General features: G+C 40.1%; 3 protein-coding genes across 3 annotated transcripts; 2 read left to right on the forward strand and 1 right to left on the reverse strand.

The window, feature by feature from the left end:
* Window positions 1-3,283: 3,283 nt before the first annotated feature.
* adra1ab (adrenoceptor alpha 1Ab) lies at window positions 3,284-11,425 on the reverse strand. Its single transcript, XM_073478371.1, has 2 exons — window positions 10,507-11,425; window positions 3,284-3,979 (listed from the first exon to the last, which is right to left on the reverse strand). The coding sequence occupies exons 1-2, from the start codon at window positions 11,423-11,425 to the stop codon at window positions 3,525-3,527; spliced, it is 1,374 nt and encodes a 457-aa protein (XP_073334472.1). The 3' UTR covers window positions 3,284-3,524.
* A 24,945-nt stretch (window positions 11,426-36,370) lies between these two features.
* On the forward strand, window positions 36,371-46,046 carry tmem230a (transmembrane protein 230a). The gene is made up of 4 exons (XM_073478730.1): window positions 36,371-36,496; window positions 40,814-40,928; window positions 41,216-41,338; window positions 45,166-46,046. Exons 2-4 carry the CDS (start codon window positions 40,827-40,829, stop codon window positions 45,304-45,306), a joined length of 366 nt encoding a protein of 121 aa, XP_073334831.1. The 5' UTR covers window positions 36,371-36,496; window positions 40,814-40,826; the 3' UTR covers window positions 45,307-46,046.
* A 1,502-nt stretch (window positions 46,047-47,548) lies between these two features.
* On the forward strand, window positions 47,549-115,766 carry igsf9a (immunoglobulin superfamily, member 9a). Its single transcript, XM_073477353.1, has 21 exons — window positions 47,549-47,761; window positions 59,153-59,238; window positions 59,411-59,611; window positions 68,410-68,556; window positions 71,920-72,068; window positions 74,894-75,005; window positions 79,152-79,293; window positions 85,785-85,930; window positions 87,585-87,727; window positions 89,276-89,416; window positions 90,239-90,355; window positions 93,031-93,181; window positions 93,438-93,549; window positions 95,429-95,619; window positions 97,809-98,026; window positions 98,399-98,483; window positions 100,836-101,006; window positions 101,397-101,433; window positions 101,743-104,013; window positions 104,461-104,534; window positions 106,535-115,766. Exons 2-21 carry the CDS (start codon window positions 59,187-59,189, stop codon window positions 106,696-106,698), a joined length of 4,824 nt encoding a protein of 1,607 aa, XP_073333454.1. The 5' UTR covers window positions 47,549-47,761; window positions 59,153-59,186; the 3' UTR covers window positions 106,699-115,766.
* Window positions 115,767-144,179: the final 28,413 nt, after the last annotated feature.

Consider the following 144,179-nt stretch of genomic DNA (forward strand, 5'->3'; position numbering starts at 1 on the left):
AGGGTGCCTTTAATCCAAACACAGCAAAGGAAAACAACTCTGAAGGAAGCAGAGGATTAATAGCTAAGAAGAGGAACTTGTCAAAAAAGGAAGATAAGACGCCTGGAACATGGTCGTCGATGTTCACGACGTGCTTTTTAATGAAACACTCACGTTATCTCGACACGGGACTACGTGGTGTTTGTTTAGCTAATTAATTAAATCACTTAATTCCAGTAAAGACAGAGTGGGTTGACACATCAGAGACTTCCATGAAGTATAATGCAATCCAGTGCAATCGGCCTGCAATAAAGACTGGCCTTTGTGAAGCTTTCACGCCAGATTTGACTTCATTGTAAGTCACCGGTGTTAATGAGGGTCTGCGTGCGTGCTGGCATATGTCATGATAATCTCACAGCCTTTTGTTAAAGGTTACTCGTATACTTTTGTCGCCTCTGTTGCAGCGGTGATTTAATTGATTCAAAGTTAATTACCTTTTTTAAAATGTCATGTTTTTTATTTTGTCCACCTCCTGTACATCACAAAGGTAGTCACACTGGGACTCTGGGACTCTGGGACTTCTCAAACGCATAATTTGAAAGGGGTATCTCTCCACAAACAGATATCTTCATATGAATGGCTATCCAACTATCCATGGCAACAGTAGTGCATACAGATGCAGCTGCCGGTAGCAGTAGCAAAAAAAGTTTTCCTACATTTTTGTCTCAAATCTGTTTTATTGTTTCGAAACGAATTCAACAGCACTGGAGAAGACATCGCAGGTTTTAGATAAAGAGCAGCACAGATTTAGATGATCACTTCCCACTGCACCATTCAATAGTTCAGCCCGACCAGCTGGAGCAACAGGGAGGAGAGGAAAGAGATCCAGGATGGGAGCCATGACAGCTCAACTTGGATTTCAAGGTGTTGTTGATAACATTCAGCCACTAAATGTGGAAGTGGCTGCCAGTTTGTTGTAGCTCATGCAAGCTAATGGCGCTAAAACTAGCCAACTTTTACATTAGGGCAGTACAGCATGTTGGGTGCAGACTGCAGAGCTCAGACATTTTTACCTCTTTTTCCACAAACTGGCAGCTACCAAACCTACACTGACCAAGCATGGACGCCACATGATACCAAGGACCCTTGTTAGAAGCGGGAACCAACTGTAAGAATTCTTACACAGAGGCAGACCAAACAATCATTTTGGACCTGACAAACATTGCAAGATTATTCACAATCACAACAATGTTTTCAAGGAAAAGAGATACTTTTATTCTGCACCTTTCTCCATGCTCTGTAGAAAAAAAAAAAAAGACTTGTCTAAATAAAAAAGTTATCAATCTGACCTTTAAGGCTGCTTCTGGATAATGTCCAGTCACAGAACGGATCTGAACTCAGGCTAGAACAGAAAATTGGAAACTGTTGTGCCCACATCTTTACAGAGACCTGGCTCAAGCTATAGCAACCGAAGGGTGGAGCATTTTTCCAGATGACAGAGCGCAGGACTTCAGCAAAGACGAAGCAAACACAGTCAAAGTGGGTGGACAGTGTTTCCCAGATGTTGAGATTTTAATGTGAGGACTAAAATCTTATCATCGTCACTGTCAGTCCCTTGACGCAAACTCAAAAATATTCACCACAGAATTGTATTACTGGATGTTTATGTGTTTATGTATAATAACTGTATATTGTATATGTTGGTATATATATGAAGGAACAACAAACTTTCACTTTGTCATGCAACCCTGTGTTGTATAATGACAAGTAAATCATCTTGAACCTTGAACAGTATTGGAAGCGTTCTGGTTGCTGTCTGTAGTCCATTTGTAGTCCGAGTCCATCGTGTAGAACAGGCTTTAGTTGCATGCAGGTAAACAGTCTGTGTAGAGAGCAAAAGAGGTGGAATACACTGGTGGAAATGAAATCTCAGAACCTATCAGAGCGTCTGGTGAGGATTTAGCTTTTTATCAGCTCTTTTTAATTTATCTGCATTCATATGCTGATATCTGTTTTTGAAATTAGCCAAAATGTCGTCAGATCTATAACAAGTTACACGGCCCTTATATCTGTTATTCAGACATCCACAAGTCACAAAACATTAGCCATCACCCACAGAGGATAAATTGTTGTCAGACAATAGCTGATGGATTTTCAAGATCGCTTTTAGTGATGAGTTCACCAACTCTTTTATTTGTGGCTCCTCATTGTTTTGGTTTTACAGCACTCACAAAGTGACTTTACGATCTGCCGAGCACCAAATGGCAGACAGAAAGCGAAAAAAGTGGAATATCTGGCAACTAAACAGCAAGATATTTCCCTTACTGATCCACCTAGAGCTACAAAGGGGATGAATGTTGGACTAACATTCATCAGGTGGACACAAACACGGCTCAAATGGGATCATAATGTTGCTCTGTGTCTGCTGAATGTGTGAGCAGACGATCTCTTGTTAGCTGTAACTGCTTTATGAGCTGATAATCTGTCAGGACTGTGTGTCTGTCAGCTTGATTCGGAGTTCTTCTGTCTCCGACAAGCCCCAAAAAATCAAAGAGTGCGGCTTTAAAGACAACATGCAGATGGCGGTTACAGATGAACAAAGATGTCAGACAGGGACAGGCACTGTTTGAATTACTCATGCATCAGTTTCAAGCACCCAGAAAATTATGTAACATCCCATATTTGCATGGGGAAAACACAGTTCTGGAGGACTGTACTGGCAAAAAAAAAAAACAGTAGTCAGTCCTTCACTAAGACTGAGAGAGGAACATCTGACAGTTTTATTTATTTGAGAACACCAGAAGTGATCTCAAATGTTAAAAAGCTGATTTAACACATCTTTTGTACAGCAAACAAAAACAAAAACTACTGGGCTTTTGCTGGAGACTGTACTGTACTGAAAGGTATTCATCCCAAACCATAATATCCACTGATATTCCTTCCTCTTTCTTACTGTGACAGATATTTCACAATCAAAGCCTGTCAGTGTCTATTCCCTTTTGAACAGAGGTCGCAGATACACTGACTCCGACATCAGCTTCCACTTTCTCAGAGCTGTCAGTGAATGCTAATTGCGCCGGGGTGTCTCGCCCCTGAAGGCTTTTGTGCAATCTGCAGAAATACCACTAATGTTTAAAGAAATAATGTTCTTTTTACAATGTCATTCCAATAAGATTGTCTTTTATTCCTCACCAAGTGCTGGTGGTTATCCCTGCTAACCCGGTGTCATTACGTTTTTGCCTCGCAATTCTAACAGAAAAGGTTTAAATTTCTTTTTCCCTCTTGCTGCCAGTCAGTCAGAACAGAAGCTGTTGAGTGTAGACAAAATATTATACATTCACTTTCCCAAATTGACATTCAGGGCATTTACACTGGCACATGGCCTCCAGGCAGCAGACTTTTCCTCTTCCTGCCGTGGAGGTAAGTCACTACCGGTTGGCCTTACAGTCTGATGCCTCTGAGGAACATAAATATACATGTTAAAGTTTTTCCCCGAGGCAAAACAAAGCACAAGATCGGATGCTTAAGATCCCTCCTCATGCCAATCAAACAGCCTCCCCTGTTACGCTGAGGGAAAGTCGTAAGACCTTGGTTGATCTGTGACCGGAGGGGTTCTGTGGTCCCGGCGTTCGTCTTGCTGAGAAACACCACGCCTTCAGCAGGCTCTTACTCTGGATTTGCGCGCTTTGAGCCTGATCAGGACCCCCGACGGACGAGGAGGAGGTCGAAATGGCCCTGCAGCAATGCCACGAGGAGGCAGCCACGCAGTTTTGGGCCAAGAGGACAGAGGAATTAGACGCGGGACCTGGACTGGAGGAATGGGCGGTTATGTGTCCCCCAGCTCTCAGGCAGCGACCACGGAGCACATTGTGGAAGGCTTTCTTGAACTCCCGGCTGAAGCACGGGTAGATAATGGGGTTAATACAGCTGTTGAGGTAACCCAGCCAGAAAGTGATCTTAAAGACGGTTTCAGAAGGCTTACAGGATGGGAAGATGGATCCTGGAAACACACAAACAGACATAAATCAGAATATGAATGGAAGAAGTCACTACACTACTCAAGTACAATACTTCAAGTCCCAGAAATAATACAACCCTGATTCCAAAAAAGTTGTTGCGCTGTGTAAAACATCACTAAAACAGAATGTGATCATTTTCTAATCAGTTCTGACACACACTTCATTGAAGACAGAACAAAGACAATATATATTAAATATTTTACCTCATCAACTTCAGCCATTTTTCTAAATATATGCTTATTCTGAATTTGATGGCAGCAACACCTTTCAAACAAGTTGACACAGGAGCAACAACAGACTGAAAGTTGTGCATGCTCCAAAGAAGGTCAACAGGTTGATTGGTAACGGGTGATTGTATCATGACTGGGTGTGAAAGGGGCGTCCTGGAAAGGCTCAGTCGTTACCAAGCAAGGATGAGGCGAGGTTCAACACTTTGTGAATGCATGATTGTATAAAGGATATTACAACATGGGCTCAGGAACACTTTGTTAAACCGTTGTCGGAGAACACAGTTTGTTTGCAAATGACTGAACCGGGGTTGTATCAAAATAAGTACATTTAAAATCTGGTTCATGTTGATTTCATGTTGGAGAATATCTAAAAATGTGAGTGAGTATTGAAAAAAGGTTATTTTTAAAGGTACAATATGTAAGATTTTTATTTAAAAAAACATTCAAAAATTAACTAAATTCAATAGAATGTGAAAAAAATAGCAGTTTTATCGTGTATATAGACACTAAAGTTAGCATGCTAACCAGCTAGCCTCGCCCCGTCCCAGTCCAAAGCTCCTATGCTAGCAATGTAGACACCAACTCTCCCCTGGCTCCCTGAGCTCCCAGTCCCAACTACTAGTTGCACAGCTCACTGTGCTAATGGCAGCTACAGTTAGCAGCATTTAGCGGTTACTCTGGTGATATGCTGCCCCCAAATTGTTTTGAGTATGAATTTGACAGGTGGCCAATTCTTACATATTGCACCTTTAATCATTTAAAGTTAGAGATGCACAATATATTCAATATTATCTGTAATGAAATTAGCTGACAATACAAAGACAAATTGCTTTCATTGACTTAACAAGCGCAGCATGAACACAGTCCAATACAATAAGTTGTGGTGTGCAACTTTAAAGTTGATTGCGATCTGCAAATAAACAGAAGAAGAAGAAGAAGAAGAAGAAGAAGAAGTGCTGCTTCTGTTGTTACGCTCATGCCGTCAAACTGCTTCAGCTCATTAGAGCCACACAGTGTAGACTAGAGAGACAAACATGTCAACGGTGACGACTTTTTTTTTTTTTTAAACATTTTCATTAGAGGACAACACAAGTACAATTTGCAGTTTGTGTTCCACAAGGGTTGTGAGAGGAAGAAAAAAGGTCTACGAGTTTTAACACAACAAAACTTAAAGCTGTGAAATATTAATCATCCATCTTTGCTCACTACATTTGAACCTTTCGTTCCCTCAGGTGTGCATAAACTACAAGTTAGGAACTTCTTTTTAAAATAGAAAAATGTGAAATCATCAGGTATGATTGCTGGCTGTTAAGAACAAGAATCCAGAGGGAAAAAAGCTTCTTTGAGCAATTACTTTAAATAGATATTATAACCACAGCTACAAAAGACATAATAGCCTGGAATCATCCTTTATAAGTAATAACATTAGATGCTTTATAAATTGCCAGTCAAAGGCTATCTACTCCAAAATCTAATCTAATTGGTTGTTTCTTTGGCACATGACTTCATTTTCCACCCGACTTCATTCAGATCTGTGGAGCCGTTTCAGAGATGTTCTGCTAACTAAGAGCAGACGACACCAGACCATCTGTCTCCTCGGTGGAGGAGATAAAAGCTGTCGAATTCCAGTCACAGCCATGGTTTTCATATGCAAACTGATCTGTAGAGAAGCAATGCTTCACAGCAGCTTTATATACGGTGCCATTGATGAGCAGCAGTCACTTCACTTTATGAGGCTGGCAAGCATACTGCTCTGAAGTGAAGAAAACCTGCAAGTGCTTTATAAGAGAACAGGCTTTCCATCTGAAGTGCAAAGGAAAAATGCAAAATCAAACCTTCTGTGTTCTTTCAAGCCCTCAGTCTGAGATTCTCAGACTAGCGTCGCCTCTGAGGTTGAATGAGCGCTGCGCTCTGAGCCGTGAAGGTCTGTCTCAATTGAAATGCAGAGCTATTCTCCGATGACTGGCTGCCTTAGGATGCTACACGGTGGCTGATGCCTTGTAGCATTACAGCCCATTAAGCCTCATGCTTGTTATCTATAATAGCTTTCATAGGAGGGAGCAATAGTTTGGTTCATTCCATTTCATCTCACAGCAGGGCCCATTCTGCTCCAGTGTGGTGTTTATTTGCTCTATTTGGTCGCTTGTAATTGAATTTTTTGATGTCCCTACTGAGAAAACTCGAAATATATTGTCGAGACACAACGTAAGGCGAAGGTGTAAGGTCCTTCCTGATGTGTTCATAGACCAAACGTATTATCAAGGAACATTATACAAATGGTTCAGGCCATAACAGCTTTTGTATCAAAATAGGTATGAAGCTGAGCCACAGGAGGCTGGCTGCTATATCTTCATGTTAAAGGCTCAGTCTATATTTTTAGACATGATAGCAGGACGCCTGTAGAAGTACAAAGCTGCGTAAAATGGAGGTAAAGTGCATTGAATTTGTACTTCAGTAGAGTACTTGAGTAACGTCTCACCACTGACTAAAAGTGAACTTTTAGTTTTTGTTGATTCTAGCGCTCCCTTTGGGCAAAAGCGGTACGATCGGTTGTAAAGATCTTTGCTGCAGGATGGATGGCGATTAGGGAATGTATTTATATGTGATCGGACCTGAGCGCACAGTTAATAATAACTGTACAGAAATAGCAGTCTCTTCACTGATGGTCTGTTTGCTGTTACAGGTCATTTATAATCATCAGAGGAATCAGAGACTGTTTCATAAACACTTAAAAGTTCCTCGTAGTCACTTCAAACTGTACTTTGCGTTGAGTGTTAATTAGCAAATGTCAATATGCTAATATGCTAAACTAATTAAAGTAAGGAAGTAAATATTACTGGCCAAATATTAGCATGTCAGCATTGTCATTGTTGGAATTTAGCTCAAAGCACCCTGCTTAGTGTTGTTTAACCACCAAAATTCGAGGTATTTTTTACACTTAATTTGAGTTTGAGTAGAGCTGTTCCTCTCCTGTGTTTAGCGATACTACAATGTAGATTATGCTCTGCACCAGATAACGCTTTTAAATTGCTTGTTTGGTACCACCAACAAAACAACCCCCCAAAAGTTTCAGCTTGCAATGACATACAACGGCGAGAGAGGCTTGGGAGGCTTTCTGCCAAACAGATAATTAAACCTAATTGTTTCACAGCAGACATTTTGTCTTGCCAAGGTATTAAAAGCACAGGTGTCACTTCATGATGGCTCTGCTCTTTTCAATGTCCCAGTTAGTCATGACAGTGAGACAGCGAGTGAACATGCACCAGCCCGGTCAGCAGGATCAAATGTTGGCAGCCAGCGTTTCTGCAAACCACTTTGTACGTGTCACAGGCTACGAACTATATTGGCATTTCTACAACACGTGCCATATCAGATTTACATAACATGTTTATGGCCTGACTTTCATATTGGTGGGGGGAGGTGATGGTGGTGGAGTTTCAGAGCTTAGGACAATTTCCAGCCGTGTTTGTGGCGAAAAAACTGGTGTTTCTGACGAGACCTTGAGACATCTCAAGCTGTGTTTGTGGTGACCAAAACAGGTACTTTAAGCCAAAACATGATCTTTCCCTCACCCTAACCAAGTGGTATTGTGCCTAATGCTAACCAGACCATAATCACAGCGTTTGAAATTGAAAACTGAACCTGAAGCGTAAAGTTGCAACATTTGAAAGCGTAAAGTTTAAACACATCCGAGGTGTGCAGAAACAACCACCGCCAACATTTTGTCTTGCAACAGGGCTGAATGCACAATACCAGGACCCTGAAATCAAAACAGCTAAATGGAATTCAGCCCTCATTCATTTTGTCCTTCACTCCTGCGCAATTCGACCGGTGTCACGTTAGTATAGTATCTTTTAAAAAAAGACCCATTTTCTGAATGTTTCAGCAAAACTTTGCCGGCAGCAGAAAAAATTAAATTATCACAGTAACTTGAACAAAACATTTCCCGTGCAAGGTCGGCTTCCTTTTTCTGGAGCTTTCAACACAAAAGAAATGGCCCACATTGGGTATCGATGAAATCATTGCAGGTAAAAAGATCAATCTCCATGACAACTGGGCAATCTCCATCCGACCACTGATGAATGCTGTGTGATACACCTGAGAACATCGGAAGAAGTATCAAGTGGACTTTGAGCTGGTATTGTTGCAGATTTAATCCCTGTATCAAAAGAGCCGTTAACCAACTGAAGACAGACAACAGCTCCCAGTTTTTGACAGCGACCCTTTAGTTGACATTTGGATTACACACCGGGCCTTTAATATGGCTACCTATGAATGTGCACACCTGCAAATAAAAGAGAGAAAGATAACACATATTTGTCAAGATGATGTGTTTCATCTCCCCCATCCTGTATAATAGTGTTCCCTCCTTCAATAATATTACAGTTTATAGCACCAACTACGCGTTTCAGTATTAATCTCACCGTGCAGGGGAGGTAACGACTGGCTGCTCCCCTTAAACACACACTGCCCTGCGCTGACATTTACTTATCTCAGTCGAACCATAAGAGTTATTACAGAAGCAATTAAGATTTTAGATTAGGCTGCAAAAAAAGGTTGGTTTCTGTCCTCTCTAACATCTCTGATAACAGACTCTGAGTAAATGTAGGTATAATTTATTGAATATAAAGTCTAGAGTATCTTGCTTACACAACATTTACCTTTTGCTGAGCTCCTGGTATCGTTAACGGCAGCTCATATCTACAGTGACGATTGAAAATGACAGCATGATCCTTAATTAGTTCATTTATATTCAGTTTTGCTTCGGCGAAAATTTTTAATTAACGGTTTATATATTTTTATATATTATTATTTATATATTTAGCTGGCCTCTATGAGCATCAAATAAATCATTAATGTTGTCATTATGACATTGATTCATTTCTGAATAATTTAAATTCCCTTTTAGAATCAGAGAATCATTATTTGCTCAAAAAGAGCAGATCAATCATTCCAAGGCTTATTACTTTCCTTCAAGTTTCGTCCCATGTTGTGCCGCTCATTCTCTCACAGTCGTTACACTTGATTTTCTATGGAAGCCCTTCAAAAACTCAGAAGGTTGCTGAACAACACTTACTGCTGTTTTGAATCACTCAGACTTTTCTGTCCATCTGAAGCGAAAAACATTACAGCCGCTGCACTGTAAAAGAGATTTTTTAGCTGTTTTCTAGAAGAAAGATTGATTGATTTGTACGACACATCAATAAAATGAATATGTTTATCTTATGTTTCTTTTATTGTTGGGTACATTCATCTATACCAGGCTTGGAAAGCAGATTGTAACTGCACTCTCTGGTTGAAGTTTCAAGCCTGCTGCACCTACAACCACAGCCACTAGTGATGCAAATGTGTCCTTACACACGATGGGGGTGCTCTGCAGTCTCATCACTGCAGAAACACTGCTGGAAGTCAGCAAAAACAAGATCTAGTTTTAAACTGGCAATAAAGAGCTTTTTTCTTTAACTTGACATTCTAAAGTTAATACTGACTGCACAGTGTAATGGCTGTAGAAAAATGAAAAATGACACCATCTGCACTTCCACTATGCCACCTGGCATGCCAAAGTATGGAAGCAAGGAAGCGTGTCTTCCTCCTGCGCGACCAAAACAGGAAGAGGCATTGTTTTACCCCGCCGGTAACAATGGACAACAGGAATAACTGTGGAAACTCTACACTGCAAAAAGAAAAAGAACCACGCTGATGGAGGAGGTGGAGAAGGTGAAGAGGGAGAGTGATTGAAACTCCATTGGAAATAATGTTTTCGTCTTCTCTCAATTAGCTCCGGTAAGAATGTTCAATTACCAAAGGGCTGAACCAGTAGTGCTATCCTACAGCTGATCTGATTGGTTTATAGACGGTGATCGAAAGATGATTAAGCCAATCATCTACCAAGCATTTTCTGCTGGATGCGACTGTTTATCAGCTTATAAAAGTTAATGATATGTTGATATTGGGAGTTCACAACTTGCTCTCCCCAAGTGTCCAAAAAGCATTGGCACTGCAAGATCAAGAATGGAGTCACAATTCAAGTTAAAAACCTGTTTTTACTGTCCTGCAGACAGAATATTTCGTTTGATCCAGATGCACAGAGGAGCCTTTGAGGATTCTCATTGAAAACATTAAAGAGTGTTAACCTTGCGGGTTTTTGACAGATTTCCAAGGATTTGCTTCCGAGAAACAAACCCTTTGCTTTGTGCTTCAATGTGCTTATAAGACATGAAAAGGTACAATGAGGGGTTATGTCAAGATAAAAACAGAATAAGTTAGCAGGTACCTACCGATGGGTAAAACCAGGAAAAAGGGGAGCCAGCACAGAATAAAGCACCCGACAACAATGCCAAGAGTCTTGGCTGCTTTCTCTTCTCTTGAGAACTTCAGCAGCTTCGGCAGTGAGAAAGCGGTGCGTTTATGCCTCGCGGTAACCTCACCATCCTCCTTCTGCTTCCCTGTTTGAGCAGCATTTCCTCTGTGTATCCTCAGCATCACCCCCTCCATCTCTACCTCATCGCCCTTACTACCCTTTCTGAGGGTTTTCGTCTCTCTCTTTGCCACAGTATAAACACGGCAGTACATGGCCAGGATGATAGCCAGAGGTATGTAGAAAGATCCTAGCGCTGAGAACAAAGCGTAGCCGGGCTCCTCCGTAATTCGGCACACCGTCTCATCCTCTGGTTCGGGCTCCCTCCAGCCGAACAGAGGGCCCACAGATATAGCAGCCGAGAGTCCCCAGAGAGCAGCCACCGCAGTCAGGCCTCGCCTCCCCGTAGCCATGGCAGGGTAGCGCAGCGGGTAGCTGACGGCCAGATACCGGTCAATAGAGATCACACACAGGCTGAGGATGGAGGCAGTGCAGCAGAGGACGTCCAGCGCGGCCCAGACGCTGCAGAAGGACCTGCCAAACACCCATCTGCCCAGAGCCTCAGAGGTGGCGGAGAATGGCAGGACGGCGGAGCTGAGCAGCAGGTCCGCCGCTGCCAGGTTGGCGATGAAGTAGTGCGTCACCGAGCGCCAGTGGTGGTGGAACAGCACGGACAGGATGACCAGGATGTTGCCGAGGACGCCGAACACTACAAACAGCAGCAGAACCATTCCCAGAACCACCGCCTTGGTTACGTCCACCCCCGGGTGGGCGGAGGAGCTGCAGTTGGGACAGCGATCTGCCGCAGGGAAAACACTCAAGTTCTCAGCAGGAAACATTGTAATGTGATGGGTGCATTCAGTTCTTTCTTCATCTGTTCCTAAATCACTACAGCTTCAGTTACTCTTCTTTTTTCTACCCTCCAAATGCACAAGATGAAAGCTTTTCCTGCCGCATAAACTCCCCCTAAAGTTAATTTGTTGAGGCTCTTGCCAAAGCTCCACCAATCAAATGGCCTTGGCCGGGATTTCCTTGGCAGTATGTCTTACTTAGGAAGCTAAACACTGCCGCACGGTTCGTCATATTTAATCCAGAGTATCTTAATCGAAATGACAAATTCTCATGTTTTAAGAGGCAGTCGCTGATGGATTCAGGATGTCATGTTCAGCCATGCTGAAAGGCTTTAATGGAGGAAACCTGTTAAAACAAGAAAAGAGATAAAGTATATTTAACACCACCTTCATGATCCAGGGCTTTTAGAAACAGGCTCATTACCTCCTCTTGCTCGTTCTATGACGGCCGTGGGAACACATGAAGACATCACACAAACAAAATAGAACACATTTAAGATGACTTGCTAAAAAAACAAAAAAAACCCATCACACAACACCCAGTCATGATTATAGAGTAAAAATATCCCTCAATAGCCTCTTTTCAGAGGACACAGTCTGTCTTTTTGTTAATTTTTCACCCTTCATTACAGATGCATTAGAGACAACAGAGGTTACGGTTGAGGGAACTGAGTGGCGTTCACAATTACTTTTTCATCCCACAAACATTAAAGCCTACTTGTCTTTTTGCCTCTGCAAACAAGAAGCTGGCAGCCATTAAACATCCTGTTATTAATATGTGATTTTTGTTTAACCTTATTTAATGAGGCAGGTCGATTAAAGGAAAATATCTATTTACAGAGACTGTGAGGAGGCAGCTGTGGAGCAGCGGGGGAGGGGAGGAGGGGTTAGGGTTATAAAAGAAAAGTGAAAAAGACGAAACAAAATATAATCAAAAACAACAGGGGGGGGGAGACAAGGACGCCACAGAGGCAATAATACCCCTAGGGGCAAAAAAGAAAATGATCTGTGGCATTATGAGAAAAGCAGCCAGTCATGCAGGGAATACAAAGATAAATGAAAAGCGTGGACAATTTTTATTCCAGAGCAGACAGCTGGAGCCTGTGATGACTTCCTTGAAGGTCTTGTGTCTGTGAGCCGCTGCTCTTACTCAACCGCCGGATGACAGGACAGGAATTGAACCTTGAGGAGGGCACTATATTACCGTGGCGAAGGCTTCGGCCGCTGATAATCCCACTCAGTACCCCTCTCAGAGTACGTGTTGGAGATCTGGGATGTCACTGAGTGAGATAAACGCTGGCAAGGAAAAAAAGAATGAAAAAGCATCCGAGATAAAGCCTTCGGAGAGCGGTCACGCTTGTCAAATGTTCGTGCTGGATCAAAGGCTTTCGATCATGGCACATCCCACCACGAGGCGGAACGAAATTCACCCAAATAAACACTTGATTCTGGGTTCAGTAGCCAGAGGGTGAATCGAAATGAAATAGGTGTTGAATGGATATGTCGGATTGTTTCAGGAGAGGAGCGAAGCGGGGTGATATTTGGAATGCATTTTCGCTTGTAATGAGATTTCTCGGTGCGGCGCGAAGAAGTGCCTGCGCAAAGAGATTAGCCGCGTTTAAAAAGTTTATTTCCTCGTCCCACCTGTGTTTGAGGACTACTGCGAGAAGTGTCGGGCAGGAAACAGATTTTAAAAGAGAAACAAGTAGAAACAATCCGACAAAGGTCAAACAATATTAAACAGGGAAGATGTCTTTTAGAAGTTCTGCAGCATGGCGCTGTATGTCCTACGGAGGTGCAATTTGAATTTTAAGACAAATGGTTGCTTGAGGTAAAAATTAGAGCAGCAAGTCTGACACAGGTGACACATTTATGTCCTCAAGCTTCTTGTCTGACATATTTTATTTGCATGTGCTGTGTTGGTGCCTGGCCTGAGGCTGAATACATACTCTCTGAAGTATAAACTCCTCCACAGGTCTTCATGTTTCATTCATGCATATATTAGTATGGACGGGGCAGGGCGATAGCAGCCCTGTGACATGATGATGAACAGCTGTAAGATGTATTAAATGGCCTCTTCCGCCTGCTACATTATGGAGTGCTTTCCCTGCCACTTTCCAGCCCCCACTCTGAGAGTTTTTAGCGCCTCTTACTCATAATTTTCTTCCTCTGGGAGAGGAGGATGATCAGGCAAAATGGAAATGTTGTCAAGCTGCTTGTGTTTTGACAAAAAGGGCGTGGGCAGTCATGAGATACCAAAACAAATTCAAAAACAGACATGGCATGCTCTTACGTTTAAACAATGGAGGAATTGTCATGCCTGTGCGTCTCTCCAGATCTGAAGTGAGAACAGAAGCTTCAGCACTTGTTGAGCGAAGAGTGTCGAGTCTGTATCGAGAATAAACACAAAGTCACAAATCCTGTTGGTGGGTTGATTTGTGTCCATTTAGACATTGAAGTGTTATGGTGTTTTTATAAATGTACATTTTTGAAGCATTCGTAATTGATTAAAGGTCATATTGATAACTTTGTTATGTCAACAAACACCTAAAGAGTTTGTAGAAAGATGTAGAATAAAAGTCTTTTCCTTATTATGATTGTGACAGTTGGTTCCAGTTTATGCTAATGCTAAGTTTTGCTAAGTAATTTAGCAACCTAAGCTAGCGCGACAAACTGGCAACCACAGCAGATGATTCGAACAAAAGCGGTGTTGTAACATGAATACAATGGAAGAGGGGAGATGGAATACTTCATTTAGTGGCTGAATGTGATCAATTACACCTTTAAATCATTTATCAAGCAAAAAAAAACTAATATTTGCTCATTCCAACGTGTCAAATGTAAGAATTTGCTGCCTTTCTCTATTTTATATCATTGTAAAAATAGCGTACCTTCAAGTTTTGGACTGATGGTCAGAAAAAAATAAGCAGGTTTAAAACGTTACCTTGGTGAATTTGTGTTGGGCTTTTAAAAAATTCTACTCATCCTCATGCTGATGGAAAGTCAGGGAAGCTTTTGTAGTCCACAAAACATTTCTGGAGCTTCACAGCAAAACAGCATGGCAGCATTCTCCTAAACAACTGAAGCAACGGGGAGTTTTAACAAAAAACGTATGTAAAAATGTAAAAAACAACCAAAAAAGAAACATAAAATGGTAACATACAGCTAATCTGGCGTAATCCAGGACTCCTGAAGCCCAAAGATCCATAATTGATTCGAGAAAACATAATTTACAGCCTAACACACGCTTTTAGCTTAGCAGCTACAAGGTGCAAGGTTCAAAGGTGCAATATGTAAGAATCGTTGAAATCATTAAAAAAAATGACTGATCAATAGAATCTGAAGAAATAACAGATTTGACTTTATAACGTGTATGTATCTTGTTGTAGAGATATCTACTGCAGTTAGCATGCTAACCAGTTAGCCCCGGCCTGGCCTAAGGCTCCAGTACTAGTGGTGTACTTGTTCCCAATCTGAACCACTGGATGCATGGCTTACTGAGCTAACTAGCTAAGCCACAATTAGCAGCAGTTAGGTGGTGATATGCTCCCCCCATTTGTTCTGGGTATGAACTGGATAGGTTGTCAATTCTTGCATACTGCATCTTTAATCTTGGGGCTTCCCGCGACTCGGATTATGCTGAACAAACTGTATGGAGCCAGTTTATATTTTGTTTTCTGTTGTATTTTTTTTACATTTTAGGGAGAATACTGCAACACTGTTTTGCTGTGAAGCTCCAGAAGTGTCTTGTGGACTACAAAAACTTCTCCCCGCTTTCTATCGCCATGGGGGTGAGACGGCAATGAGTGAATTTTCCTTTTTGAGTGGACTGTTCCTTTAAAATATCACGTTTGCTCATCTCATTTGAAAAGAAAAAAATACAGAGATTAGCTCAAATTGATAATGATTACTAGTGGCATCTCTGAGGACACTGTCTTCCTGACCAGCAGCTCATCCCAACAGCGAGTCTGCATTCATCTCTCATTCTCTGCGAGATATTTGATCAAAGCTATCAGTGAATATCATTACACTCCCATTTACATCTGAAATCCAAAGTTCTTATTGCATTAGTGGATCTTCTGCAAAGATGGCGCTTTGCCCTTGAAGAAACTTTCCCGTTAGCCGTCTGTCTGAGTGGCCATTACAGAATTGAAACAAGTCGGCCAATTAAATCTATGATTGGACTCATAATTAGGATTGTGTATTAGGAGGGAGAAATATTTAGGGAGCATATTAAGTGGTTTAATGTAGCCTGACTGTGGGCATATTCAATCAGTACAGCAATTTATAGGCAGAAGACAGGATTATTATCTCAGGGGGGAATGTGCACAACATTAACATAAGGTCTCCTGACAGTATTTCGTCTGTGCAGCAGATCAGGAGCTCCTGTTCTTTTTTAAAGCATGTGTGTTTTATTTGCTGTCCCTCAGTGACAGAAACTGAGTTTATGGATGTTCCACTTTGTTGGCACCTTCGACTTGGAAAAGTGTTACAATGTGCCACACGTTCAGCCAAATGGAGACTTTAAAAAAAAAAAAAATCTTGGTACAGTTACTAGTAGGATTCTTCTGTGCATTGTGTTACACAAATCACCATTACTCGTTTTTGGAGAAATTGTAATAAAAAAGATTACACTTCATTTTTACAGTAGGTGCTAATTACCAAGCCAAGCCATTTATTGGAAATTAGTCCCATTCAAGTAATGGCCTGCTGAGAGGTAGTTAGAAACTAGTTGGAAATAAAAATGCAGAATCAGATCAGCAGATTGATCATTAAAAAAAAATATCATGCAAGTTTAATTTCCAACTAGTTTCTGTCTATCTTCCCCTCTGCAGGTCACTAATTGATAGGGGGTAATTTTCAATACATTTTGAGGTAATTATTGTGGTAATTGGGGTTAATTTCAAAGACATTTCAAAGATGCTGTTTGGTAATTACCTCCTATTTATTATGACATTTCTGGACCTGTAAAATTAAGTATTACCCCAAAAAAGATACAAAGCAACAAAATGAAACTATCTGTATAAAGACAGCTGGTTGTTGAGTCTCATCCCTGAAGCATTTTTTGCTGATTTAAGCAGATTGTCCCACCTCCTCACCTGAAACATATCTGATTTATTAATGTCTCTTATACACAAGGGCTTGTGCTGCAGCTAACAATTATTTCCAGCCTTGCTTCTTGTCTGTTGTGTACTTAAGTAATGAATCAATTCGTTGTTCGTATAAAGTGTGGATTTATAATGTACACATCTTCAAATCGCTTGTTTTGTCTGATCAACAGCTCAAATCCCCCACGGAAATAATTAAAAAAAAGATATAATCCAGAGAAAAGTAGAAAATCCTCATCACATAATGTGGGTGAAATTGCTGAAATCAAGATTCATATTCAAATATTCAAAATACTTCTGCACAACAGCACCACTGAGACAAAGGCCTCCACTCTACGTGACTGGAATAAACTTCCTTAAGGTGAACGCATTACAAGAACACACATGAATCTCCTCAACATGTTAATGTGTTCTGCTGCCAGTGTGAAGGCCCCTGTGGAGTTCATTTGTTTCTACAAACACTGTAATATAACAGTTAGTGTCAGGTCTCTGGAGCAGCGCTCCATCATGATGAATTACTGCACATTTAAAGTCCATTTCTGAAAAGCCGCACGCTGCGGGAGGTGGGGGGGAGCAGCCATTGACTGAAGCTCATAATTCAGAAACCTTCATGACATTAATCATTACGCTTTATCCACCTTGAACACCACACAGAAAAGGACAGTTATGTGTTTTTATCTTGAGCTTTGAGGGTCTTAGGATAGAGGATGCTGCTCTACAGATTGTAAAGCCCCTTGAGGGAAATTTGTAATGAGTGATATTGAGATATTAAATAAAATAAACCTGATTTTCATCCATCTGAAGAGGTTTTGGTGTAAGTGTATATTCCCAAGTGGAAGATGAATCCCAGAGGATGATGATGTTCAATTTCCTGAGCTTAAAAACATGAGCCTCTGCAGCCTTTTAAAACCACAATCATTCACCACTGTCTTTATATTCATGAAATATTTAATATTTCCATTCCCAATCTGGGTTTTGTACTGAGCTGGCCTACCTGATGGAGGGAAATGCTCTGAATATAAATCAAAAAGAGGCTGCGAAGCCTATGATTTTCTTCACTACTCTTTACTTTTATCCTGTCTGAATACTTTTGAAATACACAAGGATAAAACACTTGATGTTAGACTGCATGAATTGGCTTTTATCAACCGACGGTGAAAATAAAACACTTCTCACAATGTGCTCATCAGGAGCCTATTAAAAAACAATCAGCACATTCTCCACCTGATTAAAAAAATAATCAGAAATAATCAGAACGATCCATTATGGAAATCTGAAGTCAGTCAGCCTGTGAAGTATGAGATGATGAGAAGAAAGAAAGAAAGAAAAGAAAGAAAAAGTCTTACCTTGTTCAGAGCGCACACATCTGACCGCAGCGAGTTTTGGAAAAAAAGGGAAACAATTCAGATAATTTTCTCTGAAGGCGGCCATGCGGTGTTGTGTCCGTCACAGGCAGCTCGGAGAGCAGCTTCCCTCCCTCCTCCTCTTCCTCCACCACCTCCACCATCACCTCCTCCTCCTCCTCCGGTGAGGAAGACAAGTCACAGTGAGTGGACTACCCGACCTGATCCTCGCAGGCCACGCCCCCTGGCCGAGCCGCTGGCACAGCTTCACGCTTAATGAATACCCATCAGTATGCTCAGTAGCTCAGGTGGTGGGTCAAAAACACACCTTTATGTTTTTACATGCATATTCCAAACAACATGGCGGTTTTGACACACGTGTAGGCCTACATGAAGAATAATGGAGTAATGTAACATTTTAAAAATGCACTGGTTAAAACTTCTACACACACCATTTCTTTCTTTATTTCTTTTTTAAAATTTAACTTAAAGGATAAGTTTTTTTCTTTTTGTCAAGAAATGCCATGAAAAGACCCAACTCTATGGGGTTAGAGAAGTGACTTTGTTTTTGGCAACAGAAATATATGGTATAAATAAATAAACAAATGTGAATTGAAAAAGGGAACATTCACACTGTTGAAACAAATATTGAAAAATAAAACTAATTTTAAAAAAAGTTCATTTTATTTTGTTTTTAATGACTTTTTTAAAGGATTTTTTTTCATCATGTGTATTTATTTCAATGCAAGTATGCCAAGGGCTGGTTTAAAGTTAGTTTCTAACTGATATTTTGCAGAGGTCCACCACTGAACGCTGACAAAAAAAAAAAAAAAAAAAAAACATAATTGAAAAAGGACGAACATGAAGAAGAAATCTGAAAAAACAATCATAAAATTAAAAGAAATTAATTTAATGTCCGTGTGTCCGTGTTTTATTTTTCAGTGCCAATACAACTTTTTCTAATAGAAATGACAGACATTAAAATGATTTCTTTTTATTTTGTGATTGCTTTTTCAGATTTTTTTTTTTTAGTCATTTGTTATTTATTTATTTGGCAATAGCAATATTTTCTTTTTTGGTTCAAGTTTTGTTTTCACAGCCACATTTTAACCTCACTGTTCTAGCTCCATACAAAATTAGACTAAAGCTGGTATTCAGTGTAACTTTTGGCTGTTATCTCTGATTCCTCGTGTCATAGAGCTCCAGTGTTAAACAACTCCTTAAAATCACGAGATATTACTGAGTGTGTTTTTACTCAATCATGCAAACACCGTCCTGCTGCTCAGCACACAATAAAGCACTAAATGTGTATCAATCCACAGCTGAAATAGTCCACAACAAACAGACCATGTTCTCCAGGTGATCAGCTGCTTAATAGAATGACTTAGTCTTTTTTAATTTTACATTTATATATTTCTGACTTAGTTCCACATACAAGACAGTGAAGTCGGGCTAACACTGTTAGCTAATAATATTTGTCATTATTATCATCAATTTTCTTCTTGGTGTCTCCCTGACCTGTTGCACAGCTTGATAAATCCCCCACGAGCAAGATGAAATGTCCTCATCAGAAAAACAGCAGCACTCATGGTTAGTTTAAACACTTAAAAAGACTTTTGGTTTGACAAGCGCCTCTTTAGGCTGCGAGGATAATGACTGTTGTCTGTCTGGAGCACAGACAGGGGTAACCTGACATTTTACTGTGCTGCAAAACTTGTGATGCGTGAGGTCAGGTCACGGTTGGTCAACCAAATGTCTGACTGTGACACAAGAGACTGTAGTTCTTGGTTTTCTGTTAGCCACGATGACAACCTTTCTGTACACCGTCTAACCTCAACAGAGTAGTTTTAGTTGCCTGGGGGTACTTTAACTTTGATCACAGAGGAGACAGAGCAGAAATGATTCATATGGTTTGTTTTAAAGGGCAGTGATGAACATTTTTTTCTTGTTTAGTTTTGTCTGCTGAGGATGACTTTTAATGTTTTTGGTGGCCTCTGGCTTCTTTTAGCAGTGCCATCTGTTCAAAATTCAATCGCTGCAGCAGAAATATCTAAATCTAAAGGGCAGATGGCCATTCTTTTTCTGACTGATTCACGCTCCGCAGAGGGTAAACCCTTTTCTAATTCAGACACTCTGAGCTTTTTCCTCTAACACCAACATTAGGTCAAATCTTTGTACACAGGATATAACTGTATGAATCCATTAGAAACTGAAAGACCACATTCATGCTCCTGTAGGGATAAATCACTCTAAATACCAACTGTGCTTTAACTTGATGTACAAAGTAAGATCATAAGGATTGTGGCATTATTAGTAGACTGCATTTACATAGACACCTGAACCTTGCACCCATATGTGATTGTTGAACACGTCAGTTGTAAACCATGGGCATTAATCTGCTGCTGTAACAGCCTCCACTCTTCGTTTGATGCCTTCCAACAGATTTCAGAACCTGGCTTCAGGTCTTAGTAAGGGCCATCACTGATGTTGGATGATAAGACCTGGCTCACAGTCAAGTTCCTTCACACTAAACTGGGGGATCCATTTCTTTACGAGCCTGATTTTGCACACTGGGACGCTGTCATGTTGAAATGGGAAAGGGTCAAGACACAAACTGTTGCCACAAAGTTGGAAGCACACTTTTGGGAAGACTTTCAATCAATCAGAAGATGACGGTATGAGCTGCTCCAGGGACTGAAGGGAACGTCTCTGTCCTGGTGGTGCCTCGCTTTAATATGCAGAGGGATAGCAGGTGCACTGAGGCCGACCCTGAACAGGGCTGGGAGTTGTCTAGTACATCACTGGTAGCTCTAGGATGACAAATAGGCTGTATCTTCTCTCAGGTTATTATTTCAGGTTGGGATATTTATGGTCTCTGTGACGGCACCGTGACCTGACCACAGGTGTCTCAGATGTCGCTAAGGGCCCTGGCAGCAGTGCTCACTTTATGTTTTTTTTTCACATCTTTTCTCACATCTCGTCTTGAATGTCAGGGTGATGCATTTCTCTTTAAACCTCAGCGTCGTCTCATACGTCTGTTGCTGCCGGGTGTATTGATCTAGTGTATGGATCTTGCCAGTCCAGGAGTTTATATTGCAACTTTCAGAGATCATTTGGGGCCTGTCCTTAAAACGTCCTCTGAGGGGCCTGCTTTGTGTCCCCATCTGAGTGTAAAAAGACTGCATTAATGTGCACATAGCTGCACATAGCATGCAGTCCAAATGATGAAATGACAAATCAAATTAAAGCCTACACTTTAAATCTCTGGAATGAGAAGAAAGATACGAGCAGAAACAGCACATGGTGGTGAGTAATACAGCCAATAATAATGATAATAATAATAATCTCTGAATCACTAAATGATTGATATTATACGTTGCAATAAGTGTGTAGCTAGTTTACACAATGAGACAATATTAACAATTCCCCAGTTTATTACATGACAGCCTATTCTAATTGAATTATTTCATGAATCAGAAGCTCTTTTTCATCCACAGTGAACAGCAGCAGCTCAGGTGGTGGAGGAAGTACGAGATGAAAACAACACATGGTGGTTAGTGCGACAGCCAAAACATTATATGTTTAAACAGGTTGTACAAAGTATACAGCTAGTTTAACTGATGACAATCATTAATTTCCCCCTGTTTTTAGATGACAGCCTATTCTGAGTCACTAATTTCACAGATGAAAAGCTCACACTCACCGTTACTCTTCACAGTGAACCGCAGCAGCTCAGGTGAAAGGTGTAGAATACAATATGTAGCTAGCTAACACAATAACATACCTAACCTCCTAGTTTTTCAGTGTTATAGTCTGTTGTAGGTTGTTACAAGTCAGAACCTCATACTCACCTTTTTGTTTTGAATAAGATAAAATAAGATAGACATAGGTTAGTAAGACAAGTCATAATTGAATTATTGAGTAGGTAAAATTAAATGGACAAACACAACTACACACCTTCATTTGTAGCTACCCAGTGAGCAAAAAGTGGTCTAGATCACGCTCTTAGACGTCATTTATGGACATCAAAGACTACTGACACTGGATGTCAGTAGATGTCTAGATTATGGCCCTACTGGACGTCTTTTCTCAACGTCATTTATCGACTAATTCTGGCTGTCATTGGACGTCCAGATCATGGCCTGGCCCGACGGACATGATATCAACCTGTTTTGGATGTCCACAGACGTTGCCTGCTCAGTGAGTAGTTGTTGATGAAGGTTCTCAGTCATCCAGGTCATGGTAATTCTAAGTGCTGTATCTTACGCAGTTGGACGTGTTTCAGTTTCTTGAAGACGTTTCATTTCTCATCCAGGAGGCTTCTTCAGTTCTAACTAACTGGAGGGGAGTTGCAGGCTTTTTAACTCTGTGTGAGAGTGTCCTTACAGAGTCGTCAAGGACAAGTGTGAGCTCTGAGTTTCAGAGTCGTTAGGGCCACTTGTGGGTCTTTGACCCAACCGGCCTTAAACACGTGTCAACAAGTGTCCTTAACGACTCTGTAAGGACACTTGTTGACATGTGTTTAAGGCCGGTTTGGCCACACAGAGTTTAAAAGCCTGCAACTCCCCTCCAGTTAGTTAGAACTGAAGAAGCCTCTTGGATGAGAAACGTCTTCAACAAAAACTGAAACAAGGCCAGTTGCCTACGATACAGCACTTAGATTGTAGCTAGTTGTGTAGCTAATATGTAGCTACAGTAGTTTACACAATTACATAAACAACTGCCCTCTTTAATATATGACTTTTTACTAATTTATTTATTTTACAAATCAGAATCACACTCACCTTCTTCCTCCACAGTGAACAGCAGCAGCTCAGGTGGTGGAAGAAGATAAGAGCAGGAACAAAACATGGTGGTTAGTAAGACAGCCAAAATAATCTTTGAGTCACTAAATGATTGATATCATATGTTTTAACAGGTGCCGCACAAAGTATGTATCTAGTTTACACAATAACATAACCAACTGCCCTCTTGTTTATACATCAGTCTTTTCTATTCATTTATTTCACACATCTCACACTCCTACTATAAACAGGTGTGGCATATATTATGTAGAAAGTCAGAACCCCAAACTCAATTTTTGTCCAAGGTTTAGTAAGATAGACAAAGGTCAGTGAGACAAGGCATCTTTGGATTATTGAGTAAGTCATATTAAATGGACAAATAGGTTAACGCAAATACAAACATTAATTTCCCTTTTTTCAATGACAATCAGTAAATTCTAGGTCACTTATCTTACAAGGCAGAAGCTCACACTCACCTACTGTATCCACAGTGAGCAGCAGCAGCAGCTCAGGTGGTGGAGGAAGATAAGAGCAGAATCAACACATAATGGTGAGTGAGAGAGCTAAAATAATCCGTGAATTACTAAATAAGTGATTTTATATGATTACGCAGGTTTTGCACAAAGTATGTAGCTGGTTTAAACGATGACAAACTTTCCCTCATTTTTATATGACAGCCTATCACTTCTTTTACAAACCAGAAGCTCACACTCACCTTTATTTCCCACTGTGAATGGTCACAGCTCAGGTGGTGGATGGAGATAAAAGGAGAGAAAGACAATGAATGGTTAATAATGCAAGTCATCTGCGAAAACAGGGGATATATGTATAGACTGGTGTAGTATGTAGCTAGTTAACACAATGACTTTATAGTCTGATCTAAGTCTCAACCTTTATGAGTCAGAACCTCATTCTCACTTTTTGTCCACCCAAGGCTGAGTAAGATAAAGTAATATAGACAAAGGTCATTAATACAAGTCATCTTTTGAATTATTGAGTAAATTATATCTTTTATCAATGACAGTTAATTCTAGGGCACTTATTTTACATACTCGACTTCTTCCTCCACAGTGAACAGCAGCAGCTCGGAAGGTGGAAGAGGGTGAGAGAAGAAACAACACATGATAAGACAGCCAAAACAATCTCTGAATCACTAGTGTGGTATGACTGAATCAAGTCATACTACACAACCAAACAGGTAAACACAACAATAATATACATTAATACCCCTGTCTTTATTAAAGTCTGTTCATCAGTAGGTACAATTCAAAAGCTCATTCTCACCTTCTCCCTCCACAGTGAACAGCTGCAGCTCAGCTGGTGGGAGAAGATAAGAGCAGGAACAACACATAATGGGTCGTAAGAAGACAATAACTGTGGTCTGAGTCAGAATTTTGAGAATAAAGTCGGAAAAGCTTGTTTGGATATAATGTCACATCACTCTGTTGCTATGGGGCAGACTGCAGATGGACGGCAAGGAACCTGGACTGCTGTGCGTAGACTGTTGTGTGAACTCATCGCCTCTATAGACTGTCAGAAACTATTTGAATGTGTTTATAGAACGACGCACACACTTTTCCATCTTGTTCATTAATTCTTGATCAATACCATCTCCATATTCAGACTAGAAAAAAATGATCAGCATTTTAATGATTCTGCCCAACACTGTCAATCACAACTGTTTTTAGGGAGTATGGAGTACAATGAAAGATTTTCTATTGTCAGTTTAAGTAGTGAATATCTTATCCTTATCTGTTGAAGAAGTTTTGACTGATGACAAAACAAGTGCTTCTAAATATTAAAACGACCTGAGACACACATTAAGGTGTGTGTCAAGTTGCTCTGTGTAAAGATCTAAGAGATGGTAATGCTCAGAGGCCTGAGGCAGTTGTTTTTTGGAGGAATCATTCGTCTCAAATCCTCTTTCTGAGCCCATCAGCTCATTTGCATAGGTCATGCGAAGTTCTATCAGATACAGACTTTGAGGAGTTGCCCTGAAATGACAGCTTGACAGTTTTGTTCAAAGTTTAGAGAATCACTCCAGCACTCAAAATGCACTTTAGACTTCAATGAGAGTAGCGTTTCTTCTTCATGCCATTTCCTACCCTCCTTGATCTGCGTGATTATCAAATCTAAGCCGAGTTTGCTAACCTGCGATCTGCCGCTTTCAAAAGCAAACTCACTCTGGTACTTCTGTAATAACAGGACAATTTGACTTTGTTGCTCTGAATATTCATTCCTTCGACCTTTATTTAAATCTCTTCACAGATCAGACTCGGTGGTCAGTCGTAACCCAGTGGGCAGGACTGTTTCTGTACTGAGTATTCTGCAGCTTTGTTTGTTTAACCTGCATTAAACTTCTCAAAAAATGAATAAATACATACAAATAACCTTTTTCACTTTAAAGGTCAGATTCCTCGCCCTGAGCAGACGGGCGTTTCAGACCGCCGCTGATACCTCGCTGTAGCGCTCAGGACACCCTCTCATAACTGATGTTCTCTCCCTTTTGCCGACTTCAGACATTAAACTGATTACATTTTGGGAAAATCCTCCTCTCTCCTTTCACTGCCTGGGGAGCGCAAATATTCACGGCTCCTGCCTCCACTTGGCAGAGGGAAATACATTTCGTTGTTATCAGCCTCAGTTGGTTAAACGCTAAATTATTCATAGGGAGGTAAAGGCTTGCCCACATGAGATTAGTGCGCCTAATTGTTCATCCAGTTTGCTGCTCGAATGCAGGAGCGGGGCTGGCTCAACACCAGCATCCTGGAAGATTTCTTAAATGAGAAAAGGAGACCTGACACTCACAAAACTATTTACAGAACTCCTTCAACTTTTAAAATACTTAGCTAAGCAATAATGGCTGCCTCCAACTTCGCCGGTTGGGAAAATGAAAGGGAAATTAGGCATCAAATTGGAAGAAGGCAGCTAATGTTTACTCCTTAGTTTCACCATAAACCACGGGAGCTCGAGCGTGTTCACCCTCTTTAAATTTTATCGACATTTAAGAAAATAGCTATTATCTTATTTTCAATGTAAAACAAACCTCAATGCCCAAAAGCCCTTAAAGTCTTAAAGTTGATTTTATAGCGATTCTATCTCTTTAATCCTAATGAAGACCTCCTGCATGTATAATCAGCAGCTGATGCACCATTTTCCTGTGTTTTCAATCTACAGCAAAAAAGGTACACAGAATCCTCATTGCATTTTTTACATTAGTAAAGATACCATGTAGCACTGTCTAATACGGTGTTTTATATAAATAAAGGTCCTCGTACTACTACTGTCCACAACATTACACAATTTCTAATCTTCTGTAATGTATGAAATATTGCAATAAATATGTCAGCTCTGTTCATTTTGTTTACAAATAAACTATCATTTAACTTAACTTTTGGCTTAAAGGTTCAGCTTGTTTGTGTAAACATGAAGCTGGTATCCTGGCACACAGGGAGCTCTTGGCTAACTGCTCCGAGGCTTTCTGATTTTGTTTTTCCTCTGAGTCACTCTGGAAAAGCTCGAGGCATAAGGTTGTGGGAAAGGTGTGTGTATGTGTGTGTGTGTGTGTGTGGTGGGGGGATATTGCAGTAGCACTGCAGTGGATGGATATTTGTTTGCCACGCTCAACTAGAGAAAAAACCCAAAAAGTTTGCTGAGAAGACATACCAGCATCCAGTGTTTTTTTTTTTCTTAATCTGAAATAATCAATAAATGTATATTAACACTTGATGACTTGTTTGAGTTATATGATAGGAGTCACTGATGCCAAACCAACAGAGAATCATGACACAACTCTGCTTTTTGGCCTCTTTAAGGTTGCTGTTTTGGTTTTGAAGCAAAAAGGTGAACAGTCATGTAGCAACAAGCTGGGAAAAAACAAAAAAAATGAACTAAAAGAGGCTAAAAAGGAGAGTTGGGTGATAATGCTCTGTAGGTTTAGCATGAGCCATGAAGAATCACCATCCAACTTGGCTTTTTAGGCCCTTTTAACTCATTGTTTTGTTTGTCAACAGCTAGTTGTTTTGGTTTTGCAGCAAAAAGGCAAACAGCTAGCTCGTAAAGCAGATTAATGAGCCAGAGTAGCGCATGCATGAGTGGGTCGGCCATCTTGGTTAGCTACAGTATGTATGTCAACATCACTAAGACGTACCACATGCAGCACTGACATTTAGTTAAGTTAATTTAACTAAATAGTTGGTGAGTGGCTACGTAGCAAAGCATAGGCTAGTTGTCAATGCTTATATTGCTGTAATTTTGTACTGTTTGGACAAATTGTACTTCTATGCTTTGGCAATATTGGTCTTATAATTTCCATGTCAAAACGCCGGTCGTTAGTTTATGTTAGCGGACTATATTTCTGAGCTAACGTTAGCTACTGTTGCTCTCTTTTAGCAGGGCGGAGAGAGGTACTGAGACGGGGCAGTGAAGGACATGCATAAAGGCAAGTCATTCGGACTGTCATGGAAAGTCCCTTATGAAGAAATCCACAGTCCAGCAGCATTCACCTGATACCAATCGTCCACAGGCTTGAATGGGCAACCGAGAGAGACGGGGAAAGTCTCATTTTTCATGTCACATTACAATCTGCTCACGTATGGCCAATAAAAAGGTGACGTGCAACATTAACTTCTCAGGTACTGGGTAGCAGAAAAGGCTTCATGTGATGTTGTGCAGTTTTGAAATGCTTTCACTGAATCACCCTTCACCTGTTACTCTGGGACCAACAGGCATGCATTATCATTTTCCCAGTATGCTCAGAAACCTGCTCAATATCCTAATTTGCTGTCACACAGGCAGCAGAATCTTAAGCAAGGAAACAGACACATCTCTGTGCAGCCTTCTCATACCACAGCTCTTTTTTAATAAGACACTGCTGGTGCACTTACATCCATCAAATGTACGACACGCTGTTTTCACTCCCTGTGTAGACATAGCAAGGTAGAGGTTTCAGAGAAGCGATGTCAATCCTAATTTGATTTCCTGTGCGGAGATGCTGGTGGATGCCGGAGACACCAGGGGACTTGTTTGGGAATAAAAGATATAGGGGGGGTCCAGTTAATCGTGGGATGCACTTAGAGACGGGCAAATGGAATTTGAAATGAGCACTTTTTGTTTGATTAACTTAAAAAGCCCCTGGGGGTTGACAGACAACCAGGATGGATACATCAACAGTCGAGACAAGAGGAGGGACATCCAGGCATGGAAATGAAATGAAAGACAGCCCGTGGCATGCAATTAATGGCAGGGACCTGGCTAAGTCAAATTGAGGAATGGCCTTATGATTGCTGCCAATATTGCAGTTGCTACATTTATTTGATTAAGTAAACAGGTAACTGGTTATTTCAGTCCAAACATGTTTGGGTCTGTTTGCTCAGGTTGGATATTACGTTGTCACTGTCAAGGATTCATTAGAAGCATATAGATTAGATAACAATGAAGATGAGTTATTAATTTGTTTATGAACCCTACTTTAAGTTCTTTAAAGTTTAATGGTTATTAAATGGTTATGGTTATTATATATATATATTACAGTAAACAGTGGATTCTCCCTTTACTTGCAATTATGAATCATTCATTATTAAGTGAATGTATTCACATGAGGCTCACGTACATGCACAACAGGTTACTTGATGCATATTGAAGAACTGCTGATCAAAGTTTAATCCACCACTGCTCAAAGGGGAACTAAATAAACTAGTAGACATAATAAATAAATGAAAATAAATACATGTATATCTTCCAAACATATAGTGTACAGTACTTGCACATGTCAGTAAAACAAACCACCAGAGACATGCATGCATGAACGTACAAACTGGATTCTACAGATGCATTCATACTGTACACTTACACAGTCTGCAGATATGTGGCCAAAAATAACCCTTTTGCATGAGAAACACACAAATATGCGTACATGTCCTGTGCACACTGTGAACACACGACACTCTGTAGATACTTAAATCTGCTGCATGAGCAGATACACTCACTGAGAGCTGTAGAGAGAAGTTTGACTATGCGAAACTGGTTAAAGGTTAAGTTCACACAAAAGTTTTAATTCAGTCATTAATCATCCCTGTGCCGGTGGAAAGTCAGGTGAGGTTTTCTTGAGACTCTTTCAGAGAGATGTTGATCAGAGTTTATGGTCATTTTGGTGGCTTTAAATATGTTTGTGTTACACTATGAAGGGTTTCTAATATTTAGTCTACCTTGGAAAAATAGGGAAAGTTTCAAATGTAAAAACAGTGATAATATTAAAGGTGCAATATGTAAGAATCAGCCACCTTCTGAATTCAAACTCAAAGCAAACAAGTGGCAGCATATCGCCAGAGAAACTGCTAACTGTAGCTACCATTAGCTAGTTAGCTCAGTTAGCTGTGCAGCTAGTGATCCGGATTGAGAGCTCGGAGCACCAGGGGAGTGCTGGTGTTTGCACCTCACAGTGGAGCTTTGGACCAGGACGGGCTGGGGCTAGCTGGTTAGCATGCTAACTTCAGTAGATATCTCTGCGACACAATACAAAGATGTCAGAACATCAAAACTTTTATGTCTTCACATTCTGTTGAATTTTTTAAAAATTGTTTTCCACTAAAATTCTTACATATCGCACCTTTTAAGGCATGAAATTGAGGAAATGTTGACCATATGACATCATAAAAAATGTAAATCCTAAGATAATATATTTACTTTATGATTCCTATTTTATTCATTTCCATCATTTTAAGGGTAACAAGACGAAACCCTGTTCAGAAATACTGAGCAGAACGAAGCTATATAACACAGCAGACACGATACGGGCCGGTCGAGGTGAACAGCATGTCCTGCCAGCTCTGCCACAGTCAGCGAGGCACCGTGTTCATCTCAGGAGTTCTTCTTTATGACTGCTGGAGCAGAGAGTGAACATGTCGTGAATATAAAGAATAGGCTGGTGCAGGCCGTGTAATGTTTTCCATGGCAGCAGACATACCTTGGCACGAGTCTGGTATTCATTTTCAGCCCTTTCTGATGACCAGTGACTGAAACAGGTTTTTGTGTTATTAAAGTGCCACGGGGCATTTGACAGATGGTTCACTGCATGTGCTCTGTGTACCTCAAGACTTTCTGTTCACTTGATCCTATCTTTTTTATTAAATGTATCTGACTGGCTATTAAACAATAAAGAAAGTCTGGGACTGTCTGAGTTTTTTAAATACCGGCAAAATCGCTGACCGGACGTTTGTAAAACCTCTTAGAAAAGTGTTTTTCTGGTGTTGCTTGGATTTTAGTTTGTTCCCTGAGTTTAATACTGTTCATGACTGTCTGCGTGGTGGAGGGGCTGGTGATTTACTTTTTGATTTAATGTACAAACAAAGAAATGTTGCTGATCTGTTACTTGGGGTGTACGTGGCATTTCATCCTTTTCCCCTCGACTTGCCCAGTTCTGTCTGGATTTCTCGCAAGGTAGCACATAGTCTGAACTGTGTTGTCTTATTTATGATAGTATAGAGTTCATATTTGAGCACAGCAAGTTCTCAGTGAAGGTCCCTGGTTTCCTGCCATCAATAAAGACAGACAGACAACTCCAGGCTCAAACTGTTCCCTCTAGTCATATGCTTTTTACTCTTATTAATGCCGGCGGCTTCCCAAAATGGTGTGGGTGTGGATGTGAAGGAGTTATTGTGATTTGTTCTTGTGAATAAAGGATCCTCACAAGTCAATCTCAGAACCCCCAGGCTGTTGTCTGATGACGATTTAGACTCTTGGGTCGACAGCCAATGTTTCTGGGCCTCTGATGTAGCCTGCACAAATCTGGATGGCAGATAACAGATATCCAGGCCGGGACTTCCTACTCATCATTTTGACTAATCTCTCTAAACAGATCCCAACAATTGAACGCAAATAAAGTAAAAAATAAAGCTTATAGAAAAGCTTAATCATCATCAGATGATTTATTGATTTACATATTGACTATATTAGTGAGGTAATAATGCAAACTCAGATTTTTTCCATAACCGAATAAACAAGCTGTTCTCAGAGGAAAATAAGGTCCCAGAACACTGTTTGAAGCTAGAAAGGTGGCAGGGTCCACCACATATAAACAAAGTAAAAGTTGTGTTGTCCTTTAAGGTCAGTTTGTTTCATGCCAGTTTTAACTTGCATAACTGCCATTACCAAGCAACTGCATCTGTTAGCTGTAGTTTACATGTATGAAAGGTACTAAAATAAAGGTTATTTTGTTTCAGTATACAGCTATTAAAGGTGCAATATGTAATAATTTTAGTCAAAAACATCCAAAGATTAACTAAGCTTATCAACAGAATGCGACAAAGCATGCTAACTAGCTAGCTCATGCCTGTCACAGTCCAAAGCCCCTGAGCTAACTGCTCTGGGCTCCCAGTATAGATCACTAGCTGCATGGTTAACTGAGCTAACTAGCTGATGGCAGCTACAGTTAGCAGCAGTTAGTGGTTACTCTGGTGAAATGCTGCCCTGGGTTGGTTTGGAATATGGATTCGACGGGTGGCCAATTCCCACACATTGCACCTTTAATCTCACACAAATAGATATTGTACATTACTGCCTAGCTGAGCATCCTGCAAGCAGCTTCGTTTAAAAAAGAAAATTTGTATTAAACACACCTTGGATCTTAGATCAAGATCTTTATTTTCAGGAGGTGGTGGATCCAGCTTTGGTCCACAGGGGGCACCAGAACCAACACAAAATGAAAGTTCCTTGTGGCTGCTTGCACTTTTCATGTAACACCATCATCATGTCAACATTTCATTTGCCTTTCACTTTGGTTTATGACTGAACTAAACATTTCCATCAGCCTTAATGTACTTTGTGTTTTGTGCTAATTAGTTTATAAGTATATGTTAGCGTGCTAAGGATAAACCATGAACATTACTTCATATTAGCACTGTCACTACGAGTATGCTGGCGATGTTAGCGTTGTTCACAGACTACAGACTCTAACGTGTGTAGAGTCTTAGTCTTCTTATTAAAACCCTGTTAATTATACACACTGTAAATAAAAGCACACAATCTGCTTGAGCTGTACCTGGAGCTCTTACGTCTGTGAGTTGTGCAGCTTCGTGTCTTGTGTTGGAAAGATAAAGATAACTTATTTATAATTGTATCAGTATTTCCCCAACTGTGTGAACTCTCTTCCTCTTCCTATCTAATTCTGACTCCCGCTGATAGACATAATGCTGCCTGGAGGAGGGTGGCTAACGCTGTGGATAGTCTGCAAAAGCTGTTGAGATTAATTTAGCACTGAAGCAGTCATTAGTAATATTTTAGATATGATCTGATTGGAACACACTGCATTCCTCCAAATCAGACTGATAAATGTTTATAGCGGCTTCAAATCTAAATGTCTGTATCTGGCAAAGCTGATTGACTCAGTTAGTATAAGTGGTTGACACATGATCACGAAACCAATTTCAGTCGGAGATCGCTGCTTTGTGGAAATGTGTTGCTGACAGTGGGGCCTTTTGAAGCACATACAAGATAATGGGGTAAAAGTCAGTTAAAGTAATGAACTGCCAGTATGCAGATGCACAGGGGCGGGAGGCGGCTGGGTGAAGTAATACATCTTTAATGAGGAAAATATTAATTACATTACCTGCAGCGATCCCCCAGCAGGAATCATAAGCGCATCCCCTGTGTGCATTTACGCATGAGGCACGGCAGCTTAACTTCATTGATTATTTACATGTCTCGACAGGCCGACAGGATCGCTCAGAATCTTGTTTTAAATGATGTTCTTCTCCACATCCTAAAAGTCTCGCACACAATCCGTGTTCAAAAAAGAGCCGTCCTCGTGATAACTACGGGGCTCCATCAGAGCTGTCTGAATGCGTTTATTTCAGCCACTAGAAGTTTCACTCTGGAGAGTTTCCTCTGTCCTGTCAAGTTTATAACTACAGCTTTTAGTTTTGCTGCTTAAATGTGCCACTATTTTTGCTGCAGTGACATATTGCATGCATGGAAACATTTAAAATACTGAAAGCAGCCTTTCCTCATCATTAAAGTATGTTGTTAGAGAAAGCATTCTGTATAGAAGGGTTTAATTCGTGCCGGATCCTGCCTTCTTGAAGTTAGGCTTTTCTTAAGTCGCTTGTTGGCCTATTTTGGATGGATGGAAAAATGATTTTAAAAAGAGGGAGAGGGAAACAAAAAAAGAGAAAGCCATCGGCTCACTCAGTGATGCCTGAAGCGCCGCTGTCCATCGTACTGAAACAGAGTGGGGGAGATTGATCGATAAACAGAACTGACTTGGTTTTGTTTCTTAGCCCGCTGGCTTTGGTTGTTGTTCAAAATAAAACTTTGGGTGTGGAAGCAATCCACAGACAGAAAGGAGACACCAGTGCACCAAGTGCAGGGATGGTGAGAGGGAGAGAGAGAGAGTTTAGTTCAGCTATCAACATAATAACATTGCTCTCTGAGGTCATTAAAACAGGTAATAATTGCTGGTCAAATATTAGCCTTCCCCATCCTCAGCCTCACCCGCTGGCTATGCTCTCAGCTCCACACAAAAGAAGTCTTGCATCTACCTCAGATTGTTGCTCATCAGTATACAGGGTGGACTGGTTTTTCAAACTACAACACCTTCTAATACTCAAAGGGGCCCTGTGAACACATTTACTTCTTATTCTCAATAAACCTTCTCAAATGTCTGGTTACCAGGGCTGAAACTTACTGTCGAGTAAAAATGAAGACAGATTTAGCAACTACATGGCTTATTTCTCGCCTAAAATGTCTTCAGAAACAAGTTTCAGTGAACTATGTTCGTGACAGTTTGTTTCCAAACTAGCCGCCATGTTGGTCCGGTTTGGAGTCCCGGAGCGGACGGCCCACGAGTGGCGCTCGTCCAATCAGGTGCAGGCATTAAGTGTCTGCAAGGGTGTAGCCTGTGGTGGTCAATCATCCAATGCTAGGAAGGGCCGCATCCAAAAGCGCAAGTTTGACACAGCAGGTACCACCTCTAGCATCACTTCTTGAGAGTGCAGTAGTATAAAGAGTAAGAACAGTCCGAGTCAGGGGGTGGATGGGATGATTGGACAGGTCATACACTGAGCTTTCCTCCTGAAGACCTGGGTTCTGTTTGTGACCATGAATCAGGAGTCATTTGTTTTTCACTTATGTTACATAACTGAGTTAAAAGTGCAATATGTAAGAGTGTAATTAAATCAATTGTCAATAGAATTTGAAAAAATGGTTTTGACTTTAGGTGTTGTGTTGCAGAGATATCTACTGAAGTTACCATGTTAGCCGGCTAGCCCTGTCCAAAACTCGCATGCTAGCGATGTAAACACTAACACTCCCCTGGTGCTCTGAGCTCCCAGTCCGGACTGCTAGCTGCACAGCTAACTGAGCTAACTAACTAATTGCGACGACAGTTAGCAGTCACTCTGGTGATGCTGCTGCTGCCTGTTTGTTTTGAGTATGAATTCGACAGGTGGCCAATTCTTACATAGTGCACCTTTAACGTACATAAATGACACAGCCACTCCACTTACATGAGTTCAGTAACTTATGTAACTTCTGTGTCAGGTCATGACACCAATAATCTGTTGATCTTTACAAATTAAGACTGATGTCACAGTGCTGAAGGGAAGATCCTGTATCCTTTATTACTGTACGGTACACAGCACTTGACTTGGCGTCATCTTTAATTTGAACAGTGCTTTAATTATTACGTAATTCACTTTACTAACTGACCTTTCATGTATTAATTAGCCTTTCAGTTGTCATCTGTGGCTTGTGTAACCTGTGGTAAAAATAAGTGTGGACTTTCTTTTTCAACTTTAATTAAGATCCACACTCGAAAGAATCATTGACAGTTTAGTGATGAACTAAATATTGTTGTTGGTCATTAAAATAATCCTTGGTCAATATTAGCCTTCCCTACCCTTGCCTCACCCGCCGCCTGTGCCACAGTGAATCTCTTTTCTATGACAGAGCTTAAAAATACAAAGGAGTTTCTGTGGGTTTTGAAGAGCGAGTCATCCTTTCATTGCACAAATTGAAGTGTCATCATACAAAGAATAAAAAGCTGGTGGAAATACTGAATAAATGTATTTATTTATTTGGAGAATCACAGCTCTTAGCGACAGCGATAGCACCAGCCATCAGAACTCCACATCAGTTTACCACTAATTATCTGACTGACTGTCACGACAGGCGATTCCTCTTTGTAGAAAGCTCAGACTGAGGGATCTTTTTTTCTGAAATTACTCTGCCATTTACTTTCCACTTAACTAAAAAGCTGCAGGGGCAATCAACAAAATAGACTGGAATGTGATTACAGTAGAGTATGAGGGGGAAAAACAGAGTTTACAGTAAAAGGTAGGGAGCTACAAATAAAGAAGAGAGAAATGGAAATTTAACAAAAGAAAAAAGCTTAGGGTGACATGTTTTTTGAGGACTGTACGTGTGGGATTTTGATTGGACATATTTGTCGAGAAATCCTCAAGACAGAAACTTAAAGCAGGCTATTAGACCATGCAACACTCAATAGTTTATATGATGATAAAGTTCATTTTGTTATTTGATGAAACAACATGTGAAGAAGACAGGGCTGCTTTTTCAATCACAATCAGGAAAAGCAGTGAAAGAGAGGAGAGGAGTGTTGCTGATGTGAAGACAGGGAAGGAAACACTTTTGGACAAGGCTCAAGATGTAGCTTACAATTTATTTAAATTCTGTTATTGTATTAATGTAAAAGTGTCGCAATGACTTGAATATTGCAACAGGTTTATGCTTTTCTGTGTTATTCTTGAGGTTTTGGCATAAAAAAACTAATCAGAATTTGTTGGTAGAATGTATCTTATGCATATTTACCCATTTACTGTGCTTAAATACAGGTTTGTGTGTTTGTGTTTTATTCTAATTGTTACAAACTCCACCACTGTTCAGAGGGAAATGTTTTTATAGACCTACAGTACATTTTAATCTTTTATGCCATTATAGCCTTTTTTCACAGCTTTAGTTATTATAAACTTTGCAGATTAAGAGTTGTAATACTAAATACTATAACTTTAATTTTAAGTGTATAATATGTGAAAAATATTTAGATGACATTTAAATGAAGGGAGGAATGAAACGCCAGAATATAAAATAAATAAATAAATGGCTCAAGTAAATAAGTAAATAAGTAAATACATATGCCATTAAATCCACCAAAATATAATTGAAAAATAATGTAGGCATTAAAAAAGGAAAGGAGGAAGAATACAGAAATAAATAAGAAAATACATACAGTAAGTAAATGAATACATTCAAATATGGATAGATTAATAAATAAAATGGAAAATTCAATGGGAAAGTAAAAAATAGTTGAATTAATACAAAGGTAAATACATAGAGACGCAAATTAAAGCAGAAATATCAATTGATATATTTATATTCACATTTTCTAAATTAACTTATACTTACATTTATTTTAAATTTGGTATATGGTATAAACCTGGACCTGCTCATTTAATTCCTGCCTTCAGAGTAATGATCATTAATAACAATAATAATCAAATTATAATAATACAATAACAATAACAACATCAGTGAAAGACCTGGATTCTTCTTCCATCACACCACTGATCATTATCATTCTTGATGACAGCAGTCAATCAGGATGTGGCACACACCTGACCTGCAGCCTGTGAATCATCTCACTCTGACTTCAACAGGACAAGAAACAGGACGCGAGGTTACTGCGCATGCGCAATCCTAGTAAATAAGGAAGTTGACGTAGATTTTCCAAGTTATGAGTTATGTGGCAGCGCAGAGGAGCAGTGTGCGCAGCATAGAGACATTTATGGTGTTTTTATAACTCAATTGAAGGTAAGAGCGGAGAGGGGGGAAGAAACGACTTTTAACTGCTGTGTTGGCTGCATGTCGGGTCATGTTAGCTAGCTTTTGAGAGCCTGGCGTTAAGCTAATTCCGCTGCAGCTAATTAGGCTAGGTGGGAGTGTTTATCTGACATGTCGTACAAACAAAGAAACGTGCGGGTGACTGAGCAGCGAGCATGAGTTATAGTTGTTGGCTGGACAAAAACCTCAGCTACATGTTATCAACACACAGAAGCTGCTAATGTGTTTTCTGTCAGTAATTAGCCCTGTGTAATACTGATTTAATTAACAACACGGAGGACCTAGGTTCAAACTGTTTCCGTTTGCTCTGGTTTCTTCAGCAGTGTTTTACCGTGTACACCTTCAGGGGACATCATATTAACACATGGTACAGTTGCAGGAAAGTTTAAAAGAAGTGTCATATAGTATACTATACCTTAGATTTATGTAACTGCATTCAATAATACCTGTGCATAATGCTAATTAATTACACAAATCAGTCAGAAAACTAATGTTTGAGCATGTGAGGATACACAGATGTCAAATATGCATGAAGTCAGATTTAAGAGAACCAGAGTAGACAGGATTTTAGGACATTAATCCATATTCAGCCAGTAGTTTCCCTGCAAGGAGTTTTAAAAACTAATTCTGATTGGTTTCCTCTTGTTCTCTTTGTTTAATTAAGTTTTTAATTATTTATTTAAAATTAATTGTTATCTCCCTTTCCTTATGGTCCACAAATTATTTTCTAATCCTACCCCACACTGCCACAGTATTGCCTAGTTCTGGTGTAGAAACACTAGACACTGTATTGTTAATTAATTATTTAAAAACTATGAAATTTAAAGACACAAGTCTATCAGAATTTGTCTTTCAAACACAATATATATTTGTACACAAGTTCAGAATGTAAACTCGTCCAAACCCTCAAAATCACAGAAATGAGCCTATACTAACGACATGACCTCATTTTCCTCAGTGATACCTGCAGCTCCTAAGGGAACCATACTACATATATAATACATGTTTATATATGAAGTAAAATCTTACTAGATCATTTTCATCTTTCATTAATCTGTCGATTTGATGAGTTTTTTGGTCTATAAAATGCCAGAAAATTAGTTTCCCAAAGCCCAAGATAACTTCTTCAAATGTCTTGATTTTTCCACAACGCAAAGAAATTTAGTTTACTGTCATAGAGGAGTAAAGAAACCAGAAAGGAAAAAAAAAAAAATCACATTTAAGAAGCTGGAATCAGAAAACTTAGATTTTTTTTCTTGCACACTGTCTAACTTGCAAAATGTCATTTATTTGCAACATTTCAGTAGTAGACCTTTATCAGACAAAATGATTTTGCCTGGTTGAGGTCTTACTTTTCAAACCGATAAATCAATTATCAAAATAGTTTGAGATTAATTTGATAGCTTATAACTGATTGATTAATCAAGTAACTGTTTTATTAACAGCTTTACATTTTACAAAGCACAATTAAACACAAGTAAAAAGTAAAAAACTGAATAAATAAGGAGAGAAACAAGTCAAATGCAGATGCTTCCATGCTGAATGGTATGAAAATAATGTCACCAGATCTCAAGCCAATTGAACACCAATTGGAGATTTTGGAGCAACATGTTAGACACTGTTCTCCCCCAGCATAATCAAACATTAGGGAATAAGTAGCAGTGAAGCTCTTCTGGAGGCTCTTAGTGGACCAACTACTCACTATGACACCTAATAATGGTTTATCACCCATCTCATTTATCAGCAGCTTTATCTAAATATATTAATAACAGAAGACAAAGAACAAGATGCAACAAAATCAACATGATCCAAACAATCTTGTAGGTATTTCCACAGAAGGTTGTGTCTCTCCCTCTGTAACCAATCCAGATGACTATTGATAAATACTCCCATTTGTTTGTTGTCTTACTCACATAATATAGGGACATCCAGAAGTCGTAAACACTTCCCTCCATTTTATGTAAAATCCACAGTATTCCCTCGCTGCACAAAGTGCTGCAGCTTCGCAACAACTATAACCTGGAGCCTTCCTGATCATCACAGAGGCTCTGTGGCGAGTTGATGTGACAGCTGCTAGCAACACAACAGAATGTTTCTGAAAGCTCCTCCATACTCTGTTCAAGCAGGAACAACAGTTTTTATTCATGGATTTACTCTCCCTTGGGGCGGGGAGGCTCAATTGCACCGATGCATAGAGCCAAAATCTCCAACGTAAACAAAACTTTAGCCTTGAGGAAGATCGGATCTCATGCTCAGTCACACACACTTCTCTCTGTGTGGAGTGATAATCTGGTAAAATTATGAGTCATTTGTTTTTATTGATAATCACTGGCTTGTCTGGAATAAGTACATGAAATATAATTATGAACAGCAGTATCCCTCGTGGCTGAAAAGGAGCATTAGATTAATACTGATTTTTCTCCACGAAAAATAATTGACATGTGATTTCTCTCCCCCCGTGTGATTATTGGTGTCTTGAAGGTCGAGGAAAAAGTCCCCAGACCACTCAGACAGACAGTGTGCTGCAAACATCTGCTCCTTTCACAAGCAAATACGTTAAAAAGAGACACTCGGCCATCTTGACCTCGGTTAAATAGTGAGAATGAACATTGATGAAATACAAAGAGCTCACTTACCTACAGTCACCTTTTTAGATGTTGTCTTGTTATTTTTTAAAAAACTTACATATGCCCAAAGCAAAGTTGAGTGGCAAAACATGTCAGACTAGGGCTGACCAGTATATCAATATTATATCAATAAACTGTGGTATGACGTAACTGTTGTCTTTTGTTTTTAAGGCTTCATAGCTGTAAAGTGATGTACTTTTCAGAACTATTTTCGAAACTTGCCTCAACCCAATTAACCTCAAATTCCACCAGGCATGTCTGCGTTGTGTTCGGGCTGCGACAAGGGCGCCAAGAGCCGACTGTGGATATTCTAGACAATGCTTGCCAATTGAGAAACATCCCATAAGTGGCTCTCTGCTCTGCTCTATGGAAATAAACGTCTCCTCTTTTTGACAAAAGCAGAACGAAGCTGTGTCGAGCTGCAAAGAGCAGATCTAGCCAGGCAGGGAGCCGGACACAGGAATGGCATAGTGCATCCAGTCATTTGTAAAAATTAAATCGCCTGTGCAGACACAGGATCTACAGCACAACAAAGCTGGAAATATTAACAATAAACATAATTAAAACAGACAAAAACAAAGAAACCATTTAACTACATAACCTGCTCACCTGTGGTAGAAGCACAAACATTATTTATCAACCATCTAATTGCGTTTATGTTTTGTCAAAGTACCAGTAGTCCATCCAGTATTGTCACAATATCAACGTTGAGGTATTTGGTCAAAAATATTGTGATATTTGATTCTGTCGCCCAGTCCTAGCATTTATGAAGTTATGAAGCTTCTGGAGAGAGTTCATAGTATCAAGATATATTGTGTATCACGATATAGCCTAAAAATATTGCAATATTATTTCAAGGTCATGTCGCCGAGCCCTATGTCAGACTTTATAAATTTGTCTATCATAAGACTTTTGACTAGCTGTTTATATTGTAGTGAGGCGTTATGGCTAGTGTTGTTTTAACCCATTACGTTACAAGATTACTGCCATTAAAAAGTAACTTTTAACATTTTCTACTGAGAAAAGTTATGCTGTAGAGTACTTTAGCGTTGCCAAAAATTAAGGTAAAACCCCTTTACAACTCTGCGCATGCCGGTTATATTGTCCAGACAGTGTGTAGCCAGCTGTACATGTACCTTTGAGTGTATTGACTCTACCGTCATTTTGTAGCTGTCTTTACAGCCCAGCATGGAGGACAGAAACTGCAAATGCTTCAGGGATTTTCTTTTATTTTTGTGGCAACAAAAGGAAAGAACAAGACTGCAGTTTTTTTTCCAGTAACAGACTAAAAACTTACTAAATAACGTCTTACTTGAATTGCAGAACTAACGCCTTTAAGTTACTCGTTACAACAAAAAAGTAATCCGAGTACTCTAACGGATTACACTGTAACAAGTTAGCCCCAACAGTGTTTGTGGTTGAGGCTCCTCATTTAGCCATTGAGTTAGTTTTGATGCTCCCCACATTGATTTATGTCATTTGGCTTACATGGTGCCCACACAGCCTGGGTGCTGTGCCTAAGCCTTATAATTGTAGGGAAAACCCTGAATATATTCCTTCAGAACACAGCTGAGAAATAAGATCAGGGCCAGAAATCAGAGATTACCGTGGAGATATTATGGATGATTGATTACCCCTGCATGTCTCTCTGTCCAAACAGCTCCTGTGCCATAATGAAGGCAGCTAGAAGCAATATGTTGGGTGCTGGAACATCCAACAACAAGGTCAAGTATTCACGACTGGCTGCTGATGACGAGGGTTACATAGACCTACAGGTGAGACACCTGTTCTTTTGCTCTGGTTACTGACATTGTCTCTGATGTGTCATGCAGCTCTATGGATCGTGCAGGAGCCTGATAATCAGTAAATCATTCACTTGCACACAGGCAATTAATTTGAGTTAAATCCCGATGAATGAATGAATGAATTCCTGGAAATGTGCCAAATCCTTTTGTGATTAACCAGAGGAGATATTGAGGAGCTGCAAATGAACAAGTCTGATCAGCGTCTTGTCTCTGTCTCTGTCTCTGTTCATTGTCTCGAACAATTGAACACTTTACAGTTCAAGAAAAGCCCCCCAAAGGTCCCATACAAGGCGATTGCACTGGCAATATTCCTGTTTCTGATCGGCTCCTTACTGATAATCTTCGGAGCTCTTCTTCTGTCAGGAACCATAAAAGTCGAGGTGAGTTTGGTCGATTGTCATAAAATCTGTTCAAATGGCAAAATTGCACTGCTGAGTATCAGGTCCAGATTTTGTCTGAAGTCTGTACAGCCAGACTGTAGCTAAAATGTGTCCCGAGTGTATACATTGAAAAACTATTTCTTGTTATTTGCCAAAAAGCTTATTGTCATGCGTGGTACATTTTCCCATAATGCTTGGGTGCCTTAAAGCTGACAGTAAATACCCTGACAGGCTTGTTCTTACAATGAATTCTCCTGAAAATCCATTTGTGACAGAAATATTTGTGTCTGAGCTGCCTCCCTCCCTCCTGTCTGTTCTGAGTTAATTCCTGTAGGAGGGTAAATCTCTGTTTATGTTGCTCCTGTGTGTGAGCAGCTTTACATTTTTGGTACATTTATGAGTCCAGAATGTGTCTTCATACACCACTGAGGGCAGTTTGATTAATCAACCCTTTCTTTAGGTTGTCTTGGATGCATCTTGGTGTTAAAAGAGTAGTTTGACATGTTGGGATTGTGCTTGTTTGCTTTCTTGTTGAGAGTTACATAAGAAATATGATACCACTCTCATATCTGTTCACTTTAAAGGGACAGTTCACCCCGAAATCAAAAATACATATTTTTTCTCTTACCTATAGTGTTATTTATCTATCTAGATTGTTTTGGTGTGAGTGGCCGAGTGGAGATGTCACGGTGATGTCACGGTGATGTCACGGTGATGTCACGGTGATGTCATGGTGATGTCATGGTGATGTCTGCCTGCTCTACAATATAATGGAATTAGTTGGCACTGCTCAGGGAGCCAAAAACTAAACTGCAATGTCTCTTTCATTTTTTTCAATTGAAAATGTCATCTTCGTGTGTGTGTGTGTGTGTGTGTGTGTACCATGAGAAATGTCATGATAATATAATCAAAAAGCTTTGTCTTCTATGAGCAAAAAAAAGACAATCATGAAGAAGCTGAACTCAAAGCCAAAACTGGCAAAATAAAATATCCTAATTCTTTATAATCACCCAAATACAAGAGCCGTTGTGTTTTGTTTATACCTCAGAATAAGCCTTTTATATATTCAGAGGGATCAGGTCCACCGTGTTTCTACAGTAGCCCACAATGGACAAACCAAATACTGGCTCTGGAGACGACATTTCACGTTCTCCATGAGTTGTGTTCAGTTGGTCACAATCAATACACAGCTAGATGCCACTAAATCCTACACACTGAACTTTAGCTCTACAGACATTCTATTACAGTTTTTGGTACTTGACAGTTTTCAACACTTGTTGTACTGCGGTGTGATGACCAGCCCTACTTTTGAAAACCCATCAAGAAAGCTTACACAGCCTGTAAAATGTCAGCTCGAGCAGTAATTAAAACGCTCACGATGCCGTTAATCTTGCTTTTAAATAGCTGTAATTGAACAGTTGTCTTGACATTTTCCTGCCTTGCTGCCAGTTTTTGTTTGTGCTGTGCTCTTGATTTTCCTGGCCATATTTTTTTTTTTTGCGTGTTTGAATATAACTAATGATTTTGATATTTTGAACCATGGAGTGCCAAATTTTGGTGGAGCCCCTGCTGGGGTTTCAGCTTCCCTTAATTCATGCCTACATGTGGGTGATAAAAGAGTCTGCACACATTATATTTGTAATGATCAGTGGGAGGTTAATGTTAATGTTTTTTTCCAGTCTGCACTTTGTGTTTGCAGAAAATTTGAACTGACATGAAGGCAGCATCAGAGTATTTGAACTGCTACTTGCCAATTAGCCCACACGAGGTGGGCACAAGCAATTGAAAATCAAATAATGAGTTTTGGTTTAAAATATTTGTCGTTTAATAGTTTTTGTTTTCAGCTTTATAGAGTGTAATTGTGTTTTTGTGCCTGTTTGTGTATTGAACTGGAGTGTTTCTGGTGAACTGGACCAATGTCAAGGTCTTCAATTAGCATTCTGAAAAACTTTTGAGCCCAGTCAACCATTGCAGTTGTAAGAGAAAGGAAATGAAGCCCACATTAAAACAAGTTAAGCCTTCACTCAAACTACATATTAGATATGTAAGAATTGGCCATCTGTCAAATTCATACTGAAAACAAATAGGGTCAGCATATCACCACAGTAACCACAAAGTGTTGCGAACTGTAGCTGCTGTTAGCTAGTTAGTTCAGTTAGCTCAGTTAGCTGTGTAGCTAGCAGTTCGGACTGGGAGCTCGGGGACCAGAGGAGTGTTAGTGTTTACACCACTAGAAGGATTTTTGGACATGCAGAGGCTAGCTGGTTAGCATGCTAACTTCAGTAGATATCTGTAATTCTTACACATTGAGGAGTTTGCTTGTGCTCTCATGTAAATCGTAAATGCTCGTGCTCTCATGTAGATAGCTCAATAGACCATATTCAAACTGTGGTCATTTTCTGTTGACATCATGCTCAGGGTGGTAAGCTCAAATTCTAGGAAAATGTTATGCTGCTGTGCATCAGGTTACAAGTCGTATAAATGTGGGGAATTGTTGTTATTTTACTGCTTCCTGATTGATCAACAACTGATACCACAAAGGATGTTATCCGGAGTTACATTGGGCCATATTTCAAGGCGAAACAAAATTGATAACTCATTAGCTAACATTAGCATTCAACCACTTCTTAGCTAATGATACTGTTTGATACTGTCACACAGAACGATAGGAAAGTTATAAATTAATTCTAAAATATCAGCGCACATCTTGGACACATGCATTTAATCCTAGAAGAGAAACACACTGGATGTAATCAAACGGTTATGTTAGCTAGTAAGTGGTTGAATGCTAACGTTAGCTAATGGGTGTTAAAACATGTTGTTTTACTTTGAAATATGGCCTGATGTCCCTCTAAATTTCACTATCCATCATCTTTTCAGTTGCTGACCAATCTAGAAGTGGTGAAATGATAACAATTTGTCAGATTCCCTACATTACTATGTTACAAAGACTTGCAGCCTGGAACACAGCAGCATAACCTTATCCCAGCATACATGACGTCAGAGGAAAATGGCTGCCGTGTGAATAAGGTTTATTGTCATCACATGACTTAGAAGTACGGAAACCTCAATAAAGTGACTGATGACAACTGAACCAACCTCTTTTAATGAAGATCACTAGATGCAGTTGAAAGCATGCAAAAACACAGGAAGTGAACTTGTGAAAGATTTATTTATGTCAAACTACAAAAACACACATTTCAGTGTATTTAAATGTTGTTTTGTAACTTCTTTGTCATTTTGGTGAACTGTCCCTTTTAAACCCACCTCACATACATCTCAACACACACTGTATGAGGGGTGAGACAAATGTAATGTTTAAATGCTCAACAATAAAATGATAGACGCATTGCCATGGCCAATGCAGCAGTCCACCCTTTAAAACCCACAGGGAGAGGGCTGCAGTAACTCAGTGCACAAGACTGCCATCTGGTGGTGAAATGAAACACTTGACTTGGCGTTGATAGAGACTGCCTGTGCCTCCTGGTGGTTAGCTGCTATGTATATGAAATGACTTATGATAGAATGATTTACATGAAACCAGACCTCAGAGAGACGAAGCCATCGAGCCTGTGTGCCTCCTGCACAACCTTTTCATTCAGAGGGTGTTTACATCGAGCTGGCAGGCGATGTGTAGATAAATATGTTAAAGCCTTCTGAGCACATTAAGCACTCTGTGATGCTTCTCCCAACATCTCATTTCCATCTAGAGTATTCCAGTATGTGATGTTTGTCAGTAAATAGATGTGACTCAGTCAGTAAATATCCACCTGTGACTCCTCATCACAGCTTGTTGTTGTTGTTGTCGTTGTTGTTGTTGTTTTCAGCATCCAGACCGCACCATTCCTGTCATCATCATCGGGCTACTGGTTTTCCTTCCTGGATTTTATCATTTGAGAATCGCATACTATGCCGCCAAGGGTTACCGGGGTTACTCCTACGACGACATCCCAGATTTTGGCGACTGAGCCAAACGACAGCTCCTGATGCCACACTGTTCAATCAGAGACTGTTGCCTGACGTTTACTTTGAGTTTCTGAATGTTCGTAGCAAATAAAGCAAAACTTTTATTGCCGTTCAGCATTTTAGCGGTTTTGCTTATCGGTTTTACAATTTTGTGTTGTTTACTCACTGCTGTGTTGTATCATCCTCAACACAAAAGCTCGACAAACCGTAGAGTCTTTATTTATCCAGCAACAGCAACCAAACACTTGTAGTGATTGCATCGAGTAGAAGATGCCACATCTGCTGCTTATCTGTGACAGTACAGCAACATGTTGCTCATGATGACTACTCACCACACTGTCAAGACATGATAACCAACCTCAGATGAGTGGTGACACATTTTATAGAGACTGCACAGATGCCTTTACCTTACTACTGCTTGAAGTCCGTGACCCGGGTTACTGAGAATCTTTCTTTGCACAGTTTCATAGTCTATCTTTAACAAATATTTAATGTAGTCAGTATGATATGTGAATCTCTGGGGGCTATATTTCTCCTGAAGGATTATATTTGCAGTACTATCCAAAGAGTGATTACTTTGTTGAAGAACAGTATATTTTTGAATTGAATGTATTACTTTCTGTATTAAGTATTGCTGTTTGTGCATATTCATTTGGTTTTGAATATCAGAAATATGTATTTTTACATACATTGCTTGATTAAAAAAGAGAAATAAAAGTAGAGTTCTGATGTAGAATCTGAAGTTTTGTTTCTGTCATTCTTGTCACAGTTGTCTAAGGATGTGATTGTGACGGCACGCTATGGAGGTAAATTGTGCATTTAACCACTCACAAAACAAACTTTATTCATGATACTTACACATTTCTATAGATGGAATTAAACTAAGGACATTTACTCAAGTTCTTTAGTTTATTTAAGAAGAGACTGGTAATAAAAAAAACATACACACGGTAATACCTTAGTAAAAATCCCAGAATTAGCCAAAAAGATATTTTTTAACTAATCCCCTGTCCAAGGCCTTTAAAAGACTTGACCTGAAATATGACAAGAAAAGAGAACATTTGTACATTGTCTCATATTTTGGTACATTTATTGCCAGAAAATTACTTTTTGACACTTAAGGTCATTTAATATCAGATACTTTAAGACTTGTACTCAAGTGCTATTGGTATGGGTGACTTATACTTCTACCAAAGTGATATTTTAACATGATATCCTCACCTTTACTGAAGTATGACTATACGGTAACACTTGATTGTAACCGTCATTAATAAATGGTACACTTATAGTTAATAGTTGTATATGGTAACAATGTTAACAATCTTAACCATCATTAACATTGTTAACAAACAATGTTAATGATGGTTGTTATACAGTGTCACCACCCATGGTATACAGTTTATACATGTGTTACGGCCACAACAGAAACAGTTGGCTCTATCTTGGGGGCCAGGACCCAGAACTTCCCTCCCTAAAGTAAGTAAAGACCACATCAACTAAACTAACAAAGCCATGAAAACAGAACCATCAGACCTCCATCCTCAAAAACAAAACACAAACTGAGGACAGAGACAATCTGAAAAGGTCAGGGCTGCCTGGTCTGTAGAAAAAGAGCTCCTTCACCTCCACTTCCCTTAAATATGAGGCGGAGCTACTTGACTGATAGGCAGAAAACAGGAGGGATCAGCGTGTAACACATCACATATATGTCAATACATGTATCATTTTTACTTTAAATTGTTCTTTTGGTACTTAAATACATTTAATATGAGATACTATAAGACTTTTACTCCAGTCAAATAAAAAAAGCAAGTCTCTAAAAAGCTTTTTATCTATAGTACAGTCTATTTAAACAGCTTCCCCCCCCCTGTGTGCAGTCAAAGGTCCAACAAGTGTGCCTCTCCCTCCCGGTGCTGGCCACCAACACCAGGTAAAGGACACCCTCTTGTGGTTACCACCTCACTGGGTGCCATCAGGGGGATTAAGGGGCTGAAACAAAGTCGCCTTTTTATCTGCTGCCTGCACAGACACACACTCTTTTATTAAAGCTTCGACATTAAAGGCTTGTTCAGTGAGCGTGGACCTGTGTTTAATGTGGTCCGAGCCTTTTGAACACGAAAAGGAGGAGGAGTGGGAGGAGGGGGGAGGAGAGGAGAGGAGGGAGGGTGCGCCGCGGGGAGCCGAGCGAGGGAGCAGCAGAGCGCGTCGATGCCTCACCGTCACCTGTACGTGAAATGAACACCTGTTGCCTGCGGTTGTTTTTTTTTTAAAAGAGAAAAAAACGCTCAAGTTTCAGCTCCAGCGCCACAGAGGAGCCCGGCCTGCTGCGGGCCGGTCAGACAGCCAGTCAGCGCCCGCACACGGAGCAGAACCAGCACCAGTTGGACCGAGAGGACTAAAAGAGGAATGATGCGCTTTTTTTAAAAACGGAAGTACCTGCCAGTGTCCGAGCCACAGGTAGGATGGGTGTAAAAAGACAGATAAAAGAAAGCAGCACTCAATGATTTCTCAAAGTGTTTCTGACTTCCAGCAGCTTTGGAAGGATGAGACGTTAATGCTGCAGCTCGTGCCTCAGCCCTCCGAGCCGCGCCATGCATTTAAACACCAGTAATGAAGTTTCTGCCGGGGCCTTTTCCTTATAATGGGAACAAATGTGAGAGGGAACAGAAAGTTTGTGGAGCCTGAACCTAGCAGCAGTCACACAGACACACACACACACACACATAGACAGGCTGTGTTAATCATTCATTGCCTACGAGGTCTGTGTGTTGTTCTCCTCTGGCGTTTATAGTTTTAATTGTGCTCTCATGGCGTGATAACCTCTGTAACACAGCTCTGACCCCTTTACAGCTTTGGTAAAAGCAGGTTAAAGGCAGCTGGTGTCTGAAAAACTGCCACTAAGCTGTCAAAACATGCTGTCGTATCATATTCAGGGATTTAAAAATGCGAAATTATTGACTAGAGTTTATGTAATTTCATTATAATCAAGGAAGTAAGTGTTGTTTAACGGTTCACGGCTCAGTCTTTAGTTCTATACCCTGTTGAAGGGGATAGATATGAGTTCTTACTTGGATACATATAACTTGTTGTTTTGTTGTTTTGGAGAAATTCAGAAGAAGAAAACTCAAACTCAGAATTGTATTTAGAATATTTACAATATTGTGAGGTAAAAATTCAAACTCAGAAATGTTGATCTTTTCCATACCTGAATAAACAAGCTGTTCTCAGAGGAAAATAAGGTCACCAGAACACTGTTTGGAGCTAGAAAGGTGGCAGGGTCCGCCACATATAAACAAAGTAAAACAGTATGAAGTTGTGTTGTCCTTAAAGGTCAGTTTGCTTATTCAGTCGTGAAACGTACTGAGTTTGTTAATATAGGCATAAAAATCAGTCAGTGAAGATCTTTCTCTTCTCATTGAGATTTCTTCCCCAAAACTACATAGCGCTCCTTTAAAACCCTACGATGGTGCAATATCTGAGCCGGAGCCAGAATACGAAATCTTTTCCTGCTGCTCATTTTGTATTGACATCAGTGTTCATCTTTATTTCCCAGATTATGGGAGAAATACTCTCATAGCTTCCCCAGACTCATTTAATCATTTCACATTCTATTCCTGGTGTAATTGAGTCTGTTAAAGTGCCAGATGGGCACATCAGAAGGAGGTGGATGGAAAGTCATTTTATGTACTTTTCTATGAAGGACACAGACTTGAGTGACATCACCTGAAATATACGGCTGTAGTAAACACTTCAGATCTGATATTAAAAGCAGGCTGAAGTAGATGCAAAACACTAATAAGCCCTCACCAGTGTTTTTGCATGCGCCTCCCCCCCCCCCCCCCCCCCCCCCGGTGCATTTGTCATGACTGGAGAGTCTGCTGTAATGTTGATTTAGAATCCATCTGAGAGGAGATTAACTCGCCGACTCACAACTTGACAATAATGTAACTTTGACGAACATTGCAGGAGACATTGTGATCATTGTGATGAATTATCCATGTCTTGAAAGTCTGTGCAACACTGTAATGAAGTGACTGGAAACCAACAACTGACGACATAATTAAAACTGGCATTAATATTAAACAGACTAGTAATGACCTTTAAAAAGTTAAAGTCATTCTTTTTATAACACTGATAGTTATGACTGGGCAAGTTGACATCAGGAGGTACTTTTATAGGGAGTTTAACGCTCAGAACTCAATCGGCTTCATTAGGATTAAACGGGCTCAGCAGACAGACTATCATCAGGTTCTGGTTCAAATGTTGCTGATTGGTGCAAACCTGAGATCACCTTTTTTTGAATTAAGCCCCACCCACTTCAGACTGCAACAAGAAGGAAAGCAGATCTCTCTCGTAGCAAATTACCAAGACATTTTGGAGTTTTGGCACTAAAGAGTGATAGAATGTAACTGAGTACATTCACTAAAGTACTGTACTTAAGTACAATTTTGAGGTACTTGTATTTTCTGTGATTTTATATATCCACTCCACTACATTTTGAGGCAAATATTGTAGTCTTTACTCCACTACATTTATTCCATACCCTAAGTTACTAGTTACTCTGCAGCTTGCACGCTGCATCAGAGCCAAAGAAGCACATTTTTAAATGTATTTATTTTATTAGCAATTGGCAACGGATCTTTCAACCCATAGTACTTGAGAGATGTCCCGAGGTCTCATTAAGAATATCAATTTTCTACTTACCGCAACGTTCTTATTTCTCTCCATGATTTTCATTCAATTATTTACACGGCTGGATAATGTGTCAGACCAGACATAATTAAAAAATGATGCTATGTGAGCATATTAAAAATTTTACTGACACATTTCTTTTACAGTTAGAAGACTCTTCTTCAACTACAGTAGCAATACTGCTGTTGTGAACAGTAGAATACAGCAATTTCACAATATTCAGTACTGAAATATCATGAACAATACCCAGGATGCAATGCATATTACAGTAGTTAACTGGGCATTTTGCCTTTAGTAACTCCAGTAATTACAGCAGAGTCTAACAGTGTGTCCAGTGGTTTCATGCTTACACGTGTTGAAACAGTCTCGAGGTCAGTGGCCTGGCAGCCTTCTCGCCTTGCTGAACTCCACCACCTCCCCTGACAGTCACGTCAGGAGGTGGAGGGGGTGGTGATGGCGTGAGGGACGGCTGCCAAGCGAGAGAACACTGTTTGAGACGGCATGCCAACACTGTAAGCGTGAAACCACTTGATATTTTTAATGAGACGTCGGGATTTTGTGACATGTTTGTAACAACGAAACCATGTAGCCCTTAACTCTAACTATAATCTTTTCCTGAAGAAACTTAAACTTCAACATATCAAATGTTAAGTTTTAACATATCCATGGCTTGCATGTTTCCAGCATTTATTCTGGTGATTGGGCTGCCTTCTTAATATTGAGTTCCAGCTGTTTTTGCAGTCAGGTTGCCTCCTGTCTAGGAAATCCAAACTTTTAACGAGGTGTTCAGTCCAGTCAGGAATCTAATGACCATTACAAAATCAGCAGCAGTCAGGCTTCTTATTTGTGGAATGATTTCATGTGGTAAAATCTCCGCATTTTCGACACCAGATATGCTTTGAATCAGTTTGACAGCAGCCAATCGCATTGTGGTAGCTTAAGGGAAAAGGTGCTGTTTGGCAGTGAAGACAAGCAGACAGACAGCAGATGATTCCTCAGCTTATCGGACTGAGATGTAAAGACTCTGCTGTTATCAACAAAAAACAGATGGCTACGTGCAAAACAAAAAAATCTCAAATTAATTGTAAAGGAATAAATAAAAATGTTAAAGATAATAGATTTTCTGTACACCTCATGGATAAAAACACAAATAAGTGAAATGCAAAGTGATGTCAGTCTATTTGAATAATTGAAGTGGCATTAAATGGTGGTGGTTATATGTTTTGGACTTGACTTTATAGCCTGAAGACGTATTTATAATTTGCAAAACACTGACTTCGTCCTATCTGTCCTCTCAACCCAACACCTTCTCTGTTCTCCATATGACTGAAGTATATTTCATGGATTACATCAACACAAAAATTGTGGCTTTCATCTGGATTTGCCTGCCTGCTCTGTGATTCATAGAAAAGATACCTAATGTTTGCAATCAGAGCATAGAGATGCAATACCCACACAGAGAAAACCTCTTTATTTTTCCCTTTTCTTTTTTTTCCTCTCGCTTTTCAATCCGTCCTATTTTCTCTTAAGTGCACATCAAACCGAGCCACGCAGAGGGTTTCTATTGTGATGGGAAGCTTGTGTTAGAATCCGAAAATGGGCTTTTCTGAGCCATGTGCAAGCCACGGGAAAAATAAAATGTACACTTATAGGGGCCAGACAAAATAATGTAAGCACCTCATGGAGAAGAGCTTAAGCTCTGAGGTAACTAAATCACAATAACAATTACTGCTGCAGAGGTGGGTTAGAGCTTGTTGAATGCCAATGAGCGGCATTTTTCAGCTGCGAGAAGCAATCAGTAACCTGACGAGAGTTTTCAAAGGACAGAACCGTTTAAAAAATCTGTGAAAATGTGGCAAAGAGGAAATGTGTGTGTGTGACAGGTAGAAATGATCAGAATCTGGTGCATATAGAGTTTATTGGAATAAGTCCAGGTTTAGTCTCAACGACTTCATAAGTAAATTTCAAGTCAATCACAAGTCTTTTAGATTGCTGGATTTCATTTTAGTACCTTTTAATGCAGAAGCTTAATTAAATTTCAAGCTGTCAGCCGTTACAGGGCCTGTATGTCACTGCCTTACTTACTTTTTATTGCTCTGGGACTTTAACAGGTCAAACCTTCTCTCTGTTGACTTGACATTTTTAATTTCAAGTCTCGAGTCAAGTCCGTAGGGAGCAAAGTCCAAAGTTAATCTAGTCTCTTAGTCCGAACAAGGCCCAAATACACAGCGCAATAACAGTGTAAGAAACTCTCTGTTGTGATGACTGTACAGCAGAGCTAAAACCATTAGTCAGTTGATTTATTAGGCAATCCACAGAAAGTAATGTAATTATTTTTTATGATTGTTTAATAGTTGAAGTCATTTTTCAAGCAAACATGCAAAACATTCTCTGCTTTAAACTTCTCAGATGGGAGAAAGATTTGCTTCTTTTAAATAAATATTGTAAAGGAGTTGGTCGGACAAAGATATCGATATGAAGGAATCAGCTTAAGAAATGATATAGGTGAGCAACATTTCATGATATTTTATCAAAAATATAATCAATTGATTAATCGAAGACAAAAAAAAAGTCTGCATATTAATCAGAAATACAAACAGCTGTTTGTTGCAGCCTTATGCTGCAGTATCAGGTTTGAGGTGTGCCACATTCTGTGTTGAAAGCCTGGTGAACTGAAGTGTTACGGAGCAGTTGGGAAAAGAAATGCGATCAAAAACAAGTCAACAAGTCTCATCAACCAACACTATTAAAAAGAATTGTCACTGCATGCCGACTTCTGATTGGTTGAACAGTTGACATGAGTCTCAGCAGCAAGTCACTGCTGGTTGACATGTCTCATTGTGGTTTCTGGGACCATTCAGTACCGACTGAAGTTTTCACCACATTTCCCTCACAGCTGTCACAACTGTTTATTGAGACAGCCCAATTACTCAGTACAGGGGCCTTTAAGCCTGACTCGAGTTGACATCTCAAGTCTTAGCTCTGCAGCTCGGTCAAATTGAAGGGAAACTCAAATCCAAAGTTGTAAGAAGCTGTTGTGGCTCCAGAGGAAGCTGTGTGAATTTAGGGTTGGGTATCGAACTTTGATAATGTTATGGCACCGAGCGAATTGCCTTTGAGTAAGCCAATAGGCATGCAGCATGCTTGTGGTGCCAAGATCTGATAGTGCTGGCCTCGAGACATGCAAAGCAATCCCCACTAGGTCACGGCCAGAGACGGGGCTCACCACGTGTATCAAAGAGGTATCTTTTGCAACCTGATATCGGAGCATATCAATATCTGATATCCGTATCGAAAGTATCAATATCTGAACCTGAATTGGTAGTGAATTTAGTTGCATTGTGGGTAATGTAGGTGCCAGGTTCTGACAATGTGTGGAGGAAAGAGATGATATATCTGCTTCTACTGCATCAGTTTGATCCTCTGTGAGTCTGATAGTGTTACAGCCAAATCTGTGGAGTACACTTTTTGCGAGTTTGAGTTAAAAGCACAATTTTTCTGTGAAGTTTTCTAAATTAATTTGTTTATCCCCTCTAGGTCAAAGCCCATTAAGGGTTTGACTTGTTTCCCCTGCTTTACTCTCACTCCGGCCAGAGGTTAATGTCCAATTAAGCCTGCTGGCAGATACAAACAGCTCTGAAACCATCCTAACCCACTGAACAAAAATCCTGTGCTTCATTTTCCCTGAAGAACACAGTACCAGCAGCTGTCCAGATCAATACTCGGGACATTATGAAGGAGGTGTTTTGAGAATAGACGCAGACAAACATGTACCACAGCAGTGCCGGTGTAAACGAAATGGCATTTGATGGGAAAACAAATGCATAGAGTCTCCTTTATCTTTTGGTTTCAAGTGTGCTGGATTAAGAGGAGGCAGAGCGGCTGATAAATCTATTGCCGTGGCTCGGTCACGATTAATCAGCTGCTCCCCATTTTTCTCCATGTGTAGATTAAAACGGCAACAACACAGAATTTCAACAGCACGCCTGTCACCGACATTTCTATTTCTGTCAGCTGATAAATCTGTGCGAGACGGGCCACTTTCCATTGTGCGCCACTGGCTCATTTATTATAGCTTTAAACATTTTCCAGAGTGCTGTGCTGTCACTGTGCTTATGTTTATGCATTTCCTGTGCAGTGTCAGAGGAAGGCAGGATGGTGAGTCTGAGGGAAAGTGTCTGGAGACTGTCGGTGTTACCATGGCTGAACGTTTCACCTGCGCAGGGCGCTTTGTTTGGCAGCTCTGTGAGTTTTCGGTGCGGATTTAATGACAGAAAATGTCCCGCGGCTTAACAAGATTCCTTTTTTGCCTCTCATCTTTCTTCTTGCTGCGTTTGCCACAATTTGCGGGCCCTCTTTCTCACGATAACAGGTTTCTTTTTCATCATTGTTGTTCCACTTTAATGCCGTGCTACTTTGCCAGCAGCACAAAATACGTCTTACCTTATTAGAGCCATAAAACTATAAACAACATTTTTATTCATCTGTAGCTATCCGTATTGGGATGGCAAATGCAGAGCAGAAGTGTCTGGTTATATTTTTTAATTAGTGACATGATGAACATCATTACAGGGTATTCAGATCTTATCATCTCTCTATTCATATGAGTTAACAAGAGGCAGTCGATGAAGAATGAGGAGAAGATGCCGAGCATCTGTTAATTATCTGGCTAACAGGGATGAGAGGCTGCTGGCTCAGTCATGGCAACAGGCAATCTTAATTTGTGCATGTGTGTGAGTGTGTCTGTCACACTCGCCCACTGTGCGAGGATGAGAAGCAACAAAATCATAATGATGGAAGTTTTACCTCTGTCTCAGCAAGCACTCGACGGCTAATTAATGATAATAAATGTAATAAGTTCAGTAGAACTCTGTGTTGTGCTGCGTTGCATGAAGCCACATGGGTGAAGGGCAGGAGACGGGAGTCTGACAGGCGTCTGTTGATGTTCCAACAGGCAGCGATCAGCAGACGCAGCGCAGATTGAGGATTTCTTTTGACTTCCACTTTGATTTTGTGGAGAATCTGTGTACGCCGCGCTGTTTGCTGAAGCATGGGAGTGTGTTGGAACAAGGCGCTGCAGCTGTTGACAGCCAGCGTAATTGTTTTTCACCGGTGCAGACTTTGCCCCTGCCATGAAATGAAAAAGCCCATAAAAGCCTTATGGATATGGCCTGTGCTGCTGGGACGAGGGTGTGTTCGCTGCTCATACTCACTGAGGATGACATCATTCATCCGACCATACAAATGTAGTTGACCTTGTTATTAAAAATGGACCTTGATTATGAAGGTTATAAACACACACGTGTAAACATAGATAGACAGAAGCTATGCAAAAGAAACATCATAAAATCAACATATGTATAGATGTTTTAGAGCTCTCACTGTGTCCCAAATTCAAACAACCCTATCAGGGCTGTAAGTAACTATTATTCTCATTATTGATTATTCTGTCGACCATTTTCTTGATTAATCCGTTAGCTGTTTGGTCTATAAATGTCAGAAAATGGTGAAAAATATTGTCCATTGTCCAAAGTCCTCAAATGTCTTGTTTTGTTTTTCAGTTTCCTGTCGTAGAGGAGTAAAGAAAACAATAAATATTCACATTTGAGAAGCTAAAATCAGATAATTTGGACATTTTTCTTTTTTTAAAATGATTTTTAGTGATCAATCAAATACTAAAATAGTTTCTAGAGACAAAGGAGACATATAATGCTAATTTTCAGATTCATAATTTTATTTTGGGTTACTTCTAGCATAGGTATACATGCTTTAAAGGCGCACTATGCAAGTTTTTATAGGCCTGTAAACAAAAAGACGGAGCTCTTGATACATGGAATAGAACTGCAAACGCTAACATGAGTTTTTGATGCACTTAAAGGCCATGTGTTTACATATTTTGAGTTTGAGTACAAAAATAGCACATTGTCTATTCAGAAATATAGTTCAAGAATACAGAATGGTATAACCAAAATTGTCACTAAAAAAGAGTTACATAGTGCACCTTTAAGGCTCCAAAAACAGTTTTCTCATACTGTCCAGTACTTGAGCACTGTATTCCTTCCTAAAATGCTCTGTTTTAGCTCCTGTCTCTTTAAGACCACCACTTTAATACCCAGTCTGCTCTGATTGGTCAGCTCACACACGCCTGAGCCAACACCGCTAACAACAACAGAGCAGCTGTGCTAAATGAATTCTTATGTGCCGAACTAGCAGCAAGGCATAAAATTGCGCAAATGTGTGACATGGTGACGTAGTGTGATGTCACAAAGTCATGGCCTTAGAGGCGGGACTACTGATGAGGCGTTTCAGGAGCAGTGTTGTCTGTGGGAGAGAGGAGCACCCATTGGTGTGACTTTGAAGTTTTAAACTTTCCTATATAAAACAACTCTTTGATTAATCGACTCATTGTTGCAGCTCTTAACACCATACAGTCCTGCGAGTATAAAGTATAAAGCCACTGTTGAGGAGTACTTGTTTGGCTGTATGTGTAGATTTGATGTGATAAACGTCTCAGATGTTATTACCTGTTCTCTTTGCCTGTAATATATCACGTCTTAATGTTGCAGTGTTCTATATACACAATGCCAAGGACACATTTCCATTATGGTTGAAGTTGTATTGCACTCTATGTGCCAATGTTGACATCGCATTTTGTGGTAGGTAGCATTCAAGAAATTAATGTTATATTACAACAGCCTGAAATGATATAAGCCGTGTGCTGTCAGTCAAACTTTAACTTCCAATTTCAATAAGAGATCTCTTCACAAATACTGACTTATTTTTACCACAAGGTTATGGGCCTATTTTTCTCACTGGTTGTTGTTGAGCTTTCATTGGAGCTGTTTCACATCTGCCAACAACCTTCACTTCTCTCTCTCTGATTGGCTACTTTACCTGTATTGTGTCTTTACATTGAGGAGTAAACATGTTTATTGACATCACACTCAAGAAACAATTTTCAACCAGTGTACTTTATCTCATCGGTATACTGAAGTACTTTCCACCACTTCATTGACAGTGTTAATAAATTTACCGGAGCGCAGTTTACTTTACTTTTCCAGTAGTCCACTACATTTCAGACTTACATTTCATGTTATAAGGAAATATAGGAAAGATACAAAACTATTAACCAGCATATACAAATGTAAAACTATATATACTGTACTTATAATGGATTATGTTGTTATACCAGTACTGTTACTTTAACTTAAAGTGACACTGTGTAACTTTTGAGAGAGGCCCATAACAATTTTTTAATTTGAATTCATGTCTAGTATTTGACCAGTAGCTTATGGTGGCTAATGCTCGCTAATGGTAGCAAACTTAAAGGAAAACTCACCCTTTATTAAGTCAAAATCTTCACTGTAGCTGCTCAGCTAAAAGCGCACACCCCTTCTGAAGTGGGTGCACGTACAATTGTATTTTCAGTGGATTATGGCAGGACGAGCTATATGGAGCCATTCTCTGGGGGCTTTTTTGGATTGTTTTTTATGTTTTCAGACAATTCCCCATCTACTGCAGTTGTTTAGGAAAGTGCTGCAACGCTAATTTGCTGTAAGGCTCCAGAAATGTTTTGTGGTCTACGAAACTTCACCTGACGTTTCCATCCACACCTGGGTGAGTAGGTCATGACTCAGTTTACATTTTTGACATTCCCTTTAAGGTAAATGAAGGTGTGTAACAGATATTAAATGACTTTATGACTCTCCATGTGTGATACTATTTCAGTAGCTTTGTGTTTTAGCTAAATGCTTAAAAAAATGCAGTGGGCACCTAGTTTCACTTTGGATAAAGAATCTGAAAAATGTTTTGAGCACACACAGTGTCAGTGTTGTTTGTTCATGGAACAGAGACCCAGTTCTCTGCTCTTATCTGGCACGCTTCTTGATGTTTGCCTTTGTGAGTGAGTAGACATGTGAACTGGAGCATGCAGCATTTGTTTGAGGCGTTGCCACCGAAAATTAGTCATACTCTTTACGTGGGTGTACAGTCATTAACTTAGCTTTATGAGATGTTATAGATGTGGGCTAAAGCAAGCAAGGCTGGACCGGTGTGTGGATGCAGAGCGGATGCCAGCCCATTTCCTGTCTGTGTGATATCAGGACACATGTAGAAGAGAAGTACTTGCAACAGCATGTGAGACATTTAAAGGCCCCTTATTGTAAATGAATAGTGCCAAAGTGTCATATTGCTGAATGCAAGAAGAAATACACACAGCTTGTATTCAGAAACTGTGCCTCAAACAACCCGTCAAAACTTTTGTGAAATTGTGATGTCATGAGACAGGAACACAGTGGGCGGTGCCTGCTCAGGCCTGTGTGAGCTGACCAATAAGAGCGGACAGGAGCATTCAGACAGCGGGCAATGGACAGTATGAGAAAAATAATATCTTTTTTTGAACATTTAAGCATTTAAACTTCTTCTAGTACTCACCCGAAATAAGCGTATGAACCTGAAAATGAGGACTTTACAGGACCTTTAAGAATTTAAGGAGCAATTTCACACACACATTTGTAGCTTCTACCATAGCAGGTGATTGATGGTGAAAATGATAGATGACTTTTAATATGTGTGTGTGTGTGTGTGTGCGTGTGTGTGTGTGTATCTTAAATCTGACCTATCGTGTTGGCTTCTTCACTCCGGTTGACACATTTGATAAAATCCAACCAGGGGTTGCTTTGACGGGATTGAATGGTCTTGACATTAAGTTGCACTCCTTGATGCCTGATGCAGCCTATACGCTCCCATCAGCTCAGCTTATCTCCGTCCTTGAGTGCTGAGTCTCCTGGCTCCTCCAGCCAAACGTCTTCATTGATGTGTTCTAAATAAAACACTTAGATGTCGCTCCGCACGTGACTCTCAAAAGATTTATGTGACATTTATGACATTTACTTTCAGAAAAGGATATAGGGCCAGGGAGTTTTCTGGCAGCGGAGGCAGCTCTGCCCATTTGTGTAATGATATGGGATGAATTCCAGTTATTGGAAAGCTGTATAAAAAAACGAGCGCTCCTCTCCCCCCGTCTGTAAAATTATGACAGAAGCGGCAGCCCTGCTGTAGCCTTTTTAGTTTGGAAATCTGTCACAGATGGCTGTCTTCTTGCACGCAGCCAAGGAAGTAATGCGATTGTGACAATTGTGTCTCTTTTGCCAACAGATTGAACATGCTGCAGGTTGTATGAGTGACAGATATGGGGTCAACCAGATCATATTTGCAGACTTTCACTGTGGTTTGCCTATTTTGTAAGTATCTCCACAGTTTGATAAGACATTTGCATCCCACTGTACTTTCTGCTAATCTTTTCTATGATATGTGCACACCATTGTTCATACTAGTTAATTATTTTACATTATCAAACATAACCGTTAACTAACTGAAAGTAATTTGTCATTTTGCATCTGACAAACCCAACAGTGACCACTGAAGGTGTGAGCTCGGAGGTGCGTGGAAAGGCCGGAGGTGTGGTGGAGCTGGAGTGTAGCTTTCCTCCATCAGATCCAGCAGCTGTGTCCTCAGCGTCCCTGCATGTGGTGGAATGGGTTCGACAGGGACTTGAAATCCCCGTCCTGATCAAATTTGGATCCTACGCACCACGTGTCCATCCACAATATGAAGGTGAGCTGCTACGGATGATCGTAACACGTAATCCAGCTGAACATTGTAATGTTACAGCCCAACCTATTTACAAAAAACGTTGAAGCTGATGAGGAAACCATTAAATATATATTGTCTCTGTACTGTTTTCAATTCTGTTTTACACAGCGTCCAAGTTTTTTGGAGGGTTGCAGTAAATGCATACTTACTATCATTGAAACAGCATATTGTGTTATTATACATGCTTAAAGCCGTTTCCCAGCAGTCCAGTGGGAAAATGCGATGCAGCAATACTGACATTCTGCATGTGATTTTTCTGTGGGACATCTATGCACACCGGGGTCAGTTTCTGTCCCCGTCCTCGTCTCTTGTTTGTGCAAATGTTAATAAGTACACTTCACAATCAGATTTGGTCAGTTACGTTTCGTGAATGAGGCCCAATGATCTCACCCTGGATCCCTAAAGTTGCTACTACCCCCTTTACTCAACCAACATATTAGGTAATCAAGTGAATATCAGCTACGTTACCATCACTGTATTCATTATATATTGTCCTTGACTCAAATTGCTGAGGTTTTCTCCCCCACACAAAGTTTCTGCAGCGGTGTGCATACATTTTAAGAACCCATTCAATCAGTTTTTGGAAATGTCTGTGCAAATTTTTCGGACAAAAATCTGTGCTTGGTGTAAAAAAGGCTTTTACGCTTATAATTAAACGTTTGTACTTTTTTATATGCAGTGGTCACGCACTAATTCACTCACTTAGGTCATGTCGAAAGATAATGAAGAGCAATTTTAACATATCTACTTGCAAGTAGTACCTGAAACATCCGCACGGCAAATATCATCAGCAGATTTGATCTTATCAGGGATTAAACTGTGTAACAGATTTGCCGTTTGGTCTCACCTGCCTATGAAAACAACACAGTCTCATTTCACGGCAAGTGAGCAATAATAAATATGTAACGTCCAGTTGCACTTTCAAAATAAAGGCCCCAAAAACTACTTAGGTTTAGGTTTTGGAAAAGGTGATGTTTTTGCTTAAAATAACTAAACAGAATTCAAACCCTGGTCTCCACCTGACCGACCCCAAAGTCTTCCCTATGTAGACTTTCTACATTCTACCACTACGACCGTCCTTTGCTCCCGGCATTATTGCACATTTCCGGAACCAAGCCTTCATACACGCTGTACTTCCCCACCTATAGGCGTGGCAGACCACAATCGTCATCAACCCAGTCCTGTTGATCAACCTGTCTATCACATGCTTTGACTGAGACTGGGCTGCATAGATATACATACATCTCATATATACGAATGGTCACTATGCAACCAAAATTGTCATTATCATAGAAAGCAGAAATGTAAGCCCCAGGCTGAAAATGATTAGAATGAGGACGGTCATGACATGCTTCACTCCCAGTTTCTCCCACTAAGAGATTGTTACCAGTATCTGTGTCTCAGAGTATATCCAGCACCACACCTTAATGACCTTTTCAAAGCAGCCTCAGTGGGAGCTACTTTTTTAAAGGAGCTGAAACTCTCACATTGCATCACCACCTATTGTTCAATTGCTGCCCACAGCCTCGAGAACAAAGAGAGTCTGTGAAGAAAAAGATCCTCAATGGACCGCGAATACCTGTATGTACCTCCTGTTATCCTTTAAAGTCACAAACAATGGGACTGGTGTGGACAAAAGGAAAGCATGTCTGGGTGGCTCAGATCTTTCTTTTGTCACATTCGTTTTCTTTTCCATAGAGCTGCCTGCGGATAAATTCAACCTATCGACCTTTCTGAAGAATATTTAGAATTTCTGTTGGAGCACCATCTGTAGTTTTGACCAAAATGCACTTTTAGAAAGAAACTGCTCAAGCAGGCACAAGGATCCCACTTCAAAGAGTGGAATGAATTCTTGCTGTTTAACATTCAGGTGGGAGCAGATAGCAGACAGCTAACTACCACTTGTCAGTTATTTTCAGCGGCTTCAGTACCGGCAGATAGAATCAACATTTGTGAAACAATTAGAGATTTCAACCTCTTAAACCCTACTTACCTGCTGTTGCATCATTCATTTCAGACTCATCCTGTGGGGCTAAACATTGTTCAAACCCACAGAGCTTCATTTGAAATTCGAGTGGAGTTCCTAAAGTTTTCCAAAGATACCAAATGTGCCAGACTGAATTTTGTAGAAAATGGTGCACAAGCCATCGAGAATATTTCTTTTTGATGGAGTTCTAGAGAACATCGTGGCTTCAATAAATAGCTGGAATGAGCTAATACAGTCTGAGATACTCTCAGACAGCATTGAATGAGTCTCTATCCAATTTTCCAATTTTTGAAAGATACTTTTCGGGAGATAAAGTAAGGGGGAAAAATGAGTTACTCCATTAGTCAACAGAGAATTAATCATATTAATTCAAAATTTAAGGTAATTCATGAAAAAAAGCTACAGATTTCTAGCCTGTAAAGTCTCTTCAATGTGAATATTTGGACTTTTTTCGATCTAATCATTCTGATTGCTTTAGGATTTCTTTACATTGTTATTCAGACAAAATAAGTAAAAAAGAGACAAATGATCCAAGATATGGGGACCTTAAGCTCCAGTTTGCAAAAAAGGCCCTCCCCTCTTCTCATTTCTGTTTGCCTATTCTCAACTCCTTTCTCGCCTCCTCTCCTTGCGCATTAGTCCCTTCACACGAGATGTGATCGGAGGAGGCGTGGACGAGACACAAGGAGAGAGGAGTCATCTGTGCTTCAGAGTCAAATAAAAATGACGGGTGGCACAGCTGCATCGTCTGTCCATTGTTTTCTTATCATCTCGGGCTGTCAGATGTGTAGGACAGTGTTCATCACAATGTATACGTTTATTTTTAATTCAGCTAATCAGTCAGGAAGTAATGAAATGGTAAACAATTCGCCAGCTTCTGTACATTTATACGATTTGCAACCTGGAACCGGCATACAAGCTTCCCACCTTGAGGGCGATGTCAGAAGAAAATGGCCGCCATGAGAGTATGATCTAATAGCGTTTGCCCGGTGACATCAGAATCAGAATTTGGCCAAACATAAAATGCCTGTTCGGAGGATCAGTTTATTGTTGTTTCGAACTTAAAGTACAGAACATTGCCAGCCTCATCCTTTAAGCCACTGTTTTATTACAATGTAGAAAAACCTTTTGGTATCACAGGTTTATTGGTTGTACTGACACACAGTAAAGAGCAGTAATCATTGCTTTTAGGTGTGTATTTGTCAAAGGATCAGAGCCTGCATTCAGCTGAGCCAGGGCCTTTCTCATTTGAGTCGAATGCCACTCCCTCATCTAACCCCGAGCGAGCAGGAAATACGATACAGACATTTACATAGCAATAAAGTCAGGGTGAACCTTGGCTGATGAATTATCGTAAGTGGGAGCGGGGCAGACTTTAATTCCAGCCCGGGCTCATAAAAGACAGTAGCCTTTTGTGGCTGACTCTGAGGACGATCCCTCAACGCACGCTGATGTCACACTTCATTACACCGGGTGTTAGTCTCAGAAGAAGTTGGGCGATACTGTTAGTGAAAACCCTAAAGTTTGCCTGCCCTTTGGCTCATGAATTACACTTCCTGCACTCTTCACTCCACCATAAAGCACCTGCTTTAAAAGGTATGCTAATCACACGCTCTCCGGTGACAAACAGAAGAGCTGCTGTTCTTAGTGGACACAAAAGGTTTGAAAAAGGTGCTTTGTCCGATCTGATGCTGAGCTCAGGCTTTCTCACAGGTACTGGCTGGTGTGAAGGTAACAGGTGCAGCATGGGAAAGTAACGCTTCAGAGATGGAAACCCTGGTGTGGATTTCACCTCCCCGGGCCCTGAATGTTCTCCGGTGTCACGGCGGTTTTGCTTCAGGACCCAGAGTCCAACTGTTGTTTAGTGGTTGTGATTCTCACGTGATTCCCTCTGCTGCTGCGGCTGCTCGCTTTCTGCCACCATTCCTCCCTCATCGCCACCTTAAGAGGATAAAAGTTGAACTTCCCTGATTGCGGGTCACCTCCTCCATTAATATTCTTTGTTTAAATGTATTTGTTGTAATAGAGCAGTAAAGATCAAAGGATTAGTGTCTACTCTGTGAAGAGGACAGAAACGTCCCTCAGCAGCCATACAGCTGCTGACTCCATAAAAATACAGCTGTATAAATACACTGTTTGCATGTAAATCCCATCACAATCAGCAGAAGCAGACTGTGTGCAGGCGTAACACATTACACACAGCTAACATGGCTAATATGCTTCCTTCCCCGCATGGACAAACATGAGAGTTTGCAGTGGGATTATTCACGACCGTTCTGCAGAGGCGAGCGGCTCCACTTTTTTTTTGGATAGGCAGAAAGCTCCTAAATTCAAATTTCAAACCATCACACAGTGGAGCTTTAATAGAGCAACAAGCAGCGTGGAGTGAAACCTTATCTGCCTCTTTTCTCCAACCGAAACCTGAATGGCTCGGCGCGGCTTGCCAAGAGCTGACGGCATCTCTGAGAGAAAAGATGTGGGCTCCCTGCCCGCGGATATCACATTCTCAGGGACATAAACGTCCGTGTCGCGCAAAATGGTATTGAATTTATATAATTTTTCCGCACAGAGGCCTGTCCAACCAAACAAGACACTTCCCCCATTGATTCCACCCAGAAGACGTTTTGTTTTATCATTTAAAAAACTTCATTTCCAAAATGTTACGTATTCATTTTGGAAGAGAGAAAAATCAATATCTCTGGAGCATCCTTCACTCTGAATAAAACACACTGTGGCCTTTGAAGTGTTCCATTGTCAGTGAAGGGCCTACGTCTTAGTGAGTTTCATAACCTGTCAGTGTTGATTTAAAGTGAACTTGTATTAAAGTGAACTTTTTTTGATGTTTCGACACCAATGCTTTTCATAAAATTGACAAACTAAAGCAAAATCAAGGTTTAACAGAGTGTAAAACAAAAGGACGGATGAGATCAACAAAAAGGATCTTCACTCTACTCTTTGATCTCCTCAAACGACGCCACACAAAGGATTTAAATTGGTATTTCAACTCAATGCAGATAATTTTACATGTATCCTTTCACATATTTTAAGGAAGATAATGACTGCAGTGTTTAATAACCTCGTCTGATTCTGTAGGATTTTCAAACTTCTCATCTGAGAAGGTTGTATTTCTGACAGCGCTGAATGGTTTAGTGTTTCTGTCACCTGAGAGTGTATTGAAGGACGAAGCCTCCGGGGGTGGGGGTGGGGGGGCTTCAGCTGGAAACAGTTTGGCAAATGAATGCAGCGGTCAGTGGTGTGTTTGAGGGAGCGGTGCATCGCTGTGGGTGTGCCAGAGATGAACTGATTGTTAAGCTCGGGCCAGTCAAAAAGCTGCTCTTTGGCTGATTTAATGGATTCAGTGAGCAGAGAGGAGATGGAGCGGGGCAGAGAACATGAGGAGGGGGAGGAGGTGGTGGAGGTGGGGGCGGGGCTTCTACATGTTGTCAGTGTCATTTTCAGTCCCTGCTGTAGCACCTGTATTTGGTGATCTGTGGCATCATTTTAGTTTCTGTTCCAGCAGAACTTGAAGTCATTTTTGAGTCACTTACAGCGGCTATACTGAGGCTAATTTCTAGCAGGAGATTAGATTCTTAATGACTAAATGTTGGAGAAACACCTGCACAGGGAAGATTATTTTTTGTATTTATTTTGATGACTGTAGACTCTCAACTACGGATCGACCGACTGTTTTTTCAGGACCAATACTGATACTGACCCATAATCAAAATTTGGAACTGATGTCATACATTTGCAGTGATATTATAACCAGTGACAGAATGCAACTAAGTACAATTTACTCAAGTACTGTACTTTAACTAGTACAATTTTAAAGTACTTGAGTATTTCCATTTTCTGCTACTTCACACCTTCACTCCTCTATATGTATTTGATACCTTGAGTTACAGTTCCTTGCAGATTCAAAATAATGAAGTGTTGATGGGCTTTTGCACATGACGTGTAATCAATCAGATAGTGTTGTGTTGGAGTTGTGACAACAGACAGAGAACAGGTGCTGCATCAGAGCCGAAGTAGCGTATTGTTTAATTTAATTTATCGGCGAGTGGAAACTAAAAACAAAGATACCAGTAACAGGAAAAATGCTAAATATCAGCCAAGATAATCGGCCATAGCAATAACAACTAGTCTTGAGTCTCATTTACTCATTAAAGTGTTTACAGGTCTTGGGGAGTACTACTGCATAATATGTGTCAAAGTAGTATAAAGCCTTTTGTGGGTCCAGAAGAAGCTGCATGTAATCTGAAAAAAATGAACTCAAGTGATGTCACTTAGGGGCTATGTTGTATTGTGGGTAGTGAAGGCGCCAGGTTTTTAAAAGCTGGTCTAGCATTGCACTCCTATAACACTGTTGGCCCTTATTATTGGCAGTTTAAAAACATTTTATCCGAAGTGATAGAGCAGAACCAGAACCTTTTTTATTCTGTGCGTTCTTCTTCCTTTTTTAAAACCTGGTGCCTAAATTACCCAAAGTGCAACGTAGCACTGCAGGGAATTTATCAGAGAAGACACTACAGGTGAATAGGGTAAAAAAATAAAATAAAATAACCAGCTGATATCACCATGAATCTTCCCCAGATGATCGCTTACTCCCTTTTGTGTGACAAGCTTTCTGATATTTCATGTTTAAAATGCAAATCAGGCATTTTTAATTAAATATGCATTAATTTGCATACAATTACAGAACAGAAATCTGAATGTGTATTTTGGAAGTTTTCCTTCCACTACCCTAAAAGAGAATGTTATCGCAGCAAAACCTCAACATTGACCGGTGCGTGAAAAAACGATGTAACCTGTATATCCTCCATATGGCCAAAAGTTTGTGGACGCCAAACTTTTTCACCCATATGTAATTGTTAGATTCCTCATTCTCATTCCTCAAACATTGATCTGCTGCCATAACTATTCTGGTTGGAGGGTCTCCACCAGAACCTGACTGCAGGGATCCAGACACAAGAGTAGTAAAGTCCAGCGTTAACAAGGTCTGACTAACAATAGGTGTTCCAGTTCATCCCACAGGTGTTGGATTGGGTTGAGGTCAGGGCTGTGAGCAGGGCAGTGAAGCTCCTCCACACCAAACAGGGAAATCCATTTCTTTATTCCCCTGGCTTTGTGCACAAGGATATTGAAACAGGAGAGGATCTACACCCGAAAACAGTCGCCACAAAGTTAGAAGCACACTGTGGTCTGATATGTTGCATTCACTAGCATTAAGATTCTATTAGCAAATAAATACACTGGCAAAATAAATGAAATTCAATACTAGTTAGTAAAAGAGTTAGCAGTGCTGCTGCTTATTCTGCTGCACACTTCAATGAGTAATTGCTCTCAAAAATAAATAATATCCCCTTTTATTTTTGTAATAAACCATTGAAACTGATACTTATCCAATACCTCTTAAACTGTCAGAACACATTTTTATTTGGGACTTTTAGAATAAAGAATTATATTCCAATGGATGACCTACTCATACATAACTGTTATCTTAAGTTTTCTTTACCTCAGACTGAGTTGAGATTGAATAAAGCAAAGGGAAATGTTGTTGTTTTATTAACATCAACAATCCACCTGATTTGACTACGCTCTTCATTTGTTTGCACACCCAGAAGTCACTGCAGCTCGTGCTGCTCAGAGACTCTGACTCTCCCTCGTCCGTCCCCCTCCCTCCTCTCCCCGTTCTCCCTCTCATCCGGCCTCACACTCAATTTACCTCGATTTGAAATCTCTCGCAGTCATGCATTTTTCAAACGGCGGCGGGAGTGGCGTGAGTTCACGCTCTGACTTCACCTCCACCTCCACCCTTCCCCTTCCCCCTCTTATCTGATTACACGCAGTCGGTCCCGCAGCATCCTAGCCTCGGCACAACCTTTCCTCTGAGGTGCTGTAGTGACCTATATCACACAGCACCAGTAAACATGAGAGCAGGCGAGGGAAAAAAAACTGCCAGGGGTCAAAGGGTAGGATTTTGAAATGCACTAATCCCCCGAGTGTATGCTGATGTGTGTTTTGCTCGGCTTTAACCCTCCCTCCTCTCGTTCCCCCTGTGGATTTAGTCCCCTTTGGCAGCTTGGAAAAGTAAATAAGGCGTGTTATCACTGCCAACATGCCTAACTCTAACTTCCTGGTTTCTTTTTGACTGTCAGGACTGTCCCTCCCTGCTACAGTCACCAAAAATCACAGCCTCTGTTAATAATTACCATCACAACACAGCCATCCCAGTGGCACCGAGGCTTCCACGCTGCTGTGTGTGTTTTCCCCCGCTAACATGTTTTTATTTCTGAGATGATGCAGAGGGAAGACTGAGTCCTTACGTAACGCCTTCATTGACGGCTTCTTTTCAGATGCCGTTACATCCTGTCAGGCCACTGGACGCTTATGTGTCTGATAAAGTGTGAAGCTACACGGACACAGGGAGGTGTGGGCTGCGGACTGGAGAAGATAAAGGGTTGATGTTGCAAAGCTTCACTCCGGCTCGAGGGAGCCGTCACCTGGCAACCATGAGATCACGTTTCCAAGTTTGCGTGCACGCGCGCGTCAGCTGCCGTTTGTGTGCGTCTGCGTGCGTGCGTGTCGGTGTTTCAGGCTACGTTTCAGGACAATGTTCTCTGTCAGCACGGGAGAGTTTCACACTCCAACAGTTCCACACAAATCAGACCTGAGAAATGACAAGTGGAATCAGCATCACGCGCAGTTGGCCTGTCTCATGCCTCTTCACGCGCCGCCCTCTCACCTCTTTAAGTGCACTGTGTTTCCACAGGTCGGGTGTCTCTGGTCCGAGTCACTGCCCTGAGGCTGGAGGGCCTGCTGCTGGATGACCAGGGCTCGTACGAGTGTCGAATCCTCTTACTGGATGAACCCACAGATGAGCTGCAAAATGGCACCTGGACTGTGCTCTCTGTAACTGGTGAGGTTTATGTAGTAGTGTGTGTGTATTTGTGTGTGTGTGTGTGTTTTGGCTTCATGCCTATGGCTGAGAGGCGATTATATTTAGCTTCATAAGGCAAAATCAGTGATCCAAATGTGAAATGTAAATAAATAAGGTTTGGTGGCATTACATAAGACGGCCCTCGCCTGGTACGCCAATCAAAATGCAAGAAGTCAGAGCGGATAACTTTCAATTCATTTCAGTAGTAGATACAGTCAAGCACCAACAGTTAGACGCTCAGAGTTATACAATTGTTTTTGATTACAGAGGAAACATTTAATATGTGATAAGTGTGGGCTTGTAGAAAACTAACACAAATGTTACACACAAGTCACACATTTTAATTGTCACACATTTTAATTAAATACACGCTTCTTTTTTACGCGGGGTCAAAACTGTCAAACTGAAGTCAAACTCAAACCTCTAATTATTTTCTCCTTTTGTGTAAGCGCACACTTAAATGTGATGCTGCAGCTGTTGTGTGTAATTAAGGAAGAATATCTTTTCAAAACATATTTGTTGAAGCAGTTTCTCCGCTTCGAGCCTCTGGGTGGGTGTTTCCCATGGCAGCACTTGACTGACAAGTTGAGGGTCGGTGTTGCTAGGAGACGCACTGTCAGCTCCCATGATGCACTAATGACTGACTTTAAGACATCTGTTCTTTCACAACATTTGGGAGGAACCCTTGTAGTTATACATTTGTATCTCACAGGTAGACCCTAGTTAGCCTATCCGGCTGACATTAGCATGCCTTCTCACTTTCACAGTTATCCTCAGTCATGTTATTCTAACACCTGCTGAGCCGTCAGCAGCTGTCACACAGTGTTATAAATTGTCCCACATTATACAGAGAAGGGGGCTTTAGGTAGCATTTAGCTAGCTAGCTGTTTGTCTTTCGTGGGTCCTTCCACTGGTGCCAATCAATCAGGCCCCCATTAACAGCGCCAAGCTTTAAAGTCAATTAGACATGGTGACCGTAACAGGCTGCTGTAAAACTCTGGATGCATTGTGAAATGACTCATTTCACTATTTCAATTTGATTCATTCAGTCTGATAGTATTTTGAAAGTCTCAAAGAGGATTTAAATAAATTGTTTTAAATCCCATTCAAGTTAGTGGAGGGCTGACCCGGAGGTGCAGATGTTCTGTGGGCCGCACAGTAAGCTATGTGGAAGGTTCTGGTAAATTTACGTCCAGGAATTCAAACTTTCTTGGCTTCATGTGCCAACTCTGACAATGCAATGCAGATTTCCCTCATTAGATCCATGGGCCCTGTGTGCAAGGACACTAGGGTTTTCTCAGGGTTGCTCTTCCAGTGCAGAAAACTCAATGTAGTGCCTTACAGGCTGCCCTACGTGCTAGGTTTTTTGCATTAGTTGGCCTCTAGTCAGGTATGGAAAGGTTTCATCATAAGTGCATCACTGATGAGTCTACCACTGGGCCCCCTGGTGGTGATGAGAAATGACCAGAACTTTCTGCAATGGGTCCTGTATGGATCATGAAGAGCGATGCAGGGAGCGCTGACGTCATGGATGAGGCTAACAACTAGCATGTAACAACATAGTGTAGTACGGACAGAATCGAAAATTCCTGTCCCCTGGGAAACACTGACGTAAGGGGATGCTGTCACTGCAGAAAGATAAATAAACTAAAATATATTCCTTGATCTCTCTTTTCTTAGCTAGATAAATTTGAGTTATGGTTCAATATTAAACTTCACTAAGCAGGCCTCCAGTGTCAGCAAGAGATGACCTCACAGTTCTTTATTATCCCGTTGCGACACACACTGTGTACTTAGTCCTTTAGTTATTCTGACTGGCTGCTCGGGATGAATGTTTGGCAGTGTGTAATTTTGCTCTTTTGAATCCAGTGTTCTCTGGAGGAGCCGCTCTCTGCTGTATCGAAGCACGTTTTGTAGATCCTATATTTAAACTTGTCACTTCCTATACAATGACATGATTTCAGCAGTCGTCCACATCATGGCCGAATAATGCAAAGCTGTGGGTTGTTAGATGTTGTGTTTTTCAGCCCCATCGGGCACTTCAGTCTCATTGAAGGTGCACTTTTAATTAAAAATCTTCCACCCACGCTGTCTTTTACGTCATTCATTCTGTAAAACACTGTTTAAAGAACATTTCTTGACAGGCGCTGTGAACTTTTGAAATTTTGTTTTTTAAAAAGAAGTCAGAGCAACTTTTGTGAAAACTTTTTAAATAGCTCTTTTAAAAAACCTTCGTGACGGATCAGGTAATTTGGATAACTTCTGATGCTCTTCCCGTGGGTTTTGGAAAGACTCAACCCTGACTATGGTTATTATCACGCTTATTGATAGCTTTAAATAATACATCTGAATATGAAACATGCATCATTATTTTTGCGCTTTGAAGTTTATGTATTTGAGCAAACCTTAGCTGTGACTCTCAACATACAGAACAAAGCATCAGCAGATCAAAGTGAGGGGAGACAGTTTCACAGAGTTGGTCTGTGAGAGTCAGGTTAGAGATGAGAATTATAACAGATTATGACTCCGTATTTGAGGCCTTGGCTGTAACTTAACTGACGTGCCCTGAAGATGCTCTCTTCACATCCTTTTGTTTGCACTCAGCCTCAATATTTGAGATTTTCAGTGGCCTTCACAGGCTTGAAACACACAACAGGAGGGGTGTCCTCCTGTTTATGTGCCACTAAATATATTTGCATGCAAAAGCTTAGTTGTCATGCAGCAGGAGTAAGTATTTGGTACGTGTTTTTGTAATAGTCTCACAAGGTCCCTCCTTTGTACAGACACTGAAGCGAACATCTCAACCTGTAGCTCAGATAAGAAAAGAAAAATCACTTTTATCTTTGTGGCAAGAAAAATACTAGCGCCATTTCCAAACTCAAAAATCCTTTATCATACATACAATAAGAGTATGAGGACTTGTAATAAACTAGTGAAGTTGCGAGTGCTTTGTTTATATTTTGAGCGTCTGCTCTCCGATGAGATCTGAGACTTAAAAATGGCAGCAAAACCGTCACGTTAGCAGATCTGAAAGGTAGCGTAGCTGACATTTTTACTTGGGTATGTGAAATCATAATGTAACTTGATGTCAGGGAACTGCACACAGGCTGCTGCTGTTAACAAACAAGGCCGAGCTGCTGTCATGCTGTGTATAAAACAAAGATTTATTGTCTGCTAGTCCGGCTTCCCTCTTTGCAGTTGCTGCTGCTTGAAAGAGAGCGTTTTGCTGGAGACAGTGAAGTGTCCATATCTGACAGACTGCAGGATTGTGTGTCTTAAACAGTGTTGGTTTCCTTGGTGCATAGATGTGTTTAATTAAATGCTTATCTTTTTCTTCCCTAGCCCCACCCACCTTCACTGAAGCCCCGCCCCCTGAGGTGGAGGCTCTGGTTGGAAGCCATCTCTCTCTTGCCTGTGTCGCTAGTGGCAACCCTACTCCGACCATCACCTGGCTGAAAGATAGCGGTGTGATTCCAAGAATAATTTATCAGGTATGTTTGGACAATTGTGTATGCGTTAAAGGGTAACGCCGTCAATTTTACACATTAAAGTGTGTTTACAGCTCTCTGGGAGAACTACAGCAAATGTGACAGCAACAGGGTTAGGGAGGAGGACGCTGCATGTAATTTGATAAATTTCTACCAGTGATGTCATTCAGTGGTTAAGTTGCACTGTGGGTAATGTAGGCGCCAGGTTTTGAAAAGCAGGATAAAATGGTGAAATCACCTTTTTTTTCCCACTCATTCTTCTTTTTCAAAAGCTGCCGCCTACATTACCCACAATGCAACTTTTCTCACATATGCAGTCCTACCCATCAGCTAGAAGAAACTTTCATTTGTATTGATTCTGTGAACAAAAGCGGTATGCGCACCACCCACGCTCGAGTTGTAAAGATTATTTTGATTTGTCTTGGAAACAAGTGAAAGAAGGAAGCAACTTGTTTTTAATCCTGCTGCTGGCCCAAGCCTGGTTATCTTAGCTGTAATTTGGTCCGGCTGGTCCGGCTGGGGGGTGGACAGGGGATGCTGTGGGAGCGATCATCAGGTCAGTTTTCTGGTCCAGTGCATCCACTTCCTGTGCTTTCTCCTTATTAAGGTGATGAGTATGTTTCTGTCATAGGCTGCCGGGGCTGTCCGGGATGCCAGACCAATTTAACCTCTGAACCTGCCCCAGTTTCAGCCATGACCATAACATTTTTCTACAGGAAAATCTCCTCCTGCTTCCTTTTAACTGGCTAACATACTCCTCAGTGCCAAACCTTGCCTTAGAAAATGTAAACCTAGGAAGTTATCAGTCTTCTTGCCGATGGTCCTGTTTGCTTATGTAGGTGGTTTAGAGGTATCAGTATTAAATTGTTTCATAACCAGTTAAAAACGCCTTGTAGTATGTTTAATGTATGCTTTAATGAATACATACTAGCTTCTGTACTGTATGACTTTACTATATCTATTTGTCTTCTGAGTCCATTTATTGTATCAAAATTCATTCAAACATAAAATATATCATATCAGCTATATTTACTTTAACTATAGCTGGTCAAAGTACAGCACCTGTACAAGAGACTATACATAAATACTCCAATACAAGTAAAAGTCCAGCAATCAAAGTCCTGCAAACAAGTAAAAGAAATATTAACAGCAAACTGTAACTGAAGTATCAAAAGTAATCATGTAAATGTTGGCAAAATATGTTTCTGCAAACCATGGATATGTTGAAACTTCTTTAGGTTCAATTTTCAATGTTATGTTGTGACAACACTGTGCTTATTGTCTAGTTGGGTTTAGGCTCAAAAGCCACTTGGTTAGGGTCAGGAAAAGATAATGTTTTGGCTTTAAAAACCTGTTTTAGTCGCCATAAACACGGGAGGAGAAGTCCTGAGAGCTCGTAAAATAAAAACAATTTTGGTTGCCAGAAACACAAAAAAATTGTCACAAGGTTTCCTAAAAATATCCAGTGGTTTCACACTTACAAATGTTGAAACACAGTGTTGATCTGTGGTCACTGGCTTGGCAGCCTTCTCTTCTGTAACTCCAACATCAATCCCCTCCACCTTGGGATATAAAAGTCAGGTCATATAAATGTAATGTGAACGTCATATGACACATATTGTAGGAACCTCTACATGGTACGTGTTTAGTGTTACTGCCAACATTTTGTTCTGGCAACTCGACTGAAATTGCCCCCAGTGACTCTTTTATCAGTGCATAAGCAGCATTTTACTGCTGCAGCAGGTCGAGGTGGAGCAAAGTTCAACTGGCTTATGAACACACGCAGATGATTTAGTCCAGTGTTTCCCAGCACAGGGGTTGAGCTCCCTCCAAGGGTCACTGACACAACTACACACTGCCTTTTATAAGACATCACAAACAACACAAACACTGCTTTAATCTTAACATTAAACATTAAAAAAAACTTAATCCTCACAGGAACTAGTCACTTTAGCTGTCAAAGAAACACAGAGGAGTAAAATGGAATATATGTACTAATACTCAATGCTAAGATGTTTTTTTAAATTGGTGAAACAGCGTGACAAGAAAAGAGTGGCACAGAAGGTTGATAAGTCAGACAGACAGGAAATAACAAAAAGCAATTATGGTGAAGTATGTGACATGATATGATATGATATGAGTACAGAGTAGATCACAGTGAAGAGGGAACAGCGTGACTATCTTTCCTGTCTGCACTCTACGTGTGTGTGTGTGTGTGTGTGTGTGCGCGTGTTTGGATTGATATAGCAAAGTATGAAAAAAATAACTCGTGGTCAAGGTAAAGTGGTAATAAATATATGATGTAGAAGAAATGTTAAAATGTGAAATATAAAGATGAATGATATGATATAATATGATACAGTATGAGCGTAGTTACATTATATTATTGTTATCAGTATTATTTACAATTCAGTATAATATAATGAAATAAAAACAAATATAATAATTAGCATTGTATTAATAAAGCAATGAGGAGCGAGGCCAGACCACCACCCCCCACTCAGTACTTACGTAAAGTACAAGTACTTAAAGGTGCACTACGTAGTTTTTGGAAAGAAAGAGAAAGATCTTCAATGACTGTTTTTTTTATGCCTAAACAAAGTAAATAAACACACTGTCTTCATTTGCATGACTGAATAAACCAAAATAACAAGCTGACCTTAAAGGACAACACAGTTTCATACTGTTTTACTTTGTTTATATGCCACCTTTCCAGCTTCAAACAGTGTTCTGGGGACTCCACTATCCGTCATCCTATAGTATGTATCTATATGTGTTATTTGCAGCCATCCGTATCTCAGTTTAACTGTCACATCACATTTTACCAGGACGGAGCCTTATCTCTGCGAGCAGTGAGCATGCAGTCAGCAGGACGGTACACCTGCCACGCCTCCAACTCGGAGGGAAACGTGACTCGCGTGACCAAAGTGAAGATCAAAGGTCAGTTGTTGCCTGGACGGCCTGTCTGTCTGCCTGTTTTCCTGTCTCTCTGCCTGTCTGTTTGTCTGTCTGCCTGCCAGTTCCTTCAGTCTCTGTGATGCCTGTGTGCCTGACTGGCTGTGAGCCACCGTAATTTACATTTTCTGTTTCTCGCTCTTGCATCATATGACAGAGTGGCAACAGAAAGTCAAGCTGAATTTAGCTCGGCTCCTGTGAAGATAACATTGATATCATGATATGAGACAGGATATCATCTGGGATTGTGGGGAGGGGGGGTATTGCTTTATCGTGATAAAAACTCATGTGTTTTGCTCATTTTAAAGGCTGCATTTCAGAGACTCGTCTGTTTTCTGAACTTGTTTGACTGCTGTAGCTGAGCAGAATGAGAATGTCTCGGTTTGGTCATCAAATTCATATTATTCTATTAATCTTTTTTTTTTTCTAAAAATGTTCCTGGTTCTTGAATGTTTTCAATAGTCTTAATGCACCATTGACAGATTCAAAGACATTTTTATTCTACAGCTTCTTACAGTCCACTTTAAGGACAAATGCATGTAGAATATGCAAAAATCCTACTGTGTATCATAGGATTACACCGACACAGTACTGCATAATACATCGTGGAATTTATTTATGACTTCTTCCTGTACTCCTACTCCTACTCCTACTGCTGATTTTCTCCGGAGAACCAGGACTCGTCTGAAGCGCGGTGCATGGGGAAACATTTTGTTTTGGCATAATGTCTCACCGAGGTTTCACTTCATTTCGAAATCTCACAGAGGCAGCGGCCACATTTTGAATAATAATCATCATGAGCCTAATACTGTTCAGTCTAAGTCACATTATCTCAGCTATGGCGGGTTTTTTTTTTTTTCCCACAGCGGTTGCCATATGGATGGATTACACTAGACTAATGGCTGATCTGGATGAAGTCAGTGTGAAAGCCCTAAGTAACCTCTAAACTGTCACTCATGCATATATCCATGGAGCTTTAAAGGTTATAGACCTGATCAGTAATGACCGCTGTAGAGATCATGTGGTCATTTATACATGAGTCATGTGGAATGTCACGCCTCCTTTATTAGCTCTCTGCAAATGGCACATGTGTCGGAGGTGGGCACGGGATAGGGAGGACATAAATGTGACATTACAGCACTGCGCTGCAGTAGATGTATGCGATTATGTTCCAAGGAAATTACATGATCATGATACATGATGATTTACTTTGGCATAATCATCAAAGGAAAATCATCATTCTTAACACACGGTGTGCACTTATCAAATTCACTCAGTTCTCTCAACGCTATACGTGCCTCTGGTTGCTTAACACGGTGATGCATTGACTTCTCCTGGGTTTGTATCGCTCTCAGGCACGTTCATCGACACGCTCATTCTGTAAGTCCTCACATGCAAAATCTTCCAACCCAGTATCACGTCAGTCGGTGAAATATCTGCATGATGGAGCTAAATCTATAGTTTTCGTGACACAGGCGGGAATTGTCGTTTTTTTTTCATTACACAGTTTCAGTTCAGTTCGTTTAAGATCCTGAAGATGACATTACATCACTACTTCACAAACACATTTTATTAACATGAAATGTCTCTAACCTTAACCAAAGTGAATCCTACACAATACATTTTGTAACTGTTTCATGGCAACACAATCACCAGATTCAATAACAGCATTTCTGCAAACCACAGATATGTTGAAACTTTACATTTCTTTATGTTCAACTTTCAATTTGCTTAAGTTGTGGTTATGTTTAGGCACAAAAACCACTTGGTTACAGTAAGGAAAAGCTCACGTTTTGGCTTAAGATACCTGGTCGCCACAAACATAGCTGGCAATTGTCTTGAGGTGTCTGGTGGTTTCAAATCTACAAATGTTAAAACACAATGTTGCGCTGCGGTCGCTAGCTTGGCAGGCTTCTCGTCTGTGGCGCCACCACCGTCCCTTCTACCTCCTGATATAAAAGTCCGCTTATAAAGATGTAAGTGAAGGTGATATGACACGTTTCATAGAAATGTCAATATGGTGCGTAGCCTATGACACATACAAATTTGAATGCATCAGTTGTTTGCAGAGACGCTAACTGCCAACATTTTATCCTGACAACTGGGCTGTTCACGAACGGAAAACATCTTTTCATGACTTTAACCAGAGTTCATTTGTTTCCTAAACCTAACCATAGACTGGATGAGAACCCTGATGCTGATTTGGCAGTTCTGGACTATGTACACCTGTCATCAAACCTTAATGGCGGCTCATGAATTAATTTCTGTTTTATTCAGTCAAAGAAACGTGGTGCAGGCAGTAAAAAAATGATAGTCAAGCTGAAAGTCACAAAAACAATTTTGATTATTGTCCATGTACACTAATCATGCAGATTATATTCTGTGACAGTTTCACAAACTGCTGTGATACTATTTTGTATTTTCATTAACTAAAAAAAATACAGTCCACAGCTTCAGATAGTAACTTGTTCATTATCACTCTTTAGTGTAGCTCATCACGTTTATGCCACAGAGGGTAAAATTGAGTTTTTTGAAGGCAGCACAGTCACTGAATATGCAGGGAAGGACAGCAGGTCTCTAGTATATTGAAAAATAGATTGTCTGTGATGTGTTTGGTCCAGCAGAGACAGCTGCAGCATGCCAAAACATCTTTCTTCGTATTTTACTGTTTTAGTTTTTAGAAAATGTCATGACCAAATAGACTGGAGGGTTTGGAAAGCCAAGATTTACACTTTCATTTCAACAGTTCCTCATTTACATTCATGTAATGTATGTGATATTTGATATGTTTTCATCCCTTTCAGTATTCATTTTCACAGCCTGTAACCTGTGTGACCCACCCTCATGTACCCGGCTCCATCTGACACAGCTTGTACTTTGTTTAATTTAAAATCCTCTTTACCTTTTTATGTCACACCTGACTTACATGTATCACAGAACTCAAAAGTATGATTTTATTCCGCAGTTGCTGTTGTGTGGTGGGTAAGATAGACTTCCATCATAGTAACATATATTTCTTAGCTGCTGTCACGGCCCGTATGACAGTTTCAGTTTACTCTGAGACAGTAAACTGCTCTGAAACAACAAATCACAGTCCCCCAGGAGAGCATACGCTTAAAATCTCTATGTATGTTGATGTCTACTGTAATAGCTTTCCAGTCTCTCACATGTCTGAAGCATAAGAAAACAAATCTGCATCGTCTTCGTTGCATTGTAGACATTTAGAAAATACCAGGGTAGAGATGATTCGATTTTAAATAAAAGTTATATACATTAAGCTGGATTTCTTGTCTTTAAATGAATCGATTTTGACTTTGTCTCTTCCCATTTTTCAAGCGTGTAGCTCCTGCAAACATCTTCGAGGGCTGCAACTAACAATTGAATTGTTTCATCTAAAAATGTCAAAATTTTTCTGGAAATTGCTCATCACAATTTCCAACAGAGCCCAAAGTGACGTCTTCAAATCAATTCTTTTGTCCAACCAACAGTCCAAAACCCAAAGACTCTTCATTTACTGTCATAAATGACAAAGAAGAAGCTGGAACCAGCAAATGTTTGACATGTTTGCTTGAAAAATGATTGAAACAATTCATCTTTTATCAAAATAGTTTGTATCTAATATTCTTTTGATTAACTAATCGACTAATTTCTGCAGCTTTATCCCCATCTTCTCCTGCTGATCTTACTGTTAATGGCATAACTTACACTAAACATGGCCAAGAAAAGTGGAAACTGACGGTGACAAACCTGAGAATGTTTTGTTTGTATGACATGAGTTTATTTATTTGGCTGTAGATGACATTATTATTTGGTTACTGTGTTGAAGTCTCACGAAATGAAGCACGAAGAGACACAATTTCAGTGCCTTGTGCCACACCGACAGATCCTCAAACATGTGACTGACATGACTTGAGCGATGATAAATGCACGTGTCATTTTGAAGACGGCGACGGCTCGAGGATGGAGTTATTTTCTTTTTTCCTTTTTTCATTTGAACCAACACCTTTTGCTGGAAAATAACGTGTTCTGAGAACTGCTACAGTTGGCTGTATAATTATATACTTACTAATCGTTAATTGCAGCCATTTTTGTGAACATACATGATGTCTTTTGTGTCCTGCCTCCCACCAGGTCCGCCTGTCATTGTCGTCCCTCCCAAAAGCACCTCCCTCAACATGTCCCAGAATGCACTGCTGCAGTGCCAGGCGGTGGCCGACCCCCCCAACATGACCTACGTGTGGCGCAAAGATGGAGAGAACGTCCATCACATAGAGTGAGTGCAGTCGTCACTCTTTGTTCCTGAGAAGTCGTTGATGTTTTCTGCAGCACTTTTTCGGGCAGGTGGAGTAAAATGCTCCCTTTGTTTTCTTAATGTTCGAGGATTACATCTAATTCAAATCGAGCTCACGGATTGCAAAACAAAAGAGGCAGAAAATCAACAATAAAAAATTGGGAACTCAGTGGCAGTAATGTGAAATAAAGAGGACAAACAGTAAGATCAGAAAGATCAAATAAAAATGAAAATGGACTCCCAGTGGACAAACACTTTTAAAAAGCTTGTTTCACGTTGTGTGCCGGTCCGCTGAATGATTTGATGACAAATATTGGGTTTTTTCGTGGAGTGATTTTAAAAAGAGGTGCACTACCTGCTCTGCTGCAGGACCTGCACATGTGAACTTCTACAAGTTCTGGCGACTGAGCATGACATTAGATGGAGGATCACATGAGGACACAAAATGCACTGATGTAACTTAAAGTCAAAAAGCATTAACTTTATATGTTTGATGTGTCATCGTTAATCATTTATCACGCTCTCAGAACGCAGTTGAGCCCGACAAAGTCAGCTAACTTTTACTAAAATAGCAACACTTAGCTATCCGCTGTAAGACTTGATAGTGGTATGGCGATGTCAAAGACGGTTCTGCACCTCTACATATGTTTTTTTGTTATTCACAAAGACAGCGTGGTGTGTCAGTGCCCTGAGTGTCTACAGAGATCACAGCTTTGGATGCCACAGTATGTAGGTAGGAGTAAAATAAGCGGCAGAAGCAGAACCGTATCAATCAAAATGAACAATAAGTAATTTATATTGCAACTTTTTCCTTTCACCTGCAGTTAACTTGGGCTGCAGAGAATGTTTTCGCGCCAACACACATCTAAGGGCCGCGACAGACAACTTAAAACTGAAAGGCTTCTTTGGTAGACCAGAAAAAAAAAGAAAGAGCTTTGCGGTAATCAAGCCTGTGAGTGATGAAAGAATACTTTATTCCTCCAGTATCTGCCCAGGAGAGGGAGAGAGAGAGGGAAGGAGAGAGAGAGCTGTACATCGGCAATATTCCTGAGATGATAAAAGGTGGATTTTTTTCCCCTCCTTCTGATGTGAAATTCAAATCAGCATCAAAAAAACCAACACCAAGGTTACTGGCTCGGGGCTTGACATTTTGTGCCAGGGATTATAAGTTGGAGCACAGCTTCCCTTTTTTGGATTCTTTGCTGCAATGTTTTGCATCTCAGTGTTATGCCTGTTCAGTTGGAAGAGATATGGTGACATCCACAAGTTGATATGATTTCATCGTCATACATATCACATAGAAGCACACGGCTCTGTGCTGTTGACGGCTGAGTGACACAGCTGCCAGAGCAGAGCTCAGGGTGACTCACAAGCTGGGGTGGGAAATAGTGACAAAATCCATTATGGTATATTTAATTATATATTGCGATATTGAAAATATAAATACATCCTAATTTATAAAGTTGTGAAGTTGCTTTAAGTCTGTTATTTATGTTACTTATTAAACAGATTAAATACCTGACAAGTTTGATGCGAAATGCATTGTGGGTATCCTTCAGTCTAACATTCATGTTGAATGCATTTCTTTCTTCGTTAATTCTCTGCAGGCTTTTGCCACCAGCTATCAATTAGTGAAATAGCTTGAAGCAGTACAAGAATGTGCATTAATGTGTCCTTGTGCAGCTGCATAATAGTAATAACATAACGCAGACTCCAGTAGAATAAAAACAGCTCCAGCTCCGACCAGCTGCAATGAAAACCCAGCACCCACACATGCTACTATGCTGCGACGTGCGTTGAAGTTAAGGACCTTAATGTGCGATAACGTTGTCTCTGTTCAAGGCATGTTTGAACATCATTGACTTCATTAACCTTGTCTGCTGCCTCTCTCAACAGAGATGAGAGAGAAGCGAGATGTCTCACTCCTTAGCAACTTCCTCAGCATAATGTGTCCAACTCAGAATGTTCATTTTTTCCCCTTTAGCTTTGTGTTCTGTATACAGTAGGTTCTTGTGCATGCAGAAGGTCTTGAAAGTTAAAAAGGTCAAAGTCCACACCAACAGAAGCTCCTCTCTCCCACACAAAACACTGCTCCTGAAACGCCTCGTCAGCAGTCTCGCCTATAATTTCGTGACTTTCTACCACGTAGCCTCGTCACACAATAGCATAATTTCTGCTGAGCAGCTAGTTTGGGCATGTGAGAATTAATTCACCACAGCTGCTCTGCTCAGGCATGTGTGAGCTGACTAATCAGAGCAGACTGGGTATTTGGGAGGGGGGCCTTAAAGAGACAGGATTTAAAACAGAGCGTTTTAGACATTGAAGAAGCCTCAAGTTTGGCATCATGACCATTGTTTTGGAGTTGGACATGACGATATTTTGAGGAGAGGGTGGAGCTGGGGATGATATCCTGATTGGATCTAACTGCTAGCTATTTGTCAGTCCCAAGGTAGCCACGCCCTGAAGCATACCCTGCTTATTTTACTCTAAATGGGATGTCAATTTACAAAGTGAACATCATGCTGTGTTGAAGAAGACATGAAACTAATGATTGAGACCATAAACTCCTTACAAAACTGTTTACTGAGCTCATAAATCAAGTGCGAGGGATAGGGTAGGGTCATTTTCTCATAAACTTACATACAATTTGACTCCTTTTTGCAACCAGTGGCGTCACCACCTTCTGGTCATTAGAAACAATGTCCATATTTGATACAGTCAATGTAATTGAATGACTTTCACAGAGGATATAGCATTATAGCCTGTTTTAGCTCATTGTTTTGGTTTTACGGTGCACTGTACTTACTACAGGTGAACTTTACTGTGGGGTTCAGTTTCATCACTCTCATCTACCCTGTTTCCACTGGGCGCTACCCGCTCCAGCTCAAATGGCAGACAAGCAATAGATGGTGAACAGGGTTGAACAGCCAAAATTGTCACAGCTGTTATTGGAGACAAAACCAGGGGTAGAAAGGAGAGTGATTATTGCACTTCCATTCATCAGGTAGGCAGGCGCACGACTCTAAATGAATGCTAATGCTGCTCCATGTCTGCTGGGCGTGTAAGGCAATTGTTTCCCAACATATTAGGGATAATCACTTCATATGGTAATGATAGACCAGCTGATCTGAGGCTCACACGTGACCTCTTATTCTCGCAGACTTAATGAAGACAATATGTTATAGTCTCTGCTACACAAAATACACACAAAATACAGCACACATAGACAAGTAGAAAAAAGGAGTGAATAAAAGGTTCAGTCATGTTACTTTAAAAGCAAAAGTGAAATTGGCCTGAAACTATGAAGCACAGAATGAGCTTTTCTGTAGGAGAGGCTTCACAATAGCCGTGTTCAGTGGCAGGGAGAAGATCTGAGTGAGCGGCGCATCCTTCATGATTGCCAGCACATCATCCACCAGACAATTGAACACTCTTTCAAAAAACGGCGGCTGGGATAGGGTCAGCCCAGCAGGTGGAGGGCCTAATTTGCATTACCTCTCCTCCTGAGCATTCTCTATCACACATATGCATTACAGTTACACTCAGGTTAATACTCAACATGATTTTGATGAGGGAAAAGTTTCAGAGAGGCTTTCTGGTGCCGATGTTTAATGCTGTTAACAGCTGAGTAGAGCACGATAGGATTATTCTGATTATCTGTGACTAATTCTGTGAAATAAGCTTTTTTGTAATTGCATTGGTAAAAACGGTGAGGTGTCCTTTGAGGATGTAGAAAGTTTCAGTTGAGTTTTTCCTCCATACACCATTTAAGTCATTTAATATGCATCAAGGCTAAGAGCCCACATGCGTGCTTACTGCGCGGTGGTTTTAAAATGGTTTTAAAAGCTGCTATTCTGGGTTCTTATTTTGAAATGAAACATGCAAATGTGGTTATACAACCAGAGAAGTGAGCAAGGCAAAGAGGCCTAAGTTTGCAGCTATGCTAACGACACTCACTGAGACCGTACTTAGTTACAGTAGTGCTTTCAGTCAAACGCTAACGTCATGGTTACAGGTTGCACCAAATTATTGTTTGATTAATATTTTTATTTAAAGGTGTATTGTGTAACAATTTAGTTCAAAATAATTTAAAATTCACTAAAATTATCAAGAGAACGTGAAGAAATAACAGTTTTGTCATTATGACATCTATGTACTGTGTTCCAGAGGTGTCCAGTGAAGTTAGCATGCTAACCACCTAGCCTCGGCCCATCCTGCTCCAAAGCTCCTGTGTTAGTGGTATAAACACTTCCCTGATGCCCCAAGCTCCTTGTCAGGACCACGAGCTGCACGGCTAACTGAGCTAACTAGCTAATGGCAGCTACAGTTAGCAGCAGTTAGTGGTTACTCTGGTGATATACTGTCCCCTATTTGTTTTGAGTATGAATTCGACAGGTAGGCAATTCTTACACATTGCACCTCATATACAAGTATGTCTGACAATACATGTTAACATGAATCTTACACATTATTAGCAGAGATAAATTCATTAAAACAGATTTCATCTTAACAAAACTGATGATGGTCAATCATGTGAGCGAGCTAAGCTAAGTCACTGTGCGGCAGCTGTCCATATTGGCGAAGCTGTCAGCTAACAACGTATTATTGAGACACCAGAGGAGAAATGCACCTCTAACATTAGCCATGCTACAACTGCTGCCGACTTGTTTACACATGGCACTATAGGCCGGCCTACATGCCATTATATGCCCCGTTTATTATGCAACACACTTTTATACAATATATGTAGTATGGGGGCCCTTGCTCCGTCTCACTATCAGTTATCATCAGGGGTCCTTGGCCTGAAAAATGTTGAAGACCCTGTTTAGCGTGTTAGCATGCTAACATTTGCTAATTAGCACTAAACACAGCTGGGGCTGATGGGAAGGACATCAGTCTTGCATGTATTTGACCATGTAAGCCAAGAAACTTTGATCTGATGATGATGTTAGATGTAAAGTCACTAAAGTCATCTTATGACAGCAGGATGTATCCTCTGGGGATCATGAGTTTCTGTGCTACATTTCCAGTTCACGTAATAGTTGTAGTGATATTTCAGTCCGGACCAAAGTGGACTGACTGACTTACACACTTTGTTGGTGTCACGATTCTCCAAATCTGTGATTCTGTTTGACTTTGATTTTAAGGCTGCAGTTCCATTTGGTTTTGGATTAAAACTTTTTTCAGCACCGATGGCTATGCTGTTGTTAGACCATCGCATTTGGATTTGTAAAGATCAACAGATCATTGGTTTTCGGCCTTGGCAAATCTTTCCGTCATTTACATTTTCAATTTCTTCTTTAAAAACATTCTGGTATTTGACATCAGCATCTTGACTTTATCGTGGTGTTCAGATAATATAATCAAAATAAAGATTCCACAGTTCAACAAAAACACCACGCTTTAGTGATTCAACAATAAACAACAAAAGTTAGAAATTCAGTTTGTCAGAGTTCAGTTTCTCAAATCTGCCCGAGTAAGCCCTCTTCTTAAACAAATCAGGAAAGGATCACTGTCGGAGCAATGTAGAATATATATAAAGTACTGAAGGGTTGATCCATAATGCAAACAATCAGCAGCTGCAGCCTAAATATTTGCAAAGCTTATGTTCAACTGATCACTGTAAGTCAAATCCACACTCTCTGTTGAGCTCTGGTTTGGACTCCAAATCCTGAGAAGTGTTTGACTCGCTCGCTGTTATACCGTATGTTCGACCTTCTTCATTTCCTCGTGCTGGGCAGGTATTGTACAGCGGGGGCTAGTTTGCTGAATATATCTGGCTGCTGCTGGGAACACTGCGGAGAATGGCCAATATAGTAAATGTGCAGTAAAACTGAATCTCAGGGGGAAAAAAAAGGCTTAAAAGCTCTGTAGAGCTGTGCAGTACTTTATGGGTTTGTCACTACAGGGGACCTCTTTCACATTGTCATTTGATTCAGTGGTAATATAACAATATAGATTGGTAAGTGGAGCTAAAATGAAAGCACCGTTCAGTAGCACAGGTTGACGTTGACATTGACGCGGTGAGGGAAAAACAGAGTAGTGACGAGAAATACCCAGGTTGTTTACAGTACGTGAGTCATCCGGCTGTAGAGTAATTAGCTGAAACATGTTACTGTTAGTCGTCCCACGAACACATAGCGTGGTGTCAGCGTGCATATGTAACCTGTTTGTAGGGTGTTGCAGCCTGATAGTCCCGCGGTTTTCTCTCTGCTTTCTCTGTAAATGTAAGAATGTATAAAATGAGTGGGCTCTCCTCTTCCCACTCCAACTGAAATGAAATGAAATTCTCCTTAACCTCCATCTGCACACAGTGCTGAATAACTGAGTGAAAAAAAAAACCAGCCCTCCTACACTGTTGATGCTGTGAGAGCCTGTTTGACTGGGAGAGCTGAATTACCTCTCGCTGCTGCTCTGAAGTGGCTGGCTTGTTCTTTACACGCTGAAGACTTCCCCATTGTTTTCTTCTCAAGGTCTCTGAAGTCGCGAGTGAAGATCATGGTTGATGGAACTCTACTCGTCTCCAGTCTCGTCCCAGAAGATTCTGGGAATTACACCTGCATGCCGACCAACGGCCTGCTGACCCCGCCCACAGCTTCTGCCAACCTCACAGTGATGCGTACGTTTCTGTGTGTGCTCTGTAGTCGTGAGTCCTCCTGAGACATCAGATGTTGCTTTTATTTCTCTGTTTTTATATTTGTTCTAACACATTATGGTTCAACAATTAAGCTGACAACCAAAGGGATTTTTTACATTTTAAAACTGTTTTGTCTAATTTAGTAAAATATAAACAAACAATTATTGTTAGACATTCAATGCTCATTTCTTACTGCTGAATATTGTCACTATGTAGATTTGGAGAAATTCAAACTCAGAATTTTAATATTTACAATATTATATACTGAATAAACACACTGTTCTCAGAGGAAAATAAGGTCCCCAGAACACTGTTTGAAGCTACAAAGGTGGCAGGGTCCGCCACATATAAACAAAGTAAAACAGCATGAAGCATACATGTACATTTTCTATCTTATTCTATTACATATGTTGTGAATAAGATAAAAACTTTGTCTGCTTGAATTACTGTATACATGTTTTAACTTCTGTGTTATTCAATTAGCACATTTAAAGTGAAAAGTTTTCACGTGTTCTGTCTCCTGTAATTAATCACACATCTGGTTATTTTATTTATACACGGTGACTCACGGTGATTGAAAACCTTTGCATTAAATGTGACTGATTGAACTTATTATAATTAGAACATTTAAGTGTAACTGAAATACATTCAGGCTAATTATTTAACAATTTAAATGTATAACAGGTAATTAGCACTGACACTTTACTCATCTGATGTTTAAAACTGAAAGTGCAGGAGCACAGCTTCCCTTGAAAATCAGATATTTTTCTGATTTCTCAAGAAATGCTGACGAGTCCTCTTTAAACGTTTAAAATCCAAAGAATAACTAAAATGACAACACAATGTGAAGAAACAAGATTTTTTACATTATCTCAAAGAAGTCTATGTACTGTGCTGCAGATATGTCTACTGAAGTTAGCGTGCTAACCAGCTAGGTCTGGCCTGTCTACTCTTTTAATAGCATTCTGAGCTCCCAGTCCCGACCACTGGCTAACTGAGCTAACTAGCTAATGGCAGCTAAAGTTAGAAGCAATTAGCGGTTACTATGGTGATATGCCATCCACTATTTGTGTGGAGTGTCAATTCAAGAGGTGACCAGTTCTGACATACTGCAGCTTTAAGAGTTTATAACCCTGTAACATCTCCTGACCACATGCATTAAAGGTACATTAACATATTTAATTGACGTTTAACCTTTAACAGCATCAGCAGAGATATAGATACTGTTCTGTAATCACTGTATTAAACAGCATGTTAATCTATTTGGGAGTGATAGCAGGAGATCATTGGGGCGGTTCCTTTTAAAGAAACGCTCATTTTATAATGCACTTGCTTGGATTAAAGCATTAACAGTTAGAAATCACTTTTCCTCTCAACATTTTACTGTTGTCTCTAGACCCGTGTAACCCTTCAGACACATCCAGTCAGCTGTAAATACAAGGAACAGCACTTGTAGTAAAACAGAACCTCATCGAAAATTGATTGCAACAAAACAACTGTGTTCTCAAAATGAATCAAAGCGAGGTTTCTCTGCACCACTACATGTGTTTTCCCACGGTATTGAAACAGCAGGGTGTATCCTAACTGCAGTAGTAATTACAAAGTAAACAGCTGTATTTCTTCCCTCTCTGTTTAGACCCAGCCCGGGCTCTCCGAATGCCCCAGCAAACGTTCCTCCCCACAGGTATGGATGGTGTGGTCGCCTGCCCGGCGGCAGCTCAGCCTCTGCTGCTCCGTGTGGATTGGACCAAAGATGGAGAACCACTTGACCTGTCCTTGGTAATAAAATAATCATTTCCTGAAGGCCACTGCTCGACCTTTACTGTGCGCCCAAACTCAAAATTTTGCCCTTTGCTTCGTCTCTTCACCACTACTGTATTTACTGATACTGCAGGCATCACCGGGAACTGACAGCTGAATCCATTCATTTTCTCTTAGCAGAGAAATGTCAGACACCACCACCGACATCTAAGAAAGCCGTCAGCAGCCCGTCATGCAAACATTTTTCTATCAATCAGCCCATTTATCTTGCTCTACAGAAGAACGAGATATTTCTTGCTATTTCAACGTGAACACTGAAGGAGATGCTGTTCTTTTTCAGGCATTTTATGGCACATTTCCTGGTACCACTGATTGAAATATCCTCTCTATTTCCGCTCAACTGTCATTCAGCCACATACATCTTAATGGACAGGAAGGATGTGTTCAATCTTAAAAGCTTTCTTAGCAATCCCAAAGGAGCTCCGTGTTGCCCCTTGCCCTCTTGTTCTTTTATTTTTTTTCACTTCCAGTGCAATTTCACTTTGTCTGAGGGATGGGCGTAGGAACCTTGATGCAGTAGATGAGGGACAAGGGACGTGTCTTCTTAAGTTCCTCACAAATGATTTAATCTTTGCCTTTCAGATCAGAAAAACCATGATTCTTTTTTCTAAATAAGAGCCCAGGATGGCCGCCTTTTAAAACATTTTCTTTGTCTTGTGTGCAAAAAGTTCCACCCACTTCCTCCTCCGACATCCCATGCTGAGTTGACCCCACCTCCCTCAGCACTTTGGTGTGAGCGACAGACATGCCGTTGGATGAGACGCGCAGCGGGAAATGTGATAGATTCCTGTAGTGCGGGACACAGGGCGTCGGAGTCAGGCTGTTATTCTGCCAATTATTCCGATTCTACCCTGAATGTCACAAGCTCTCCTACCCACAGTAATACGTCCTCGCAGCCTCATTTTGGAGAGGATAATAGCAGTTTTGACTTCATTACACGGAGTGGGAACCTTTCGCGCAGCTAAAGCGCAACACGAGCCTTCCGCTAAGGCTTAATGGGAAGAAAATGGACTCGGAAATGTAACTGCTTTTCATGCAAATGCTTCAAAAAGTCATTTGAAAAGCTCATTCTGTTGCCTGCTGCTTGGATTCACCTGAGGAATGATCAAGAGAAAATCTTAAAAGGGTTTTTTTTTTAATTAAAAGAACAAACAATCACTCCAACTTTTACATGTCGTGTAAAAGCTGTGACAATACCAATAAATAATACACAATTTTAGAGAAGTTTGGAAGTAATCTGCCCAGTGGAGACTTAAGTACTTAACCAGTGCAGGACTGTGGCGGGAAGATATCAAAATAATATTTCTGTAAATCCCTCCAACACAGCTGAGGAGCTCATACGTGGCTTTGGAGTGATTACAGATTTTCTGCCTTTTACCACTTTAAGCTCTCTGCACACTTCTAACTTAATATTTCTTTTTTACATTCATGCTATGCATCAGTCAAGGCTGCATGTGCTACTTCCTTTTCTGTCTATGTGGTATGAACATTGTGCTTTTCTCCCAGTATCCCGGATGGACCTTGACCCCAGAGGGGTCTTTGCTCATGGCCACAGTCAACGACGATGCAGCAGGCGTGTACGTGTGCACGCCGTACAACAGCTTCGGCAGCATGGGTCCATCTGGGCCGACGAACGTGATTCTACAGGTCAGTGTGCAGTCCAGGCCAACTCTTAGTGCAGCGATGCTTTACATTATGGCATTTAAAGGAACGTGAAAAAAAAATTCAGCATCTACTCACCCTGATGCTGATGGAAAGTAAAGCGAAGTTTTCGTAGCCCGATAAAATTAAATAGAATAAGAGAAAACGCTGCACATATGTCTTGTCTATATGGCTGTATGATCCACACTGCCCAGAGCAGAAGGATGTGGGTGCATGACATGATCCGTAGGAGGCAAAAATACGGTGAAAATTATCGCCCAAAAGAAAGAGTGACAGTGAGATTTTCAACTTGAAGCGTTCAGAGCAGAAAATGTGGCGTGCTTGGAAAAGGCTGCCTGATGCCGATGACACTCGCTCCTCATTGTGGAACAATTGAAAAAAACGCTATGTGGACATGTAAGGAAGACTACATGTCTTGCACCATAAACACCAAATAGTTGGTTAATCATGTCCAGGAAGCTCTGAACCTGCCCCTGAATCTGTCTTTCCAGTTCTGCTAAACTGTCTGTCTACACCAGTGTTGTGTGTATTTTAATTAACCACAACTGCATCCGTCACAGCGAATTAAAAATTTAACAGAAACGACATTTTATTGACCTTTTCACTCTGACGTGTGAGCCCTTTGGCATTAATGGAAGTCAACTCAGACTCACTACAATGCCTCCTCTATTGGGGAGTTAATTGTGTGGCTAATCCTTTTGTTATTAAGATAATCTTGTCCAAAGCGGCAGTAATCCAGTCTTAAAATCCATTGTTGGCATTGCTGCAATCTCCTTGATTCCGCTATATTGCCTTGGCAATTCACAGGACCCCCCATCATTCAGCGTCACTCCAGAGGAGCAGTACAAACAGGAGGTTGGCAGCACCCTGCTCATCCCGTGTCAAGGGAACGAGGACCCAACAATTAAAGTGACCTGGAGCAAGGTAAATAACACGGGAAAGAATATTCAAGAATATTGCAGTGCCACATCATGGCGCAATTATTTACAAGGACAACATTTTCTTATTGTTGTATGTTTCTATTGAACATAGCTCATGTCATAAGGTCGCAAAACTTTAAAAAGAGCCTATGAAACAGAAACACGTGCCTTCATATGCAGTATGTATAAGCGGATCAGTTTAGATATGTTTACTGGAAAAAGGCTTATTATCTTCGGTTTACTGCTGCATAAATGAATAATTCAGCGATAGTAAATAGACAGGGAGATGGTTTTATAAGGGATTTGGTTTCACTCAGTTTTGTTTTGCAAGGTTAGACTTAACAAAATGTAAGTACCCTCTTAGGCTATATTAAACAACTCAAGGTTTGAAACAAAATCTCTTTTATAACAAGTGGGTCTGTTTGTTGCCGGGGGCGACAGGGGAGAGTCTGAGGGGTGGGGGTCAAACTTTTACGCTTTTTACATCTACCAAAATCTAATTATCTCATCAGGGCAGTGACACATTTTCTGATGTTTTGTCTCTGTTCTATCATTGTTGTCCCGTTGCACCTGGAGCAAAATGTGTCAAATATAGCTTCATTTCTACAGAATTTATCCAGTATGGCTGTCAAACAATCCCTAAATCTTGTGTCAACTTCTTAATTGTGCAGTTATCTCACTTAATCACAATTTGTTTTACGTCAGAATCCCTCTCTTTCTCATCCTGTAAAACATTTCAAATCACTCATCCTGCACTTGGGAACGTTTATCCATTTAAATGTGATTCAGGCCGATGAGCTAACCCGGAATATCGTGTAAAACTGCACTTGACAATTAGCTAGTGGGCGGTATTACCTAGAACAGCAGTATCATGTAGGAGTGTGTGTGTGAGTCAGTGAAAACTTTGTTTAGATTTTCAAAAGAGCATAATTAAGATCTAATTTTTTCATTTCCCTCTCATCATCCTGCTCCTGATCTGATGACACGGGTGAGGGAGAGGTGTATGGACCTAAACAAGTTAGCAGATGGTACCTGCAGGACTTTAGCCATTTTAATGCCAGTTACCAAGTTTACTCCTAACAATATTTTGCAGGGGGGCACCTTTGCTGCATCCTGTGCTAAGCGCCACCTAAGCACAGGATGACTGGTTAAAAGAATTACCTGTACAAACAAGACATATACCAGAATGACAGTGGGTGCAGCTGCTTGTACTTATACCCCATCTTGGACATCCTCCATGTTCCAGTTCTCTCTGAAATACAGCACATTTATGGATGTACCAATATTCTATAAATGCTGCCATCACATGGTTGCAACATGCCTCACGCAGTGAGCAGTACGACGCTCAACTCATTGAGATCACAGCATCCATCCTTCTCCTCCATAGAGATCGAGTGAGCAGTCAAATTCAGACACATTGACACCGGGACCAGAGTCAATTGCCAGAATAAAAAGGCGACCGTGCACGCTTTATAAGTCTGATTTAGTGTTAAGATACTCCTTAACCTCATTCGCTCTTTTATTTCAGATCCAGTCTGCTGGAATAAAGAGCCAGAAAAGAGAAAAATACATCACTGACTTAATTCTTTCTGACTGCACTCCAGACTAGACTTGAACAATATGACCTAATCTACATCAGAATACATTATCAGACATGTTACTATGTTGGCAGTGATGGAACGTAGCTAAGTACATTTACTCAAATACTGTACTTAAGTTCACATTATTTACATTTCTGCTACTTTATTCTTCCACTCCGTTACATTTAAGAGGCAAATATTGTACTTTTTACTCTAAAGTTGATAACTTTAGTTACTAGTTACGTTTTTTGCAGATTGCATGCTGCAGCACAACCAAAGCACATTATCAAATTAATGTATTTGGTCCGCAATCTGCTGTTTATCGGATCTGATAATCAGCCAAGTCCATCATTGGTTGAGCCACATTACACAGCAGGAGTGCACAAATGTTTCCTTTGGAGGGCCAAAACTGAAACTTAATGGTGGCCCAGGGGTCAGTAGTAAACAACTGTTGTGTTATATTGTTAAGATCCAAAATGGTACTTGGATCCCAAGTTCCCTTGACAGACTTCCTGCACAAAGTGTCACTCTGCCAGATGCTGAGATTATGAAAAATACTTAATAATGCATGTTTAATGAGCATTTGTATCTAATAATAAAGAAAAACTGGCATAAACAGTGATTTATATCATGATATTTTACAGAGTACAGTTTTTGCACAGCTTGAGATCGCATGGGAAAAGAGCGAAGGCCGACAAAATCAGGAAAAAGACAGTCTTTTACCGCCGTTTTCCTGATATTATGATTATTGTGAATGTATTTTTCATTAGAAACTGGTGGGCCAAACCGAACCTTGTAGTGGACCAACTTTGGGCAGCCCTGGTATACAGCATACTTACATGATGTACTTTTAACTAACCCCTTATACTTTTGATACTTAAGTACATGTAATATCAGATACTTTAAAACTTTTACTCGAGTACTATTCATATGGCTGAATTTTACATTTTAACACAATGTCTTTACTAAAAGTTTGTTGTTAATTAGAACGTTTTTTTTTAGCTTGCTGTCCATTCCAGCTGCATCTTCTGATCTACTGTGTATTTACACAGATTAAAAGAGTTCTGTACCATTTGTTAATGGTCTGTGTTCTTGGTAGGTTGACTTGGCTCGTCGGACATCGTACTCCATAGAACCCAACGGTTCTCTGCTCCTGCAGCCTCTCACTAAGGACCACCAGGGGGCGTGGGAGTGCATCGCCACTAACCGTGTAGCCTCGGTGAAAGCCAGCACACGAGTTTTCGTCCTGGGTGAGTGCCAACAGCAGAGAGAACACCTCAACACAAGCGAGTCTGTTACATGAGCCGTCCCCATTAAAATGTATTGTTTCAAATTGTTTGCTCTTTACCTCCATTACACCCAGCACAGGCCGGATGCCTGTGCCTCCAGTCCGCCTCCAGCAGATAAATGTGGCACATCCAGAGTTGGCCTCTAAACTTTAGCTGGATCAGGTAGTTGAAGTGCTGGCCAATTTCCATCACCTCCTCTCCGTTCCTTCCATTACAGGAACCAGTCCCCATGCGGCTACCTCTCTGTCCGTCTCTCCAGGGGTGAGGCAGGCCAACATATCCTGGGAGGCAGGCTTTGATGGAGGATCAGCACAGACATTTTCAGTTTGGTGGGTGTAAAGCCTCCCACTTTCTTCTCGGGCTGTAACCATGGCAGCCATCGACAGCGCTGGTATTACTCTATTGATCTCTGGGATGAGGAATTCATTTATCTGTTATCACTTCATGGCAGCTACAATAAAAAACAGTGCCGCAGAGCATAGCTTCATAATGCAGTGGTCATGCTAGCTACAATCGGAGGTTAAGGGCAATTGAGAACACAGCACATTTGTTATATGTGAATCAGCGCTTTGATATTAGCTGAGGAATCACAGATGAATGACTTGGGTGAGTTAGATATGTCTGTGATGTATTAAAAGCCAATTGTCAATAAAAGGAATCTAAAACTGCGACAATGTACCAACCATTGAACAGAGAGCTCATTACAACAGTCTAATCAACTGTTGTAATGTGCTCTCTGTTCAAGACTCAAGTGTAATAAATTGTCCCTGTTTTAAAGGTGCAGTATGTAGTTTTGGAGAAGAAAGTTCATTGACTGACCACTAAATAAACAAACTCTCTTTGTTTTCATGACTGAACACAGTAAACTGAGTAAACAAACTGACCTTAAAGGACAACACAGTTTCATGCTGTATTACTTTGTTTATATGTGGCGGACCCTGCCACCTTTCTAGCTTCAAACAGTGTTCTGGGACCTTATTTCCCTCTGAGAACAGCTTGTTTATTCAGTTATGGAAAAAGTAAATATCTCTGTGTTTGTATTATTACCTCATTAGTTTGAATTGCTTCTCCAAAACTACAGTGTCCCTTTAATGTGTGGGATGTCTCGGTTGAATTAAAGTAAATTTAAAAATATGGTTCACAAATAACAAAAAGATCTTTTTTTCATGTCAGAGAATGCAGGTGATAATATAAAGAGAACATGTTCTAATGCTTATCTTAATCACATTGTGACCTGGAAGCGCTGCATCAGATGAAGACGAGATGAGCTATCTTAATCCCTGAGAGGGAACTGGGTCGTCGGCGCAGCAAGGAGCAGCGCAGACGTAAATATCAATGGCATCAAAACAATAAAAATAGATCAGTATTTAAAAACGCAGCTAAAGTGTCGGCTACTCCCCCCTCTGACAACCTGACATGTTATGACCGTCATAAACAATACACGTCATATTAAGAGAAAAACTGAAGGATATAATGTGATTTTTTTTTCTCATGAAGGCAGAAAGTGATGCTTGCTGCACTTTGCAACCTCCACCGAACTAAAATTATAACGATTTTGCAGTTGTTTGACAGGTGTGAAAGCTCTGGTGGCAAACATTCACACCATCCTCGCACAATCAATACAGAAAAGAAAAACACACACAAAGAAAGCAAACATCTCTCTGCTCTTGTCTGTTGCTTTGTACGTACATCCTATTTCATGCACCAATATAATATACATAATTTGAAAGTGTGTAAAAGAGAAAGACCTCGCAATTATCCACACTTTGTTAATACGGGTAATTCCATGCCCTTTTCTATATTCTCATGAAAGAATACTTCCTTTGAGTCGAAGCCATCATCATCAAAAACAAAAAAAAGGGACGTATTTTCAGACTCGCATTAATAATTTTCAAAAGTTCCTCCTGTTTTCAGTGGGTGAATAGATTTTCTTTGCCCCGGGTCAAGTAATTTGCTCTGTATAAAATAGACGTGTTGAACCTCAGCTCCGGTAGGAACATGAAAATCACCATAATTGGAGTTGCAAGCTCTCCGTGCAATTGCAGGGATACATCAGTGCTGTCTCTGCCACAAAATCCGGAGCTGATGATGAGTATGAATGATTAATGAAACCTACTTTTCTGTCATGTTTCATAAAACCAGACTTCAAGAATTTCCCGCCGCTCTTTTGTTCTCACTTCTCTTCTCTCCATCTCTCTCCCATGGCAGGGTGAAGAAGATTTTAGGGAGCTATAATGACGAGAAGCAGGACTGGTTCTCTGTGTCGGTGCCCCCCTCCTCCGGTACCAGGCTGCAGGTGACAGGCCTGTCTCCTGCCACCGACTATCAGTTCAGCATCCTGTCCAACAATAAAATGGGCGCAGGACCCTTCAGCGAGATTGCCACCACCCGGACCTTGGGTCAGTACTGTTTCGTGTAGATTTGGTGCATTTCAACAGTTGCCTCCAGATTATAGATCCAGTCTCAGACTTGTAAATTCTCAGATCCACTGAGCTCCGAGGCTAACAAAACTCTTATCAAGTGTTGTATTTCTCCTCACTCATTTTATTAGAACAAGGCCCAAAACATTCAGCTAGCAGGCTTTTTCATTTTCAGCCGGTGCTGACCGTCACTTTCACCGGTTGAAAAAACAAACGCTGCCAGCGGGAGATTGTATCAACTGTAGCTAATTAAAGTTAACTCCCTGAGTAAATCGCCCAGAGGACAAAATGAAACATGGCTCTTGTGTGGTTAATACGATGGTGTCTGTGCACAAGCCTGAGCAGGATTTTTAGCCACACTATCCAAAACATAAATCTCTAAACAAGTATTGGATGGATTGCTATTAAGTTTTGTACAGACATTAGCCTCCCTGTCAGGATGAAGTGACAGAACTTTGATGATCCTCTTTTTATACATACAGCATCTAACATCATCAGGCCAGAAATAGTCATATTTCATATGGCAGGGCGCAGCTCACTATAATGATGTTTCATCCACTTTTTTATAGCAGCTAACTAATTTAAACCAAACTTAGCAGAAAAAATAGCACCTGAACATACATCTGTCAAGAACTACAATGACAAAAAACAAAAATGTAATCAATGTGTACTCTGCTAACATCAAGGGGGCGGGATTTATGATCAGTACTGCGGCCGGCCACCAGGGGGCACTGTGGATATTTTGACTTCACTTTTGGGGCGGTGTCAGCTCATCCATCTTATATGTCAATGCCAAATGCCTGCTAAACTAATGATATTCCCATCAGTCTCAGCTTGTACGTCATACTTTCTGCTCTTAAGCAAATGCTAGCATGCTAACATACTTGACGGTAACACTTCATAATAACAATCGCTGATAAATGGTTTTAGTTAATTCAACTTGAGTTAATGTTAGCACTGTTAACAGACAATGAAATGCTTTATAAACTATTAAAAAACAATTGCTGACTGTAAAGTTGCAGCTGATGTTGAAAACTCAATAAATGGTTTATAAAGCATTACATTGCTGTAGCACTGCATCAACTATAAACTAAAGTTAGATCGTCTAAACATTTATTAATTATGGTTATCAAAAGGCATTACATACTAATTTAAGATGTTGACCATAGTACGCATCATATTTGCTCAAGATCAGCATGTTAGCATTGTCACGCTATGTTAGCGTTTACCTCAAAGCCCGGCTGTGCCTCACAGCGTGAGTGTAGCTGTAGTCATGTGTTATCTGATGTGGCTTAAAGGTATTTTCCTGAGCTAACTGATGTCTACAGTCTTCATTGAATGATCAAATGTTTGCCTTGGGGCAGTCGTTACACTGAAAGCAGTCTCATTACAATGTTCTTCTCTTCTTCCTCTCTGGACGTACCTACATATAGGTATGTTTATTTGTCTGCCCCGTAGCCTATGGCAGACCTGGGCAGTGGACGGTGCAGACTGTGGAAATCTTGGGAGCGAAATGTTGATTTTGCCCCCTGGAAACGTTTTTACCTTTCCTGGCAGAGAGTAGACATCCTTGAGACATCTAAGAGATCACGGAAATACCTTTGAAGATGCAACCTGCTGCTGGATCAGAGGCAAAAAATAACATTTAGATTCTTTCCCAAGGGTTTGTGTTGGGAAGAGAGTCATTTCTGGTGACACAATCTAGCCAAACATGGCAATTTCAGTTCAAAAATCTCCTAATTAAACATTTATGCAAAATCAGTCATCATCCGTATTATTATTCTATTCCAATATTCAACTTGATAGTGATTGAATTGGGGATTGGGGATTGGGGATGTTCAAATATTCATGCTACATTTATTTGGGCCAAAAATGTATCTGTTAACATTATTATCACCATAGTAATCAAACTTTCTGAAATAATACTGAATTTTAGTGAACATGCCTCATGCCATGCTTAATCAAACCCAACCGACTGGTCAGTAAACTGCATATTACAGCTTATTTGGGACTCTGCAAAGAGCTACCACCAAACCCCAACCCTGCTCCTCTCACACTCAAGGTTGAACATCTGTGGCAGCAGCAATTTCCTCCCCTGTAATTTAATTTTTCCGCCACAACGTATCTGGCTGATCAACTGAAGGTCTTTCTGATTCCCTCTGCATCAGATGCTCCACTGCGGAGAAGTAAACTAAAGCCCCCGGCGTCGCTTTCGGCTAATCAGGGCTCAGCAGGTGTCGTTCTGCAGTGGTCCCTTCCTGAAGCTCATCACCCGCCCATCTCAGGCTTCGTCCTGCAATCCCGCATAGAGCAAGGGGAGTGGTTTAATTTGGACGAGGACATCAGCGCCAACAGCAGCAAGATAGTCGTTCCAGGTCTGCACAAGGTAACAAGCCATTTGCTCTGCTCCCTCTGAGACTAATCATCCCACGCTGCTTGTTGAATGCCTTGGAGATTTTGTTATCTAGGCTATACCTCCATGGTTTTACTTTTGTAGACTCTCAAATTATGCACACTACACGGCAGCCATCACTTTTCTGTCGTCTTTCAATCTGCGTGCCCTGTCTTTGCTCCTCTCTGCCTGTTTCATCCTTCTTTTTCCTCGCCTATATAGGCCTACACAAATTCAAATGAACTTCATTAGCATTGCAGGCACAGTCCCGTGTTGACAAAGTGTGGTTTCATCCTCTGCCCCCCCTAACTGTGTGTGTGTGTGTGTGTGTGTGTGTGTGTGTGTGTGTGCGGATGCTGGTCTCAGGACTGTGTGTACGAGCTGCGGCTGCTATCTCGTCGCGGGGAGTTGCTGAGCGAGCCCAGTCCATCAGTCAATGTCTCAACAATGGGTAGGTGTTCGAGAGCAACCTTGCCCCCTTCACATTCGTGCCCCACCCTCTGTTTCAACCCATCCTTCTCTCTCAGTCTTCGTCTCCAACTCTTTTTTTTCTCTCTTGCTTTATTTCTTCCCGTCCCTGTGTTCCCAGCGTTGGACCTAAATTAGAGCAGGGCCCCCGGGAAGGCTGCCCATTAGACGCCTGAATGATAGAAATAGCACCACTAATAACTTCTCAAAAGAATTAGTGATAGAAGTAGTACTGGTCTTTTCTGATTCATATGTGAATGTAACATGAATTTTTCATTAGATATGATACAGAGATATCAAACGGAAGGATCTACAACACCCACTGGTATCACCCAAGGACTGTATATTGTTTAACATAGCCCTGCTAATGATTTCACTCTGACTGAGTGAATTATGCAAAGCAATCAAGTTTATGATTTGCCGATAACGATCATCAGGGACATGGATTGGAGATTAGATCCACTTAAAACTGGTGATAGCAACGCTCACAGCAATCTTGTATTATTTTTATGGGTTTCACTGTTTGTTATAAAAATGAATTATACTTATTGACTGACGCAAGCAGCACTAAATATGCGTGAACTGAAGGTCAGCCGTTATGATCAGATGATTGTACAAGCTTAATTTCAAGCATTGCAAGCTTAATATCATATAATTTAATAATACAAACTTTATACATTTTTGAAGTTTTCTCACAATTTGAATGTGAGTCTGTACAGTATATTGTGACTCACACGTGTCCTTAAGGACTCTGTAAGGACGCTCCCACACAGAGTTTAAAAGCCTGCAACTCTCCTCCAGTTAGTTAGAGCTGAATAAGCTTCTTGGATGAGAGGTGAAAAGTCCAGTTGCCTATGATACAGCACATGGATTTACCATGACCTGGATCACTGAGAACCTTCATCAACAGTATATTGTGGTTTGTTAAATTTGGAAAAACTTAAGTAGACCTTCTTGTATGTCCTTTTTATGTACTGTATTTCCGCTAATAAAATAATACTTAGACCAAAAAATGTCTATATAGACACATAATATATTAAATATTTTAAAAATGTAAAGAAATAAAAAATATATTGTATCATGTATAACTTCCGGCGTATCTCATTGTAATAATAAAATTAATTTAAAGGTGCAATAAGTAAGAACCTGCGTTCTGTCTAATTAATTCTCAAAACAAACAGGTCAGCATATAAACAGAAAAAACGCTAACTGCTGCAAAATGTAGCTACCATTAGCTAGTTAGCTCAGTTAGCTGTGCAGCTGGTACGGGGCACGGGGCGACTGTTGTTGCTTATACTACTAGCACATGACCGTCTGACCGGGACAGGCCAGGGCTAGCTGGTTAGCATTCTAACTTCGCCATGACGTCAGAGCTGTTATTTCTTCAAACTCTGTTGATAATTTTAGTTCATTTTGAACTTTTTCAACTAAAATCCTGACATATTTCACCTTTAAGCATAGATTGGCTGTTGGGTACCTTTCTCTAGAGAAGAGTAGAGAAATATGATACTCGTGTCCCAAACGATTCTCAGGTTATAAATCCTCTGCTTTCTATCCCGCCCTTTATTTCTTCCAATGACCTTGTTAAAATTCTACATAGTTATCACATGAAGTCATACTTCTAAACTCAATTTGTCACTTCTGCATGAACTGATCTTTCAGCCTCTGTTCAACCACAAACCACATCCAGTATCTGCTTAACCTGCAAGACCCACAGTGATGACATACACCCATATTATGCAAGCTAAGCAAATAGTTGCACTCTACTCGACTGAGTTTACTTTAACTTTACTTTAGTAATTTCAGCTTTAGTCAATAGTTGTTTCACTGTCAACAAACAATGAAATGCTTAATAAACTATTTATGTAGCAATTATCTATTATATTGTTGCAACTGATGTTTATAATCTTTTGTAAATGGTTGATAAATACTGTGTCGTCCATCTATAAACATGATTTGGATGGCCATCGTAAAGTTACGAAGTTTACAAACCTGTACATTTGCTTAATAAATGGTTTATAAAGCATTTAATTGTTTGTCAACAGTGAAATAAGTGTTAAATAAAGTTGAATTAACTTTAAATGTACAATTTATTAATGATAGTTATTATACAGTGTTACCATTTCTTTGATTTCTGAGAAAATGATCTACATTTTTCAAATACAAATAATAACAGTAAAATGTAATAAAGTAAAAAAGGGACAGATTATATCTCAGATTTTTTCACTTTCCTTATTGTTTTGGTGCTTTAATTAAAGTTTACAGTATAGTCAGACCTAGCCTTCTTTTATTTTTATTTACTAATATTTATATCACTGATAAAATGATGTCACAGGGATGGAGATCTACCCCGCCACATCCCGACTCCTGGAGTTCGTCCCGGAGCCATTACTGGCTGGCGTGCTGGGCGGGGTCGGCTTCATGTGCTTGGCACTGGCCTTGCTGCTGGGGTCCGCCTGTATCATCAGCCACAAGAGGGACCGGCGCCGCAGAAAGAAGAAGGATGGTAAAACGCCCCTCACTCCACACAGACTCAGCAGACACTCACTTTGATGAACTGCATCATGAATATCATCATTTATTCAATAAAATATTGAAGGCACTTTCAATCCATTATATAAATCATAGCCCACTGCATGGATTTGGCGCTCCTCTTGTACCCCTGCTCGTCCATCCAGTTGTAAAAGTTATTGATGTCATTTACATTACTCGCTAATTAGGGTAATTTCTCATTAGTGGCTGATAAATGTAAGTGTAATTAACTTTTTGGACAAGCCTGGGTGCCTTGGGCGCTATAATAGGCTCTTATTGGGGTTGATTATGTTTTTACTTCTTGGTCAGTGTGGTTGTTTCCTAATGAGTCAGATACCATCTTGCCCCTCTCCCTCCCTTTCAGAGCCTCCTCCTGCCATTTATAAACGCTCCCCATCAATGTAAGTACCCCTTCATCATTTCATTATACTGCCTCCCATTGACCTTTCCCTCGGCATCCCCTACAAACTGAAATATCTTGAAAATGCCAGCACTTCGGTTGTTCTCTATATCTTCTTTCTCTGCCTCATCTTCATCTATTGCTACTGCTGCTGTTTTGGTCTCTCTCTCTGTCTCCCCCGCCCCCTCTTTCACTCTTGCTCACTCTTATTTCTCTCTGTCTTATTTTCGCTCCCTCTCACACCTCCGGTTTCTCTTACAATTTTCTTATTTCACCCCTACCTCCCCCTCTTTCCTTCTCTCTCTCACAGAAAGACTTCAGGCACCGGCAGTCCAGACAGTGTGTTGAAGAAAAGCCTACTTCCAGCCAGCGTCCTCTATCCCACCACTTCCTCTACCACCACCTCCTCCTCCTCGCAGACAGACTGTTCCTCCTTTAGCACTGAGAATCATCACCGGCGGAAGCATCTATTGTCCAGCTACAACAGAGGCCGCCTCACCAGGACGACTTCTTCTCCCATTTCGCCTCCAATTGAGTTGATCTCTCGCGGTCCAGACGGGCGCTTCATGCACCCGCCGTATGACAGTGGCACACTGAAAAGCATAAGGTATAACCAATCTGCTCGAGTCAGGAGGTCTGTGTCACTGCATTCAGAGAGGGAAGACAGGAAAGAGCCGCCGTTTGTGCTCTCTGTTGACCTGCTGCCTTGCAAACCAGCAGAGGCTGATTCCACACGGCGGCTTTATGACGCAACCCAATGCCTGCCCCGTCACGGCCCCTACGTCGTGGATCAGAAGCCAAGCTATGATGGCTTTCCTGACCTCAGCAGCATGTGCTCAAACAGCAGTTTAGCCACCGTTCCTCATCAAGACAGAGAACTAACTCTCACATTCCCAGTTCTCCCACACATCCGACGTGGCCTAGGTCAACCATCCACGAACGCAAGCGCTCTGGTTCTCCAAATGGAGCACGAGCGGGAGGCGGGAAACCTGAGTCACTGCCTGAAACTGGCTGAGGAGAGGGAGGAGCTGGAGAGGGAGCTTCGGAGGTACACTCTGGAAAGAAGCTCCATGCGGAGGGAGCGTTCAGAGTTAAAAAGTGCTTATGAGCCTTTGTGGGAATATAAGAGCAGCACTTTGCCACACAGATACCCGCCAAGCAAGGAGAGCTTTGGTCTGTCCCCGAACCCCTTCTCTTCATCTTCTGAGCATTGGGAAGCTCGCTCTTGTGCCTCTCCTCCCACTCTGATCCCGGCCTGCACTTTTGTCAACGCGTCTTCACCTGTGGGTCCCACTCTTTTTAAGTCCGGCACCCATCATCCTCCTCCATCGCTCACTAAACAGACCCCCTACCAATCTGAGGAGGCAGACAGTTTCTCCAAAGACAGATTAACTCTCCCACATCTCCCCTCAAAGCACCAGAGACATGAAAGTGTAGAGGCAGCACCAGAGGGCTATGATAATTCACCACAATCCACACTCTCAGAAATTCAAACGAATGATTCATGCTCTGAGGCATGGAGACAGAACAATCTTAGTCATGGCAGCCTGTCAACGTCGTCTTTCCATAGCAATAAATATACTGAAAGATCTAATTCGACTCGAGAAGCGGCGCCAGACTACTCAAGAGTGGAGGTGGTGTTTCCCGAGCCCACTGATGAAGACGTGTGCGTGGAGATGAGTGTGGATGAGCCAGAGCTGGAGGTGTGTGTAATACGACCTACGAGGCCCATGCTGCACCACAGAATCGCCTCTCATGTGCAACACGGCCGCTCGTTGACTCGCGGAGGCCGGTATGAAGACACGAGTAGGAGCAGAAGCTTTAACTCTCGCAGTCACGATGTTATCAGGGTCCCGGCTTCTCCGCAACCTCCACAGCCAGGGCTCTTGACAGCTGTGACCCAAAGTTCTAAAATTTTGGACTCAAAGCAGCGAAGTCGGAGTCTTGACTCAAGGAGAAGGAGAGAAAGCAATTTCCTGACTCCTGATGCGTGGATAGACTCTCTCAGCCAAGAGAACTGCTCTGTTGCATCTTCCCGTCATTCAGATTCTGTATTCTGGGAACCCCAGACCTCTCCTACCAGGAAGATCTCTAAGTCTCCTGCAAATGTTCCTTCTGCTACCCAACCCGCTTCTCGTTCACCTCCCGCTGTGGATCCGTTATCTCCGAGGAGCAGCCCAGAGAGGCCCGTACCAAACCACAACGTGCCTTGCCATTTCAAGCCAAGAAGAGAAGCATCCGTCTATCCCAATGGTGCCAATTGGCCGATCGCCTACCAGGAGGCAATGAAAAAGGCAGAAGGTTCCTTGGAGGCCATGAAGGAAGCTTCCAGATGCTTACCACCCGAGGACAATGATCAAGATGTACTAGAAGTGGAGGCAGGAGGCTACGAGGGGGTGCCAGAGTCTGGGAGCAGCTACAGCAGTTACGCCAGCAGCGGCCTAGGCAGCATGGAGCCCGCCAATGGACGCCTGTCCCTGTGTCACCTTTCCCCAACCCTCATCAGCTCGCCCGAGACTGTAGAGGAGAGCCAGGGGAGCACAGAGGACAAGCACAGTCACCAAATGGAGCCAAGCCAGAGGTATTAAAGACATAATGAATGAGGGAAATAATGTTTTACTATATACTATTACCAGGAACTACATTTCAGTCCTTAAATGCATGGATCTCAAATTCCCATTTGTATATTATACAGTCTGAAAATGTCAATATCATTTTTTTTTTATAGTTTGTGTAGCCCAGCAAACATTGGTATATTGCATTGAGCTAGACTGTTTCATGACTGAGAATTATAGAAATGTCTTCAGTGTTGTGTAAATAAACAAAGAAGACAATTTGTTTGTAGGATCAGAAGAAGAAAATAGCAACATACCAGAAAAAAGACAGACAGAAAATCTAACACAATTCCACAGAAGAGTCTCTGCTTTATATGCATTTTTATTGGGTGCTCTGCTACGAGTGTGTACATGTGTGCATTAAAGATACCAACTGTGTTTATGTAATGAGTGGTGTTTTGTGACCTCTCCAGGAGAAAGGCCTCCGTTGATGAGAATTATGAGTGGGATGCTGCTGATTTCTGCTCACAGCCTGGAGACCATCATGGTGAGGATTGTTCTTATCTTATTAATATGCAGCTCACATTTTGGCAAAAACACTGGTGGAAAAACCAGAGCATAATGTTGAAGCAACACAAAATGATAGGCTGAGAACACGAGGGGAAGTTATTCAGCCATGCTCTTTATTTAATGAGTGTGATGAAGAAATTGTCACAGGGTAACACCCTGGGGCATCATATTTGGTATAGTGGGGTATTAGTTGATCCTTTAGGGTGATGGCGTTGAAGAGCAATAGCTGTTCCCTGATTGGCTGGTGACATTCTCTGATTTGTTTTTTTTTTACCCTGTTAGCTAATTTTACGAGAGGATGCACAAACTTCGGTCATACCTGAGTGGGGCTCACCCTGCCTTCCCTCTAAAGAGAATTTGAGAAGAGTCACTATATAAGAATGGGCTAGTGGAACATGGAATATCAGTCTACAACTTCTGTAGCGTGCCAGCTACATTGGCTACATCAATTGGTTTGTGAAGAGCCAGTCAATTTAAGCTACTCAGTAGTTGTATCGATGAGCCCCCTTTTGACCACATAGTTCCAGAAACTATGGGACTACAGGAAGAAAGACAAGGAACTTAAAGGAGACCTATTATGCTTTTTTGTTTTTTCCTTTCCTTCAGTGTTTTATATAGGTTCTCATACATGTTAAAGATCTTGAAAGTTAAAAAGGTCAAAGTTATTATTGACAGAAGCTCCTCTCTCCCACAGAAAACACTGCTCCTGAAACGCTTCGTCAGTAGTCCCGCCTTTAATTCCGTGACTTTGTGACATCACACTACGTCACCATGTCACACATTTGCATAATTTACTGTATGCCTAGCGCCTCATTTAGCATGTAAGAATTAATTTAGCTGTTTATGTTAGCAGTGCTGGGTCAGGCCTGTGTGAGCTGCCCAATCAGAGGAGACTGGGAAAGGGGGGACCTTAAAGAGACAGGAGCTAAAACAGAGCATTTCAGATGGAGCTGCAGCTTTGGACAGAATGAGAAACTGTTTTTTTTAACACTAAATATATTCTGGTAATCCACAATAAATTTTTTGAAGCTGAAAAAAAGGCACAATATGTCTCCTTTAATGTACTTTTAGCACATTTCCGTTTCTGTTTGCGTTTCCAACACATCTGAGGAACTGTGAAGATTTAATGAATTAATGAATGAATTAATGGTGTTAAAATTACAGTGGTGTAAGATGCATTGAGACCTTCATAAATAAATAGTTATAAATAGAAATGTCCATTCCCAATACATTAGAAAGTCATCACCGGGGGTAGAGACTTGTCTCATACCAGCAGTTTTGGTTAAGGATGGAAATTTAGAGCCTGCTTCCTCCGGTCGAGCTGCAGGTTAAGGTCCATGAGTTCCTGAAATGGTTCCTGGGCACCTGAAAAGTAGCTGTGGTGGAAATGTGGTAATTGATACAAATACAGAAGTGAAAGGACAGTTGATGACTGATTTATCTGCTGATATATAGTTTAGATATTCTGCTTTTTACTACTGAATTTTGTGTGATTTATATGTATAGATACGTAGTGTAGTGCAGTGTGGTGTCACTCTAACCAGCGAGTTTGCATATCTTGTCATGACATTTGTACATTTATTTGATGTTTTATACAAGACTTATAGACTGAAATCCAGTGTCTTGCCGCAGCAGTGCGGAATGTGTGGTAGAGAGCAACATTTAACAAGCCATTACTGGAACACTTAGCAATTTTTACTCTGATCTCAGTGACATTTGTTAGTGTTCTATTAGGATCAAATTAAGACAAAGGTCAGACAGGTTTTCACTGTTTGGCTCCTGTGAATTAACTTGCAAGCTAACCTGCATTTGCAGTGAGAAGCCAGTATTTAATATCCAACCCTTAATCTCTGAGTGTTACATATCTGTAGGAGTTCCGTTAGACCCAGCAGAGTGCCGACGATTAATGAAATAACATCTGCGGTGAAATATCAAGAAGCTCAAAGATCATTTCACAAGTCTCTTTTTTACCCACAGGCCCGCTTCCTTCATTGAATCTGCTGAAGCCTGCTCGGTGCTGTAGCCTTCCCAGCATGCAGCGCTCCACCAAGGCACTGAAAAATTGCACTCCGCTCTCTATGCTCCCGGGGCATCAAAGCAGCTGCTCTGCTGAGGCAGAACCAGACACCGTGCTGTTCTGACAGCGCCAGCCTTCGGCTCATCTCACCTAGTGTGTCCTTTCACTTATTGACTCGCATCACGAGGTGACAGAAAATGCATGTGGCAGAGAGTGAGCTACCCTCTTTTCAAACATAAAAGAGGCCAAAGTACAGAATATCTTTCTCCACTGTCTCTTTGTAAAATAACGGTTTTCAACAATAGAGGTCTTTGTTAAAGTAATTGAGACACAAAATCACCTTTACCCTTATGCTGAGCATTAAAAGTTTGTATTCGCTTTGGGACCATCACGCTCCTGACATTTACTTTTGTATATCTGCTGGTATCAAAGCACTTCATTGTGCTCATGGATGCACCACATACTTAGTGTGTAGTTTGAAAAGCATTCATCATCCAGGGATGACTCAGTGGCCACAGAGGAGACAACGAACAATCTCGGTCGTCATCATCAAGTGACTGTTTAAGGCTGGGGATGAATAAGTCTGTAGATATCATCATCTGTCCCTGACTTCAACAGAGTAGATACTTATTCAATGCCATAAAATAAAGAAGATAAATGCATAAAATTAATTCTGCCACACTGTAACTGTTGTGGTTTTAACACTGTTTCTAAAAGTCTAATTTCCCAACAGAGATCATTATCTTTTATGCCCTTAAAATACTGTGAATAGATTTTTTGGATTACAAAATGTGTGTTGGGATGAAAGCCTTGGTTTCCTCTGCAGACCTCTCTTTGTTCAGCGAGGCAAGACCTGTAATTATGTTGAGTAATCGAAGAGGGTCAAGTTTAGTGTTGGGGTTTGTCCTTGTTTATTTTTTATGGACATAAAGGGAGATTAGCTTTTATTTTGACTTTAATTTACCAAGGGTCAACTCACTGAATGATGACTGCTTTGTTTCCCCCAGCACCTGTATCACACTCACACTAGGAAGCCAACAGTGGTGCTGACAAGTGGCGCCAGTCGAGTGGTTAAAAGTCTTGTTTGATGGCACGTCAACAGCAGGCACTGAACACATCCTCGTAGGGCTGGGGGGATAATTTGACGTTATTGTTTATAGACTGACAGTCAGATTGCTTAGTCATGCTGTCATTTTCATAATGCTGTAGTCCAAATTAAGAGTAAAAGCAAATTGTTGTTGAAAATTTACAAATTCAGTCATTTAAGTTTTTATTTTATTTGAGTGCTCAGTCACATCAGTGTTTGTAATAGCAGAGTTTCAGACCCAAGTTCATTCATATCAGTGGGAACCATATGTTCAAAGGATTTAGTTGCAGAGGGGAAGCAAATCTGTGTCGTACGTAATGATTTATTCCTGTACCTGTATAAAACCAATCATGTACTAGCTTAAAGGTGCAATATGTAAGAATTGGCCACCTGTCAGATACATACTTGGAAAAAAGATAGGGGGAAGCATATCACAACTGTAAACGCTAACTGCTACTAACTGTAGCTACCTTAGCCAGTTAGCTCAGTTAGCCATGCAGCTAGTGGTTTGACTGGGAACTTTGGGACCAGGAGACTGTTAGTGTTTACTCCACTAGCACAGGAGTTTTGGACTGGGTCTAGGTGGTTAGCATGCTCACCTCAGTACATATCTTGGCAACACCAAAGGCCTACGTTGTTATTGTAATTTCAAAATTGCTATTTATTTATATTCTTGATTATTTTAGTTAATTTTTGAATGTTTTCATCTAAATTCTCACATATTGCTCCTTTAAATACAATTCTTTAAAAAAAAATGTCATTACATTATTTCAAAGTGTATACATCTAGTTCATGTAAATGCATATTTGATGCTTTAAAACAACAAGAACACTTTTACTAACAATAGACTGGAGATCTAACTAACCTGTTGGGCCACAACTTACCTGTTGTTTTTACCCCAAATTAGCAGTAGCAGTTAGCCCGACTGGCAGTGAGCAGCGGCTTTTTTTCAGCAGCATGGCAGCTAGTCCATACTACTACTTTCTATCAATATATGTTATAAAGATAATATTGACTACTGATATGTAGTGGCTTCTTCCTCCATATAGGTTAATGATGTGTTCGCGGCTCACACGCTCTCAAGAGGGATAGTTTGCGCAATGTTCGACTTGACCCCAGCGGCTTGGTTATTAAGTGCAGTCATTGTCATTTACGAGAGAATATGGTGCATAGTGTTTTTGGAAAACATGTTTGGTTTACATTATTTATATCATTAACGTAAATATTACTCATACACTAAAAAATGCATTATTTGTGATTGAACAGATGTATGATTTTACTGCTCCCGTAGGGTCCCATAGGACTCGACTATATAAAAAAGTCACGGCAAAAACATCTGATAGGTTGGCGCACCACGTTTAACTGTATATCTTTCAGTTACGGCTAAAATTGAAAACAAAAGTAAACAAATTTGCTTATCTCGGCAATTCAGATGATTATTTAATATGTGGTACGTATCCTGTACTGTGATAAATATTGCTATTGCAAAATTGGACACCCTTACAGCACTGATCAGGCCAAACCCTATTTCCCAATGTAGATTGTTGCTGTTATTTCTGGGGGATCACTGCAGTGAATTTCCAGGCAAAAACCTGCCGCCCCTGCCCTAAACCAGCTGGGAGAAACATGCTTATGCCTCATGCTCTCTTTTCTTCATGAACAATGGAGGAAAAAGGAAAATTGCTCAAGGCCTCCACATTAGTCAACCAAATAATTAACTCAGAACTCCACAGTGAACCAGACCATTGTGGGGTATCCATCCTATAATTGAAATTCACTCATAGAGGCTGCATTTACTCCGAATCAATGTTTCAATTCAGTGTAGAACATTTTCATTTTCCCGTGTACACACATTGTACCTGAAGTCCATAAATGATCAAATCGCATGCGCTGCTCTAGGGATTGGTAGTCAGCACTACTTCTTTGCCTGCGTTTTTTAAATGGAATCCAAATATTGTTCTTCAACAAGAAAAACTATGTGAAAATATTGCTTATATACTGGATGTAATATTTTCAAAGAAATAATTCTGCTTGTTTTTGGCATTCAGGGCTAAAACCTGCATAGTGGAATCATTCGGGGAACTCAGGGAGTTCAATAATTAAATGTACACAACATGGCGTTATAGTGAAGCGGACAAACACTGCCTCAGAACACAATTGCACAACAGAATGAAACATCACACAGGGAAACGTGCTCACCGAGAGACGTAGACAACAGCTAGGGCTCATAAACCAGATTGTTATACGGCTACCTTTTTCAGTTATTGTGTGTACTTAGGGGGATTAGCTTTAAAACAAGCGCTCTTTTATTATGTCCATTAAGCAGCGAATAAATTATTTGCAAATGCCAGGAAATGACTCTCGAAGCTCGAAACCAATCAAGGTCTTATGAAATGAAATGTCATTTACAAATTAAAGTGTAACCAAATGGCGCTCATGTTACCTCAGTGCAGTTTGAACTCGCCATAATTAATGAGTAACATGAGTCTCGAGTGAATGTCAACATGCTGTAAGACTTTCCAAGACTGCTTTCTCTGTATTTAAATGAACTTCGTGATTATAGCGTTTTTCAAAACACTCAGATGGCAAGTTTTTTTTGTTTGTAGAAAATGGCACAGTCCCGGTGAGAATTTCTATCTGCCACAGTGTATTCACATTCTGTTCATAATGGCTTTAAAGCTAATCATTTTTGTTTACCAGTTTCCCCCTGAAAACACACGGATTTAATTCAACTGTAGGAGACCAGTTAAAAATAATTTCCATTCAGATTCAGAAACTGTATCTCCTAAAATTTGACACTCCCAAGTTGTCTCCTCTGCTGCAAGAACAGGGAGTTAGCCAAGACAAAGTGAGATGCAAATAAACTGCTGATTATGAGCCAGAGTCCCACTCAGTGACGGTATAAAACTCAACTGTTAAAGATCAGAAATGTGGAGCTTCAATTAGGATTTTAATAGCCCAAATCTCAGCCACATTTTGGCCTTATCATTTTCTTATGCACATAAACTCCCATATTAAAGCCTCTGAAATTTTCAAATCTTTTGTATTTCTCCATAAATTTAAATATTAGTGAATAAAAAAGAAACATCTAAGTTGAAAAACTAATTGACTCACATTTTTCCATCTGAGTCATGCACATTTCTAACCCATGAGAAGAGCACAAAGAATAATAGAAAAACAGAATAAGTGGCTTAACCAAAACAGACAATAGTAGGTTAAAGGGTATTTTTCAAAACTGGGCCCTTTATTCACATGTTTTGGTGTGTAAATGATTCATACTTACCTAAAGTTTCAGAGTCGGTACAGTAGATCTCTTCACAAATGGCCGCAACGTAATCATTTGGGGCAACTCCGACCATCAGAGTTAGAGCCACCAAAAGTGTTTGTTTTTGCCACTGACGAGCTGAGGCTGTCATTGTACTATCTGAACCAGAAACACAAGTCTCGCTCAAGAAGTCTCACTCTGAAATCTTGCGAGATGTGAGTGGAAACATGGGTCAGAATTGGAGTTTCCCTGGGTGAAATAATATCTGAATTTGACAATCTACATGAGGCAACAACTGTAACAACTCACCTTGTGAGCCTCAGCCTGTCAGTGGCAAACACAAACACTTTTAGTGGAGTTGCCCCAAAAGATTACATCACAGCCGTGTCGTGACTGCCAGCTGAGGCGAGCTACAGGACAGAGTCCAAACCTTTTGGTAAGCATGAATCATTTACACACCAGAACATGTAAACATAGGGCCCAGGTTTAAAAATACTGTAATTCCCCTTTAATATAAGACTCTATTGCTCTCAGTAAGAAGCTGAACGAGAAAAAAGGGTTTCAGGGCCTTTAAAAGTGAACACGCTGAATTTATTTTGTGCTGAATGCATTTTTCCAACAAGAAAGTGTGGTTTGGCAAAATAAAAATGCAAGCACTGTAATGAGCTCATTCTGTAGTTTTATTGTGTTCTCCAGTTGGATTACCTGAAGGTTTTTGGGGCACTGAAAAAGCAAACCTGCTTGTTTGACAAAATCTCAAGAAAAATTAACATTATATTTTAAGCATCATAGGAAGTAAAATTGGTAGCTAACAGTCAGAGTTTCAGAAACAGTTACTCTCCTCTCTGCTCACTGTGCTCCATTTACACAGTGTAAACCAGAAAAGCAATCTGTGATTGTGTACAGATATACAGCTTGGTTCTGCTCTTTTGACACTGAGTGGGCAGCTGACTTCATTGACTGATAAAACACTTGTCTTACATCTGAACCAGCTTCCAATTAAACTAATGGTATTAGTACTGCAGCACCAGACAACCCCCATCCTGAGAAAATGATGGGAGGTAATCATACAGTCATCTTTTTTAATGCTCGGCAATTCCATTTATTTAGACTTTTATATCACTTTGACATCAGAGATTATGTGGTGGGACAAACACATATTTTATGTCCGTGGCTGTGGAGCGGAGTTTTTACAATGCTGAGAGCAAACAAAGGAAGCAGTAACGAGTGGGTGCAGGTGCAGCCCAGGCACAGGTACTTCAACAGCTTGTAGCCACCACACGATATAACAGAAACTCACACTGACAGGTGACACTTTATGTTTATAAGTACGTGTACATGGTGTGATTTCATCAGTTGTATATTTAAGCTTTTGTCTTATCTCAATCTAGCTGTCGACCATCCAGTGAGTAGTTGTTTGGGAAGTGGTGTTTTTCATTGAAGGCATTTATTTCATCCTGTGATTCAGTTTCTAAACCTTTCCATACAACAGGTGACACATTGACAGCCTGATATTAGTTTCATGTAGAAAAGGTGCAGGAAACAGGAGGCATGATGCCATATATATGGTTTGTGAGCTTTGTTGGGAACCTTGTCACAATTTTTTTAAAGGAATGATGGTTTAAAGTTGCAGTTAGTTTTAGGTATCTTTAATTCTTTTATTACCTTACTTCCAAGTTACTTCAAGGAGTATCAAGAAAAACAAGTTCAGTATGCTTACAACAAAGAATGACTTTTAAAGTTATAAACCATGAGTTTTTAGTCTGGTGATCTTTTTATGGTTATGGTTAAGCAGTTCCAGTGTTGTAAAAAGTACACAAAAGTCACATTTGACTAAACGTAAAGATGCTGTGTTAAAATATTACTTCAGTAAGAGTGAAAGCACCGTTTCAGAAAAAATCTCCGTCCATACAACACAACTGTTAACATATTCAGTAGTCTTTCACGTACACTGGGCATGCGTGTGCCATTGTAAATACTCCAGTCGGTTGTTAAGCTATAGAAAATACTATGAACAAGGCAGAGTAATGTGCCTGCTCCACAAAGCATGTTCTTGGATAATTTGTCAGCAAAACACAATAAACAGCCGTTTTTTGTCTCTTTTCCATCATTGTATTATCAATGTCAGCTTGTGTCCTTGTGTCAAGCAATATGGCATCCATTCTGTCACTGTACACATTCAAATACTCCAATATCATAACCCACACTCCCAAGTTTATATTTTCCAATGCTGCAACGATGCTACAGACTCTGATAAATGTGTGTGTCCGAGAAACATCTAAGACGTAAACACTGAAAACAGCATCTCTGAATATCTTCACCCTGGCTGGAGTTTTCTAAAAGCTCTGTTTTCAGTGACCTTAAATGGTGTTGTGAGGCCAAAACACAGAGAAAAAGCTTTGTTTTAAGAGATGTCGTGTACCTGTGGACAGGACAGGAGAGCGAACAGTTAACACTGAGGCTAATTGTCATGAAATATAATTAAACAGTAACAGATTAAATACATGCATTGTGTCCTGTGAAATCCTAATGAGTTCGAAAGCAATTTGAATGGCGGACCCCGCCACTAAATTAAAGACAACTAATTACAGTATGTAAACACATTCAGTGGCTGTTGGACTGTAAACAGTATCAAAAACAGGGTCAGATTTCACGGGAATCTTTAGGATTATAACTTTCGGAAAAGTTCTGTCTTTTCTAAGTCAAACTCTCCCAGAATGTAAATGTCTTCCAATATCTTAAGTTGTTCTCTTATGCCCACCTCAAAGCACGATTACTGGCAGATACTGAAAGTGTTCTTCAGTCATTGTACCTGGAGGCCAAAGCATTCGCTTGAACAAAAGCTAACAATCTGTGCTTTCGTCTTCAGTGGAAACGTGGTCGTGACATGCAAGCAAGATGAGTTTACACTTCTTAATTCATTCGGTCAAAACAGAAGTTTCTGGCCCTGAACTCCACGCTCATTTAACTACAATCCCAGTGCTGTAACAATTAAACACTAAATTCATCAGAAAATGAAGTCAACACTGGATTCACCTTATTAAATATTGGTATTTTCAGTCTTTTACATAATTGTAAGTGACATTTTTCACCATCTTTGGTTCAGCTTCTTAGAATTGACATTTTATGAAAAAGTCGCAGGCCTATTTATCAACTCGTGAGACATTTAAGATCTCTGACAAAAGTTTGCTCTGCAGTCAAAAAGCAAAACAACCTAATCATCACAGTGTGGGATACATCTTACTCATATCGAGGGGTTTAAACTTCTTACAAATTGCAAATAAAAAGCACTCATGATCGGTTCCTATCTGCAGCTTGGTGACATTTTCATACTGTGATGATGGGGTTTATGTTTCGTTTAACCTTGCAGAGACAATTATTTTTGTGTTTTTCAATCTTCAAGTGGACTGCAGCAGGTATTTTACTTTGCACGACAGAAAGAACGAGGGTGGCAATTAGTGCTTGTTGCTGAGGATAAGCCGCGTCTATTATCTCCTGCCAAGTGTAAAATTAGTGCGATTATCAGCAATATTACCGCAGAAATATGGTCGGACGTGGATAATTTAAAGATTGAAACCTAAATGGGAGTTTTTCAATCAGTCTATCTGCACATCCAGCGTTCAGTCTGTGAGGCGAGAATTCCGCAACATGTCAGTGGAGTTAATTACCTCACCGGATGCCTCCCAGCAGAGTGAGGAATAATAGCATCAGGGAGAGAATGACTTTTTCTTCTCTTGTATTGGTTTTTATAGCAGAGCAGGATCTTTCTTAACCCCTGTTTCACTTTAATTAGGCATTTGCCAAAGAGTCTGTACTTCTTTGAAAACATCTGTGTTCTTGTTGTCCCAAAGGCAATCAGCTGGCTGTAAGCGTTTCTTATTCTCTCACTGATTACAAAATGTGTGGATCCTGAATTGATGACCTTATTGTAATGGATGGTTTTAGTCTCTCCATGAGAATCCACTTGTACAGAAAAAGGGTAACTGAGCCTAATTTCTCACAGTGCCTGTTGACATTGTGAAGCACAGTGTGTTTGACTGTAATAGCTCTCTTTTCATTTATTAAAACAGTTGTGTGAAAAAGCTTTTAGATTTTGACTTGAAAAGCAAAACAGATTTTTTTACACTAGGAAAAATATATTAAATTTTATTATTGATAATTCTTTTTACTTGTACTATAATTACAAGCACAAGAAACTATACAGATGAATATTATATAAATCAAACCTATATTTGTGTGTACTGTCTGCTTTTCTACATGAATTTGCTTTGCTGTCACTTTATGTGAACTTTCTCGAACTGGCTTCTCGAACTCTCAAACTTTACAACAGTGACGATACGATAACACAAAGGAGCCCTTCAAGTTGGAAGAACAATGTGTTTTAATTGATTCGTCTCATCAGCTGTTTTTTGTTTTTGTTTATTTGTTGGGATGAGGCTTACTTTTCAACTTATGTTTTTTTAACGTCGCATTTAGAGATGTATCTGTATCTTATGATTGGAAGACAAATGTAGTTATGTTTTTTTTTTGTGTGTATTTGTGTGTCATGTAAAACTTTAGACTTTGAGTTGTTGAATAAAATATGCAATCCCTGAATCAGGGTTTCCATTGTTTGAAATAAAAAGATGAGATTTTTAAACATGTTAAGAATATGTACAGTGAATTAAGCTTCTTGATATTGATATATACATGATATTTTGGTTTACCTTATTGATCCTCTGTACTACCTACTGATCATCTATTTTACCTAGCAGAAGTAAATTATAGTTCAAAGCCTACCAGGTTTGCACTGTATGTAATTATTTTTTGTATAAATGAATAAATAAACCTGAAGGCCTCAGATTTGTCCATGTTCAGTGATTTGCAGGTTGTTTACATCGAGGGCAACATTTTGTGTTGAAAAGTGGTGGGTTAGGGGACATGAGCTCTTCAGTGAAAATAATTTTTGAAACAGTATTCGATTTTAGGCCAATGTAATGAGGGGATTGATATGAGTTTAGAGATAATGAAGGCGATGGGAAAAAATTGCATAAAGACGCATCAAAAGGGAATAGAAATTATTCCATTTAAGTATGTCTAACATACAGTATGTAACAAAAACAAAAGCCAATTGAACACTTGAAGGAATAATGCCAACATTGTTAGCTAAAGATAATAAATCAATTACCTACTTTCGCTTAAAAAAAATAGAAACTATAGAAACCATGCAGGCAGCATGGTTAGCCTACTGTAAATCACTATCTTATTAGGCCGCGTAACATAAAATTCAGCACATATGATGCAATAATCTTACAATGTTTGACTACGCTGTTCTGGCTAATCAGTCCATCTAATGTATTAAATTCTGATTTCATTAGATCTGCCGAAGTTCATTATTAGATGTTGATCACACCCAACAGCAGATTTCCTCCTCATGACTCTTCCTTAGCATTACTGCAAAGTGTACTGCACGTTTCAGGTCTTGGGTTAAAATCTTTGTCACAGTTTCAAACCAGCAGCAGCAGCAGCAGCAGCAGCAGCAGCAGCAGCAGCAGCAGCAGCAGCAGCAGCAGCAGCAGCAGCAGCAGCAGCAGCAGCCAGTTTCAACAGGTACTGATGGAGAGCAAAGCATTTTTCGTTTTTCTTGGTCCAAGTTATTTTTCATAACATTTTTAACAAATTACATTTATAAAAAAGCGATGGGGACAAAACTAGCTATTTTAAAAAAAGAAAAGTGGTGGGGACATGCCCCCTGTGTCCCCTGTGTAAATGAACACCTATGGTTTACATTACATTGTTTACCACCAGAATAAAAGCATCTATCAGACGCTCCTACATCAGAGAAGTAAAGTGAACACATGAACTGACTGGTATTCCCCTTTGCTCATTTGGACTGTTTTGCATACTCAAATACTTTTAAAAATCAATAGAAATTTGTTGATCTCAACCCTTTGAAAAATTGGGCTATTTTGGGAGAATATAGCTGCTCACTGGCATAAAAATTAATTAAGTTTATTTTCAAATGCTCTAACAAACAGATAAACAGTGGTGAGTTTGCATTCCCTTTTATTTCCCCGAGAAGCCCCGCGAGGAAATTGACATTTTGAAGCTGAAGGTGTAGTCAACCGCAGATGACACAGCTCCTTTTCCTCCACCTCTCTCCATCTCACTTGGATTGTGATCATGACTGGGTGTGATTATTGTGGATCACTATTGGAGATGGAGTGAATTCATTGCCGTTACACTATGTCAGCAGGTAAGCCCTTTAAATGGCACATTAAAAATATATGCTCAGCTGTTATTGGATGAGACGCACAGAGCGTATCAAAGCCAATAAACACACGCACACACGCACACACAAACACACACTAGTAAGCACTTTTCATTTAAACAGCAATAATGTTCTAAGTGACAAGCCCCATTTATATAAACACTTGGCGGAAATGTTATGTGACAACTCATATAGCTCCAAAAACTGAAAAGCCTTGGTGGATTAGTGAAATATAACCATCATTACTACTCTTAGTATGATTACTGACTTTTTCTTCATTACAGTGATGCATAATAAGCCTCTCCAGGCAGTGCTCATCAGTTACCGTGCTTTATGTGAAGCCTGACAAAACCTCTTTGTTGGTCTGGAAATCACAGCGGAGCTCTCACAGTCTATCAAATAACTCAAGAAGTGAAAAGGCAAATTATGAGAAGAGTTACTCAGCCTATAATTTTCTCATCAGGAATTTTGAAGTTATAAGTTTCTGACACAGACCCCCCTCTAACAGGCCACCACGTGCAATTAACAACATTTTTAAAAAAAAAAGCAAAACAAAGAACAAATTGAATTGCTCATAAATACCTACACTACCAGTGGAGTTGAGTGGGCATTTTCACACTTCCTCAGTAATTACAGCAGGCAAACGTGTCTGTTTAATTATAGCACTGTCAGACAACAATGCAAGAGAACAGCCAGTGGAAATGACTGCTTTTTTTCTCCTACACAAAAAGAATAGTTAGTCAAGGTGACTAATCCTCATAATGGCCATAAAGCAATTCATCATTTTTGTCTTAACACTTTGCTTCATTTAAGTGGAGGAAACCACATTTGTTACATTAACTGTGTTGTTACAGAAGAAAAGCCTGCAGCAGTTGAACTGATTATAAGTTACAAGCTTGGACTCTCACTATTACTGCTTGCTTTCAGATACACAGAGGATGACGTATCCACTGCCCCCCACTCAGTGTTCACACACCTGGAGGGTAAGAACAGCTACACAGAATGTTGTGTGTTGATTTCAGCTCAGCATTCAATACAATTTCACACATGAAGCTGATTGGGAAACTTAGTGTAGCTGAAGCCATCGGCGGTTTGGTTCCCCCCCTCCATATGCCTCACAGTGGTTTGGTCCACTGCCAATCAATCATGCACCTCACACACCTGTCTCTGTGCTGAGCATCTCTCAGCGTGGTGCTGATGGTGCTGGCAGACCATAGTAAGGAGACATTTTGCCAAAGTTAACTTAAAAGAAAGGTTTCAGCATAAAAAACGCTTGGTTTGGGTTGGAACAACACAGTGTTTTGGCTTCAATAACTCCCTGTTTCAGTCGCCACAAACTCCTCTGTAGATGTCCTGAGGTCTTGGTAAAAACACCTGGTTTTGTTGCAACAAACAAGGCTAGAACATTTCCCAGGTTGTCCTTGAATACATTCAGGGCTGTCCCCTTCAGGAATTGCCATTGAGAATGTTTTCTGTTTACTGTCCCTCCCAACAGTGAAGTGAAACATCTGCCCTCGGCTGTAGCGTAAAGGAACTTGAACAAAATTTTTGTTTTGCAACCTGGTTGCCAAAACAGACAAAGTTATTGGGGCATCATGTTCGATTGAAACAACTAACCAGGTCCATTCCAGTCTGGACATGTTTAAGATCTTCAGGAGATAAAATCTTGCACTGTTGTTTCAGGAGAGAAATTTCAGAGAAGTGTAAAGAAAAGGTCCAAAATACACATTAAGGTGTTTATTTTGGTTCAGATTTCTGTTCTGGAAATGTATGTAAAATAGTGAATATTTTAGTAGATTGCAGACATCTTCATATAGACAGATAGATAACTTTATTAATCCCTGAAGGGAAATTAGGTTGTCATAGCAGCAGGTACATTCAAGTACAAATAAGATCAAAATACAAGGGTAAATATAGAAACAATAAAGTACTATATACAATATATAAAAAAACAATAAAATACTTTAAACAATAAAATGCTTAAGTAGCTATAAAATAAAAATAAGATACTGAGGTATAAAAGGTAAGTGAAAAAAATTATATATATGATTATATATAAACATGACATACCAGAATACTTAAAATAAAATAATAAAATGTACTGTGTTCTTGTAAGTCGACTGCAGAAGTTGTGATATCTATTAGTTTAATAATTGAATTCATTTTTACTCTATTCACCTTTCACTGTCTCAAAATGTATGGGATTTCACAGTACATATCTTTAAAGGCCTTATTCTCTGAATTAGTTTTATTCTCATACTCTGAGCCAGAAATCTACACCCAAACTTCCTGTCTCATTCCTATCTATATTCTGAGTGTTTTTACAGAGGAGTTTGTTCATATATCATTAAAAGCCTGATTGATAGAACAATTTATAAAAACAAACAAACAAAAAAAAAAAAATGGTGAAAATTTGTATGGCTGTTGACAGTATTTCTGATCTATGGAGTGATTGAAAAAAGATATCCAAAATTGCCTCTGTAAACCTTTGGCTCTAATATGTTGTCAAAATGAGACTATCATTTTAAACCTGGCTTTTTCCAATGTTCAGATCTCTGCTCTGGAAATGTAAAGTCATGCATTTATAATTAGTTAATGCCTAGTCTTCCATGTAGAGCCACAGGTTAGCATAAGTTCACTATGTTCTTACAAATTCACTGACCTGTAACTGTGCACATGTAGCACTTCATACTCCCACAGTTCATTATTCATCTCTGACCTGATTTTGTAGAAAACATGTTGCCATATGTTTTTCCCCTCAATATAATGTGGAACATTTATAATGCCGGACTCTGCAAAGGTTTGAGTGTTAGCCACATTAGAGGCATGTCTCTATATGCTTGGAAATGTTGGTCCGTATTTGGCTCAGTCCACTCCATCAGCCCGGACTGAAAAATCTCAACAACGATTTAAAAAAAATAAAAAAATAAAAAAATTGCAATGTTTTGATAACTTTGATGATCCCCTGACTTTTCCTCTAATGCCACCATGCGAGTGCCATTGTTTTTTCTTTGAGTGAAATGTCTCAACAAGCATTGGATGCCTACTCTTGAAATTTGATACAGACATTCATGTCCCACTCAGGGAGATCTGTAAAAACTTGTCATATAGATTATGTACATTTATGTAAATAAAGTACCACAGTCAGGTCAAAATTCTGATACCTCTAAAACTTTTCAACACAAATGAGGCACTTGACCGAGATTCAAAATTCTGTATTTTACGGCCATATCAACATGATTTGGAAACATCCGACCTATAGAATAATAATGAAAGCTTAAAACCAGTGGGTTAAATTAAAATCCAACCCATAGGAACACACCATAGATACAACACAAGCACCTGTCGGCAAATTAGCAGGAACATCAAATGACCCACTAGATGATAAAGTACTTCAAGTGCTTTAAAATCATCTGCCTTATTGCACAATTATTTAACTTGCCGTGTGGCCTGCAGTGCTATGTTTGGAGTGTTAAGGAGGTGGACAGCTTCAGGATTTGTGCTATTCTGGAACACAGATGTTGAGGTCTTATTGCTTCTTAGTGTTTTGTGAGAAAGAAGGCAATTAAAAATGTTATTGCCCATAAGAGAAGGTCCTTCAGAACTTTAAAACCATTTTTATTGTAATCAATCCTTACAGATAATATATAACAATTTCCTCAGCTTTTTTGTCGTCAGTCCACATTTCAGACGTTATTAACAAGGCAAGCTCTGATGAAGGATCATCTCTGTGCAGATACTCTTGAGTATTTCATCAATAACGGCTCTCTGACTGTCAAGACTAATAAGAATCTGACTAGTAGAAATAAATTGTCGTATGCGGGTGTGTTTGCATTCACAGTTTTCAGTAATCCTCGGATCTGATCACAGCTTCAGGTGTTACCGTGATCTCTTGTGACTTGTCACTCCCATGACAGTTTGCCCTCAATCAGATGAGATGGATGCTGCCTGCAGCTGTTCATTTCATTCAGAGCAGCTGTACAACATCACATGTCCGCACAATCTCCATATTACACCTGTTGATTCGCTCCGTCTCCCGGATCGCTCAAAACGCCTCCGACAGCAGACAAGGATCGGGGAGTGAAGAGATTGTCCCTGACATGTGGTGTGACCTTGCCTTTGATATCCATAGTGTGTAATGAAATGGAATTTGCTAGTTGCTAGCAGCAGCATCCTATACTTTCCACAGACAGAACACTTTAAAGATAACAATGCCTTAAGTAGTTTAGTCACTAGCAACAGAAAAATGTCCTGTAGGAATGCAAAAAGGCACAGCTTGCCTGCATACTTTATAATTGCCAGTCTAGGGATGAAAATGCATCAAAGCTGAACATTTCTATGATTTTTTTTTATTTTTGAATGCATAGCCTAAGGGAAGAGGTGCAGACAACAATGACTACAATGTAAATTGTCTGTTTTCACCTCCGAATACAGCCGTCAATAGGCTATTTTACACAATGAATGTTCTCTCTCTCCGGCAAATGGATTATTCCATTAGTCAAATTGATTACAAATGAGTTAGTGGGTTCGACCCGACTGTGTTCGGCCAAACAACAAAGTAGATAAATGTGAACGCAATCTGGTGTGCTGAGATCTACTGACTTTAATTCGTGCCAGCATTGTGTCGTGGTATACTGCTCTCTCATTTTATACCATATATTAGTTAAACGCATTTCTTGGCTTTGGTACATTGTGTTGATTGGAATGTGTTAATAACTGTACTGTGCTACCTTTTACTGGTGCTCACATCTGTTTATTGAAGTCTGACGTCTGCTGTCGTTTCACTGATGTGCTCTGGCGTTTCCTGCTGTTTTCCCCTGCAGTTGTCTACGTATGTCCATCACTTCTGTCATCTAAATTCGTCTAACATCCCTTGTGTTTGTCTATCCCTTTTATCTTTCGGATCGCATATTACTTGGAGCATTTGCTCTTGTCCATAACTCATGTCAAACGGAGAAGACTCCACTTGCCAGTCCGCATTACATCACCGTTAAGGGCATGAGACAGATGCAAAGACCATTTGTTGCTGTGAAGTCTTAAAGCAGATTACATCATCACTCTTTTGGGACAAAACATCAAAGAGGAAATCCTGGATGCAACTAGTGCGAGTCAAAGTTTGTTAAGATGTCTACTAGTCGAAGTTTTCCACGGTTGTCCTCGTCTGCACTATAGCTGGCACCGCTCTGCTGGCTCAAACAGGGACAAAAGCCATTTGGCACCACTGGCAGATAATTCAAATGGTGTAGTGCTACAGGATTAAACCAGGAACCACTAATGAAATTGAGCACAAGGCTTCTTCAAGGCAATTTCCAAGAATGTCCTTGAGCAATCAAAGTCACAATTATGACGTAATGGAGAAAAGTCTTTGGGCGCATAAATGCTCTTATTAGAAACCTCCCTGACACAAAACATTGCTGTATTGATAGTAAACACAGAAATGACAAAGACAACTCCCCCTTGTGAGTTGCCTATGCATAATGTGTTTCTCAGTAATGGGTACTTCATGCATAATATGCTTCTGATATTTTACATTTTGTACTATTCATTGTGCAAATGCATAGCCAGCCAGCTGTTTTGGACCTCTAACTGCACCCACTCCAGCCCTAGAATCCAAAGGAAGCAAACTGGGGACTCGAAATTAGAAATACCTGGCTGGCTCAACAGTTGAGGAGGGTTATGTCCTCAGTTTGCAGTTTTTTAACAACTGGTAATGCTGCACACACACATTGTTTGTTTGGACACACTAGGTTTAGGGGTGTTGTTTTAGTTTTTCTTTTGCTTTATAAGACTAATTAGTGAGGTTTTATTTTCAAAATTGGTTTATTTTCAGAATGAATAGCAACTCCACTTTTAAGAGTCCTTTCTTTGTTCTATTTATTTCTTTGACTAAAACAACATCCATTCGCCCCTTTTCTTTGTAGTTTGCCTCACTTATTTCTGTTTGTTTGTTCCATGTAAATGAATAACTTTCCTTTGATCGAAAACACCGGGTTTATATTGCTTGGGTTGATGCTGGGTTGTAACAGGGACACAAAAAGGGTAAGTAATCATGAGGGACTACTTAGTAACAATCAGTGTTATCTGTCATTACTTGGGGTGCACATAAACAGTGACTAATGTTTAACTAATAAGTAATGAATGATTCATGTTGTTCAGTGGCTGGTCAAGAGTTAATCAGGACTACTCATGAAGAAAGTGGTCAGTATAATAAATTCACAGATATACATAAACTGACCATTACTTAATTATTCATTAATATAGGAACTCCAGGTCTGTTCATTCATCATCATTATCATCATTGTTTACAATATAGTCCTCCATTAGGAATTATTAGGGGATGTACTTATTAAAAATTTGTTGATTTTTAAATTGTTCTGATACGTTCATCATTAATTTCTTAATTAACTAATCATTAATTAATCAGTAGCTGCTCTATAAAATTGTGTTAGGAGTTACTCATCAACTAATGGTTAACTAGAGGTTAGTTCCTCATTCTTTCCTCATTTGTTCCCTGGAAACTACTTGAAAGTTTGGGTCCCTTATTGTAAATTGTTACTGAATCCCTTGAACTTGGTGATTTTTGTAGGTATTACTTTTCAGTGAACTATAACAGGACTGGACAGGGAATCCTCTGAATTCAGTCAGTCATCACAAATCTTCATGCACCAATTGAAAATAAAAATTCAATAGGGAAAGGGGAAATAACTCCACTTACGGGCCATCAGTCACAAGAACAACTTTTGGATCATCAGGAAAATAAAATTTGAGGATTCAAAACATATATATATAACTTTATGTCCAATCAGGAGCAGTTTTTGGGTTAAATGACGTCCCGAATTGGTGCAATACTCCCCATTGTGTTCATTATTCAAAGAAATTCCTCTTCATGTCTTGACTTTGTTTTGTAGAGGTAAACACAGAAACAGCTGCAGTATGTGATTTGTTCAGCTATTTTAAACAATAAAAGCTTCATTGTGTAATAAACTAAAGAAGAAACCTTGTGACAGAACACCCACAGTGCGAGTACAAAGTTAGACAATTCTTTAAAGGCAGCACAGAGGGGTTCCCACAACAGCGCTTAAACAGTGGACGAGTCTGTCCATGACTCGATGGTGGTAAATTTACAGTAACTGGCATGTCACTGCCATATTCTGTTGCGTTTGCCTTCACAGATCCATAGTGTGTGAATATTTCAGCATGAGGCATAACACATGTTAACTAATATTTCAGCAGCTCGGATATCCATAGTTTTCTTTTTGTGGTGAGTTGTGATGAAGATAAAAGTAAAATAGATTTGTGGCCTCATTAAAATTCCCCACCCCCATCACCAGGCAATAATTAGATTTTGTATTCATCAGGCATTCAACAAGTTAGTTTAAATATTCCAAAAGCATAGAAGCCGTTCAGTGGCTGAGTCTATTAAAATACAAAAATGCTCAAGCTATTTAAATCACTAGATAAAGCTATAATCGCTCAGCTAATGGTGGACATGAGGACATTTTCTCGGTCGTCAATTTAAATTTAAAAATAGAGCCTGAGGGTAATTTGAGATACTTTTTTTTTTTTTACCACATTAATGCGGCATATAATGTATTTCAGAATGTACATCCAGTGCATTGCTAAAAAAATATCTCACTTCATATAAACTTGACAGGTTAGTTTTTAAATGATGTCTCGCCAACAACCTAGCCTCTGCTCAATTGTCCATGATTAGGGGTAAAGTGAGGATAAGATTCTTTATTAGAATTAAACTTTGTCAGTTTAGTTAGACGCTTCTTGTAATGCTATCAACTGGCATGTCATAATAAGAAAAATATTTCAAAGCTTAGAAAAGAAACTTTCTAAATAATATGATAATCAAATGTTTTTTTCTTTACAGGGTGGTGTAGGGATGACATATTTTTGGCCAACACAGAAGTAAGTATCGCCCTGGTTCCCTCGACAAAAAGCCAATTGGATTTTGGAATATCACCAAAAATAAGCACTGTGACAAACACAAGTTCATGATACATACACATTTTGTTCAGCAAGATAATCTTCACAGTTGACCACCACTTGGGGATTTTCGAAGCGTAAATTAAATCGCTACAAGTAAGAAGCCAATGTCAGGCTGTAAACAGACTGCACTGCAGTTGCATGACTTCAGTGTCACCACTAATCTTCTTATTACACAATTACTATACACGTTTTCTATAAATTAATCAATCTACGAGCAAAGTTAGAGTAATTTGCACTTGAAGTCCTCCTGTAACGACGGATTAGTGACTAGATGAGCCTCTGTGTTTGGCGTGATGATGTTTAATTTCGCTGACGTTTGTAGTGTCATTTAGCCACTTGTTAGCATTTTAAAGACACATAAGCGCTTTATATTTCAACTCTGGGACATTTAACAATGTATTTTACATTGTAGAACAAAATGTCTAAATATCTTGAGCCTGTGGTAACCATCATTTCAGGCATTTAAGCGAAAATCAATTAAAAAAAACCCACTGACTTTGAGACGAAGGAACTGGATGTGCAAAAATGCTAACTGATTTCTGGGTTTTAGGACTCATTACTACAGCACTCTATAGTGGCATATCAAGGTTACCGCTGTATGACATCTCATAAGGAGTGGGTAGTAAGTAAGTGAATCTTTTGTGTGCCCACATTGAAAGAGTTTTTGGATGCCGTAGTCATTCTTTCTAAAGCATCCAAGGTCCTTGCAATTTGGCCTTTACCCTTTTTTGAAAATGAAGGAATAACAGGTTTTTCTTTCATAGATTTACAGATTTTGTTCGCTAACATGGCTAGTATAGTTACATCACGATGAGAACTCCAAAACGTTGAATGCTATAAAAGGACAGGAATGAATCTGAAAATGTTTGGTTTATATTGCATTTTTAAATTACAAAGTCTTGACTTGAAAAAGAAACATCTTTTTGCTATTCAACATATTTAATTTACTGTTTTAGCACAAGAGAAGTTGACAGTGTGTATCCCAGCATTTAGCTATTCCTCAGTTGACGTCATGGGAAGAGCTGACTGTGTGGCTCAAGGCACAGTCGAGGTTCTGCTAGAGGTTTCTGCCTGTTAAAAGGCAGATTTTTCTCGCCAGTGTCACCAAGTGCTTGCTAATGGGGAAATGTTGGGTCCATGTAAATAAATTCACCAAAGAAAATGATCCAGACCTGCTCCAACTGAATAGTGTCATGAAATAACTTTTGTTGTGGTGCTATACAAATAAAGATTGATTGATTTATTGATTGATTACAGGTTAGCAAAAATAGTATTTCCCTTTGTCATCTTATGAAGGATAAATAGCAGAGGAGAAGAGTTGAACCCTGTGGGACTCCGTGGACTAACCAAACACTGTACTAGATCAGCCCGGTCGTCAGAATAAAGTGTTGGCAGTGTTCCAGCTGTGTTTGTGGAGACCAAAGCAGACATTTTAAGCTAACATGATCTTTTCCTTACCCTAACCAAGTGATTCTTGTCCCTAAAGCGAACCAGAGCTTAAGCAAAGCATTGTCGCAACATAAAATTGCAAATTGCACCTGAAAAACGTAAAGTTACAACATGAAGAAATGTTAAGTTTCAACATATCCATACATGTACATTTCAAACATTTATTCTGGGGATTGGCAGACCAGTTAGTTCTTTGCATTTTTGGTATCTATTAAGTAGTTCAGTGGTATCAGTGGTCGTATTTACTGCAGATTCAGAAGTGACATGACAAAATTTGTTTTTGAAATTTAAGATAAAAAATGTTATTTAGTACCTTTTCAAAAGACATTATTGTGTTCTGATGTCATCAAACACCAAATCTGCCATTCACTGTTTGCTGCAAATCAACTACTAGGTAAAGAAAGTTCAAAAGGTAGCAAATCGGGAAAAAATTGAGCTCTCCGCAGGTCTTTTTCAAGCTTCCTGGGATTGATGTATGGAGGTGGGAGTCAGAGCATGAGCACCTGTTGTTCTACTGTGTGCTTAAGTGTTTATTCAGCAGGAAGGTCATGGATACACTGCTGGGACTGAGGGAGGACATGAGGGCCCTCCCAGAGAGGGAGGATAGGGATTTATTTGACCTTTTCTGTGACAAGCTGTGACTGGCCAGACTAATTTACTTCATGGAGATCTTAGAAGCCTCAGTGAACCAAACATAGGCCTTCACCGGGCAAGAAATCAAGTTATTCGAAGCTTGAGGATGACATTCACTGCATGCCTGAGGTTAAGACAGGCCTGACTTGACTCATGAGATACTTTTTCTTCACTATCTGCTTAACACGAGACTCACCCACCCTGTAGAGAGACTGAGAACAGACATTACATCTTGTTAGAGTGTTGGGAGAAGTTTGAACACTACTTTCTAGACTCAAGGGGAGCTTCAGTGAATGGAGTATCCATGCATTAAACCTGCAGCCTGTCCTGATGTCCTTACTGACACAGATGTGGTTTTATATCATAACCTTTTTCTTTTCTTAAGCTTGTCTAAAGATGATTCGAGTCTTCACACCTTATGTATAGTCACTGACAGTAAAAAAAGAAAACCCTAGACAATGTGATTCTATTCGTTCGAATTATTTTGGATGCCATCATGATGATGTTATTGTGTACTATATTATACTACAAATGTCTTTTGAAAGACAGTTTCAATGGCTTTACACAAAGGTTAAAGTATTGAGTCTTCTGCGGCCTTGGAGGGCGGAGTTTTTCAAAGACTGACAAAAATGTAAAAAGTTATCTCGGATTAGGCTGATGGGTTCAAATTTTGTTTGCAATATGTTGACATTAACAAGATAAAGAAGATCTTAAGAACACACTTTTGTGCTCCATTAGGAAAATTGGAGCATTTATTGACTAATTTTGGCCTCTGCTGCTTCCATATTGACCATTCCTTTTTACATTTGGACTCTTGTCTGGCCCTAACCTATTGGAAGTGCAATACTAAAATGCTGGAGTGCCACTTTAAAGTCCCCCTTGAGTCAAAAATGTGTTTGTCTTCTTGCTGCTACAGTTCAATGAATGAATCTTGAACCTAAAAGTTCAACTTTGGTACAAGAACCTGAAAAAGTTTTCGGGCTCCCTGGCGCAAAGGAGCCTGAGCCTTGAGGTGCCTCCTGGTTATGTTTTTGGTTTGCATAATAGAAAAAAAAACTTGGCAAAAAAATGTAATTAGGCAACAGTAGGTAACAGTATTACAACGTCTAACTTACTTGAGTATAAACTTCATTGAAACTGTGCTCAGGAGTTACATGAGCTGACACATCGTCACTCCCAACTCGTCAAACATGGCGGCTTGGTTAGTGGCGGTGATTACGACACTCTAACTACAACTCCAGCATCAAATCTGGACGTGAAGGGCTCAGTGGTCAAGTTAGCAATAGTTGTAGTTTGCTGATAAACACTTCACATGTTATGACTTTTGGACTGTTTTTAACATTGCTGTTTGGTTAGGTTTAGGCACATAAACTACTTTGGGTTAAAATAAGTACATTCAGTTTTACAACTTTGGCAGTAAGAACAGGCCATTCAGTAATCATGGTAATCAAAGCGGGCATGCCACAGTCTGGCAGTCTGCACAGGTACATGGGGGTGAATGTACACATGGAATGTCACATGAGTGGACCGGAGATGTCAGCCTGAGCTAGCTTTAGAGATGTCAGTGCAAACAACACAGTGTACTTATGACTAAGTTTTGAGTGTCTGTTGTTTATCTAAAGTTATTTTAACTGAGTGTCCACTGAGAATTAAGTACAAAATTCTGCATGCACAGATTTATAACACAGTGTTTAACAGAGAATGGCTATTTCAACAATTTATTCCAGGCTATCATCAGGACAATTTATTGAGTCGATTGCCGGATTCTTTCAGCGTTTCATTAGAATCTGACTGAGACTTTTGACTCCCACACAGATTCAACAAATCAATGCAGTACAGTTTACAATTTATCGGTACAAACCAGAGAAAAGGTCACTGGAAATTCAAGTTTAATCTGTGACACAAACTAATACAATCTGTGCTTTACTCATTATTGGTTAAGCAAACGCTTTCGAAGAGAAAGATGTTCTCAAATGGTATAATGCATATGATGAGTGAGGATGATTAATGCAGTCCAGAAGAAAATGAAAAATAGGTATTTAATGTAGCTGGTGTTGCACAAGGCACACATTAATCAATAAGGCAAAGGCAAACATTGAATCACCGTTATACATAGCAGCAAACACAAAAATAAGGCTCCTGAGTGTAAGACAAAACACACACACTGCTGAAGAATAACTTTTTTATTCAGATAAGCAGTGATTGTTGTTGGTCTTCTCCAAGTTTATGAGCTACAAATAGCTACATGTGATTAAAATGACTAATCAGCATCACTTTAAATGGAACTACCTCATATGTTATGACCAATAGTAATGCTTGACTAGCGATTGTTTTAATCCAGGAGTCAATTTCAGTCACTCCATTTGTCCATTTCTGAGCTCTTCACTTTACTTGCCGCTCTTTAGTGTTTTAGAGCAGAATGTCAAAAGCGCCATAAAAAAGCACACTTTGGCAGCTATTTTGTTAAAAGGCGCTCACACAATTTACATTTAATGTCAGCATTTATCTCCTCACCACAGGGAACCCTTCAAACAGAAACTCTGGCTGAACAGGAGACAAAATAACAAGATCATTTCTCTGAGTTTGCAACTTATTTGCAACAATATAACAAAAGTCCTTACAAACTGCTCCATTTCATTTAAGTCGCACTTTACAGAAAGCATAGTTTCACCATCGGGTCAAAATTCTAATTTGTTCTGTAGTTTGTGCTTAATGCTAATTAGCAAAAATCTGCATGCTAGCACACCTGGTGAAGATGGTAAACACGATTCCTGCTAAACATCAGTGTATTTGTCATATGGGCTTGTTTACATTGTGACAATGCCATATTTAGTGGCTGACCGACACCTTTAAGGTTTGGCAAGAAAACTACTTGGATAGGTTTAATAATAAACATCATGGTCTGGGTTTGAATCACTACATTTCAAAATATCTATGCTACCTAAGTAACTGATGTTACGTTATGTACGTGATGTTACTTCACTACGTTAGTGTTAAAATAACTCTAAGCCAATGGTTTCACACTGGGCCTGCAGCGGCCTCCTGTATTCAAGTCCTGTCCTTGTTTGAGCCGTCCACCATCCCTGACGCCTCCCTATATGGAGTTGTTGCTCTTTCTACTACTTCTCCTCACTTCCTCCTTTGCAGCTGTAATAATATCTATAGCCACTAGAGGTCACCTCCTAACAGCAAACGTGAATATGTGTCGTAATGACCTGTTTGATTGTTCGTCTTACAGTACATGGTTCTTTTTCTGAGGAAGACAGGCTCCCCAAAGCATCACTTTGGCTAATTATAGCCTCGCTTCAAACTTTCATTTTCTTAAAAAAAAAAATTAGACGCAGTGCCAGTGATGCTAATTAATAGTTAAATTGTGTTTTGAACATTAAATACACAAAAAGTACACCAGAGTTTCAATTCATTATATAAATGTTTTGTTGTTAAAGATTTTTTGTGTGTGTGATTATGTGTAATTACAATTATTCACAACAAATTCACCAGAAGTCTGAAAAAAATAGAAGCTAATTAAAAAAAAATACAACATATAATTAGGACATAAATCAATGACAGTTTGTCTCTGCTCTGTCTGCCTTTTCCTCTCTTTTTCTTTCTCTCTGGAGTACACACACACACACACACACACACACACACACACACACACACACACGTCTGACACATACACAGACTCCGTCTCTCGCTCATTCTGCTGCCACCCTGGAGAGTTCACTGCTCTTGCTGTTTTAACCTGCTACCCGGGTTGTCCATGCTGCGTGCGCTGCGTGTCACTCAGTGAACTGTTTGTTTGCCACTCATCGCTCACTGCCTTGCTCCTGTCCCCACACGGCTCCCTGCAGGCAACAAACCACTGGAGTGATTTCACATCACAAACCCCTGTCTACACAGGCTACTTCCCCTTGTAGCAGCTAGTAATTTACTCCAGACAAGGCATCTCTCCTATCAGTGAGATAACACTTTGTTCTTCCTTCTCGAGCCCCCTTTCCATTCCTCTTTCTCCCTTGTCCCTCCTCTACAGCAGGTTTACATGCTCTGCATGCAGTATGACTCACCGTGCAAGGTGTTATCAGTGATAGTACTTCAGCAAATAAAGCCACACATTAAACCTCCAGAACGTGATCTAATTACTCTTCACAAGCAACTTAATGGCTGATTAAAAGTCAACATCCGGCATGGTGTCTCGGTTGTTTTAACTTGACCATGTGCTCACACATGACTCTAAAGCAATACAAGAACGCACATTGTACAATGCAGAGGGAAAGCAATGAGTACTGAAATCCCTGTTTGGTTTCATGCCAATGCAATAGTTGCAAGGAGAGGAATTAAGGAAGCTGGAGGCAAAAGGGCACGCTCTGACTGTGAACAAGTGCTGTCACACTGACGCGCTTCATCAAATAACCTCCATTTTCACTCTGCTGCACTTCCACCTGTTCTCTCTCTGCCTCCACCACAGCCCTGCGCCTTCATGATGTCCTTGCATCAAATTGCTTTTGAGCCTTCGCTGCAAAAATTACCATCTTATCAAGTCCTTTCTTTCTTCAACTGACTACTTTCATATCTTTTCTTTAAACAACTGAAAAATGCTGTCCATTATCGTAGCAGATATTAACATGTTCTAGAAAGAATGAGGCAGGTATTCAACAGGTTGAAAGATTCTTTCTTTGGGCTGTAAAGTTTCCTACTACAGATAGCCTACTATAGACACACCTCGTCTTGTTACCAATGCTAAAATGATACTTTTTGATACCTTACTCTTTGAAATACTTATATTCATTGTACAAAAGAAAAGCTTTCATATCTTCCACCAAAAAAGGGAGAAATTCATGATAGTGGCTCTTGAGCTAAATGCTAATGCTAACATTGCAACCTGCTCACAGTGACATTGCTAACATGCTGACGGCAGCAACACTACGTCCGTCCAAAAATGAAAAGTCAATCATTATCTGCTGACAAGTTGAAAGACAGCTGAAGTTTCTTAGTCTGCAAATCATTTTCTGGAGCTTGAACTTGGACATCTATATGAAGCCATTTTCTGTTTTGTTTTTTTCCACATCTACTTCAGTTATTTAGGAGAATGCTGCAACACTGTTTTGCTGTGAAGCTCAAGGAACTTTTAGTGGACTCTATCTTTCCATCAGCATGAATAGCTAATGCTGCGACTTTGTGTAAACAAGAACCACAAAAACCTTTTCTACTCCAGGTAGCCAACACACACATGCACACACACACACACACACACACACACACACACACACACACACTGACCATGCTCACTCTCGCTTAGCCAAGGATATACACACATATACACACAATATATCCTCAATCATAATTTGTTTTCAGTCTTGCAAACAGTAATTTATTGCATGCCAACATCACACAAAGCAGGTGCTGTAATGCATGTATGACAATGAAAAATACAATACAGCTCCCCCCGAACAATCATGAAACATTTTATTGTTTTGACCTGTAAAAATTGTTTTTGCTTTATTCAGCATAGCCGTTTAAGTGCAGAATTGTTAAGAAGTGCAGCTGTCCAATCAACAAGTAAACTAGCATCAATTAGAGAGTAATTTAAGAGCTCATAGAGTCTGAAAACACAAAGTACAGTTGAGGTTGATGGTAATGCCGTCATATGATGCAGCGACAACTGCGAGTTGGTTCTGGCAGACGGCTCGAGCTGACTTGTCCCACTCTCCACACACACATTTTACAGGCCCTTTCTTTAAAACTTCTTCTCCCCAGGGCGCCTGAAAATTGTCCAAATATTCTTTCACCTGTCCATTTCTCCTTCCATTCTTCACTCAGAGGAGGTCGAGGTGGAACAGTACAGCTGACCACACGCTGTACATTTACAGAAACAGGTTGTGATGAGGGAATAAAGTGTGAAAAATTGTGGGATATAATTGTGGGGAAAGGGGCAGAATTTTTTACTCCGGCAGTAAACCAGTAGAGGCCAACTCTCCTGGAAATATCGGGAGGGCGGCAAGTATGCCTGCATGCTCCGACTGGGAGGGTTCAAGATGTTTTGCTCATCACTCCCCAGTACGTCTTTGTAAACATATCTGCAGGGATCCGAGCCTAGACGCCAAACTCTAACCGTGTTTTGCTGCTATAACAAACATTTCAAACATGAGTTGTCTGACTGAACTGTATAGATTTTTCAATACAGATCTGTGTTCAATAATGGTTAGTTTAGGGAACATGTTCCTCCAGTTAAATGTATGTAAATTTGCAGTCATGTCTAAACCAAATGTTCAATGTGAGCTGTCAGCTTTTGATACTTGATACTGCGAAACACATCTGACTCAAACCGAAAAGGTACTGACATTAGATACCCTGCCCTATTCTGACCAGGTTTTCAACTTGTTTTAAAAAGAATAAGACTTTCCCTTCTGTAAAATGGTTATGTCTACATACTGACATTTAAAGGTGCAACATGTAAGAATTTTACTTGACTAAACAAAACTAAAATTATCAACAGAATGTAAAGAAATAGCAGTTTAAACCTTAAGATGTCTATGTAATGTGTTGCAGAGACACTGAAGTTAGCACGCTAACCAGCTAGCCTCCGTCCAAACAGGGACTGCTAGCTGCACGGCTAACTGAGCTAACTGCTGTAGTTAGCAGCAGTAAGTTGTTATTCTATAATGCCCCTGGATTTTTTTTTTAGTATGAATTCAATAAGACACCAATTCTTACATATTGCACCTTTAGTTTCTGATAGCAGACTCCATTTCTAAACTAATGTTAACTCTCTGTTAGTGCAGCAAGGAGAGGCACTGCAACGAGGCAGTCAAGAAATAGAATCCATAGTCCACAGTCCAGCAGCATTAAACAACTTCTTCCAAACAAATGTAAACTGTTACAAAGTGCCCCTTTTCCTCAAAAGTTGGATTTCCACCTATGCAAGACACATTAGGCTATTACAGTCATGTGCAGGAGAAACTATACTGTACACTCATGGAAACAAACAAGTGTACAAAAGCAACTTCAAACTTGGAGCGATGCATGGCCTTCTTGCTCCTCAAATAACGATGATTAACACATTCATTTCACGTCTCCTGTGCCACCTAATGGGATGTAAACTGTATTTTGTCAGCCATGTATATTCTTTCTTTGTTATCAGTCACTGCATGCATTGAGAAATATTGCTTCAAGGGAGGCAATTAAATGGATTCTGTGGGCTGTCATGGCAAAGCATTGAGGTCTTTGTTATTCAAGGAGGAGCCGCCCAATCTAGACTAATGGCCGTGCATGCTAATCATACACAGGTTACTTTTAGTTCCACGGCATATTGGATTACTAAGCTCTCACTTGGTGTTGTTTCATATGGATCATCAGTGCAAACACTCACTCTAATCCACTCATTACTTGGCAGGCCATGCATCACAACAGTACGAAGTGAAGATATTTATATAAACACATCATTTTATAAACATTTGTGTTGTTTGGCACTTTTATTTATGTGGTGTGTAGTTATTTCTGCTGTGACACACCTGATGAGGACACAATGTTTCATTTAATTTAGTTATGCTTTACATTGTTTACATTGTTTAATTAAAATGCTAACAAACTGCTTGTATGTACAGACTATCTTTACAAGCTGAGATACAAGAGCATAGTCACATTTTAAATGATTGTGCTTTGCGTGGTGCATTTGTAAATCATTGAGTTTTTATTCGTTCACAGTAAACACAAGAGGTTAGTGGCGTGACCACTTTTGTTTTTACTCTCCTTGAAAGTTTTTTACAGATTGATTGAGAGGTTTAACCGCAATCAACACACATTTTCAACTCATTAAATTGTAATCGAAATCTAAATTAAAATAACTGATTATATCAGTTTATTATTTAACTAAAGAAGAATTATGTTGTCAAGTATTTTTTGTTTTTTTGGACAAGAACCGCAGACTCACAGTCATTCAAGTAACTGCATTCGACATACTTTCATATGCCTGATGTTGGTGGCTTGCATCTACTGCATGTTTGGGAAATAATTAACAAGTAAAGACTGTTCAACATTTCCATTTACATCCACATGAAAAATTGTGAGATGATACACCCAAAGCAAAATGCATAATGTATGCAGTTTCTGGACATAACAAGGAATTCATAATTATCTTTTTTGTAACTTTAATCCATAGTAGAAGAGGCCCTCAAGAACTGAGAAACAAGTTCAGTGAATTAATATGACCATGATTCCTTATAATGAAGGAATGTAATCGTACACACATCACATTTAAGTGCAAGGCTATCAGAAATAAGCATTGATGTATGCACACTAATAGCGAAACCACCTATTTCAAAATTCTAATTACTCGAGCCCTCCATGAATCTGTGTTTTATTTGGCTTGGTTTTAATTCCATCCTTCCATCCAAATATTAACAGTGTACAAGTAGAGTCTGTCGTTCTACCTTCCCAGTATGCAATAAAAATTTAAGGGCAAAATAAAGCTGAACACACACTCCTCATCCCGCCCACAACAAGCAGACCAAAAATACACTGCAGTTGGGTCCCTGCTGAGATACCTAACCTACAGATGAGCAACATGAGGTGATAACATGCAGTCATGCTTTCATATTCACCCTTTTCTCTCTACAAGTGGCATCGAAGAAATAGCAGTGAGAGTCACCTTGTGCATCTTAAAATTTAGTTATTTTGTATTTCATTCTTTAATTTCATATCTTAAGATATTTGACTGTAGTGCTGTAGAAGACTCTATTCAACACATAATACTTACTGTTGTATTAGAGTCAGCATTCTGTCATCCTCACAGTGACAATACAAACATTTTGATGTTTACCATGTTCAGCATCTTAGTTTAGCATCTCAGCTAGCTAACATTTGCTTAGTGCAGCTGAGGCTCATGGGAATAGTTGTCCCAACCCAACTGACAGAAGAAATATTTGCAATGAACATTTCTGCAAACAACGGTGATGCTCAAACTTTACACTTCTTTATGTTGCAACTTTATGTTTCTTTAGGTTCAATTTAAAATATTTAACTTGTGACAAAGCTGTGCTTATGGTCTGGTTTGGTTTAGGTACAAAAAATAACTTTAGGTAAGGGTAAGAAAAGATCATGTGTTGACTTAAAATACCTGCTTTGGACCACAAAAACATGGCTAAAGATGTCCCAACATTGAGTAATAACTTTCTGTCGCCAAGAACAACTCCGGAAATTGACACATACCGTGTGGAATGATGCCACTTGGGCGGTCTGCTCCTTTCTTGTTTCAGATTTGGGCCAGTTCTAGTTTATTCGATTTGCTCGTGGCTGACATCTGCCAGTGCTATGGCCTTCTTGAAGCTCAGATCTGGCAAACAGGAATGGACTGCCCAAGTGGCATTATTCCATGTGGTATGTGGGCTGGATGAGCGTTTATGGTGTGGGCCAGATCTGGGCCGCAACGATTTTGCTCTCTGGGAGTGGTTTCATGCTCATAAATGCTGAAACGCAGTCACGAACTGCGATCGCTGACTTGGCAGCCTTCTTGCCTGGCTGTAACTTCACAACCATCTCCTTCACCTCCCAGCATGAAAGTCAAGTCATAAACATGCAATGTGAACATTATCCATCCATCCATCTATCCATTTTCGTCTGCTTATCCGGGGTTGGGTCACGGTGGCAGCAGGCTGAGCAGGGTATTCCAGACGTCCCTTTCCACAGCAACACTTTCCAGCTTCTCCTGGGGGTTCCAAGGTCTTCGCAGGCCAGATGAGATATATAATCCCTTCAGCCAGTTCTGGGTCTGCCAGGGGTCTCCTCCCAGTTGGTGATGCCCAGAAAATATCCAAAGGGAGGGCCCCAGGAGGCATTCTGTCAGATGCCTGTACCAGCTCAATTGGCTCCTTTCAATGCGAAGGAGCAGCTGCTCTACTCCGAGCTCCTTCCGGATGCCCGAGCCCCTATCTTGAAGGCTGAGCCCAGCCACCTAATGGAAGAAACTCATTTTGGCTGCTTATATCCAGGATATCATTCTTTTGGTCACTACTCAGGGCTTGTGACTATAGGTGAGGGTCAGAAAGTAGATCTACTGGTAAATCAAAAGCGTTTCCTCCTGGCTCAGCTCCCTGTCACCACAACAGTCTGGACAGAACGCCTGCTGTACTACTGACGCCATGTTAAACTGCATTTAAACTCCGTTAAAACCCTCCATTCTCATGATCCACTTTCCAATCATTCGTGAACAAGGTACAAACATCCTTAAACTCCTTTGCTTGGGGCAGGAGCTCACCCTGCAGCAGGAGGGGGCCAATCCACCATTTTCCAACCAAGAGCCATGGTCTCAGACTTAGAGCATTATTATTAGAACATTATCTATTGCAAAAAAATGCCAATATGGTATATATGACATGAGGCTTATCAAGGAAAAAAGGAAATGAAATAATATTTGAGACTCACTCCCTGTAGGCAATTGTCGCCTCATCAATGAACTGCTAATTGTGGAAAGTATTGTATGAGTATTGTATTTAGCCAACAAGCTTTGAGTGTTTGGAATATGCTGAACATATGGATACACAGTGGGGAGGTGGATTATGCTGCAGGAGGCTTTTGGGATATTTGCATGGACATTTAGACATCTGTTTTTCTCATTTTTTATGGACATCACTCTGGGTCTCCATCGGGATCCACTGAAACGATTGTAAGGAGCTGATTACAGCTGCCATCTTCTGCAAAGAGGCAAGATATAAGCCTTTCAGAGACCTTTTGTCTGGCCTTCAAGGGGTGAGAGTTTGAGGCTGAAAACAGAGCAGAGTATTCCATTTACAATTCACCATTTTTGGCAAGTTCAAAGTGTCCATTTCACGGGACCTTTAGGGCCACCCAAAAGCCCTCAATTGCTAAACTGTGACACTGAAAACAAAATGTGTCGCTGTTAGGTGATTGTATAAGTGTCTGTGATGCTCAGTGTGACAGCTTGGACCGTTGAGGGTGTCGCTGGCTGACCTTGGATTCCGTCTCTTCATGCAAGATAAGAGGTTGGATGGGAGCTGCAGACAGGAGCAGCACTTCTGGTCTGGTTTATCCTCTGCTCTGTGATGTCTGCTGTTAAACGACCAGTTAGCCAGGATTTTTGTCCCTGCCAGCATCAGCCTTTAGCCTGACAGGGTGACAGCTCTGAATCAAAGTGTTTAATCATCACAGTTATCTCAGGCAGGTAGCTGAATTTTTCCCCTTTGTGACTGTAGCAGCATCATTAAGCAATAAACCTGTCAGCAGGCCACATCATTTGATTGCTGGAGTTTGGTTGGATGCATATACACAATGCATCCAACCATGCTAACCACAATGAGCTCTTTCTCTGTCTGATGTGGTTGGATTATGACAGGGTGGTTTGAAGCGGAGGCAATGGTGTTGCAAGCTGATTATTATTACAGTGTCTTGTCTTTTCTGGTTTTTGTCGACCGCAGAAACTTTGATACGAGCCAAAATAAAGGATGTGCCTTTGAGTCCTGGAAAAATTAAAAAAAACACGTATTAAATGGCTTTTAAAATAGAGGAAATTACACCCTTTGGGTAGATAGATTTAATAAATGCAAGCAGAAACGTCTAAGTGTTTTGAATTTTTTTTTCCTCCCAAGGGGGGCTTGAATTTACAGAGTAATTAGTTGAGTAGAATACACCCTCTAATTTACCCCCAGCCCATCCTGCTCTCCTCTGCAGCAAAGTTTACATTTGGTAATGAATTAAGAGCCTTGCGCTATTAAAAGGGGTTTTTGCTGACATCTCTATAAGCTTAAGATAAGCTGGGCCTAAATCAAGAAAAATGCAGACCAAGCACATTGCAGTCCAAGGAAGTCTTAGCGAGAAGAGCTTTCAGCGGAAGATAACAGTAGGTATATTTGCCTTTGCATTACCCATAAAACATCCTGGTTTGTCCTAATTTGAAAATGCTTTCAGAGGGACTCCTATAAAATGAGAAGAATAGAGTCCTTTTGTGTTGCTGCTTCATATAATAAAACACTATTTTAGTTATAAAAGTATATTTTTAAATCGTTTTATCTCAGAGTAGTTTAAACAGATTTTTGGCATTACTTTTAAGTGAAGTGTAACTCAACAGCTTCCACTGTGAGTTTCCAATAAAAATCTACTGCTGTAGTGCACTTAGTGTTATATACCTAGAGTCTGTTTCTGCCACTTTCTTCTTCCATGGTACTGCTATTACTGTATATACCCTGAGGATGGAAGCTAACAACAACAAGAAAAGAGTAAATGATATTTTGTCTCCATTTGTGGATTTTTGTCGTTCTCCAGGCCTGGTCCCGAATCTTACTTTCTCTCTACACTTGACAGTGCTGTACTGTGTGTCCATCGCCTGCAAAGAGGTGAACTTCGGCACACAAGCTGCATTCTGACAGCTGACATCCAACATGTTCTGACCGACCTGACCTATAGTTTTCTGTTTGCAACATATCTCTAAGGCATGAAGAATGCAGCATACACACACAGCAGACTGCTTTAGCAAAGGGTTCATTAGAATAAATCAGTGATAGATGAATGTGAATGAGCTCCACTGTAGGGGTCAATAATGTTAATTACTTTGGGAACAAGCAGAAATAAGAGTGTTATCTTCAGAGTTAATCTGCCTTGAAGCCATGACAGCTGGTGGTGAAGGGTTGTTTCTTGGCAAGTCACAGGTTTGATTCACACAACAACCAGTCTGTGTATATCCTTGTTAAAGTGTCCCGGGGCAAGACACTCAACCCCTATTTGTTAATGTGGGCTCCGGTACCTCTGGCTACACTTTGGTTGTGTCACTGATGAATGTAATTAGTAAGTAATTGTTGTTTTACAGGCAGCTATAGTATATATTGTTTTATTGTGTAACTTTCCTGCAGTTAGTATAAAAGAAATCAATGTTCTTTTCTGTTTTGTCCCAAAAGGACAGGACAAAAGACGTGTGCCAATGGATGTCAATCAAACTGCGACCTTGGGATGCCACTGCCAATTTGACTCAGGAAAGACAAAGTTAAATGGCTTTATAAAGATTATTATTTTATTTTTGTTCGATTTTTCAGATCTCCGTCAAGCTTTTCTTCTAACATTTGTTCTATTTTTTTCCCAGTTTTCTGTGCCTCCAAATGTTCTTTGTGCTCTCCATTGAATGACAAGAATGTCAATCAATTGCACCCTCAAAAATCAGACAAATGTAGTATTCATACTGATATTTGTTGTGTATACCTTTATTGAATGCTCAATACCTTAGTAGGTGGTAAGGAAGGATCTTCAGTCTTACAACTTAGAGAACTTTAATGTCCGCTGAGGGGCAAATTTGTGAAGTGCAGAACATATAGACATATTATTAAAGCCTGTTCTCAGAAGAATGACCATATTGGTGGAAAAATTAGGCAGGTCGTTACAAAACATTGAGTTCTTACTAACTTAGTTAAGCAACGTCACATACCTAACGTAACGTGAGTAACGTTTGTACAGTTGTAACAGAAGTTACAAAGTGATTGGAACGTAAACCACAATGTTTTCCGAAACTATCTAACAGCTTACTTATGGTCCAAAGGTAGTCAGGTAGCACAGCGAGAAGCTTGGCTCACATAGTCGTCACTTAATGTCAACATTAACAGGTCAAGTCACGAGTCATTAACTTCTAAGTCCAAGTCGAGTCTCAAGTCATTTGTTATATGTCAAGTCAAGTTGCAAGTCAGCAAAACAGTAACTTGAGACAACCCCAGGTCACAATGATTCAAGAATGTCTCTGAATCAATAATATACTCATGAATCACATGATTACTTGTATGCAACAGGTAATTAGCTAGGTAGTTGGCAGCTAGCTGATGAACACTGTCGGACATTTGCCAGATAAGGCACAATATTTCTGGCAGGATTTGGTGGAGACCAATCCAGAGCTCCGAGGAGAGGTTCATCACGTGGTAGTGTTGCACTGTGACGGCTGGATGTGATGCTGAACTGTTAGCTAAAAAGTATGATGAAAAGGTAATGTCTGATCCATGTTTTCTTCAACTTGTTTCTGCTGCTAAGCGGACACAAACTACAAGTGCTGTCATTTCTCTGCTGAGGACAGTCTTTCAATGATTGATGTTCCAGTGTCCTCAACTGTGCAGTATGAGTGTGTCATAATTGTTTGTAATGCTAATGAATTCAAAACTGTTCAAGGATGAACACTGAATGTCACCAAGTAACTCTTGAAACATATTGAATGTATTTACTGTATTAGCCAGCAACAGGGAAGCTGCACTGTCCTTCAAATCGCTAAGTTCCTCCCGGTTCCAGCAGCACTGACCCCTCTGCGGAGGGGCAAGCGATAAAAGGATTTTCAGAGCTCAACAGAGGATCACATCATCCTAAGACAGTTCTGATAAGGTTTCATGCTCAAATGCAGCTCTTTCATTGCACTGATGCAACACATTGAGGATTACAGTTTACCCACCAGGAGGAAGCCAAAAAGACAGTAATATAGTGTTGTGTAAGAAATCATATCCATTTCCTTTAAATGCGTTGTTATAATGGTAATTCAATTATTGATTTGTTATAACAATTTTGTGAAACAGAATATTTCAGTTCACAATATAACATTCAATTACACAGTATCCTATATATTGTAGTACTGGCTTGATTATTACCAGCTTGTCATTTGCTGTTTAAAGGTGTAATTTGTAAGATTGGGTCAGAATTCTAAGGTAGCTCCAAAAATATAGGGGGGAAGCATAACCACTAACTGCTCCCTATTACACTCTTTGCTGTAGCTATATTTGGCTGTAGCCAGATGCCAAGAGCTAATTAGCACAGTTAGCCATGGAGCTGTCCTGATTCTGCCCTGACCGTGACCTCGGATCACAGGGGGAGTCACCATGGGCATTAGGTCCCAGCTCAACCGGGCTCAGCAGCCTCAGAGAGAACGCGGCTGGACAACCGACTGGGACTGAGGACAGCCTCAGAGGTCAGTTTGACGACAAGGGTAAGGAGGCAATTTACAGCGGCTCTGACGGGGACAACGACAGGGGACGAGAAGGCAGGCCAGATGATGACAAGAGAGGTGTACAGTGGGCGAGGATGGATAGAGAGTTGGGCATCAGCACCGGTAGCCAGAATATTTACACATCTTACACTGTTAATTGATGATTTATTTTGACCAAACCCTAAGATTATTTGTTTTATTTTGTTTATGTCAAGTATTAATGAAATGTTTTACAATGCGTAAATGAAGCAAGTAATTAAATTATATGATTAAACTTTAATTCAGATGGTGTTCGGTCTTATTTTTGTGTTAAGTAAGGAAAATAGTTGTAAACATATTTACTTTCTTGAAATCTTATGAGTTTATTTTGTTTACTCATTAGTCTAAGTAGGGAACTCGCCACTCACATACATCTCCCAGCTGAAACTACAGGGGCTATACATCCAGACTGTCCTCTCTAGGAACAGGTGATTTTATGGGACGGGACCAGCCTGAGCTACCTGGTTAGCATGCTAACTTCAGCAGGCATCTCTGCAGCACAATACATCGAGATTAGTTTGACATGACATCAGCAATGTTGTTTCTTCACATTATGTTGATGTTTTAAGTTCATTTTAGTTTAACATTTTCATTATGAAACTACAATTCTTGCTGTTTCTTTCATATTGCCCCTTTAAAGATGCAGTTAAGCAGTTTCAGGCTTTGCATCCCATTTTCAAAGACAGTTACAAATGAGATGTAGATGATGAGAAAACATCTTGATATGTTCTTGATTATCATCTTTGATATTTGTAAAGGAAGGAGATTTTATGCAAGAGAATCACTAACCATTTACATATTTATGAAAAAGAAAAAAATAGAGTGGGAGAGAACGAAGGGAGCAATTTAACTTATTTTCCATGTGTTTTATTATACGTACATATTATGAAATAACTTGCAGCAAGCGTTGATTACGTGACTCACAGCGGATATGGTGTCTAGACATTGAGGCTAAAATACATCCAAGGCACATATTACTGTCATTTCACATCATTTCAGGGGCCATATTTCCAGAGGCAGGCAGCATATGTTTCATTTCAAAACAAAGTCATTGAACAGAACTTACAGTAAATATAACCTTTCACTTTTCAGATTAATTCACCCTGGGTTTCGCCTGGATATCTGAACATGCAAGTGATAATGTAATACTGTATTGGTATCACAGGGGCCACAAGTATTATATGTAAAAAAATAAAAAATAAAAAAAGAGATAACTTATGCATTATTGTGTACACAGCATTTCACTGTTGTAGATGAGAGGCTAATTGTAACTATTTCTATATACTTAATAATAATAATAATAATAATCATAATAATAATAATAAGAAGAATAAGAATAATAATAAAATATAGGGACAATTTTTAAAATGCTTGTTTTGTCCAACCATTAGTTCAAACCTCAGATTTATAAAAATAAATAAATGTAACAGTTTAAAGGAAAAGCAGCAAATCCCAACGCTTTTTTTGGCTTTTTTACATGAAAAATGATCATTACATCAAAATACATAGCATTTGTACACATAACTGATATAAGCTATTACACAGATAGTAAATATCTTTTTAAAGATCAAGATTTTGAGATTACACTGAAGCAGAGAGGGGTAAAGAATGTATCCTGATTGCAGCGACTGTATCAGCGGGTATCTGTAAAGTGCCGTGCCATCCTGAAATACTGTAGTGTTTATCAGTTAATGGTATACTGTTTATTACATTTCTCCTCAAGATATATGACCTCAGTGCTCCCCCCCTGTTGCTTTTGCAAGAGCAGCTCATTCATGATTCTGCCACGCTACTGATTGGATGACCCATTCTGGCAATGCCTTGCAATTCACATAACCAACATGTTATGTGAGCCAGCAGCGTTATGTGAGCGGGAGACGTGTGAAGAAGAGCAAGAAAATAGCTGATTCTAACTAAAAATGTCCCTGGATTTG

The sequence above is a fragment of the Pagrus major genome, chromosome 12 (assembly GCF_040436345.1).
Source record: "Pagrus major chromosome 12, Pma_NU_1.0".
Taxonomy (NCBI): domain Eukaryota; kingdom Metazoa; phylum Chordata; class Actinopteri; order Spariformes; family Sparidae; genus Pagrus; species Pagrus major.

What these genes read in the sequence shown, in the direction of transcription:
- tmem230a (XM_073478730.1), top strand. Translation starts at nt 40,827, where the DNA reads ATGAAGGCAGCTAGAAGCAATATGTTGGGTGCTGGAACATCCAACAAC. An exon ending in AGGGTTACATAGACCTACAG is followed by an intron (nt 40,929 to 41,215) that starts GTGAGACACCTG and finishes AACACTTTACAG; the next exon opens with TTCAAGAAAAGCCCCCCAAA. An exon ending in CAGGAACCATAAAAGTCGAG is followed by an intron (nt 41,339 to 45,165) that starts GTGAGTTTGGTC and finishes TGTTGTTTTCAG; the next exon opens with CATCCAGACCGCACCATTCC.
- adra1ab (XM_073478371.1), bottom strand. Translation starts at nt 11,425, where the DNA reads ATGTTTCCTGCTGAGAACTTGAGTGTTTTCCCTGCGGCAGATCGCTGT. An exon ending in TTTCCTGGTTTTACCCATCG is followed by an intron (nt 3,980 to 10,506) that starts GTAGGTACCTGC and finishes GTGTGTTTCCAG; the next exon opens with GATCCATCTTCCCATCCTGT.
- igsf9a (XM_073477353.1), top strand. Translation starts at nt 59,187, where the DNA reads ATGGGGTCAACCAGATCATATTTGCAGACTTTCACTGTGGTTTGCCTA. An exon ending in TGTCCATCCACAATATGAAG is followed by an intron (nt 59,612 to 68,409) that starts GTGAGCTGCTAC and finishes GTGTTTCCACAG; the next exon opens with GTCGGGTGTCTCTGGTCCGA. An exon ending in GACCAAAGTGAAGATCAAAG is followed by an intron (nt 75,006 to 79,151) that starts GTCAGTTGTTGC and finishes GCCTCCCACCAG; the next exon opens with GTCCGCCTGTCATTGTCGTC.